This window comes from Eubalaena glacialis, chromosome 10 (genome assembly GCF_028564815.1).
Source record: "Eubalaena glacialis isolate mEubGla1 chromosome 10, mEubGla1.1.hap2.+ XY, whole genome shotgun sequence".
Classification (NCBI taxonomy): Eukaryota; Metazoa; Chordata; class Mammalia; order Artiodactyla; family Balaenidae; genus Eubalaena; species Eubalaena glacialis.
The window spans coordinates 110,676,460-110,812,731 of NC_083725.1; the positions used below are offsets into that span (position 1 = coordinate 110,676,460).

Consider the following 136,272-nt stretch of genomic DNA (forward strand, 5'->3'; position numbering starts at 1 on the left):
TTCCCTTTGCTTCTGCCCCAAATTTCTTCCACCCTCATATTCCATCTATGCCTTCCTCCAATTTTTCACACAATATTCCTCTTCTACTCAGATAGTGGCCAGTCCAGCTATACCAAGTAAGAATCCATTTACTTTCTGAGTCATCTTGCATGTTAACTAAGATGTCTGAGCCTCAGTTTCCCCATATGTAAAATAGATATAACAATATAGCCTGGCACTAAACAAGAATTTAAAAATATAGATATTCTAATAGTTAGAGATTGTGCAGGCTCTATCTAGGGATCCAAAATGTAGGTGAGGTTAAGGAAAGCTTCCATGTCAGAATGAAATCTGGGATGTTATGATTTCACCCATTTCATTTGCCTTTGCATTAATCTTATTAATCTATCAACAGATAATGATGGCTTGAACCAAGGTGGTAGTGAGAGAGGTAGTGAGAAATTACCCAGTTCTGGAGAAATTACCCAATTCAAAAGTAGGGCTGGCTGGATTTCCTGCTATATTGAATGTAGGGCATTAGAGAAAGAGGGAACAATGATGACTCCATTTTTTGTACAGTAACAAATGAAATGGTTTAGAAGAAGCAGATTTTTGAGAAAGAACAAGAAAGATGATTTCAGATTAGTCATGCTGAGTTTTAGATTCCTTTTAGCCATCTAATTTAGAAGGGTTGCATAAACAATTGGACCGGTTGCATCAGATTTGATTAATTCAAACTGTATTAGCAATTTTCTAATGGTTTAACATTCACATATTATATTAAATACACAAAACTAAATAAGACCAATAAAGGAAAAAGTTTAGAGAAAAAAAATCTGAGTATGATAATGTTACAAACTCAAGAACATGGAACCATACAGCATTAAGAGGAAAGTGGAAGAGAAAACTGCCACCACTGAGACGGCTGCAAGGGAAGCACTGTCCCAGGACACAGATTTCAGTTGGACCAAGTAGGTAAAGGGACCTTTCAGAGGAGAGGTTAAATGTATATTTGCTTATGTTGACAACTGACTATAATTCCAGAGGGCATGGCGGAATGATCACGAGTTGGGCAGGAGTGGCTGCTGGGCTTAGAAAAGGGGATATAAAGAGATGTGGACATGATTTAACAGGGGTTGAGGGCTGACCTGAGATTCCTCAGCTTCATGGTAAGTGACACAGTGATAAAGAGAATCATGAGATTAGTCCTCAGGTCTCAAGGTAGAGGGTGACAACCAGGCTATGAGGTTGTGGGGTGGAGAGGGAAGGTGAAGGTGTTGACAGAAGCCTGCAGTTTCCCACTCCCTCTTTACTCCTGCTGTTGGGGGGTAGGGAGGCATTATTATCCAGAGAAGACACCCTCTTGGTTCCTACTTACCTTAATCAATACACATCTTAGATGTCCCTAAATCTGGGGGGGGGGAAATGTACTGAAAGCATTTCATTTTATTTTTTACCATCTTCTCAACAAAGTGAAGGAGTGAGTCTTAATCCAGCATTTTCCTACGGGGGAGAAAAAACTAGTTTCAGGAACATTCTTGTGATAAAATTAACCTACTGATAAAAATAAGAATTATAAAAGGTCTTTGAATCATGTAGTGACCTTTTAGCAATCTTTTTGAAAAGATTTTTATGGATTAGACCACGACATATTGGGTGTTCAGGACAAAATTAAAAAGTGCACAAGCTCTGTGGTGACCTAAATGGGAAGAAAATCTAAAAAAAAAAAAAAAAAATGGTGGATATATGTATACATACAACTGATTCACTTTGCTGCACAGTAGAAACTAACACAACATTGTAAAGCAAATAAACTCCAATAAAAATCTTTTTTAAAAAGTGCACAAGACGTTCTGTGCTCTCAGTACAATTCAAATTTATTCTTCAGAGAATAACGTGAGTTTCAAAGCTTTCATGAAGTCTTCAAAAATTCTTCCTCTTTAGACACTGCTTTTCCATTATAACCTATAGAGCACCACTGATCACTTTGTTACTCATAATAATTTGTTTTACCCTAATTTAAGCTTCATCCCCCATATAGAGCTTCAATACTGTATAAATAGACAAAAAACATAATAATGAATTAAACTATGATAGCTAGAAACTACTGAGCACTTTCTATTTTCAGGGCACTATGTTACACCATGCATACTATACCTCCATTGATTTATCACCCAACCATGTGACATATTATCCTCATTTCACATATAAAGAAACTGAAGCTTACTGACAAGGAGTTACACCCTGAAGTCCATAAAACTAGCAAGTAACAGAGCTGGTATCTGAAGCCATGCCATTTTGAATCAAAGCCTGAGTTCTTGAACACTAAGCAACATTCCCTTAATATTTTATATATAATCTAAACTCTCTACCACAGCTCTGGGCAAAAAAAGTTACTCATTATATTGGCCTCTTCATGAATGACTATTTTATTGAGTCCATCATTCAGAAGCAATGTGGGGAAATAAGTATGGTCTTTGGAATCAAACATAGGATTAGCTAGTGGGAATTTGGCTAATACACTATCTCTCTGAATCCAAGCTGAGTGACAAGAACTGTATCCACACATGTTTACAATCAAATTCCTCTCCCCTCTCTCCAAAAGAAAAAGAAACAATACATCTACAGTTACATAAGTTTTGAGTAACACCAATTAATAAACCACATAAAGTGTTGGAATTTGTGCAGTAATTCATCCAACATTCATTCTCTCTCCAAGTACTAAGTAAGTGCTCACAGTATATCGGATTGTGTGCTTTTCTAAGGTCTACAATAATATAAAAAACATATTCCCTGTTCAGGAAGTGTAGAAGATCAAGGGAGATATATAAAATGATCATTGTTGTAGGATATTCTTATTCTTTACTCCCAAGCAGAGAGCATTATTTTTGTCCCTCAAGCCAGTGTGATGGTAGAATGGTCTCATTTACACTATAGTTCACCAGTCAATATATCTAACAGTTAATGATTCTGGGTGCCTAATGCCAGCAAAGCTTCAGAATAATAACTGGAGTCCAGGTCCCCTCATTCCCGTAAATTGTTCCTTCTGGTGTGATTTTTACACCTCTTCTTTCAGTGCATTTCTATAATTGGTCTATTAGCCTGGGTCCCACTCATTTACCTCTTCTATTCCTACTCTTTTTCAATAATGTTGTTATGTGCTCTCCAGATTATAAGAAAATTTCAAATTGAGATCCAATTTGATACTCTCAAAGACCTTGGGATTAGCGGATGTAGCTAATATTACCATACTCCAAAAGAGCAAACTAAAAGTGAGAAAGGTTTAACAATTTGTCCAAGTTCTACAAGTTCATGCATGTCAAAGCAGGGACTCAAGACTCTCTTGTTCCTTTTATTTTTTAATAAGATAAATACATATTCTCCTTAAGAATTTCCATGGTGTTTGTGATACAGTCTCTTGTTAAAAACCACAGACACATAGTAACATTCAAGATGTTCAGTATTCAGTCATGAATAAATCAAGGGGGAAATGGGTGCCTTGATGTATTTTCCTGGTTACCTCTGTCCCTGAAAATTTATACAGATTGTAGATTTGATCAGAGGCTTATCTGGCTCCCTGAACAATGAACAGGCAAATTCAGCGCTTTCACATGAGTCTCAAAACAGAAATTCAGTCCATAAAAGATAAGAAACATTCTACTGAGATGTTCTTAGTGTTTGATCGAAGGGAAAAGTTCTCCAAGGCAAGGAGAGATTGAGAAAAAAAATACTTAATGCCAGGGAAGTAGCTAACATGAATTGCATGGTAAGAGCTGCTGATCTCTCTTCTCATATAAGTCACTAAATTGCTTTAAGTCACTGTATCTTCATCTATAAAATGGAAATATTAGAAAGGTAGCCCCAAACAACATCCTCCCTAAAAGACTACTGCTGTCATGAGAAAGTAAGAGAATCCCTGCAATGTCCTGAAAAAGGGCCATAATCATAATCACAATCAAAGTCATGATTATTTGCAAGTATTTGCCATGGTCATTAGTGCAGGCTTTCAGTAAATCTCAGTTTGGAAGAAGGCCATCGTAGATAACAGACACCATTGCCAATCAGTTGAATGAATGAATGGTCAAGGGGCTCTGGTATTTGGTCTGTTACCTGTAATATACGGCCCAATGGAGTCATATGGGAACTTGAAGAGTGAAAGGGTTACACACCATGGAACTCCCAAGGGACAAAGCCCCCATGAGAGGAACAACAGGTCCTTATCTCACACTACTGGAGAACAAGCGATGAATGTGTCTATAGGAATCCAGCTCTGCTTGTTGAGGGAGACCATGAGTGTATTAACATAACTTGCATTTATTCTCTTTGATAATGTTAAAATCAAGATATATCATTACCTCTAGGGCCCCATATTGACATAAACATGGGGGGATAGGGACAGAGGGTTGTCTTTAAGTCAAATGGATCATAGAAATTATTGCATCCCTTAATTCATTTGAAATATTTGTATCATTGATAAGAATTATTCATTCATTCAACTACTTATTGATCCCAAATGAGTTTAGCCATAGTCCTGGCCCTGGGTGTATATATCCATGCAAAACAAACATGGTTCTTAGTCTCATGTGCTTAAGTTTATACTGGAGAAGACAAAAATGAAACAAACTCACAAATAAGGATATAAAATTAAAAATAGAACAAGCTGCCCATATGAGAGTGAACAGTAAAAATCTACTTTGAATTGATTGGTCAGAATGCTTTTCTCAGGAGACTTAACATCTCAGCCAATACATAAGGATGAATAGAGGTAGCATGGGAAAGATTGTCCCAAACGACATGAAGAGTTATGGTAAGGCCTCAAGTTGTCAAAGAAAAGAAGCCAGAGGGACTGCAGCAGAGTTAGCAAGACCTGTTCCTTGGAAGTTTGTTTTCAGTGTCCTTTCCAGAACAAAATCTGTAAACAAACAAAAATGCTCATCGCAAACACTGAAATTATCAGGAGGAATGACTGGTATGGATCATAGGACCCATGGACAACTGGTAAGAATAACTCAAATCTCAAATCCTGCCTAAAGCAAAAACCATTGGGATTGGCATTTAGCGTCAGACTGGAGTACATTTCATTCCAACTGATTTGGGAACCTGCATTATTGTAAGCCGAGTGATAACCTATTTCTCAAGGCGAATCCATCATACCTAAAAAGTATTCCTTACAGCCTATGAGTTTTAAAAGCCCCAGTGCAGTAATTCCTAGGATTTACTTTGTGATTTTTGAGTAATTAATGTCTACTATATCAAGGCATGACTGAATGGAATTCTCACACCAAGGTATTCAGACTCTGCATATATCATTAATCACCATCTTATACTATTAATGTTTTGAGTTGTTTTTTTTTTTTTTTTGCTTGTCCTGGTAGAAACAGCTGCTGCTCTTATTACTGGAAATGCATTAGAATCTTTCTTTCCTCTAAGCTCATGCTTTTACCAGTATCTATTTAGTGTGAGAGATATGCAGACAGACACATTGAGATTTAAATACCAGACTCTCCATTTTGTACTTACAAAACCTTTAGCAAGCACTTGAAATAAGATTGGCATGATGGTACTGTAGACATCATCACATCGTAATATAGTTGGAAGGAGATTATATGTATATATATATATCATATATATATATGATGTAGTCACTATGCCTAAAGTGATAATCACTCAAAAATTTTATTATGATTGTTGTTATTCTTTTATTAGCTCACAAACATTCCTTGAGAACACGTGTATTAAACCCTTTTTTCCCAAGAAATACAGACGCTTAACTTGAATTGGAATATAAAACATGCACACAAATTATTATGTTACAAATAATAAATGATGATTACGGTCAATGAAGTACAGGTCAGTTACTATTAGCATTTACAATGACTCTGATGTTAATTTCACTAATAGTATAAGGTATATATATAGTATAATATATAGATTTATATGTTACACATACAACATATATAGTATAACATATGGCTGCTAAACATGTTATATGCCAGGCACTATCTAATATAGTACTCATAAAAAACCCTGTGTAGACGTTATTACTATCCTCTTTTAAAAATGTAAAAAAAACACACGGAGAAAATAAGGAACTTGCAAAGGACACACAGCAGGTATGTGTGAGAATTCAGGCTACAGAAATCCTAAGCATTACATTTAAGTTCTATGCTATGATGCTAAGAAGGGTGTTACATACACAGTACAGAAGACCTGGTTTATGGTAGAAAGTAGATCACAATCAGGCTGCCTGTCTCAAAAAGTGCTCCACAGAATTCTATTTCCTCAAGATGGTAATATTTATTCAAATATTTGTGATACGCTGCACAACCCTTTCATGGAGATTTACTTATATATGATTTTAAAGTTAAATTCATATTTGACAAATCCAGTGTTTCCTCAACTATATTTAATCCTGGACCTACTTTTTTAAGGAACCCCTACTAACTTTTTACAAAAAGGAGTGTGAGAAAAAAAAGTAGTAAAGTCATTCAAACAACTGGCTTGTTCCTCACATTTGGAATCATATTTTAATTTAATGGAAGTCAAAAAGCAAGTCTTAAAAGCAGCCAGAGGAAAAAAAGAAACATTATTTTCAAACGTGCAAAAGTGAGACTGACAGCAAATTTCTCAAAATAAATAATAAATTCAGAATGGAGTGGAGTGATGTCTTTAAAAGTACTAAGGATAAGTAACAATCTAGAATTTTATAATCAGATATCCTATTTTTCAAAAATGAAACAAAATGATAATCTTTTCAGACAACAGATTAAGGGATCCAGTTGCCCACAAACCTGTACTGAAAGAAATACTAAAGGAGGTTCTTTGAACAACAACAACAAAAAGATCCAAAATGAAAATACAGGAAATTAGAATAAGCTCTGGAAACACTAATATGTGAGTAATACAAATAAATTTATTAACTTTAAAAAATAATGTTGAAAAAAATCTTCTAAAGTTTTAATTAAATTTAAAGTTAAAATATATGACAATAAAAGCAAAAAGGGGTGAGAGGAAATCAGAATCAAAATGTTATACTGTTCTTTCCTAGTGAGGGAAAAATAAAAATATTAAGGTACAACTTAATAAGTGAAGGATGAAAGTTGCAATAATAGGGGACAAAAAAAGCAAAAGTAGTTAATTACTTAATCTGAGATAACCTTATTCCAAAAGGAAGAAAAAAAATGAAACAAAGAACAGGTGGGCTGAATAGAAAACAAGAGGCAGATTGAAACCCAACTGTATCAGTTTTTACTTTGAGTGTTAAAGTTCACCAATTTCATGCAAAGATAAAAGCTTTTTGAACTGAAATATATTGAACTGAATATATGTATTTGGGTATCAAAAATGTGATAATATAAAACACTTGTTTTCTAATTGTTAAAAAAAAAAAGACTAGGTGGCTTCTGTTACCCTTTAAGTTACGCTAACATCAACATTTCCTAAAGCTGCCCAAAGATGTAATCCCAATTCCTTTTCTACTAATTTTCCCTCTTCTGGTTACATCACCATAACCACCAACATCCTTACAAGATGAAGTCCAATGATAACTTAATAGGAGAAGCAGGTTATGGCTTCCCCTTGGCACTGAGATCTAAATTATCTCTGTTTTTGAGGTATAATTGGCAGATAACAATATGTTAGTTTCGGGTGTACAACACAATGACTTGATATTTGTATGTATTACAAAATGATCACCACAATAAGTCTAGTTAACATCCATTCCCATAGATAGTTACAAAAATTTTTCTTGTGATGAGGACTTTTAAGATCTACTCTCTTAGCAACTTTCAAATATGCAATACAGGATTACTAACTATAGTCACCATGCTGTACATTACACCCCCATGACATTCATTGTATAACTGTAAGTTTGTACCTTCTGAATTATCTTATCTCATCCGTTTGAATACAGCTTTTTGACCATGAGCGGATTCCTTGGCACTACATGTCAAACCTCAAAAGTCCTAAATACTAGATTTCTCGTTTCAGAGGGGAACAAAATGAATTACTTCACTTCGCTTAGTCTCACTTTCTACAACTTTTTAATGGAATTACTAATAACCACCCTTGATGTTTTACAGAGTGCTTTGAGGATGAAATAAGACATAGGATGTGAAATCCTTAGTAAATCACTCAGTCTAGATAAAAGATTCCTCTTGTTATCAGAGTGCTATCCAAGGTCATTCTGACTAATGTATCACAGCAATGTCACTGTGAAGGAAACGGCCTCCAGCAGTGAGACCCTGAGGACTCCCTTGTAATAAAATAAAATCAAGTGAACAGGGTTGCGCTGGGCACAGGTTGTTCTCACTATAGTGAGTCTGAATAAAGCCAGATTGGGATTTAAGGGTCCAGTGACTGATGTCTTGAAGGGGATTATTCTGACATGAAGTTCTCAGGGAACAAGTTCTCCTGTGATCCGTCCACAGCTCCATGCCTCATGTACTGAATATTTTAATTAAAATCTTGCCTGTAGGGACCAAGTACTTAGGGAACTTGCTAAGCAGTCATGGGTGTATGAGTTGTTATTTCTTCTCCAGTATACCCATCTGTTCTCAAAAATACAGAAAAAGAGGCTATTAACATTCTTAAAAGCAGCTGATATGGACATCAAAGCAGGAAATGAAACACAGGCTGGGGTATCCAACCAGTCACAAAGGCCTCAGACAACATTACTTCCATAAGTCATGTGGGATGTTTTTCTTTTTTTCCCTTTGGAAATAAATATCCTCCTGTGTCTATTGTGCCCCTTGACTTCTGAAGCCATAGCCTGACTGGAAGTAAAATCCAGCAAATGGCTGGTACTCCAACTTTATTCTCTTCCAACACTAATCTTTGTTTCATTTTATGAATCTTGGGATGAAATTTTTATTTCTTGGCTTTCTTACAATTAGATATGGGTTGTATGGTTTTGGAAGTGATTTATTTCTAAGTGGTAGAGACCTAGGCTTCTTGCATTTGTAATACTGACATTAGCACAAGTAACTCCAAAGGTTTCTGTGGGTTGGAGGAGAGAGTGCGGATAAAAAGAATGAGGAATACATATATATTTTTTAATTTTAGAAGCCACAGCTTAAACTACCATGATAAAATACCTTCTGATTAAATAAGGTAATGCATGTCACAGCAAGCATTCAATATATAAAAATAATTACTATTATTTGTCTAAGTACTACTTTGGGGCATGCCACACTATTCTTCATGCTTGACTACACTTGAGTATTTCTATCTTGTGTCAGAATTTATTTCAGTCCTTGCAGGGGTTTTTTTTTTTTTTTCCATCTCAGTTGTTATAAAGGCCCAAAATTCTCTTAGGGCACAAGATTTTTCAATTCCTCAGGAGATACAGCATCTCTCCAGTATGCTCTGCAAAGTTCAAGCCTCTAGTTTGGGGCCTTTTTCCTCTGTGCATATGCATTCATCAAATTCTGAAAGGAGGTTCATGAACCAAAAAAAGGCTAAGAACCACAGCTCAAACTATTATGACTGAAGCACAGCTGCTCTATTTATGAGGAGCTGGGGTTTGGTGCTTTTCTCCCTAGTCCTAGTTTTGTATGTCCAATGTCAGATAACACCTAGATTTTCTTTTTGTCAAAGCCCCGTGGAACGCTGGTATCATTCCATAAACCCTAAAAATAATTCTGTGTTGTCAAAATTCTTAAAGTTTGGAAACAATACTTAAAACACCCCCATCCTAGAGATTCAAATGCTCACTAGCCTGTTAAAAATGCTGAGAAGTACTGCAGTAAAGAAAGCTGTTTAACTTACCTCCTCGTGGAAATGCTTTTTCCTGTGTAAACCTATTAACTCCCCGACAGCATTAGTATCTGGAGAAAAAAAATTCCCTATTAGACAGAAGTGTGCAATCCATGAAATTCACACAAAGTGTACCCCAGGAGCAACGCATTTCAGAGTTATACTCTTTGAACATTTCATGCCAACTTTCAGAAGGACTGTATATAATTTGCCATGTATAATTCATGATTCTCTCTCATTATGCTGAGCATTTTGTAAGGACTCATTTTTTGGTCATGCTTACCTTTCCAATACCATCCAAATGTCTGAAATGTTTTAGTTATCAATAAAAGCTTCATGAATAAATGAATAACTCAGAACATTTTGTTTGTTTCATTGACGGGGAATTGAGCAACCAACTGTTCCAATTTTCCCAGGACTGAGAGGTTTCCCAAGACTGGAGTCTTTCAGTACTAAAGCTGGAAAGTCCCAGGCAAACTGGAACAAGTTGGTCATGCTAAGTGGTGGTGATTTTTTGTTTTGTTGATTTTTGTTTTCAGAAGTTCTATTTGTGCACTCTGTGTGTGTGTGTGTGTGTGTGTGTGTTGTGTGGTATGTGTTGGGAATCGAGCTAAACACTGACCATGAATTTTTTGTTGTTGTTTAATCCTCACAACAGTCCCAGGAAATAGGAGGTATTATTTTGTCTCCATTTCAATGACAAGGAAACTAAGACAAAGGTTTCATGCCTGGCTCAAGAATACATAGACTTTCTCTGAAGAAAACCATAATTCGAAAGGATACATGCACCACAATGTCCATTGCAGCACTGTTTAGAATAGCCAAGACATGGAAGCAACCTAAATGTCCATCAACAGATGAATGGATAAAGAAGATGTGGTACATATATACAATGGAATATTACTCAGCCATAAAAAAGAATGAAATAATGTCATTTACAGCAACATGGATAGACCTAGAGATTATCATACTAAGTGAAGTCAAATATCACATGATATTGAGAAAGACAAATATCACATGATATCACTTATATGTGGAATCTAAAAAAAAAAAAAATGATACAAATGAACTTATTTATAAAACAGAAACAGACTCACAAACTTCAAAAACACACTTATGGTTCCCAAAGGGGAAATGTGGGAGAGAGAGATAAATTAGGGTTTTGGGATTAACATATACACACTACTATATATAAAATAGATAATCAACAAGGACCTACTGTATAGCACAGGGAACTCTACTCAATATTCTGTAATAACCTATATGGGAAGAGAATCTGAAAAAGAATGGGCATATATATATATATATATATATATATATATATATATATATATATATATATATATATGGCTGAATTACTGGGCTGTACACCTGAAACACAACATTGTAAATCAACTATACTCCAATATAAAATAAAAATTAAATTAAAAAGAAGAAAGAATACACAGCCTTGACCCCCCTCCAGCCCTGGAGCCTGTGCCTTTAACCACCTCTCTCCTGCCTTCCAAAATGGATTCTGCAGGTACAGCAAAGACAATAAGGTCACAAAATTCCTCTTTGAAAATAAGCACTTAGTAATTCATGTGGAAAATAACATGGACAAGGATAATCCACTCCCTGCTGGGTGAGATAGAGATGGGAAGAGAAAGAAACCTGGAAAGTCATAATCTTGACATTAATCCAAGAGGCGAGTGAATTTGAATATGAGGTTTTAATATGTTATAAACAGGCCAAGCAAGCTGAGAGCTATTTTTAGCTCTGAGTTATGAAATACAATCACATGGGCAAGTGGCCTACATTTTCAGTTTTATATTTGGTGAGGAGTTTTGCCATCTAAGCGAGAACGACATTTTGCCGACCCCATTTGGAAAAGGCAGCTGGAGTCCTACGGATTCTGAGCGTGCCGAGCGGGAGACCTATTGATGTTGAGGAGTGGGAGACCGAAAATCTGGGACCATTCTCTAGCAATATGACTGGGGTAGAGCCACTTACAGAGTTTGTGCCTCAGCTTCCTCATCTGAGAAACAGGAGATGGTGGGAGGGTCAAGATAGAGTAGAAGGCATGGAGAGCCAACAAACAGAGTGGATTAGAATCCTGGTTCTACCCCTTAGCACCTGTGTATCTGAACCTCAGTTTCACCATCTGGAAAATGAAAAAAATTAATTCACCTCTCACAGATGTACTGTGAATTTTAAAGAGGTACTATACATTAAAATATAGAAAACATATCTGGCATGATAAAAGTGATCAATAAAATTATAATTCCCTTTCCTTGAAGGTTTAATCATTAATCCTTTCAGGAAGATGCATTGATTTAGATTCCGCATATAAGCGATATCATACGATATTTCTCTAAAAAAATTTTTTTTAAATGATGATACACATGAACTTACATACAAAACAGAAACAGACTCGTGAACTTAGAGAACAAACTTACGGTTACTGTGGGGAAGGGTGTGGGGGAGGGATAGTTAGGGAGTTTGGGATGGACATGTACACACTGCTGTATTTAAAATAGATAACTAACAAGGACCTACTGTATAGCACAGGGAACTCTGCTCAATATTCTGTAACAACCTAAATGGGAAAAGAATCTGAAAAAGAATAGATACATGTATATGTATAACTGAATCACTTTGCTGTACACCTGAAACTAATACAACATTGTTAATCAGTTATACTCCAATATAAAATTAAAAATTAAAAAAATAAAAATAAAGGAAGATGCATTGAACACCTGCTATGTGCCAGGTACTAAGTTAGGTGCTAGGGATTCAAAAGTAAAGATGACAGAGTGCCTGTCCTCAAACCACTTACCATTTAGTAGAATATGGTGACACTTCTCCACCTTTTCGTCCTTCGGGAAGTTACTCCACAGCTCTAAGCCTTGGTTTTATCAATTATAAAACTAGGGATGGAGTGGGAGTTTGGAGTCAGCAGATGGAAACTATCATATGTAGAATGAATAAACAACAGGGTCCTGCCGTACAGCCCAGAGAACTATATTCAATATCCTATGATAAACCGTAATGGAAAAGAATATGAAAAAGAGTGTATATATGCATAACTGAATCACTTTGCTGTATAGCAGAAATTAACATTGTAACAGTGTAAATCAACTATACTTCAATTAAAAAATAAATAAAAATAAATAAAATAAATAAAAAATAAAACTAGGATAATAAAGTAAATGCTAATAGAGTAATTGTGAGAAATAAAATTGTTCAGCAGAGCTTTTAGCACACAGAAAACCCTCAGAAAATATTTAAGGAAGGGGGGGTGGTCTCTAAGCCTCTTTACATCTGTAGGGTGTATGAATATTGTGTGCACTATATAGTAGGGCTCAGGGCTACTATTTTCTGCTTTCTTCAGAAAACAAGTCTGGAGATTTAGGATTCTATCTCTGCGATTGTTGGCAACAGAAATCACGATCCTGAGGAATGTAAAACAATATTATTCGACCCTCAGAAACTATCATAGAATTTAGAGTGTGTGAGGAGACTTCTTAGATCATATTTGCTGGGAAATGGGCTCTGAGACTGAGGTTTGCATGCAGGTGGCTCCCTGCGGAATGCTCTTAGGAACAGCACCTGTGAGGGAGAGATGGCAGCGGGACCAGAGCGAAAAGTTGGAGTGTGATGCAGTTGCAACAAAGGCCTCAGCGAATCCCTTGGGGATCTCTGGGGCTGGGATGGCCCTCAGGAACTGTCTCAAGGAGATAAGGGGCCAGGCCTTTGTATCCCTCACTGACCAGTCTTGGATGTGGGTTACCTTGAGTGAGGTGGCTCCCTTCAGCTGAAGGCAATTCCTGGAGGGAGTTCAAATATGAAGTCCAATTAGAGAAATGCAAATCAAAACTACAATGAGGTACCCCCTCACACCGGTCAGAATGGCCATCACTAAAACTCTACAAATAACAAATGCTCGAGAGGGTGTGGAGAAAAGGGAACCCTCCTACACTGTTGGTGGGAATATAAGCTGGTGCAGCCACTATAGAAAACAGCATGGAGGTTCCTCAGAAAACTAAAAATAGAGTTACCATATGATCCAGAAATCCCACTCCTGGGCATATATCTGGACAAAACTCTAATTCAAAAAGATACATGCACCCCTATGTTCATAGCAGCACTATTCACAATAGCCAAGACATGGAAACAACCTAAATGTCCATTGACAGAGGAATGGATAAAGAAGATGTGGTACATATATACAATGGAATACTACTCAGCCATGAAAATGAACGAAATAATGCCATTTGCAGCAACATGGTTGTAACTAGAGTTTATGATACTAAGTAAAATAGGTGAGAAACAGAAAGACAAGTACCATATATCACTTATATGTGGAATCTAAAATATGGCACAAATGAACCTATCTACAAAACAGAAACAGACTCACAGACACAGAAAACAGACCTGTTGCCAAGGGGGAGGGGGGAGGGGGAGGGATGGAGTGGGAGTTTGGGGTTGGTAGACGCAAACTATTGCATTTAGAATGGATAAACAACAAGGTCCTACTGTATAGCACAGGGAACTATATCCAATCTCCTGGGATAAACCAAAATGGAAAAAAATATAAAAAAAGAATGTATATATGCATAAATAAATAAATATATATATATATATATATATATTTACTATTATTGACATAAGGGGTGCTTGGAATTGAAGAGAGGAAATGTGAAGAGTAGCCAACTAGGGACCCAAAGAGAAGATGCTACAATTAACTTGAAAGGCACAGGTTGGCTCTTGGATATGACTTTCTGTCCAGCTCTAGCCAGGCCCATGTGTCATGCAGGTATAAAGTGACATTATCTGAGGAGGGAACCAGTAATGTGTTTATAAGAACAAAGGGTGATTCTACCAGAAACATCCCGGGAGAAGCAAAAGTGGGTGTTCTCAAGCATAGAGTGGGTTGCGGCCACCAGCCAGGAGCACTGTGGTGTGTGTGGCATCTGCAGTGATGGAATATGTCACAAGATCTGGCTCTGCCACTTTCTGGACGTGAGACCACTTCCCCTCCCTGGGCCTCAACTTCCTTGTCTTAAACATGCAACGGTGGTCTCTTTTATTCCTATGTACCGATAACTCCAGATCTTAATCAACATTGTCAGCACGAAAAATTGGTTAAAAAATGGATGATTTGGGGCTTCCCTGGTGGCACAGTGGTTGAGAGTCTGCCTGCCAATGCAGGGGACACGGGTTCGAGCCCTGGTCTGGGAAGATCCCACATGCTGCAGAGCAGCTGGGCCCGTGAGCCACAGTTACTGAGCCTGCGCGTCTTGAGCCTGTGCTCCGCAACAAGAGAGGCCGCGATAGTGAGAGGCCCGCGCACCGCGATGAAGAGTGGCCCCCGCTTGCCGCAACTAGAGAAAGCCCTCGCACAGAAACGAAGACCCAACACAGCCATAAATAAATAAATAAATAAATTAAAAAAAAAAAAAAAAAAATGGATGATTTGGTAATTACTTAGCTTTCTGAAGTAAGTTAAATTTTGTGGCAATGCTTTCTCTGCATTATTCATTTTCCTACTGAAATGCCAGTTGAAGTATTTATGGATTCATATTATTGAGGGTTTTTTCCCCTATTCTTTTAACATTTTACATTTCTACTCTATTTTTCAATTTCTTTTTTTTTTTTAATAAATTTATTTATCTATTTTTGGCTGTGTTGGGTCTTCGTTTCTGTGCGAGGGCTTTCTCCAGTTGCGGCGAGTGGGGGCCACTCTTCATCGCGGTGCGCGGGCCTCTCACTGTCGCGGCCTCTCCGTTGCGGAGCACAGGCTCCAGACGTGCAGTCTCAGTAGTTGTGGCTCACAGGCTTAGTTGCCCCGCGGCTTGTGGGATCTTCCCAGACCAGGGCTCGAACCCGTGTCCCCTGCATTGGCAGGCAGATTCTTAACCACTGCGCCACCAGGGAAGCCTTATTTTTCAATTTCTTGAGGCTGGGAGCTTGTCTCTTGTTCACTGTACAGTCCCTGGAGGAGTGTCTTTCACATGCTAGATATATCAGTTATGTTTTTTTACAGAGACCAACTCAGGCTAATATAAAGGAAAAAATGGGGGTGATTGAAAGAATATCAAGACATTCACAGAATCAAAGGGAAACTGGACCAAAGGTAGGAACCAAGGGCATTTCAGAGGCTAAGGAACAGAAGTCAGCAGCCAAGAAACCATGTCCTGGCTAGAATGGCCCAATGAGAATCCCACTAATGGGGCAAATGCTTCCAAGCCTACATGCTGCCCTTGCATCACTTGCTTCAGATTTAAATTGGGGGAAATGAGAACTTGTTATTGGCTGAGCTTAGGACTCATGCTTGCCTCTCTATACCTCTATGCATTACAATTCAGGGTTCTTTCTCTAGGGGGACAGGGAAGGAAAGACTCTCCTTGCCTCAGTTTCCATAAACTTGAGTGGGCACAGGGAATTCTTCCTCCATCAACCCAATAATTAAGAGATCACTCTCCAAGAAAGTCAGAACATTTTTAAGAGGGAAAATGGATTCTGGATACATCAAGAAAAAATGACCAATGTCTGTTCCAACAGGTGCTGGAATAACTTTTTAGGTGGATATGTGCTCACACATAAAATGCTGAACAATTTGCCTAAAGCAAACAAAAGCTTTGCTTTAACACAGATGCATAAGCAAACCTGTTTTAAATGTTTTCCTACAATAGTTGGGATTTTGCCTTTAGCTCTGACATCTGCACAATATCTAAACTTTCTTTAGTGGAGTTAGAATCTATAGTATAAACTTGGAAATCTTAATCTGAAAGAGAATAACCTCTACAGTTGGGCACCAACTTACAGCATTCCAAACTTATTTTCTATTATTTCTCTTCATGAATATTACATTCCAGACAAACAGAATACTGTTTGCTGAATACATCTGCATACCGTCCTTCCCATTTCACTGTATCTCTCTCTTGTCTAGAACAAATGTTATGTTCTTCAAGTCCCCACTCTGGCATCTATCCTTCCTTTATTCTACCATAGCATTTTTTTTTTTAACATCTTTTTTGGAGTATAATTGCTTTACAATGGTGTGTTAGTTTCTGCTTTATAACAAAGTGAATCAGCTATACATATACATATATCCACATATCTCTTCCCTCTTGCGTCTCCCTCCCTCCCACCCTCCCTATCTCACCCCTCTAGGTGGTCACCAAGCATCGAGCTGATCTCCCTGTGCTATGCGGCTCCTTCCCACTAGCTTTCTATTTTACATTTGGTAGTGTATATATGTCCATGCCACTCTCTCACTTTGTCCCAGCTTACCCTTCCCCCTCCCCGTGTCCTCAAGTCCATTCTCTAGTAGGTCTGCATCTTTATTCCCGTCCTGCCCCTCAGTTCTTCATAACCTTTTTTTTTTTTTTAGATTCCGTATAGTCAGAAAGAGAAAAACAAATACCATAGCATTTTATGTGTAGCTCTTGTAGTTGTTTATAATTTTCCACATAGAATTAAAGTTACTTATATGTAGATATTGTCCTCACTTTAGTTTATACTATAAACTGCTTGAATATAGGAGCTCTGTTTGATATATCTTTTTTAACATTTCTACTGTGAAATATGTCTTATACAGAAAAGTACATAACAGAAATGTACATAAACGCTTTGATTTGGGGAGCTATGTTCGACTTACCTTTTTTAACATTTTTACTGTGAGACAGGCATGTATATTTTTAAGTGCATAAAACATCTAGTTTTAGTTTAATAATAGCAAACTCCAATATATCCACCACCCAAGTCAAGAATAGAGCAGCAGCCTCTGTACATCCACTCCCATACATTTGTATCTGTTTGTGGTTTGCTTTCTTTTTACACAACAATAGAAAAATGGCTGAAAGATTTGAAAAAAAAAGAAACACATGTGTTTAGTTTCATCAGTAATCAAGGAAATGCAAATTAAGACAACAATAAGAAAACACTGACCTCTCTCCAAATTGGCATAATTTAAAACCCCAGTTATACCACGTGTTGGCAGTGGGAATTCACACACTGTTGATGGGAGTATAAATTGGCACAATCACTTTGGAAAATAGCACATTTTATTTAGTAAAGTTGAAACTGTATATAGCCTATGATTCAGCAATTACACTTTAAAATAGATACACTCTAGAGAACTGAAGGCATATGTGCACTGACATACATGACAAAAATGTTCACATCAGCCTTGTTCATCTTTACCTCAAACCAGAGATAAACCAAATTAACATGAACAATAGACTGGATAATTAAATTTTGTATTTTTCTCTTGGGTTGTCTGATTTTTTCTCACTGATTTGTAGAAAGTTTAAAACAAACACATTTTATACAAACACACGCACACTAACTTTTTGCTGATTAAATACACTACAGTAATCTTATCCATCCCCGCCCCCCTCAACTAACACACACACATACCTTGCTTGTGAAATAATCACAGACCAAGCACTGAGAAATCCCATGCTATGAACAGGAGGTAGGACTCTAGGGCTTGGATCTGCATAGCTGAGTGGTGGTATCCTACAGAAGTCTCTCTGTAAAAGCATGATTTCTCTGTGGGGACACAGTTGTTCCCATAAGCCCAGGCTCTTCATCCAGTTTGATGGGAAGGAGTCTTAATTGACTAGAAGTAATAGACTGAAGAGTTGGTGATTTACCTACTTCTAATCTGAATAGTTTATTTTCTTACAAGTTCCTGCCAACAGAAGATCCTGCCATATGCAATCCCATCTCCACACCTGAGTTCAGATGGGTCCCTATAGGTCAGGAACTCCCCCATTCAGCTCTGCTTATAATAGAATTCCCAGCAGCAATAATGTCCTTAGAACAAGGGTGGCAATTTTTAAAATGCTTTCCTGCCCATTATCTCATTTGACCCTCATAACACCCTTGAGGAAGGCGTGGCTGGTGCTTTTATCTCCACTTTGATGAGGAGGAAATTGGCTCAAAGCTAAGTGGCTTATGCCAATCTCAGAACCAGTAAGTGGTAGAGTTTTGACTAGAATCCAAGTCTCCTGTCTTGGAATTCTGGACTCTCTGTATCATCTCTTCAGATTCTGGCTCAAGTTCCACCTCCTCCAGGGAGCTTTTTCCACCCACAGGATTCTTTCTCACCTCTGAAGAGTTCTAAATATTATTTTCTATACTACTCACTTGACAATAACCACAAATGCCTTGAGTGGTCATCTATCTTGAAGTATGTGCCTTGTTCCACTGCACTATTTGCAAGCTTCTCCTGAAGCAGGAACAATGTAGTCTATTACTGGTTCCTTCACAGACCTCACACCATGCCTTTCCTGCAGCTTGTGCCCAGTAAGTATTGGCTGGGGCTTGGCTATCCCCGTGGGATGCAGCATTCAAAGAGCCAATTCCAACTATCAAGACTGATATGCCCTGATCGATGCATATTTCATAGAATATAGGAGAAATTCCTGCCAACAAAGTTGTTGAACACTGAGTCATGAATCTCAAAGTGCATTACATCGGTCACCATATATGCAGGAGGATTTGCTTTGTTGAAGTAGGAATCATATCTTATATTCTTAAATGTGTTTGTATTCTCCAGCATGCCTTTCCACACAGCAGGGACATATCATGAAAGACTGTCTTTAAATGATTTATACATCAAATAAGTCATCTATTGAAATTTACTGAAATACAAGGCTACTTTTTTTTCTCAGAGAATTGGGCAGGAAATCAAGACTTATGTTCAAATCTGGCTCCTCTTGTTACTGCTAGGCAAGTAAGCTTTGCAAAGAGTTGATGTCTTCAACTGCAAAACTGAAGCACAAAAATCTGTCTCCTAGTGAACAAATGAAAGTAAAAATGTCTTTCGATACATCAAGAACTTTATAGAAAGTAAAGGATGAATAAGAGTCAAGGAAGATTTGGTTCTTGGGAGGTTAAGCAAGTTAAACTGTGGGAATCAGGGTTTTCAACTGTAAAATGAGAGAACTGGTATAGATTATTTTTAAAGACTCTTTCGTGGCTAAAGAGTCTATGACTCTGTAATGTTAGCTTCAATCGTCCAGGACTCTTAATATTTTAATTTTTCTTTCCATATACATAAAAGCTAAACAAATTATCTCATGCACAAAAGGAGAATCCTATTTAAAATAATTCAATCATGAATCCTTTTTCAAAAGGATAATCTACCCTGATGTAAATAATTGTCCTTATATATGTGTTTTCACATTCTGTTTTTGGACATTTCAGGAAGGAAGTCTTCCTGTGCCTTTACTGTGCTAACTTCAGCTTCAGGTCTTACTCACAGTGTCTTTCCTTCCTGAGGACATTCATGCAGGGAGAGGGTGGGTGTTGTTAAAAACCAAATGAGCATTTTGTCTCCACTTGAGAGATTTCCCATGGGGACGTGAAAAGTTCCCCATGGTAATTTGTATTCTGTAAATTGATGTCTTACTGGCAACAAGACATCTCCTTCTGAGTAGCTTATGTAAATGAATACCCACATGATGTCAGATTGAAATGTGTCTGCTGTAGGACTGGGAGGTTGGAGGACAGGAAATTAAACAATGAATGGACATAAAGGCTTGGACGTGGATGGGGTGGACAGAGTAGGGGAGCTCAGGAGCCAAAAGTGGGAAGTACAGGAACAGATAAGTGAGAGCTATTGCAGGACTCTCAGCTGTATAAAACATGCATGCATTATGACGGGCATGTTTGCATACTTTATTTCATGGTGTCTTCACAGTTTATCCTGTATGTTGGGTTCAAAGAGATCAAATGACTTTCTCAAGGTCACACAACTGATAAGAAGGGTAAGAATCTTCATCCAGCTCTTGGTACTAGAACTAGGACCTTCATACCCATTTGCAGTCAACTGTAGTGCTAGTTTGAGATGACTTCAATAGAAAACGTAATATGTAGCCATTAGGCCTTTAACTCTTAGAAGATAGACATACTTTTCTGCCTAAACTGGGATATAGAGGCAGAAAGAAACATGCCCAGAAACACACCTTACTAGGTACTGTAACAGTTTTAATATAAAAACTATAGACTTTAATTTTTCATAGGGATCTAACTGCTTAGTGGTGAGGGAAGTTCTTGCTTGGGCTGAAGATGGAAAGAGGTTGAGGAAAAAAAGGAAGAAAAAGAGGAAGAGGAGAAGGGAAAAGAGGAGCAGGAAGAAGAGGAAAAGAAGTGAATGATATCTATCAAGTAGGAAAAGAAGCTGAGCTCTGAGTGGAACACACTCAATGCTCGGATAGATGCTTCCCAGACTCATCTCCAAATCTGGGTACCTTGAGCTCTGTAACTTCTATAAGTCACTGAGAAGGACTCCTTGGTGAAGTGGATCCTGGCCATTCAAGGTTGTTCTTCTGTGTGTTACTGGAAAATCCTCATTGCTAAGGCAGGGAGGTGGGAGGATGGATGAGGCAAGTCTAGGTTGTCAAGGCCTTGGGTCCAGAAGAAGCTCCCAATCCCTTTAGGTGATGGTGACCATGTGCTTGAGAAAGTTTTTCCTACAGATCAGCCTAATGTCCCTCTCTGCTTCCCTCTCCACAAGACCCATGATCAACCCTCTTCAGACCAAGGCTGCCCTGTGCGTAATGGAGTTTGATCATCTCGAAACTAATATGACCTTCTAAGCTCCCTGATTTAGCCCACCAAGATATCTGGTTTTCACATTTACGATAAAAAAAAAAATTTTTTTTGAGATCTTGAAATCATGAAATATGTGGCAGCTTAGACTAATCGTAGCTATAAACATCAAGCAGTTGATATGTGAGAAGTGAAATTAATCACCGCTCCCTTCCCGCCCACACACATCCGCTCACACCATTTAGCTCACGAAACAAGACCTGAAGGTACACTTGTGCTGTGCATCATCAGGCCACTCCCATCTTAAGAAGTACATTAACACAGGCTTTTTAATTTTTGCTGCATCTAATTACAGAACATCTGAATAGAACAGGGATCCAGAGGTGAACTGAATTATTGAAAAAACAGAAGCAATGAGGGCACAAAAATCTATTGTGTGAATTCATAATAGATTCACCAAACTTAAGGATGCCGAGAAATGCAAGCATTTAATTCAGAAGACAAATATCCCTTCTCAAGGCCCTTGGAAAAAATTATTTTTTCTTTAAACCTTCTGTAAGTTTTGGTTATTATGTTAGACCAAGGCCAAAAGCATAGAACAGAGTGCAGGAACTCTAAAAAGAGATATACTTATTCAGGTTAAAGTTTAAACAATTTTTCTACTGAAACATACATACACAAGGTGGCTTATTGTTTTCTACCAAAGTTGTCCTAACACTTTAACAGAAGGAGATGGAGAATACAAATGTACACAACCTATGAGTAAGGATGGGAATGAGAGTGGGCGCAGAAGCATCGGGGTTAGAAGGATTTCATACTGGGTCACCTGACTCTTGGTCCAGTGCCTTGTCCTTTCAATTACAACCTTCTCTGAGACGTTATTAAAAATATTGAAACATCCTTTGTCAGCATTAGACACTTTAACTTTCAAACTCACGGATCAAAGAAACGAAAAGCATAAGGCTGTGCCTTCCAGTTGACAACTATTATTCAATGAAGATGTAGTCCTTACACCACACTTTAATAACAAATGGAAAATTTCTTCCAATTAAAATAGGGAGAGGGAAAGTCAGTTCATTCAGTTAATGCTTTGATCTTCTGCTTTAAACCGTGTCAGGAAACTAAGGCCGGAAGGATTTTAAACATCCCAGGGTGTTGTTCACTAAATATAAGGTTATTTTTCTGACTGAGACATTTCAAAGGGCTGCTTTTTTACCACTTTTCCTAACAGCAGAAGTAACCACTGTTCTTGGAGAAGAAAGAACTGAAATCTGCCAAACCTCAAAAGTTGAGGTGGCATCTAGGTCTGGGGGGAAGGTTCACCCCTTAGTTACCTGCCTACTTCCTATTCACACTTAAAGACTGGGAATTAAGTTTGTTGAGTGTTTTCCAGAGAGCGTGTTTCACTTCTTTGTTCCTAAGACTGTAGATCAAGGGGTTCAGCATGGGAATCACCACCGTGTAAAACACAGATGCTATTTTGTCCATGTCCACGGAGTGGGTGGAGCTGGGCCGTAAGTATATGAAGATGATTGTTCCATAGAAAATGGAGATGGCCGTGAGATGGGACGCACAGGTGGAGAAGGCTTTCTTCCTTCCTTCCGCAGAATGCCTCCGTCAAACGGCAATGTATATGAAGAAGTAAGAGATGAGGATGACCAGGAGGGTGAAAAAGACATTGAAGCCCACGACAAAGAAGACCACCAGCTTGCTCATGCATGTGTTGGGGCACGAGAGAGCCAGGAGTGGAGGGACTTCGCAGAAAAAGTGATTCATCTCATTTGAACCACAGAAGGAGAGTCTGAAGGTGTCTGCTGTGTGGATGCAGGCATTGAGGAAGCCACAGACACAGGAGCCCATCGTCAGGAGGGCACACACACCTGCTGTCATGGTGGTGGTGTAATGAAGGGGCCTACACAGCACTGCATGGCGGTCACAGGCCATGGAGGCCAGGAGGTAGCACTCGACAGTGGCAAAACCCACAAAGAAGAAGGACTGAGCAGCACATCCATTGTGGGAGATGAGTTTGTTTCCTGAGTGCAGTGCAGCCACCGTCTTGGGAGCTACGGCTGATGAGTAACCCGGATCGACAAAGGAGAGGTTGCTAAGGAAGAAGTACATTGGAGTGTGGAAGTGGGAGTCTGAGTAGATGACCAGCATCATCCCCCACATTCCCAACCAAAGTGATGAGGTAGATGAACAAAAATACCAGGAGGAGGGGAACCTGGAGGTTGGGGTCATCTGTTAATCCCAAGAGGATGAACTCCATTGCTTCTGTGCTATTCTCCACTGAGGTTAACTTCAATTTAGTCTGGCAATTAAAGAAGAGGAGCCAGTGAAACAGATGAAAGTATAGAGGGATGATATAAAAATAGAAAACTAATATATATTGAGCAAGTACTCTGTGTAAGGCACCTGCTAGACCCTTCTATTACATTACAGCATTAATCCTGTGAGATAAGTACTATTATGCCTACTTTCTTGGGAACTTAATATTGACGAGAATAACCTAATTAGTAGGGGTCAGAGTTTAATTCACATCTTTATACTTCTGAACCCAATGTCCATACACTCAGAGCTTGGATTATTCTACCTGTTTACATCATATGAAACAAAATATGATATGTCTGGTAGCCTAGCTTTTAAGATTTTGTTTATTCAGTTTTTAAAAAATCAAAAAGAGAATATTATGAAGTAAAAAGTATAAATCCCTCATTCATTGTTTTTTTATTCCACCCCTAAGAGTACAGCCTCTACAGAGATTTCCTGATATTTTGTATGCCAATAGAATTATATGGTATTAAGCACAGTAAGAGCTTACTGTATGCCAGGCACTGCTCCAAGAGCTTTACTTGAAGTTAACTTATTTAATCCTCAAACCAACTCTTTGGGGTTGATCATATTATTTTCCTCATTTTACACAAGGAGAAACTGTATAAATGTGTAAACTGTGCAAAATACACCCGAGGAGTATATATGATAATACTCATTTCAAAATGTTCACCTTTTGCAACAATGCTCCATGATATAAAATATGCAAATAGAGCATTTTGCTTTTTACTTAGATTATTTCCAGTTGTCAGTATATTTTATACTTGGTCTCTTTTTTCTGGCTACTATCTGCTCCTAAAATCTAGTAGCTTTTAGATGAAGACTGGAGAGCTATTATTATGAAATAATAGTAATAATAATAAGATGAAGAAGAAGGAGGGGGTGTAGGAGGAGGGAGGGGGAGGAGGAAGAAGAGGAAGAAGGAGAAGAAAAAAGAGAAGAAGAGCAGAAGGGGAAAATATGGCCTAAAGTCACATAACTGGTAAGTCTTGAAAGTGGAATTAAAACCTTGGTCTCTCTGATATCAAATCCAAAGCTCTTAACTACAATTTTAATGTCTTTATAAGTTTATCCCTCAACAGTAATTCAATTGTATTTTATATTTCTATATTTAAATTGAGATTATACCTCTCCACGTCCTATCAGAAGTCTTTGTTATTGATCCTGATTACAATTAAGTTCTCCCTTCTCTGCTCTCCCAAAGCACTTGAGATTTGAGTGATTCACACAGTTAGTTGAGCGACCACCCAGCCTACCAGGACCCCTTGATCACGTACCTAAATATTTGGTGAATTAATTAGAACATCAATAGCAAAGTGTTTAAACATTTTTCATGCTAACTAACCCCACAACAAACAGCTTCTTGTTCTCTTGTCTAGCTGGGTCCACCTTTTCTGCCAACATGTTAGCTAAGACTCGTGGTATAAAAAATATTCAGAACTAACAGTGAGACTGGGGATGGGCAGGCCTGGAGAAAGACTTGTGTCCTAATTCTAGTGACCTGTCTCTCTCTCCTATTGTTTTCCCTCAGTCTGATGTGCTTATAGGTTTGTCCTGTCCCTGGTGGCAGAATGGGTGGCAACAGGCTCAGACAGAGGAAGAGAGAAAAGATGTGAAGGAAGGAGAGAAAGGGAAGAAGAAGGGATTTAAGGGAGAAAAGGCTTCAGCTCTGCTTGACCTTGGTTAATCTGCAACTGCAGTGATCAGATTGGGTAAGGAGCCTTTTTTATACCACAAAAGGAGACAGCCCAGCCTGTCATGTTCGGATGACGATTACACACACGAGTGTCGCAGCTGGTATCACAAGACTGGCTCAGCCAGTTTGGAAATGCTATTGGTCAGGAACCATGATAAAACTCCAGTCCTGGTTTCCCTTTTCCACCTTTATGAACAGTGCTCCAGGGAATACCCTTGTAGATGTCCTCTCATGCCCCTTTCTTTTTCCTTAAGATAAATTCCTAGAATTTTATATTTTTATCCTTCTTTTGCTTATTGACAGATTTCCATTCAGTAATGTGTCCATTAACTTTCCAACCAGCAGCACTTTCATTACATTTAGCCAGTCCTTCATTTTTCTTTTTTTCCTTTCGACTTTTGTCATGTGTGTGTACTCTGTAATTTAGCAGACACAATATCCTATCATCTATGACAGGCAGTTTCCTGATATTACATATTAGGAACCTGGGGCCTCTTAACTGCAATATCTGTACAAAGCTCCAGAGCAGGATCTATCAACCTCATCACCATTACCATTATGTGCTGGATTAAAAAAAGAATGAAATAATGCCATTTGCAGCAACACAGATGGACCTAGAGCTTGTCATACTGAGTGAAGAAAGTCAGACAGAAAAAGACAAATATCACATGGTGTCGCTTCTACGTGGAATCTTTAAAAATGGTACAAATGAACTTCTTTACAAAACAGAATTAGAGTCACAAATGTAGAAAGCAAACTTACGGTTACCAAGGGGGAAACAGGGAGGGGGAGGGATAAATTGGGAGATTGGGATTGACATATACATGCTACTATATATAAAATAGATAACTAAATAAGGACCAACTGTATAACAGGGAACTCTATTCAATACTCTGTAATGACCTATATGAGAAAAGAACCTAAAAAAGAGTAGATATATGTATATGTATAACTGATTCACTTTGCTGTACAGCAGAAACTAACACAACATTGTAAATCAACTATACTCCAATAAAAACTAATTAAAAAAAAACATCATGGGGCTTCCCTGGTGGCGCAGTGGTTGAGAATCTGCCTGCCAATGCAGGGGACACGGGTTCGAGCCCTGGTCTGGGAAGATCCCACATGCCGTGGAGCAACTCGGCCCGTGAGCCACAATTACTGAGCCTGCGCGTCTGGAGCCTGTGCTCGGCCACGAGAGGCCGCGGTAGTGAGAGGCCCGCGCACCGCGATGAAGAGTGGCCCCCGCTTGCCGCAACTAGAGAAAGCCCTCGCACAGAAACGAAGATCCAACACAGCCATACATACATACATATATACATAAATAAAAAGAATGTAAGCAGACAAGAATATCATTTTTTAAAAAATTTTAAAAAAACATCATGGGCTGGACACTTCTTTGGTTGCAGGCGGGGGTGAGGCAGGGGAAAGGCTGTCCAGTGCATTGCAGGAGCTTTAGCAGTATCCCTGGCCTCTATCCACTAGATGCCAGGAACATAGTCCCTTCCCCAGCTGTGACAAACAACAATGTCTCCAGATACTGCCAAATGTCCCAAACGTCCACAGGGTCATCCCTGGTGGAGAACCACTGTTCTAGAGATTATAAAACTCTGTTTGTGTTCACAGTTTATTAAATCACAATTCCATGAGTTACGTGTATTATATATTTTACAGCATACGTATATATTACAGACCCATATTCATGTATAGATGTATATATATGAAGAAACTGAGACTTGGTGAGATAAAGCAGTTAGTTCAAGATCTAGCGCTCCAGCCAAATATTGCTACTCATTGGTGGGGTAGTCTAGGAAGGGAAAACTGCTTCCCAAGTACTGTGGTCCTTCAACTCAAGAGATACTCACCTTCCTATTTCATAAACCAACCTCTTCCCCAACACGAGGTAGGGTAAACGACGCAGAAAAACTCCAAAAATGAAAGGCAGCTGACTTAGTGTGGATTCTGAATTCTATTCCAAAACACCTTCTCAAATGCTTATTGAATCAATTTTCTTGGTTAATACTGACCACCCAATTATATGTACCTAAGCTGTAGGTCTGATTTCTAACAGTTATCACGCACTCCCTATATTGAATTGCCCCAGACTGCCATCTTCATATATTATCAATTAACATTCGAAGTATTTCTATGTTCTCTTGATGGACAACCCTTCCTATTATGCATTGTGTCACTATTAATAAATGTGTCTGGATCCAGAGCAGCAAAGAGAATTTGGAGTCAGGGCAGAGAGAGGAAAGCCTTGCTTTGCCCGGCACCATCCATGAAGGCCTGAATCTAAATCCTATTGCTGGCCACTGCTGCTGTGTTCCCTCCCACCAAAGTCCTACAAAGGCCAAGCTTTTCTGCATAGGCCTAAAATAAATATCACAAGGAGCCTTGAAAAAGTAAAGACATTTAAAAAAAATATTTAAAGGTAGCCTGTGATCAACTGCTTTATTTAATAAATAACAGATATGAGGGAATTCCCTGGCGGTCCAGTGGTTAAGACTCTGCACTTTTACTGCCGAGGGCCCGGGTTCGATCCCTGGTCAGGGAATTAAGATCCCACAAGCCGTGTGAACTGACTAAATAAATAAATAAATAAATAACAAATAAGAAAGTGTGTTGAAAACTGAAAACCATTAAAACTTCAAGGATTAAGGGATTATAAAAGTAGAAACCACCAAGACAGATAATCTGAAAATAAAAGTGTTATCAAAATTGTTTCTAAAGGTGTTTGAAGAATCACCCTCAGCCATCACATCCCACTGCGGGATTTCCAAAAGAAGATTCTCAACGGAAAACCCTAAGACTAAATTCCAAGAAAAAAGAGACAGTAAAGGATTAAGGAGGATAAAATATGAGAAAATCTAGCCACTGTGTGGTCTATGGTGGGTGCTCAATACAAACTAATTTATCTTTTCATTAAACTATCCGTCAATCAATAGAAAACAAACTTACGGTTACCAAAGGGGAAAGGAGGTGGGGGAGGGATAAATTAGGAGTTTGGGATTAACAGATACAAAATATAAAATATTTCATCTATATATAAAATAGATAAATGACAAGGTCATATATATTTATATATTATATATACATATATTATATATATATTATATATAATATATGTATATATAACTGAATCACTTTGCTGTATACCAGAAACTAGCACAACATTGTAACTCAACAAAAAAATATTTTAAAAAACTATCGGTCAATCATATGAACTTGAGTCCCAGATTTTATTAACACCAGCTGGCAGCAGCATTCTACCTAGAAATGACTATGTCAGTTTCTGTTTAAGAAAAGATGACCCAAAAATTACCTAGGAGAGGTTCATTGTCTCAGTTTTTCATGTGGCAGAGGAAAGTGGGAAAAATGGAATTGAGTCCTTTTTTTATACCTACTTCTGAGCCCCTTTCTCCTAAAAAAACCCATCATTGTTACCCACAGTACGAAGAATGTTGAAAAAAAAAAAGTCAGGGAAAACATACCTAGTTCCTTGGGAATTCTGAGACCTTAATTCAGAACTGCCTTCAACTACGGGGGTTTGGGAAGCCTGCAAAAGAAAAGAAAAGCTGTTCAGTCTCAGAAGACCTCAGATTTCAAAGCGTAAAAGATTTCCTGAGGCTACAAAGTAAGTGTAAAAGCAGTTCAGCTGTGGTCGCAGCTTGTTTCAGAGCTTGAGTGGTACCAAACTGTATGAGAGACCTGGGATCAGCCAGAAGCTAGCATCTATGTAGATGTGGGAGCCTCTGGAGGGACTCAACCCCAATCCAGAGCTCAGTAACATGGAAACGAGTAATCAAAACACCACTTTCCTGAGGCAATGAAACATTATTGTGATGTGGAAAGGCTTAAAGGCCCAGAGGGAGCTCCAGGCCTTCAGGCAAGGGCTAAAATGATTGGTGATCAAGTTCCATCAAAAATGCCTTCAAAGGAGCTGCAGGGTCCAACCATCCCCACTCAGCCTATAGAAGACGTCCTGTGAGAATTTGGGATTTGGCACTTTCTCTAAGACTAAACGGGGAGAAATTTTCATTTTAATTTCATCTTTATTTAAAATTAGAATTAAAATTTCTAATTTTAAATATAGATGATAGACTTCATCAGAATTTCCATTTGCCTAAATCCAGCTCTAAGGAACCTCAAGTTACAAGGACTTTTATGGATCAAAACAGTTTCACGAAATTTTTTTCCAATCAACTTGATTTTAGATGAGCTTTAGCATGGAGCTTACAGGAAGCAGTCTTCTATTCCAGCCCCTACTGAATGATCACATATTGGATGCTTCCTAGGTTTCAGGCCCTTGCTAAGTACTATATGAGTGTGTTTTTTCACTTACTGTTCACCCAACTCTACGAGAAATGTATTGATATTATCTTTCCAGTTTTACAGTTGTGAAAACTTCAGTATATACCTAACACCCTAATCTTGGTTTCTAATAATAATCTCCAATAAAAGGAACCAGAACTCCTTGGAGAACTGACTGATTCCAAGACTAGAGCAAGGGATACAACACATGAACTTGGAGCAGCTTGTCATTCCAGGAAGTAAGGAGATGCTCAAGTCTGTCTGACTTAAAGTCTACATAGTTTTACACTGTGCTCTACTGCTCCTTTTGGGAATCAGTGTAGAAGAACAGGGCTGCTCTCAGAATCCAGAAAAGGGTCCTGCTTCCCACAGGGACTCACAAATGCATGTTCCAATAGAGTCAGCTACAAAAGTGAAGCTTATTTACATTTTTTTCTTCTCCTTTTATAAAAAAATTTCTGTTAGAATAAATTTAAATTTTCTTGATAAAATAAGAAGTGGCCAAGTAAGCGGCAAGCTAGGTGTTAAGAGGCCAAGGATGTGTTTGCACCACTCTTCAAATTTTGTAGGATCTAATCTTCTGACCCACACATCCAACCTGAAGACTAGACTTTCCTCATTGTTATTTTATTTGATCACTACAACAACCAAAGGGAGGATGGAGAGAGAAAGAGGGAGAGAAAAAGGGAGAGAGATTAAACAGAGAGAGAAGAAGAAGAAGACGAAGACGACGACGACGAAGAAGAAGAAGGGGAAGGGGAAGGGGAAGGGGAAGAAGAATAGCAAGAAGAAGGAGGAGGAGGAAGGAAGGGGATGAGGAAGAAGAACAAGAAGGAAAAGAAGGAAAAGGGAAGAGAAGAGGGAAGGGGAAGGGGGAGAAAGGAAAGAGAGAGGAAGAGAAAACTTCACCTTGTAGGTCCAACATCTAACAACTGAGACAATCTAGCCAAAACATCTGACTCTATAAAATAATTTAGTACTCTCCTTTATCTGCGTTTAATATTCTAAAAAAATTAAACTGCTTAAAATGAAGACTATTAACATGGTAAAATGGAATAGTACTGGCTCTTGACGAGTGAGAGACCTAGAATCCGCTGCTTACTAAACGGATAACTCATCACTTCCTCGTGCTCCTGAATTTATCTTCTTCCTCTTCCCTCCCAAAGGCTCTTAATTCCTATGGGGATACTTCTGCTTTGACTTCTGTGGCTCCTTCACCGTTGGGCTCCTCACAAGATCAAGCTGTGACTTCACCTTCAAATAGGTATACTTTGGGGTTTTAGAAAAATAAAGGGGAAGAAAGGGGTCAATTCTGACTTCGGGGTTAGTTCAAGGCCAGGTATCTCTGAGTTAATGCTGCCACCTTGCGGCCATTGCAAGCCTTTCCTGCGAGGATTACAAGAAGAGTGAAGAAGCTACCAGTCTATCTAAAAAAGTTAGTTTTATGGACACATGGGATGTCAGCACCTTTTAAGACTTAAGAGATCACTAAGTGTTAAGGTACCCAAGACACCATGGCTCAGAGGTGATAAGTACATTCCCTAGAGCTAGATGCACGGGTTCAAACCCCAGCTCTCCCCCCAGTGCCCGGATGGCTCGGACAAGTCACTTAGCCTCTCTATTCCTCTCTTTCTCGTTATGGGATTGCTGTGAGAATTAAGTGAACAGATGTAAAGTACTTAGAATACTGAGCACTGTATAACTATGTGTTATCTTGTAAATATCTAATTTTATCGAGGAATAAACAGGTTCATAGAGATGAAGTGATCAGCCTAAAGCCACGCCGCTGATTAACAGCATGATTGAAACCTGTGCTCTAAGACTCCTGACTCATTTCCATCCATCAATTTCCCAAGAATTTCCCGAGCTTCTCTTGAGTCCTCAGCCCCACTGAGGTATCTGCACTCTCCGCGGATGACATCATCTTCTTTACTAAGATTGGAGCCACCTGATGTTAATGTCACCTCAGCCACACCATATAAATTCATGCTGCCTTCTGCCTTCCTAGCTCGGACCTTGCCCTCTTCTTTTCCCACCCGCTCCATCTATACCGTTGATCCAATCTCTACTTACTCTTGTGAGATCTTTACTGTAGCAATTAGTCCCATCCTTCATACCTTCTCTTACTTGCTCTTACCCCATGTGTCCACAAGCATGCTTAATTTACCCATCCTTTCCCCAAAACTCTCAAATGGCTTTCTCCCACCTTAATAGACCCTTATGCTCTACGAGTATCCCTCCTTCTACCCTTACAGTTATCATCTATATCATCTCCCATCCTATCATCAGTCTACTGCACCATAGCCTCAACTATTTCCACCTCCATTCTATTGAAACAATATTCTTAAAGGCCACTCCAGAGCCTGCTTCACAGACATGCATCTAGTGTAGTCACGTGGGGACCCATGCTCAGAAGGGCCCCATCCTTGGGGTTTAATGCTCTGCAGTTGTCATCTTCAAATTATTAATAATTTTAGCTTCAAATATGTATTTTGTAGACAATATCTGATGGGACAATGGAGCGTGCGTGAGAAGCTTGGAACCTCACCTCATGCGTGGTCACACCTCCCTCTGCCTTGCATTCTCCCTTCAATCCACCATGTTCAAAACTTCGATGACTTGCCTGTTGCCTACAGATGAATGTGCAGCCTCTCCAGCCTGACATTCAAAGCAAACTAGCCCCAACCAACCTTTGCAGTTTTATTTCTCTTCCTTTTTTTAGTTTAATTTTCATAAATATTGGAGTAGAGCTGATTTACAATATTGTGTTAGTTTCCAGTGTACAGCAAAGTGATTCAGTTATACATATACATATATTCATTCTTTTTCAGGTTCTTTTCCCATATAGGTTATTACAGAATATTGAGGAGAGTTCCCTGTGCTCTACAGTAGGTCCTTGTTGATTATCTATTTTATATAGAGTAGTGTGATTATGTTCATTCTCTTTATTACTACCAAGTATCCTACTTTATCCACGCACACCCGGAAAGGCACACCTTAGATCCTCAGTAAAGGAGCTCCTTTCTCCACCTACCATATCAGGCACATTTTCCCCTTTGCCTTACTTCATGCTTCTCCGCCCTGCCCCACACCCCTGCCCCAGGTTGGAATGCCCCAGTTTTCTTTTCCTGCTTCCACGTGAAGATTCAAATGAAAGCCATCTCTACCATGAAGTTTTTCTCTGAGGTTCTGAGAAACATGTGTGCCTCCTTCTATTTATATCACTTTTCCAAATTGCCTCCTTTTGTTTCCTTTCCCAGAACCGAATACTTCCACGTTTCCCACCTGCAGGTCCTTCGTCTTTCACTGCCCTGACCTCTGCTGCCAAGGAAGAAACCCTCCTGTATGGACAAGCTCATATGAGGGCTGAATGTGTGACTCTTCCTAGACTGTAAGCTCCTTGAAGACAGAGACTAAGTCTTACTATCTTAGGTTTTCCCCTGGAACCTAGAACAGTCCTGTAAACAGTAATTGCCTACCGAATTATGCAAATCCTACCTGATTTTCTATTTAAGAAATTGGACTAGGAACAGGGATGTCATTTGAGGAGCTCACTTAGGTCAAATTTATTTGTCTTTAACTCACCAAACTAACATTCAGATCACCAGAGGTGGTAATGTTAAAAAGCACTGTATGCTTCTCATTAAGAATAAAAATGGAAAGAATAAAAATGGAAAATTATCTATAAGAATAAAAATGGAAAATTATCTATTTGTAGATTTGCAAACCCTGACGGCTTCTTTGTTAGTGAAAAATAAAAAAGAAATAGTTTAAACTGGTGCTTTGAAATATATCTCCCCCTCGCCTTTAAAGAGGAAACCAACAGCCATCGGTTGTATCACAGCACATTTGCATATGTAAACTCATAGAAGATGGACCAGCCTGATTCCTTAGGATAACACCTCATCTCAGCCTCCATCTCATCTGTCCCCTGTTGTATCTAGTTTGATTAGCTTCTTCATCTTAAGACTCCAATATCTCCATCTCTGTGACCTTCGTCCTCTCAGCCCACAAACATCCAAAAAATACTTCTCAACTCTGATCATCCTTAGAGCTACCCTTCTAATGCAGCTTTAGTTTCCACAATATATCTCAAAAGAGATGTTCATGTCCACTGAGTGAATGAACAAAGAGATGATAAAAAGTCAAATGATATTGCACAAGGTAACAGAACTACTAAGCAGTAGAGCTGGACAGAAGCCTACACCTGAAGTCAAGACCCACATCATAAAGCCGTCCCCAAATTCCCTGGTGGCGCAGTGGTTAAGAATCCACCTGCCAATGCAGGGACACGGGTTCCAGCCCTGGTTGGGGAAGATCCCACATGCCGCAGAGCAACGAAGCCGTGTGCCATGCCTACTGAGCCTGCGCTCTAGAGCCCGCGAACCACAACTACTGAAGCCCGCACCCTCTAGGGCCCACGTGCCGCAACTACTGAGCCCGCGAGCTGCAACTGCTGAAGCCCACGTGCCTAGAGCCCGTGCTCTGCAACAGTAGAAGCCACCGCAATAAGAAGCCCACGCACCCCAGCGAGGAGTGGCCCCCACTCGCCACAACTATAGAGAAAAGCCCGTGCACAGCAACGAAGACCTAACACAGCCAAAAAACAAAATAAACAAATAAATAAATAAAATAAAAAATTGTAAAAAAAAAAATCTTTTAACTAAAGTTCAAATACATCAGTCCCAAATGAGCCATAAACCCATGCCTTAGTGTGTTTACTTGAAGGAAATGGGTTTACTACTTGACAAGCAGAAACCATTGCATCTGCATTGGTCAAGATCATGGAGGCCAACATGGATCTCATCCACAAAGATATGTCACCAAAATGCAGCAGGACATCATTCTTCAGCAGATAATGTCTCAGGTTGCTAATGTGAAAAAGGATATGATTATTATGAAGAGGAGCAAATTTCCATCCTTCAAAGCAGAAAATGAGAAAATGAAACTTGAACTATATCAATTAAAACAAGTTATGGATGAAGTGATAAAAATCAGAACAGATACAAAATTAGATTTCAATGTAGAAAAGAGCAGAATCAAAGAACTATATTCATTGAACAAAAGAAAGCTGCTGGTAATGAGAACAGAAATAGTGATATTACATCTCAGCAAGATCAGACCCCCATTTAGATAGACACTGAGGTTGCTGGCCTCAAAACCATGCTAAAGTTGTACAAGCTTGATAATATTAAATAGTTAGCAGGGTCTATATTTATGTGCCTAATGTAAGTCTGGGATTTTATGACCTGTGTATATAATAAAGTGTCTATTTTTAAAAAAAAATAAAAGATCAAAAAAAAAAAAAAGGATCAAAATTTGCCTGTTGATGAGTTTGGAATTAGATAACAGAGTGAAGCCACCAAGCTTATGACCAGAAAGCATGTGGAATTGTATCTTTGCCACTGTATCTTTTCAAGTAATATTATGGACTGAATTGTGTCCCAACAAAGTCCATGTGTTGCTTTGCTGTTTATCTGAAACTAATGCAACATTGTAAATCAACTATACTTCAATTAAAAGAAAAAAAAAGACTATGTGTTGAAGCCCTAATTCCCAATGTGTCGGTGTTTGGAGATAGGGCCTTCAAAGAGGTAATTTAGATTAAATGAGGCCATAAGGGTGGGACCCTAATCCAATAGGACTATTGTTCTTATAAGAAGAGGCGGAGACACCAGGGAGACACATGCACAGAGGAAAGGACACGAGAGGACAACAGAGAGAAGGTGGCCATCAGCAAGACAAGGAGAGAGAACTTAGGAGACACCAAACCTGTCGACACCTGGATCTTGGACTTCCAGCCTCTAGAACTATAAGAAAATAAATTTCTGCTGTTTCAGTCATCCAGTCTGTGGTATTTTGGTATAGCACCTCTGGCAAAACTAATACAAGTAATAATGATGCCTGGGAATTTCTCTTGAATTATGGTTAAGCCATTGACAGGCAGTGAACATCATGGCCTTGGAAGGTTCCTGAACTCTTTCCCCTTGGTTCTGCTTCCTTAACCTGGGTTCGCTGTTTTCTATCTACGGGAAGCAGCTAACTGGATGGATTTCCTGTGCCACGGAAATCATTCTGTCTTGAGCATTACTTTGTCAATATGTTGCTGCAAAGGAAGATTATCAGCTCACACTGAAGCTCTTCTCCTAATCTCCCAGCATTTTCAATTCCATCAGCTTTCATCCTTATCCCTAAAAAAGATTTCTAAAATCATACATAAACAACTAAAAGCCTGCCATGGTTTCACAGTCTCCATGGAAATTCTGCAGAGGGAAGCTATACTGACTTCCTCGCATATCTCTTGGATTATTTTGTTAATGTCTTTTATGTATGATTCTTGGAGGTTTACAAAGCTCTTTCTCACTTATTATCTTGGTTAATCCTCACAGCAAACCCACATGGGAGGTATTATTACCCACATTTAGCATATTATGAAACCGAAGTTCGGAGAAGATAAATAGCTTAACTAATGTTTACATAATTTGTAAGTGGTACAATTGGCCTGTGAACTTGGGTCTGTCTGATACCAAGGCTACAGTTCTTGCCACTATACCCCTAAACAACATAGGTTGCACCACTGGATCACCCTTCCTGCCCTAGTGCCCCTCACTCATCCCTTGAAAATTCACCTCATGGGAAATATTTCTGAGATGTATTTTACACTGTTGAAGTAAAGCCTAAGAGAAAGTGTCCCAGGCAAGGGATACTAAGCAAACATTGGCCTGGTTCTAGTGCTATCACTAAAATTGAGTGATCTTGGCCTATTCATGTAATTGATCATTTTTCCATAGGTAAAATGGAAATAATAATCCCATTGCCCACTCTCTTCCTCCCTAAATGCCCTCCACCATTACTACACTAGCTGTAAGCTAGTGTAATGCATTAAGCTTTCTAGAACTGGGAACATTTTAAAATTCTGCAAACAAATGGCTTACGACCCATTCCAAATGTGATCATCAGTGACTCGAAGACCTTTCCAGTGAATTATTTCTTACATGCTTACCTCCTCATAACTTTCCCCAACAGATGCTCTAAGTTTCCATATCTGGTGGTACTCATGGCCAGGGGCACGCTGATGCTTCCTACTGTAAGCACCTGTGACTCAGACTAAAGGCTTTCCTTGGTCAGAAGCATGTCCAGCTTGCATAGAGGGAGGTAGAGGTGGGGTGGGGAGACTGGCTGGCATCCCATGTGGTCTACAATAAACCTCAGAGGTCATGAAGAGTGTTGAGCTCCAACTTCCCATAGCAGCAACCCGTTCATTAACGAACGCTGAATTGGCCCTTTGTTGTCTCATTCCCTCGCCCCCCGCCATCTGTACATCCAGCAACACCCTCCCAAATAGACTACTGCACACAAATTCTAGTTTCAGGGTCCACTTCTAGGAAAACCCAAACTAAAAGACACCCCAGGATGAGAGGTAGTGTCCCCAGGCAATTTGCATAAGGGAATTAACTGAGTGACAGGATCCCCATTGCAACCACTCTTCCTCACAGAGTGTGTTGTATGTCACCCTTCTTGTTTCTCCATGTTTCCTTCTTTACTGGAAGCTCTGGAAATTTCACCTTGTCCAACTCACAAGTTCTCTTGTATATCCCATAACTTTCTCCCCTTCTTCTTTCCCTCTCTTTCAAAATTTTCAGATTATTTTAGGAAAATCTCTCTCCCTCTAAGCTCCCCCACCTTATTTTTGAGGCTCCGATATTTCTTAACTCATATCTGAAAATGCAAGGGCACCAGACAGGGAAAGTCATATTTTCCCAGTGTCACTGGACATAATGAAAACCATCACCCTCAACCTCCAGAGCACTAAAAAGTATCCCTACAATCTCCTCTCAGCATCACTATAAATGTCTTCTTTCTCTTCCTCAAGCTCTTATAAACCCAATTTTCTTCAAGTACCAACTTTCGGGATAAAGGTAAATATAATTCTCTTACAATTTTCCATTTTTTTCCCTTTTTTGTTTGCAAGTAAGGCATCAAGTTTTTAAAACTATTTTTCACTACAAATACACAGCACTACAGTAACATTAAAGATTTAATCATTTTCTATGCAGGGGCACTAGACAAAGCAGCATATATAACATGATTTTCAACACATTTTTGCGTCTCAGAGGATGGCAGCACCCTTCCCTCTTTTTTGCCCCCTTAGTGATATTGATACACATTACTCAACTTTACTAGCAAATTGGACAGGAACAAGAAGTTTGTTTTCTAAATATATGAGCTATGCACAGGATGCCTCAGACTTAAAATACAGCATTTCACTGTGCTCTAATGTAAAAAGTACTGGGCAGTGAGCAGATAGTTTTTTGGTCTATTTGTTTTTCATGGTGACATGCAGTGTACATTCTGTACCACTATAGAGTTTACTTGTTCATTTATTCATTTTTTCATAATACTTTAAGTTTACAAAAGAAAGAATATATCTGTTCTGCTTACTCAATTAATTGGTGACACAATTCCAACTCAAATCAGCTGAAGCAAAAAAAGAAAAGTTACAGCTTCCCAGTCTGAAGTTAAGATGCTGATACGCTAAGAGTGAGTGGCTCAAAAAAAAGAAGACATTGCCTCTCCATTATTTATCTCTACTTTCCTCTGTGTAGGCTTCGTTCTCAGGCTCCCCAAGTGATGCTAAAGATACTACCTCTCAGCAGCAAAGGGCTTTTAATATCCTCGGAGCCAGAATCCTAAACAAATCAGAGGGCCTCTTTCCCAATAAGTCCAGGGAAGGTCCTGGGGAGCAATCTGATTGGCTTCGCTAGGGTCACATGTCTACCCCTGATCCAATCACCTTGATCCAGAAGAACAAAGAACATTTACTGGTCAGGCCTGAGACTTGGGGCTGAGGGTAAAGTCAGCCCCACCTAAGCACATGGACTGAAAAATGGGAGGCATGCAGTTCCTTGTGGAGAAACTAGACTGAAAAAAATGATGCTGAGAAATGTACTTCCATTCTATTTCATATCCCCAGTTAGTCCCGTCATATAATGCAACGTAGCATATCAAAGTCCAAAGGCAATAAAATCCAAAATCAAATTGTCTCACCAACTCTGAGTTGAAGTTTACAGGAAGTAAAGTCCTGTTTGATTTCTTGATTTGTTCATTCTCAGCTATAGGAGTTATATCATTTACACCCGTGATCTGAGATATCTCTCACTGGAATTGGGATAGTTTTCCCAGGCAGAAATGTTATTCCTAGAATGCAATATTTGTTGAGATTTGGTGATACCTAAAATAGGGAGGCAAGATGGATTGCTCTGACCAGGATGCCAGAATGTCTATGCAATTATCAGAATCCATGGCTTGTCAACCTAAACGCAGTTAGGAGATGTCTTTTCACAGGAAGTTAATTTAAACACTATGCATTTACCATAACTGGGGAGGAGGAACCTCCTACATTAACAGCATTTTACCAAATAGATTTGAGAATAGATTTGAGACATTGCTGCCTCTGGGCAAAATTATACATTTGTAACAAGCACAACTCAAGCACCAGCACTGATCTGAGAATTCTTTCTTCCTCCTCCAGGGGATCCCAGTAGATTTCCATTTCCCCTTTGACCTCTGGGTTCTCAGCACTTACTTGCTGCCCTGATGGAGAGTGTTATCTAATAACACAACCTCCACAATATTTTGAGGGCAAGTAGTCACCTTTTTAGTCTCATATTTTAGTGGCTGCCACCTCTGTCCTTATTAAGGACCTGCTCACACCTGAGACACTTGCCCCTAGAGAGAGTTGTCACTCCTTCTCACCTTTATTTCAGCTAGAAGATCTCCCTTCTCAGATTCTCACACTGAAGCTGCTTTTTGATGTTTCTTAATGCCATGCCCCGCCCCACCCCCCAGGGCCTAGGGAAGATCAGTATCTCTGCCATAGGTTGCTTTTAACATCATGTTCCTGGCTCTCCTCTGCTTTTACATCCTGTAAAGTTCTCAGGCATGTTCCCTCAGGGCACTGGAAAGATCTAGCTTACCTTCCATATTATCTTGAAACTCAGAAGCTCTTTAATATTTTTGTTTTTGAACATATAGGCATATAAATTCAAGATTCATTGCCCTCTTTTTACCAGTACCCAGATTTTTCAATAGTCACATCTCCTCCACAGAGCCCTTGTGTTTTTAGAAACTTAATCCTGCCCCTAACTCTGGAAACGATCTAGTTTGGTTTAAGGCAAGCTGCGTAGTACAATTCCCCAGCAAAAATCACTGGTGGGTATGTGACCTAAGCTAGTACAGTTAGGATGATCTCGGGACTTTTGCTTGCAAAGATAGAGAAAAGTACTCTCTCTCCCTCTACTGGTCACAAACAGGGAGCCTGTAGCCAGCAGCCATCCTACAAGGTTACGTGCTAGAACTTGTATAGAAAAATGATTGCCATCTTTATCGAAGTATCACCTTGGAGGACTCTATACTTATTCCATAGAATCATTGGCCAAACTGAGGATTTCCTCCTTGAGAATAGAGTTCCCAATCTATGGCACATTCTTTTATAAAAATATATAGCCTCACAGGTGGAAAAAACCTGTCTTTTGAGGGTAGGTTTTACATTTTTATTTCTTTAAATTAATTTTTATTGGAGTATGGTTGCTTTACAATGTTGTGTTAGCCTCCCCTGCACAACAAAATGAATCAGCCACACACATCCAGGTATCCCCTCCCTTTTGGACTTCCCTCCCATTTCGGTTACCACAGTGCATTAAGTAGAGTTCCCTGTGTTTATATTTTAAAAGCTATAACTTACTCAGAACCAAGAGTAAACAGGTATATATCAGTGTGAGAATAGTATTTTTTTAAACAGGTGAACTTTAAAATTTTGAGTGGTTTCCTTGTTGCTAAAACCGGGGTCCTGAAGGCAGCATCTCCTTTTGAACAAATATATAACCACTTACTTTCATTATGAAAAGAAAAAGTTTTCACTTCTTAATTTCACCCTAGTAAACTCTGGTTTTTCTTCGAAACTTTTAAATACATAGATTCTACTGAAATCTCAAAACAGCTAATCCATAAAAAAAGAGTCAGCACCTGAATGTTCTTTCTTAAGGGTTAAAACCCAAGTTTCCTTTGTCAAATTACCAAAGCTACCATATTAACATCTGCAAATGACATCACAGAGTCATATACAGTAAAGACGATGTTTAGAAATCGAACATATATTTTGCTTAGTCTGGTACTCTCAGCCAGCCAAACAGGACAAAAACCCAGCTGGCTCCCTACCTGGGTGGCCTCCCACATAGTTTGGATGCATTTGGAGTTCCTATTTTATAGAATTAACTGTTACTACTTCCTTTTAATTTTCAAAAGCCCCTCATCATCCGTTCCAATAAAGGAGACCAAAATGATAAAGCTTAGCAAGAATCATTTAATCCATTTCAGTTCTCCAAGAAATTCTGTGCCACATTAATAATCTAAAGACACCAAATTCAGCCCTATTTTTAAAAATACCTCCAGTGAAGGAGTTTTCCTCGGTAATTAAAAAAAATTTTTTTTAATAAATTTATTTATTTATTTTTGGCTGCACTGTGTCTTCGTTGCTGCATGGGCTTTCTCTAGTTGCTGCTAGTGGTGGCTACTCTTCGTTGCGGTGCACAGGCTTCTCACTGCGGTGGTTTCTCTCGTTGCAGAGCACGGCTCTAGGCGCGTGGGCTTCAGTAGTTGTGGCACGCGGGCTCAGTAGTTGTGGCTTGCAGGCTCTAGAGAGCAGTCTCAGTAGCTGTGGCGCACGGGCTTAGCTGCTCTGCAGCATGTGGGATCTTCCTGGACCAGGGCTCGAACCCGTGTCCCCTGCATTGGCAGGTGGATTCTTAACCACTGCAACACCAGGGAAGTCCCTGAAAAATGTTTAATAACAAATAATCAAACAGTTATTTTTAAGATCATGGTAGGAGAGATATGGTATAGACCTTATCAAGATTTCTTTTGAGGAAGCATGACTCCTTCTGAAGCTGACTTGAGATAGGACATGAGAAAGTCAGATTCTTTAATAGCCTGACAAGATTTTGTACAATTTTACTTATAATATTTTTCAGAGGAAAAAATAATTAAGTGGAGATTTTTTTTAGGTGGGCCTGGGATTTCCTAATCCTAACTGGAAAATGGTGAAATGAGGTTTTATAGCATCTTTCTTCAGAGATGCTCTAAGAACAGCCATCTTGTTTGTCTTTATGAGACAACTATGAATTAAGGAAGATGCATGTTTCATTTTTTTAAACAGCTTTATTGAGATATAATTGATATACAAGAAAATTGGACAAATATATACAAATTTATGAGTTTGGAGATATGCATACATATGCAAATATGAATTTGGAATTGCCTAGTGGAAATCACTTTTTCCATAGGTAAACAAAGTGAGGAAAAACTTTTAAGAAGCTTTGCCATCTTTTAATCAATCACCAAAGTGCAAAAAATAAAATGAAGTGAATGTTATGAGCCCAAATTAAGAGAAAAGTTAGTGACTAGGAGTCCCCCCTTTTAATTTCTTTTGATTTAAACGAAGTGTCCATTGTATGGAAGTAAACAAGAGGTATGATACAAATTTAATTGTACATTGTGCCTGGTATATAACATGGGAAGCAGAAAGTTTATTTACCAAAGTAATATGACATTGAGTCATTAAAACCATAAGCTACTTTATTTATCAATGATGTCAGTATTCAAAGTTGTCCAGTTAAAAATCTACTTTCTCTTGAAAAAGAAATACACTGAAGGGAAATGCAAGGAGCTTAAGAGTGATATCATGATTCCTAACAGCAAGAATAAAGTCTGCAGCAGTGATTATGAGAAAGTGGGTCACAGGGAAATGCGGGTAGCTTAAAAGACCCAGTTATGAGGGCCAGAAAAGAGAATATCTGAGTAGAGTTATCATAGGGGTGAAAATGGAGAAATGTGAGTAAACCAGTGTGGAATGAATGTGTGCATGTGGAAAGTACATCTGCAGAGGCACTAGACAACAGGTCCCAGATCTAAATTCAAGTACCTGATAAAAAAAAAAAGTAAGACTTTAAATCAAAACTTAATACCACAAGCCTAGTCATGTAACATCTAGACGTTCCTTTATTTGTTCATCACCTTTGCTTTCTCTGTAAGTCTATTGAGCAGAAGGTCAGTAACTACAAATGTACTCTCTCCTCTCTTGGTTTAAATTTTATAGCAAATCAGAAGAGGGTGTGGGTTTAGCTGAGATTACAGTGGGAAGAGCTTATTGAAGCAGGGTTGACAGTAGGTCTTGTCATTCTGCTCTCTGAAGATTCCCTTCGACAGCTGCGTCAGGCAGAAAGCACATACAAAGTGCTCAGGATGGAACTTGTAGCCCATGGCACTGATGCAGCGACCAGTGATGGGCTGCCCACATCCGTGGCAAAGGGTTCCTCGGCGGTGATGGTAGTGGAGTTCACAGAAGGGACGTCCATCCAGTTCAAAGAAGGAGCCAGTAGAAAAACTGCTAAAGCAGTCCTGGGTGGGGTGGTGGAGAGAAGAAAAAGGAAAGGGAGGCAGATGTCAACCAGTAAAAGCATCAGCAAAACTTCAGCCTTGAAATCCCTGCCAGTTTCCTGCCAGTGCAGGAATTCACTCGGGTTCTTGACAAATAGACGCTAGAATATTGCCCATTTGCAAGACAGACAAGCAAATGCCCACGATGGAGGCTGTGTTTTGTGTTTCTTTTAAGAAGGCCCCTGTCAAATTCTCATCCCGAGCTGTGAACCCTCTTACCAACTGCCTCTCAGAAAGGAGAACCCTGACATTCCCTAAATCCAAAAGATAAGTGAGTATACAGACCCCACAGACAAAGCACTCTGGGTGCCAGACAGTGTCCATGGCTGAAAGGTAGTTTTCCAACACTGGACGGTTGCAGCCGCCACACTTGGGTGAGAACATGGCTAAGAAATCCTTCCGGCAATACGGCTTCTTGTCCTTCTCATGAAAGCCTGGAGAGGGAAAAATCAAGGGTTCACTATTGCGTTGTGAGACCTTAAACCAAGGTAGAGACTGAGAAGAGGCCAATGATTTAAACTCTCCAAAACTCAGTGTCTTCATATTCAAAATGGTGCTAATAGATACCTACCCCAAAAGGCTGTTAGAAGAAATATATGAGATAATGCAGGTAAAGTGTTTCCGTATTGTGCCTGGTTCATAGCAAGCATTTAATAAGCATTAAGGTCTATTCCTCCTCAATGCCTTTGTACTGAGTATTCCCTCAGCCTGTACAGTTCTGCCCCAGGCCTTGATATGGCTAGCTTCACCTTGTGTTTCAGAAATCAGCTCAAATATCATCTTATCAGAGAGGCATCTCTTTAGCCTGTATCTACACTTCATCTTTTTTATTGTCTTTATAACATTTTCTATTATATGAAATTTTGTGGTCTGTTGTCCATCAATGGAACATTTGCTCTGAACGAAACTAGATATTATTGCTCTGGTCACATTATATCCCTAGTTCCTAATATTTAAAAATAAAGTACTATTAAGTAATAATTTCCAAATCAATGCAAGATCTAAATATAATAATGAAAACTCTACAAATACGTGAATTAAATATGGATAGGTTTCTCTTTAATCAGGGAATGAGAAAATTGTAATAAAAACGGATCACATTTCAAAAGCAAGTTAGAGACTAATCAATTTAGGCACATTAAAAATACATATGAATGACTTATGCATGACGAAAAAATATCATAAGCAAAGACAAAGACAAAGGACAAACTGAGGAAAATATCTGCTAATTATATCTCAGAAAAATATAGCTAATACAAGAGTTCCTAACTGGACGCATGATTTAAAGTATTGTTTTATAAAATTTTTAAAAATATAAAATAAAATAGAAAATCAATCCCTAAAAATTAAACTAAGTTTAAGCAATTAACTTAACTGTATATCAAATTGATGATTTGACTAAAGAAAGGCAATGATTCATTCATGTGTCTATAAAACACAGTATTTTGACTGTATAGTCATACTGGATCTATCCTAAAGACAAAAAGAGCTACAAAGAAATTTTAAACTTTTTTCAATAATCTTGTTTTTGCAACATTTGTATTGATTTCTTTAAAATAATATGGGTAGATTTACAAGAAAGCAAATAATCAGTTATAGTAATTTGGTAATACCCTTGGTAGGCAAGGTTTTCACTGTGAAAAAAAGATACAAGCATAATATAAAACAATTTCAGTAAAGGAAAAAACCTGTAATCTTATATTAGAAATATCAGTATAGAGATAGCCTCATCCACCAGAGGGCAGACAGCAGAAGCAAGATGAACTACAATCCTAGAGCCTGTGGAACAAAAACCACATTCACAGAAAAATAGACAAGATGAAAAGGCAGAGGGCTATGTACCAGATGAAGGAACAAGATAAAACCCCAGAAAAACAACTAAATGAAATGGAGATAGGCAATCTTCCAGAAACAGAATTCAGTAAATGATAGTGAAGATGATCCAGGACCTCGGAAAAAGAATGGAGGCAAAGATCAAGAAGATGCAAGAAATGTTTAACAAAGATCTAGAAGAATTAAAGAACAAACAAACAGAGATGAACAATATGATAACTGTAATGAAAAATACACTAGAAAGAATCAATAGCAGAATAACTGAGGCAGAAGAACGGATAAGTGACCTGGAAAACAGAATGGTGGAATTCACTGCTGCGGAACAGAATAAAGAAAAAAGAATGAAAAGAAATGATGACAGCCTAAGAGACCTCTGGGACAACATTAAACGCAACAACATTCGCATTATAGGGGTCCCAGAAGGAGAAGAGAGAGAGAAAGGACCAGAGAAAATATTTGAAGAGATTATAGTCAAAAACTTCCCTAACATGGGAAAGGAAATAGCCACCCAAGTCCAGGAAGCGCAGAGAGTCCCATACAGGATAAACCCAAGGAGAAATATGCCGAGACACATAGTAATCAAATTGGCAAAAATTAAAGACAAAGAAAAATTATTGAAAGCAGCAAGGGAAAAATGACAAATAACATACAAGGGAACTCCCATAAGGTTAACAGCTGACTTCTCAGCAGAAACTCTACAAGCCAGAAGGGAGTGGCATGATATGCTTAAAGTGATGAAAGGGAAGAACCTACAACCAAGATTACTCTACCCGGCAAAGATCTCATTCAGATTCGATGGAGAAATCAAAAGCTTTACAGACAAGCAAAAGCTAAGAGAATTCAGCACCACCAAACCAGCTCTACAACAAATGCTAAAGGAACTTCTCTAAGTGGGAAACACAAGAGAAGAAAAGGACCTACAAAAACAAACCCAAAACAATTAAGAAAATGGTAATAGGAACATACATATTGATAATTACCTTAAACATGAATGGATTAAATGCTAGAACCGAAAGACACAGGCTTGCTGAATGGATACAAAAACAAGACCCATATATATGCTGTCTACAAGAGACCCACTTCAGACCTAGGGACACATACAGACTGAAAGTGAGGGGATGGAAAAAGATATTCCATGCAAATGGAAATCAAAAGAAAGCTGGAGGGCTTCCCTGGTGGCGCAGTGGTTGAGAGTCTGCCTGCCAATGCAGGGGACACGGGTTCGAGCCCTGGTCTGGGAAGATCCCACATGCCGCGGAGCAACTAGGCCCGTGAGCCACAATTACTGAGCCTGCGCGTCTGGAGCCTGTGCTCCGCAACAAGAGAGGCTGCGATAGTGAGAGGCCCGCGCACCGCAATGAAGAATGGCCCCCGCTTGCCACAACTGGAGAAAGCCCTTGCGCAGAAACGAAGACCCAACACAGCCATAAGTAAATAAATAAATAAATAAAATTTAAAAAAAAGAAAGCTGGAGTAGCAATACTCATATCAGATAAAATAGACTTTAAAATAAAGAATGTTACAAAAGACACGGACGCTACATATTGATCAAGGGATCAATCCAAGTAGAAGATATATCAATTATAAATATATATGCACCCAACATAGGAGCACCTCAATATATAAGGCAACTGCTAACAGCTATAAAAGAGGAAATCGACAGTTAACACAATAATAGTGGGGGACTTTAACACCTCACTTACACCAATGGACAGACCATCCAGACAGAAAAATAAGGAAACAAAAGCTTTAAATGACACAATAGACCAGATAGATTTAATTGATATTTATAGGACATTCCATCCAAAATCAGCAGGTTACACTTTCTTCTCAAGTGCGCACAGAACATTCTCCAGGATAGATCACATCTTGGGTCACAAATCAAGCCTCAGTAAATTTAAGAAAATTGAAATCATATCAAGCATCTTTTCTGACCACAACGCTATGAGATTAGAAATCAATCATAGGGAAAAAAACGTAAAAAACACAAACTCATGGAGGCTAAACAATACGTTACTAAATAACCAAGAGACCACTGAAGAAATCAAAGAGGAAATCAAAAAATACCTAGAGCAAATGACAATGAAAACATGACAATCCAAAACCTATGGGATGCAGCAAAAGCAGTTCTAAGAGGGAAGTTTATAGCTATACAATCCTACCTCGAGAAACAAGAAAAATGTCAAATGAACAATCTAACCTTACACCTAAAGGAACTAGAGAAAGAAGCACAAACAAAACCCAAAGTTAGCAGAAGGAAAGAAATCATAAAGATCAGAGTGGAAATAAATGAAATAGAAACAAAGCAAACAATAGCAAAGATCAATGAAACTAAAAGCTGTTTTTTTGAGAAGATAAACAAAATTGATAAACCATTAGCCAGACTCATCAAGAAAAAGAGGGAGAGGGCTCAAATCAATAAAATTAGAAATGAAAAAGGAGAAGTTACAACAGACACCGCAGAAATACAAAGCATCCTAAGAGACTACTAAAAGCAACTCCATGCCAATAAAATGTACAATCTGGAAGAAATGGACAAATTCTTAGAAAGGTATAATCTTCCAAGACTGAACCAGGAAGAAATAGAGACTATGAACACACTAATCACAAGTAATGAAATTGAAACTGTGATTAAAAATCTTCCAACAAACAAAAGTCCAGGACCAGATGGCTTCACAGGTGAATTCTATCAAACATTTAGAGAAGAGCTAACACCCATCCTTCTGAAACTCTTCCAAAAAATTGCAGAGGAAGAAACACTTCCAAGCTCATTCTATGAGGCCACCATCACCCTGATACCAAAACCAGACAAAGATACTACAAAAAAAGAAAATTACAGACCAATATCACTGATGAATATAGATGCAAAAATCCTTAACAAAATACTAGCAAACAGAATCCAACAACACATTAAAAGGATCATACACCACGATCAAGTGGCATTTATCCCAGGGATGCAAGGATTCTTCAATATATGCAAATCAATCAATGTGATACACCATATTAACAAATTGAAGAATAAAAACCATATGATCATCTCAATAGATGCAGAAAAAGCTTTTGACAAAATTCAACACCCATTTATGATAAAAACTCTCCAGAAAGTGGGCATAGAGGGAACCTACTTCAACATAATAAAGGCCATATATGACAAACCCATAGCAAACATCATTCTCAATGGTGAAGAACCGAAAGCATTTCCATTAAGATCAGGAACGAGACAAGGATGTCCATTCTAGCCACTCTTATTCAACATAGTTTTGGAAGTCCTAGCCACGGCAATCAGAGAGGAAAAAGCAATAAGAGGAATAAAAATTGGAAAAGAAGAAGTAAAACTGTCACTGCTTGCCGATGACATGATACAATACATAGAAAATCCTAAAGATGCCACCAGAAAACTACTAGAACTAATCAATGAATTTGGTAAGGTTGCAGGATACAAAATTAATGCACAGAAATCTCTGGCATTCCTATACACCAGCAACAAAAAATCAGAAAGAGAAATTAAGGAAACACTCCCATTTACCATTGCAACAAAAAGAATAAAACACCTAGGAATAAACCTAAGGAGGCAGAAGACTTGTACTCAGAAAACTATAAAACACTGACGAAAGAAATCAAAGATGACATAAATAGATGGAGAAATACACCATGTTCTTGGATTGGAAGAATTAATATTGTGAAAATGGCTATACTACCCAAAGCAATCTACAGATTCAATGCAATCCCTATCAAACTACCAATGGCATTCTTCACAGAATTAGAACAAAAAATTTTACAGTTCGTATGGAAACACAAAAGACCCCAAATAGCCAAAGGAATCTTGAGAAAGAAAAACGGAGTTGGAGGAATCAGGCTCCCCGACTTCAAACTATACCACAAAGCTACAGTAATCAAGACAGAATGGTACTGGCACAAAAACAGAAATATAGATCAATGGTACAGGATAGAATGCCCAGTGATAAACCCACGCACGTATGGGCACCTAATTTATGACAAAGGAGGCAAGAACATAAAATGGAGAAAAGCCAGATTCTTCACTAAGTGGTGCTGGGAAAACTGGACAGCTACATGTAAAAGAATGAAATTAGAACACTACCTAGCACCATACACAAAAGTAAACTCCAAATGGATTGAAGACTTAAATGTAAGACCAGACACTATAAAACTCTTAGAGGAAAACATAGGAAAAACACTCTTTGACATAAACCACAGCAAGATCTTTTATGACCCACCTCCTAGAGTAACAGAAATAAAAACAAAAATAAACAAGTGAGACTTAATTAAACTTAAAAGCTTTTGCACAGCAAAGGAAACCCTAAACACGACAAAAGGACAACCCTCAGAATGGGAGAAAATATTTGCAAATGAAACAACAGACAAAGGATTAATCTCTAAAATATATAAACACCTCATGACGCTCAATATCAAAAAAACAAACAATCCAGTTAAAAAATGGGTGGAAGACCTAAACAGACATTTCACCAAGGAAGACATACATATGGACAAGAGGCACATGAAAAGATGCTCAACATCACTAATTATTAGAGAAATGCAAATCAAAACTACAATGAGATATCACCTCACACCATTCACAATGGCCATTATCAAAAAATCTAGAAACAATAAATGCTGGAAAGGGTGTGGTAAAAAGGGAACCCTCTTGCACTGTTGGTGGGAATGTAAACTGATACAGCCACTATGGAAAGCAGTATGGAGGTTCCTTAAAAAACTAAAAATATAAATACCATATGACCCAGCAATCCCACTACTGGGCATATACCCAGAGAAAACCATAATTCAAAAAGGCACATGTACCACAATGTTCATTGCAGCTATTTACAATAGCCAGGCCATGGAACTGACCTAAATGCCCATCAACAGATGAATGGATAAAGAAGACATGGCACATATATACAATGGAATATTACTCAGCCATAAAAAGAAACAAAATTGAGTTATTTGTAGTGAGGTGGATGGACCTAGAGTCTGTCATACAGAGTGAAGTAAGTCAGAAAGAGAAAAACAAATACCGTATGCTAACACATATATATGGAATCTAAAAAAAAATGGTACTGATGAACCTAGTTGCAGGGCAGAAATAAAGAGGTAGACATAGATAATGGACTTGAGGACATGGGGTGGGAGGTCGAACCTGGGGTGATGTGAGAGTAGCATCGACATATATACACTACCGAATTTAAAATAGTTGGTTGCTGGGAAGCAGCAGCATAGGACAGGGAGATCAGTTCAGTGCTTTGCGAGGACCTAGAGGGGTGGGATAGGGAGGACGGGAGGGAGGCTCAAGAGGGAGGGGATATGGGGACATGTGTATGCATATGGCTGATTCGCTTTGTTGTGCAACAGACACTAACAGTATTGTGAAGCAATTATACTCCAATAAAGATTAAGAAAAAAAAAGATTTCTTTTAAATATATAAATATCTCAATCCTGGAAATTAATCCATACAAATAATTCAAGAGAAGAAAATTCTATGTTTAAAGATAGTCATTACAGGACTTCCTTAGTGGCGCAGTAGTTAAGAATCCGCCTGCCAATGCAGGGGACATGGGTTCGAGCCCTGGTCCAGGAAGATCCCACATGCCGTGGAGCAACTAAGCCCGTGCGCCACAACTACTGAGCCTGCACTCTAGAGCCCGTAAGCCACAACTACTGAGCCGTGTACCACATCTACTGAAGCCCGTGTGCCTAAAGCCCATGCTCTGCAACAAGAGAAGCCACCGCTACGAGAAGCCAAGCGCACCACAACGAAGAGTAGCCCCCGCTTGCCGCAAGTAGAGAAAGTCCGTGTGCAGCAACGAAGACCCAACGCAGCCACAAATTAATTAATTAATTAATTAATTTAAAAAAATAGATAGTCATTACAACACTACTAAGACACCAGAAGTATTCTAACTATACTACTACAAGCACATTTATTGTAGTTGTTTTCAGTATTTGGAACTATAATGCTTCAATGAACATCTTCAGGCATATAATCCATTATAATTTGTTTACATAAAGAAAGCCCTAATGGAATAACCGATATTATTTAAATTATTATTATAAAATTATGAAACAACATGGAGAAATGCTTAAGTAAAAAAAAAGGAACTTCAGATACACTATAACTTTTGTATTCATAAATATTAATAAATGTAGAAAAATATTGGTAGGGCAAATTTTTTGTTGCATTAGGTTAAGAAGGTAATAGATTATAAATTAAATTTTATGCAAAGTCTTCTTATTGTCCTTACATTAAAAAAAAGAAAAATATAATAAACTAATGCATCCTCAAGCACTTATTCAAGTGATATATTCCCTCTGCTTCAAAAATCACTTCCCAAGATACCCAGATGGTTTGGTTCTTCACTTAACTCAGGAGTCTGCTTAAGAGAACAACTGATCAGATCACCCTATTTCAAACAGAGCCCTGTCACTCTCCCCACAACCTCTCCTAACACACAGAACAAGTTAGTTAATTAGTTAGCTGGCTAGTTTGATTATTGTCTGTCTTTCTCACTAGCATATATGCACCATGAAGGCAGGAACTTTGTTTTTTGTCATTGTCTCCCTAGCACCTAGAATAGTAACTGACACATATATAGTAGCTGCTCAATAAATATTTAACGAATGAGCAGACATGTGAACAATTTTACAATAGCAAAATTGAGACCATCAGCTTCAGAAGAGGGTTGCCCCACTTCAAGATTAACTAGAACATGTATAAACAGGAGAAATTTTCTGGAAGAAACTCTCCTTAGCGTTTACAAGGAGAGTCTCCCTAAGATGAAGAGGACTATTAGCAGTCCCATTTGCGCAGGGAAGTACTTTGTACTGGTTCCAACTGAGGGCTCTCCCTACAGTATTAAATCAAAATTAGATTCTTCACAGCATTCCTCCCATTTTACAGGTGAGAAAAGGGAAGCTCAAAGAAATTACATATAACCAATGTCAGTGGAAGAGCTGAAATTCAAATCTAGGCCTAACTTCAAAGCCTAACTTGGATGTCACACCCCTAGCTTAAATGCATTCTGACCTTGACCTCTCTGTGGGAACTGAGAGTATTAGCTGAGTCCAAATATCATAACCCAATAACTTTGTAAATATGAGAGCTCTCTAACTGTGCCCCACCAAAACAGCATGTAAGCAAAACATGCACAGTGGATTGGAAAGCAGCCCATCCAAGAAACATTATTTCTAGAAATACGCTTTGATAGCAGCAGCCAGACCAAAAACAGGCAATAGGAGTAGCCAGGTTTGGGACCCAAATCATGTAGCTGCAGTGGTCTGTTATCTGCGGTCAATTTTTGATATGCCTTACCTTGTTCAACTATGCTTTCTTTGAAAAGCAGACAATTTAATAGACTTCTGAGGTCTCTATATCTAAGAATGTAAACTAATAATTTTATAAGCTGTCCTGTATTCTTCTTTTCTACCCCTGAGACACAGAAGAGCTCACGTTGCTTTTTCACTTTATCGAAGAATGTCTAGAGTCTGATCAAGTACAAAACTGAAAGCAGGCATGGGGGTTCCCTGGTGGCACAGTGGATAAGAAGCTGCCTGCCAGTGCAGGGGATACAGGTTCAATCCCTGGTCCAGGAAGATCCCACATGCCACGGAGCAACTAAGCCCGTGCGCCACAACTACTGAGCCTGCGCTCTAGAGCCCGTGAGCCACAACTACTGAGCCTGTGTGCCACAACTACTGAAGCCCGCGTGCCTAGAGCCCGTGTTCTGCAGCAAGGGTAGCCCCCGCTCACCGCAACTAGAGAAAGCCCGTGCGCAGTAATGAAGACCCAACGCAGCCATACATACATACATACATACATACATACATACATACATAAATAAACTGAAAGCAGGCAGTCCCGCTATTTAAGAAAAACAAACCAACACCCACAACCATCTTTCTTGCTTTTGTGTGGCACACAAACTATAACGTGCATCCATCACCTGGAGATTTTGTCAATATGCTGACTGCTGGGTCCCATCCCACCCAGAGTTTCTGATTCAGTAGGTTTGGGATGGGGCTCGAAAATTTGCATTCTTGACAAGTCCCCAAGGTGATGCTGATGCTTCATAAAGCAAATGGCATAAAACTGTGCTTGCCTATAAGTAGGTGTTACTTGAGAAAATTATAAGACATTCCGACTGACCCTCATCTAGGCATTTACAGGGTATCTGGTCTCAAGAATGAGAAAGCAGAGAAGTAACAGCCTCCCTTTCAACTCAGGTGAGTCTCAGGAGAGGAATCAAAAGCAATCAGCCAAACTTGCTGTGATACCCCTGCATTTAGTAATCCAATAAATTGAGGAAGTTTCAGCACTAACTTTCCTGGAGGCTCTCTCTGGGGCCAATTACCTCTGGAGGACGGATGAGAAACACTAACAATTCGAAGTGCCTTAGAGAGAAGAAGGGTGTTTATATTCTGGTGAGGCTCCTAGCCACAGGGGAAATTAGGGAGCACCTGCATGGCCTGGATAATGAACAATTAAAAAGAAAGACATAGGCACTGAGGACCTGGTCCCTGTGGGAGGATGCTAAGTCCCGATGTGCTTAGAAACTTGAACCTTAAAGAGGAATTCTCTGAACTGAAACAAAAATGCAGACGAATTTAATTTCCCAGGAGGCTCAGTAGTTAAGCTGTCATTACAGAAACTTTGTGTGTGACTATGTGACTTGGGGCAAGGCAGGATGCCTTGGACTAATTAATGGACTAACCATATGGCAGGAGACCCATTTACAGAAAACAAAGGATGAAAACAAAAATACAACCCAAGAGGAGCTTCTGATTAGTAAATGGCCTTTTTTGTCACTTGTCTCAATAAGTATGTTTTAGGTGTGGCTTCATATTTTCATGTAAAGTCATAAAGGACCAAATCAGCCTTGTCTGGTTAGAAGGGGTCCAAGTCAAAAACAGTAAGAACTAGCTACCTTCATGGCGCTTTCTGATCACCCTATGAATAGGGTATTTTTCTTTTGTATCTAACTTACGTCTCTTCTTGAAATATGTCTGCATCCTGTTATTCTGCTCTCAGGCAACTTCCACATCATAATCATCTGTGAGCAGTATTCACTTGCTGACTGTTCTACTCAACAAACCCTCAGACTTCTAAGGCTACCAGTGCAATATAAACTGACCATGACTTAGATTAAATCTCAATGAAAAATGTTGCTTAACCAAAGTGCAATCTAAAAATGAAAGACCTAATGATTTGTGAAAAGCATTGAACAAGCTTCAGTGAGCAAGCAAATTACTACAAAGCACTTTGACAATGGATTTTATCAGTGCTACTCTATCCAGGTCTGTCTTCAAATAAAGTGTACCCTGTTGGTGCCAAGAAAGTAAAGAGACAACAACAGCAGAAGAGGGATTGAGTCTCTGTCAAGGGGCAGTTATGATGGTACAGAACAAAACATGGAACTTGCTGAAATGAGACCTGAATTTAAATTCCAATTCTTTGATTTTCTAGTTGCATGACTTTAAAAAAATCACTTTACCTCCCTGATGCTCAGTGTTTCCACCTATAACTTGGTAAAATGTGGGATAAAATTATTCTCTCAAAGTTGTGGTGGGGATTAAATGAATAATAGTTAGGAATATACATAATAACCTGCCTGATATTTAGGACCTGACCTCCAGGAGAATGGCACAACATACAGGTATATCTTCACACCCTCTTGAAACATCACCACAATAGTTAAAGAATTATTTAAAACAGAAAGACTCACAGGAAAAAAGAGAAAAGGAAAGGACATGCCACAGATGAGATATCAATAAAATTCTCCAAAATTTAAAGTAGGTATTAGAGTGGCATGTAGCTTGGCAGAAAGAAAAAACAAACTGAAACCTAAATCTCTGAAGAGGGGAGGTGCCAATAAAACTCAAGCCATCCTGAGCTCCAAAACATCAAAGGGGCTCAGGAACTGAATGCATAAAATAGTCTTCAATGCTGAAAACAGGATTGGTTGAAAGTCTGAAGAGCTGTCAGAAAATCAGATCTCTCATCTTACCACAAGATGCAGTGATTATTTCTATAAATTTCAAACCAGAGGGTCTCAATGATCAGGGATACTGGACATCATAAGAAAAGAAGTCAAGCTTTCCACTAAAAATTGAGAATTAAATAAAAGTTGGCATGCCAAATGGTGAAAACCCCATTCCCCAATCTCTTTTACTAACTTCTGTAATGTCAACAAAGGAGAATATCTCTTTGGTAAAATTTATTCAAGATGAAAGACCTAAAATATTAATAGTCAGGGGTCCCGCAGCAAAATGGCCAGAGCACCCTACCTGAGTACCATAGAGTTGAGTCCACCAGTCAACACGTTCTGCCTTACCCACAGAGCTTCCAGTTAGCATTTTAGTGTCTCATTCATTCTTAAATAAAAAATGGGCAAAAAAAGGTCAGCAGCATTTGGCAAAGACCATTGTAACAAGATATAAGGCATCAAGACGTAATAGACGTCAAAGTTCAAAGTGGGCTGCAAGACATCCCTCAAAGTAGATAGCCACGGACTATTTGCACAAATCTTGAACTCCTCACTCACACCTAGGATATAAAACAGGTAAAGAGAAAGGGAAATTGAGAGAGGGATTTCTTTGGAGAAAACTGTGCTATGTGTGCTCCACCACCACCACCAAGAAGCGTGCGGTATGGTTCCGGCGAACCGCAAGTCAAGAGAGGGAACTCAGTGGGACCACTCAGAGAGCTGGGTATGTGTCCCCTGCCATTAGCGGGATACAGCTGATGGTACTTGATTCATCCCAGGTGAGCATCTGGCTGAAGGGGCCTATGGCAGCTGAATAGAGTGATGCGCCTGAAATTAACTGCAGTCCCCACTGACTGCAAGAGAAAGATGCAAGTTTCCCATGGTCCCTATTTGAAACTATGAGTGAAAGAGTTAATCTGGAACCATTATAATCATTTCTAAGTGATCACCTCGAGGGAACAATGAAAATCCTGCAGAAAAGAGTCTCTGTGGAATGGATCCTCAAAGATCCATGTGCTAAGGGGAGACCAGCCAGCCGAGACATGTAAAGGGCCACCAAGAATTTGTAATTGGATCCGGACCGAATCCACAAAAACGTCCAAGTAAAAAAAGAAAGAGTTAAATATCTGCCAGGCCCGGAGAGCACAAAGCAAATTAGACAAGTTAGAACTCTCCTGCCCTCCAGTCTCACCTCTTCCACCCCTGTTTCAACCCTGGAGGGGTCAGCTATCAAGATTAGCAATGGGTATGAGAGTGGAAGCAAGAAAGGACCAATGAAAGGCCACAACCCCCTTCCCTGGCCTCCTGCAGCTTAAAGGCCCCACCAGGGGAGAGAGTAGCTGTCACTTTAAAGTTGGAAAGCTTTAGCTCTTACACAGACTGAATTACCTAAGGACTCAGATTTGTGTTTTGTGTCTTAAATTGATTTTCTATTTAGCAGAGTTTATTAAGAACAATAAAAAAAGACATGGGACTGCCCAAATCTTTATTTAGAAGAAAACTTTTCCCACTGAGTGAATTCTAAAAGGACAGGAACAGAAAAAATAAAGAAGCTTTCTGATTCCATGCATGAATCATATTTGTTCAAAAGAAACATAAAAAGAAGTCAGAAAAAAATTAAGAAAATTCAGAAAACAGAAGGAAAAAAAGCTTGCAAAAAGAGAAAAACAGGTCACATAGAAAGGATCAGGAACAAGAACAAAATTTTAAGAAAAAACTTCTCAACCATGGAAGATGGAAGACAGCGAAGCAATGTCTTCAGACTGATGAGGGGAAATAGTTTCCACCTAGAATTCTATGTCCAGGCCACTTAAGGTAGACAAAATATTTTCAGATATTCAAGGTTTCAAAACTTTTACCTCCTATTCATTCTTTCTCAGAAGCTACTGGAGGTGTGCTCCACCAAAATAAAGGCAATAACATGTATTGAAAGATAGAGGGAAATAGTAAAAATAATTCCCAAGATAACGGCCCAGAATAACGGCTTCTCAGCAGGCCTGAGGAGAAACCGTTTTAGGCAGGAGCAGAAAGCTCAAGGCCTCCTGGACAGACGTCTCCAAGAAGAAAACAAATGGAACTGACATATTACCACATGTGGTGGACCCTTTTGGGAAGGATTTCACAGCTCTGTCAGATAAATTAGTGATAAGTACAATGAAAATTAAGCTAATGAAAAAGGGATCCAAATATTAACTTCAGGAAAAAAACAAATGTGTATGAAAAGGACACCATGATAATGATAATCATCATCATTACCAGCCTCCATGCGCCAGGCACTGTTGTAAACGCTATACTGATACTGTCTCTTAAAATCTTCATAATGACCCTAGAAGGTAAGCATTATTATTAGGCCCATTTTACTCATGAGGAAAGTGAGGTACAAAGAGGTTAAATGACTTGAACAACATCACATAGCTGATAAATACCACAGCCCAGATTTGAACCAGACAGTCTAACCCCAAAATCCATGCTCTACTATATCAGTTTGTTACGTGGCTGAGCTGTGAGCAATATTTATGTGACTGTCAACATATACACACTGAATACTGATCTGACCTATAATTATGACCTACTTATAACTGAGAGAATGGGGGAGGAATTATGTTGGGGGTAGGTGGGGTAGTAATAAAATTTCTAAATCCTCATCTCTCCTGGTAGAAAGTTAATACATAATGGTTAAAACTGGGGGGGAAAAATCAGTATATAGTAATATATTATTTAAAACATACAAATAAATAATAGAAGAAGCTAAAAAATTTACGGAGGAGAACTGGATTTGGCAGTGGAAAAAGGAAAAGCAAGGGACTGTTCTTTTTAATATTACTCTTGAAGTAATATTTGCATTTTTAAACTATGCATTTGTATTTCTTTGATTAAAAAAGTCAATTTAAACAAAATTCATCAATGTTGGAAAAAGGTAGGGAGGGATGGCATTTGGTACTGAAACGGGCACTTGGATGGTAGAGGCAAGAACCAGGACCAACAAAGCAGATCAGGGAAAAGCTCTGCTGGTCTTCTTGTAACCACCCTGGGTCATACCTTCTTCACCAAACACCTCTCCACAGTGAGCACAGAAGAAGTGCTCTGGGTGCCAGGTTTGGTTCATGGCCGTCAGCACTTTCTGGAAAAGAAACACACCGGAGACATTAAAATGCTACAGAGCTGTAAAACCTGACCCCAGCTCTAAGTGAGGAGTAAAAGCTACATGAAAGCAGGGGGGAGGGCGGTTTACTTACATCCAGGATGGGAGCTCCACAGTAAGCACAGCGTGGAGAGAAAAGGTGGTGGTAGTCCTTGGGGCAGTAGGCCAAGCCACTCCGCTCAAAGAAGGGACTGGAGCCGATCTCTCTTTTGCAGTGAGCGCAGACGAAGTGCTCCGGATGCCACGCTTGCCCTAGAGCATGGATCACCTGGAGAACAAAACAAAGCCTGGCAAGCGGGGGCCCAGTTGGGGGCTCTAGGGTCCATAGGGGGCACGACTCTGGAGGGCGCTCTTCCAACCGTATTCCATGTAAACGACTCCCCCTGGAGTTGCACAACACTGAGGTCTAGACCTAGGTTCTACCCATGTGGTCTCTTGTCTGTACTTTATGGATAGTAAAACAGTGCCCAACTTTCCTGAGCGATCACACTGAGAAAGGCCTATAAATGATCATTCCCACTATACTGCCCCAGAGGCTGGGAGAAACAAAACAGAGCATCGCAGTGATGGACAAGAGATAACTAACCATACCTTGGCATGGAAGGGACCCCTGGAAGAGGAGAAGGCCAATGACAGTTCTTATTCCTCTGATCTGAACACCACACCTCACACCCCATGCAAAATCAGGTCTCAAAGCCCTTTATTAAGGTTTTGGTGAAGGATGATGCCCGAGCAGGAGTCTGTGGCCATGATATGGAGCCGAGTGCAGGTAAAAATCGAAATCAATTGATTTACACCCAGAATGTCTGAACAGAGGGAGCAGTGAGAAAGTTCCTCTGGGTGAAGGCAGTACAAGAAATTGGTTAAGAGCTCAAACTCGGGAGCCAGACTCTCCTGGGTTTGGATCTTACCTCTACCTCCCACTAGACCTTGGACACGTCAGTTAATGACCCTGAGTCCTCGGGTTCCTCATCTTTATAAAGGGCTTGTGGCCACTGAAGGGCTAATGTGACCATTAAATAAAGGAATACTTGTAAAGTGCTTTGTTCAGTGCCTGGAGCACTGTAAGGGACCAGTAACTATTACTAAACTATCTTGGAATATAAGGAGAAAGAGCAATCCTTAGTGGGATGGAGACAGACATACACACAGACACAGACGGCTGCAGGATCAATGTCTTGGCCTATCCCACCTTTCCAGCAATCGGTTTCCAGCAGGAAACACAATGGCCCTTGGGCACTGTCGCAATTCCAAGGTCCTGCAGTTCCTGCTCCAAACCCCCCAGCATTGAGTCCAGGGAGGCCTTGTGATCCTGCTTGTCTGGTAAGTGTTTCTTGCTGGTATCTGCTTTCACTGTAACCTGTATCAGGAAGAGAACCACAGAGACAATCATCCTCACTGGCATCTTCTGCACGATCCCTTAGTCTTTCGCTAGCCTTCCTCCAAGGCACTGGGAGAATCTAACATTGTAACACCAATAAAAATGCTTTCATTTCCTTTTCATTCTAAGTTCCTCAGGGCAAATGAAATCTGACTAATCTTCCTCTGTTTGCAAATCTTTTCTGGCAATAGGAAATTGAATACATGAAGATGATACTTTATCTCTTATGATGACCACAGGTCAACAATTAACCTTATCTTCTTTTTATTCATTTATTTTGCAATATTTATTGGGCACCTGGTTTGTGCCAATCACTGCTCTAGGCTCTTGTTATAGAACAATGTACAAGACCAACCAAGTGTCTGCCGTCATGCAGTTTACATTCTCTGGGTAATAGACAATAAGCAATTAAAGAAATAAATATATGATGTATATCTCAGGTGGAGATAAGATGTAAGTTATATATTGAGACAAATGACAGAGGGTGGAATGGAGAGGAAAAACTGATTTAGATGAGGGTGATCAGAGAAGGCTCTCTAAGGAGGTGATATCTGAGCAGATATTTGAGTGATGTACTGAGATCTAGAAATATTGATATTTGTGGGAAAAGCATTCCAGAGGGAAGGAAGGCCCAGAGGAAGGAGACAGTCTGACACATAAAAAGAAAAGTAAAAAAGGTCAGTAGGGCTAGAGCTGAGGGAGTGAGAATGAGTGAGTCAGGAAAAAATGATGGAAAAAGAGGCAAAGATCACATAGGGCCCTCAGGATAAAAGCTGCGGTTTTATTCCAAGGGTGATGGAACCATTTTGTTTCACGCATGAGCGTGAAAGAATCTGATTTACAAGATCCTTGTGGTAGCCGAGTGAGGAATTAGGTGTGGGCAAGCCAGAGTGGAATTAGAGGCACTAGTTAGGCAGGAGACCATTATAACAGCTCAAACTAGAAATGACTTGGACCAGTGTCAGTGGAGAAGGTGGTGAGAAGTTGTCAGATAAGACTTGCTGATGGATTGGATTTATTAAAGCAAAACTCCAAAACAGTTATTATAAAACGTTCAAAGGAAAAACCTCAAATTACAAAACAGAACAAATTACAAATTGCCCAACTTATCCTTCATCAACTCTTGTCCTGAGATTCCGTCTCTCTCAACTCCTTTCCAACTGGGCTACTGCAAACATCTATCTAATACTTCCTGATCAGAGAACTACAATGATTCTCCATTGCTTCCAGCATGGAATTTGCAGCAATAGATGGACATTCAAAGTTTCCCATCCACTGCCCTCACTTTACCTTTCCAATCTCATCTTTTATTACTCAGTAAAAAGCCTCCATTGTTTAAAGCCAGCCAGGTTCCCTGCAGTCTCCTGAATGTGATCTGTTACTGTCTGCCTTCAGGCCTCTACTTATCCACTTTTTACTGCCTGGAATAACCTCACATTAGCTCACTAATCCAAAATGCTCATTTCCCTTCAAGAATCTTATCATATGACACATTTCCTTCCTCCTCTATTATATAATGTTAGTTAATGTTGAAGAGAGTAGTGTTCAAAAGGTTAACATGGAAAGGCCTGAAAGTACCTAAGTAAAAACACAATAATATATCTATAGCTACACATCGTACATTTACATCTATAGCTATTTGCTGGTATATTCCAGAGTACTTTTGAAAGGATATGTAAAAAGTAGAAAATACTGACTACCTCCAAGGGGCAGAACTGGATGGCTGGGAACAGCTCACTGTAAACTTTTGTACTTTTGATTTTTGTACAGTGTAAAGGTATTCAAAAAATAAACAGATATTTTTTGAAATAAACCAAGACACGTGCTAAACCAATTTAAAAACACCACACAATTAAAACTCCTAGTGCAGGGACTTCCCTGGCAGTCCAGCGGTTAAGACTCTGCACTTCCAATGCAGGGGACGTGGGTTCGATCCCTGGTCGGGGAACTAAGATCCCACATACAGAGCGGCATGGCCAAGAAAAAAAAAAATTCCTAATGTAGATTTTTTTCTAGTATTTTCAGATATACAGTGCAATGAGGAATGCACCCAGCTTTACTGTAGACATTAAAGAAACCTTGTTTCTGATATTTATTCATTTGTCCCTCTAATAAGTACGCATTATTCATAATGTATCAGGAACAGTGCTGGGCATTGGAAGTCCAAAGGTGAGCCACAGAGATAAGCTTCCTGCCCTTCCAATCACACACATTTTTATACACTGACCTGAAATTATTTCATGCTCATTTCATGGGTACATATCATATCCCCCAACCAATTCAGAATGGATGGATTCTCTATCTTAAGAATTCTAGCTCAATATTCTGTAATAACCTAAATGGGAAAAGAATTTGAAAAGGAATATATACCTGTATATGTATAAGTGAATCACTTTGTTGTACACCTGAAACTAACACAACACTGTTAATCAACTATACTCCAACATAAAATAGTTTAAAAAAAGAATGAATTCTAGATGATAATTCCCTTAATAAATTCTTAGGTCCATTTATGTGAGTTCCATTCCCTGCCAGGCCAGTGAGCTTGCCACCCATGCTCTGGAGACTAGAACAAGGGGGCAGATTTTATCTCAGTATGAGTTTAGGACTCATCCTTCCTACTGTCAAAGCCACACTTTGCTCTCCCTTGCTCTGACCCAGCTAGCCCACAGGTGTCCTCCATCCCACTCAGGGGGTTCTCTTTAACAGCCCTTCCACGCTTTATCCAGCTTTAGTGGCAAACAATCTGTCTTTTATTCTATAAATGTCACAGAGTCTTATGCCTCATTTTATCAAGCACACTCCAAGCCCCTTGAGATCAGAACCCATATCACAGTATCTTTTATGTCCAGATAATACACCTTAAAAAAATTGATACAAATGAACTTATATACACAACAGAAATGGACCCACAGACATAAAAACCAAACTTATGGTTTCCAAAGGGGTAAAGGGGTGGTGGGGGGTAAATTAGGAGTTTGGGATTAACATATACACATTACTATATATAAAATAGATAACCAACAAGGACCTGCTGGCTAGCACAAGGAACTATACTCAATATTTTGTAATAACCTATAAGGGAAAAGAATCAGTTTATATATATATATATATATATATATATATATATATATATATACACACACACACACACATAACTGAATCACTTTGCTGTACACCTGAAACTAATACAACACATTGTAAATCAAGTATACTTCAATTAAAAAAAATACATAGTACAAATTTGAGTTCATCCATTGCATTAAATTTAGTATGGGAAAATGAATAATGTCTTAGAGAGTTTCTCAAGGGGGAATGCAGAGCTGAGTGCACAGAGATGAGACCCTGAAGGCTGTATCACAGCGACTGTGCTCACCTGGGTCTGCATTTCACACAGGTGGGCCATCAGCTCCTCCAACTGCACAGCTGCTGAGGTTTTAGGAGGTGGTGGGGATTCCTTTGGCTCTTGGACCTCACTATAGGGAGAAAACAAAAAGTCACACCAACACATCAAAACTCAAATAAATGTTAGGCCATGCATAAAATACCAGAAAACGCAGTTTTAACTATTAACCCCTTAGATATGACTAAAACTAGAGACAGAGACTATTTTTAAAAAATAGGTACTAAACATCTGAACAAGGTCTCCCTGCCTTTGTCTCCATGTCTCCCTCTGGTCGTCTCAAAAACTGACTATTGTTCTCAAGTGCATGAAGAAAACTGCCGGACCAGTAGCTGGGTGGCCATTCTCCCCCAACAACCAGGAAAAAAGCAGCCTCTGAAAAGAGTTTGAAGACCACGGTCCAATGTGTATTTTTTATTTTAACAGCATTCTTTTTTAAACCATAAAGTATTATATCTTCTTTCAGTTATTGTCAAGTGAAAGACAAAAAATAAATATATAATATATATACTATATATTTATATAATATGTTTAATATATATTTATATAACATATAATAACATTTATATAATATATAAAATACATAAAAATAAATAAATACAGAGAAGACATTGGTCCATGGGCCCCAGAAACAGTAAACAGATTTTTATTCAAATATCTGCATAATCATTAGTAAAATTAATCACGTGTGAGGACACAAAATAGAGTCTAACAAACTCTAAGAAGTAAATCATACAGACCATATTCTGTCTACTCAAATAAAAATAAAGTAATTCTTGGGAGAAAGAAAAAATTAACAATTTTCAAACTATTTAGAAATAGCTATAAAATCACACATGCTCTTCAGAGTTGAAAGCAAAATGTTATTGAAAGGAAAAATATACATAGACTTAGGTGCAATATTGAAAAATAAAAAAGACCAGAAGCAAATGAAACATCCAACTCAAGACTCTCAAAAAATAAAAAATAAAATAATAATTAAACAGAAGGAATAAAAGCATAAATCAATTAAACAGAAAACAAACCAAAAAAACTAACAGCTTTTTGGGAGCGTTGTATAAATTACCAAGTACATAATAAAATATGGAAAAATCGCCCAACAGGTTCAATGAATATCTCAGAAACTTAGTACTAAAACCAAAGACAGAATGGTGTGCATGTGTGTGTGTGTGTGTGTGTGTGTGTGTGTGTGGTAGTGTGCATACCAGTCATCCAAGAATGGTTCAACATTACGAAAAGGATTATTATAATTCACTATACTAACAGAAAAAGAGAAAATCTTTATAAACATATTGAGAAGTACTGAAAAGCAATTGAAAACAAATTTAACCACCATTCCTGTTGTTGAAGATCGAGGAGAAGAAGAAAAATTCCATAACTTGACAAAATATGTCTATAAAAATCTATAACAAGCCTCATATTTAATAGTCAAATACTAAACACATTTCTAATTAAGGGAAGAGGAGGACAAGGCTCCTACTCTCATTGCTAGTCTCCAGTATTATTCCAGAATGCATTAGCAAATGCATTTAAAAGTAAAAATAAGAGATTTATATATTTTAAAGAAAAACGTAAAGCCCTCTCACTCTTTTTAAATATATAATAATATTCCTAGAAAATGACAGATAAATGATATAACAACTATTATAATGAATTTTTAAAAATCAGGATGGCTACTAGATACAAGAATAAAATGAAATAATTAGTGTCTTTCCTATAGACCAGGGGTAATTGATTTGAAAATCCAATGAGGAGAAAAATGTGTTCACAATACCAAGAAAAAAATATATTAAGTATTAAAGAATAAATCTAACAAGAAATGTGTAAGATTTCTATGAAGAAAAATCACTAAAAAGAAGACCCACCTAAATAAAGATGCATAATATGATGTCAGTTTCTCCCAATTAAACTATAAATTCAATATAATCCATACAAAAATTATAATTGAATTATTCAAGTTAATAGGCTGATGCTAAAATTCAATACAAGTGAGAACACTCAAGGCAATTTTGAAGAAAGAAAAAAAAAAAAACAGGGATAACTTGCCCCAGTAGATGCGGTATCCTATAGAGTGATAATAATTTAATTTGTGTGATGTTGGTAAAGAAACAGACAAGTAGAACAAAAGTAGGGTAGACTAGAAAACCCAGAAACAGACTCTGGTACCTATGAGCACTTTGCATATGGTAAACCTGGCATTTCAAATAATCAGAAACAGACTATTAGAATCAAGGTGCATGATAACCTATTTGGAACACAATAAATTTAGATCCCTAACACACTGTACACACACATGTGTTTTAAATGAATTCAAGATATAAATGTTTAAACAAAAATCCTAGAAGAAAATGGAGGATTTTTTAATAATTTGGAGTGATAAAGACTTTCCTAAGAAAGGCATAAAACTCCGAAGTGATGTCAAAAAAGAAAAAATATTGATAAAGATAGTATTAAAAAATTTAACATGAATAAATATTTAAAACATAAACAATATTCAAATATTTAAAAGTTGATTAATCAATAGTAAAAATATAACCCAAAATAAACCTGAGCTAAGGATTTTTTAAAAAGTTTCAGAAAAAGAAATTTGAATGTTTATTACATAAAAATATACTCAATCTCAATCTTTAATATGCAAATTAAATGGTGAGATACCATTTTTTTCCCATGAATCAAAGTTTTGAAAGATTGACAATATGCAGTGTTGGCAAAAGTCAGGGTTATATCTACACAGATACATTTACATATATTATAGGTAGCTATATAAATTATAAAACCCTTTTCAAGGTAGCATCTATCAATATTTCAAATGCATATACCCCTGGATTCAGCAATTTCACTTCTAAGACTCTATCCTACAGAAAAATTGGACATATCTATAAAGATATACATACAAGGACATTCCTTAAAACACAAAAACAGAGTAGTTTTTATGAGCAAATTAAAACTAAATGAAAATATAGTCAAATAAATTATGGTCCACCCATGCTATAGAATAACCCTGCAGCTGCTAAAAAGAATGCTCACATAGAATTTTATGAACTAAGGAAGACTTCTCATTTATATTGTTAACTTAAAAAAGCAAGGCCCAGAACAGTATGAAAAATATCCTTCCATTTATCTAATTTTAAAAGCACAGATACATAAGTATGAATATGCATACACAAAGGTCTGTAAGAAGACACACCTACCGGCACAGTTACCTAAGGAGCTGGTAATTAGGTGGTGGGAGGAAGGACTCTACTGGAGGTGGTCTCATATCTTACCCTGTATATTTCGCATTTCTTTGACTTTTTTTTTTTTTTTTTTTTTGGTGGTGCCAGCGTGGCTTGCGGGATCTTAGTTCCCCAACCAGGGATTGAACCTGGGCCCAGCAGTGAAAGCGCAGATTCCTAATCACTGGACCACCAGGGAAGTCCCTTCTTTAACTTTTTTTAAAGACTATTTTTTTAGGGCAGTTTTAGGTTTACAGCAATATTAAGCAGAAGGTACCTCTCCGACTTTTTATATACGTGAGTTTATAAAATAATTGTGTACATGAAGTTGTATTTTCAAAACAAAGGTCCTCTATACTAGAAAAGAAACAATGATGAAAACAGATGAGGCGGTAGGGGTGGCAGATGGGGCATCAGCAGTACAATTCTCACGTATATCTTAGTTATACACACATGCACACATTCATAAATAACGATTCCATAAACAACCTTCCGTATACTACATTAATACAGTTACAGTGTTGTGAGTCCTACTAAAATTATTTTTAAATATAAAATTAATATGTTAAATGCAGAACATTTTAAAACTGCAGAGGAATACAAAGAAAAAACTAAACCACACATAATCTTCCTTTTGAGAGGCAGTTAATACTCTAGACATGCTGGCTTATATTTTTACACTCTTCTATGATTGTGTATGATTTTAGAACATTTGAATATTACTTTTTTTTCATGTTTTAAAGTTAACATTTTTCCATATCCTTATGCACATCCTTATCTGTCCTTTGCAAACGTAATAGTTAACATTTATTGAGTGTGTACACTACACCAGGCACTCTGTAAAGGGTTTTACACATGTTCTCTTTAAATCCTCATAAAAACCTTAAAGGTAAGTTTTATCACTCCCAGATGAAAAAACTGGGGCCTAGAGAAGTTAAAAACTTTGCTCTACCCAATACAGATGGCAAATAACAGAGTTTGGGCCTGCAGACTGTGAAGCTTGTGTTTTCTATCACTAAATTATCTTTTAAAATGATATATAAAGGCTATATAGTTTTCAAATGCATAATGTGCCATAATTTATGAAATCAATCACTTATTGTTAGATGCCTAGATTGCTTCTGATTTTCACTGTTACAATCAATACTGCTACATAAATATTTGATATTTATTTCCATAGAGTACACTCTGAGAAGTGGAATCACTGGGTTATATAGGTAACTGACTCTGGAATAATGTTTGCAACCAACATTAACCAAGAAGCTTAGCTAACAACCCACCAAACTGTGTGTGTGTGTGACAGAGACACACACACACACAAAGCAATAAATAAAACCAAATATTCTACGTCTTTCACTAAATATATTTTCAAAAATGACAACAAAGTCTTACTACTTTACTTATTTTTATGTATTTATCAGCTAGGGAAAAAGTAGAAGGAAGATGCTTATCTTCCTCTCTTAAGAAAAAAAGACTATCTCTTGGGTACAACATGTCCTGCTACTGACTCAGTTTGAGTATTTAACAAGGAAAATTTAGGAGGAAGTGGATCTCTTCCCTTCTTAAAAGACTTTGTCTTTTAGGTACAACATGGCCTCCTGCCCCACATAAGTTTGGGTTTTTTTTTTTTTTTTTTTTTTTTTGGAGTAGGGGTGTTTAATCTAAGAACAAAAATGGTCAGGTGACTGATTACAAGTGACTGATTTAGTTCTTGGAGGCTTTGAACAAAGTACAGAGGAGCTCTCTCTCACAACTCTTTTCAGTCATAATCCCTTAGTAATTGCTGCCACAGGCATGTGTCTTAGAAATACAAAAGGCAGCAGGACTGGACACACATTCTTCTGCCCTGTGCCCCAGTGTAGAATAAATGTAGTTTCTTATATGGGTCTGTATAATCCTAAAAACCTGTCCATCTCACAGGTGGGGTATACTTGTGCTTATTGAAAGAACTCTTACTGGTTTCTAACTAGACTCCTAGTGCAGTGTATAAAGAGAAATAGATCATTGCCAAAATACCCTAAGAGTAATTGTGTCAACAATATAAACTTCTAAATAAGAAATGAGAGACCTTGAAGAGTTGATGTTTGCATCACTACAGGAAATGTTTGTGAAAAGAGAGAAACCTCAAATCTCCTTTGATTTGTCCCCAGACCTATTGAAGATGATAAAGGCACTTAGCATGCCATCAGCAACAACTTCATTACTCAGAGGTTTTAATAATACAAATACAAGAGATGCGTTTAAAAAAATCCAGACTTCTCAAGTGAGGGGCTTCATTTTTTTCCCCCATTCATTCCTCTGCAATATTTTTATGAAGTCTCCCTCCCTATTCTTACCAAAATTATTTCTCTTCATATAAAAGATACATTTCTAAATACTATCATGTTGTTATATTCACGACTAGTATTTCAAGGTATTGGTACTTTTAAAGTTGAAACTAATGTTTGGTTAATTTAAGCAAGCCAGAGGAAATGGTGGAAACAATGCAGGAATCTTGTTTCTGTGTCTCATGCTCCATCTGTACATGTGAGCCTTGTTGGCTCTGAATTATACCAGCCTCGGGTTTGTATCAGTCCATTACATATTTACTAGGCCACCTGGATTTCATATCACTCTCCCACTCAGATCTACACAATAAGTATCATTCAGTAATGGTTAAGTACATCGATCAAGGTCCACTCAGGAAAATACAAACACTAGGAGTAAGAAGAAGGAATTTAATCCAGAAATTTGATTACACAGGTGATGGGAGAGCTAAGAAGCAAACAGAAAACATTGAGGGAACCCAGAGATTAGCTACAGCAGGAAGCCATGAGGCCAGAGGGACAAAGCAAAGAGGCAAAGTTACCAGAGCCCAGGAGCCCAGGTTAACAGGCATAAACTGGAACCACAGCAGACCTGTTTTTCTCCAGCTGAAGCCATAAAAGTAGATATAACTGCTGACAGAGACACTGTGGAGAGAGAGACTGGGGGAGCAAAGGCCCTAAATTTCCCTGCCTTTCACCCTCCAGTCTCTCCACAGTGCTTCCCATTGGTTGAAACCAGTAAAAGCCTACAGACCCTGGAGCCTGGAAAACCCAACCTGCAGGGTTCAGCTCCCGTGGAGTACAGAGCAGAGCAAGAAAAGAGGGAGAAAGGGGTCTGATGGGAAATAGATCACAGATTTGTACTACAGAGGAGGGGGTGTCAATAAGTTACCATTGGCATGCCATCAACTGATCACAATGCCAGATATACAGGAAAATGGCTGTTGGTTGGGCTGGTTCTCATATTATACGTTCCTGTGTTTATTAGTATTTCCATTAAAGTCTTGGTTTCCTCAATTTAAAAAAAAATCAATATTAACTGAGAGCCTATTGTGTACCAGGTACTGTTTTGTTGTTGTTGTTGTTTTGCTTTGTTTTCATTTTTTTACAAGGGGGAGAGACAGGAAGGCCTAGGAGACACGCCCACCAGGCAGCTTCCTAGAACTGGAATAAGCTGGCATACGTATTAGTAAATTGGCCTCACTCCCATCAAAGTAGAAAGTGCCTTAAAGTGGGGAGTTGTAAAAAGACTTCAAAAGATAGCACAGGTCCTTCCCTTATTTTTACACCGTGTGTGCACTATTGGTTGCAATTCTGAAACCAAATAATATGTGGTGTAGTACCCTTCACCAAGCATGGACCTTTACTATCTACATTTTAAACCCTTTGTTTCCCAGAATGCTGTCTCACTTTTTTTAAAAAATTGCAAGCTGTAACTGAAGAGAGAACAGGAAAAGTGGCCTTTTAATTTTTTTAGACTGTCAATTCTGCTTTGGCCAGAAGAGATAATTTAGTAAGTGGATCTGTTTCAATATGTAACTTTTATTAGAAGGAAATCCCTCCACCACTAAATAAATTTAGAGCAAATATGGAAAGAAGTATATATTCATTAATCTTCCATGGAGACACACTGTTTTAGCGCAGCCCTGATCCTAGGTCTGATTTTGTCGGCATCTTGCTGAAATTTCTTTAGGTGTTTTCTCTTTTGTGAACTGAAGCATGATATCTGAAATGGCTGGGCCAAAACATCTGTGGTGACTTGGACTATTTACACTTTTTCAGGTTGGTAAAGGAAATAGCAGAGCCCACCAGCCTGGACCACCCGTCTAAAAGCCAGGCTCCTTGAGAAACTGCCAAGTCAGCTGGGCAGAAATCCACCTCTGCTCACAGATCATGGAACGAGGGGGAGGGTAGTAGGAATTCTAATAATAAACACCTGCAAAGCAAATTATGGTCCAAACACAGGTGATAACAATTATCTAATAAACTTGATTTTTTTCATATTTAATTTTAAAAAATACCTGTGGACATGGGGCTCCTGGATTTTGGTAGTATACACGAGCTGCACCTAAGACATACAAGTGAAAGAGAAGAAAGAATGAATTTCTGTTGGATGCTGGATAAACAACAAGGTCCTACTGTATAGCACAGAGAACAATATTCAATACCCTGTGATACTAACACACCACTGTAAAGCAATTATACTCCAATAAAGATGTTAAAAAAAATAACCTGTGATAAACCATAATGGAAAAGAATACGAAAAAGAATACATATATATATGTATAACTGAATCACTCTGCTGTACAGCAGAAATTAACACAACATTGTAAATCAACTACACCTCAATAAAATAATTTTTTAAATAAAAAAAAAATGTTGGTACTTATTTATACCCAGAGTTAGAAGATGTTTTTAGCTTCTAAAGGGGACGATAACTAGCCTATCTCTGAAATCTCCTTTCACAAGGCGGAGGAGTACCAGCCATCCCACAGAGAAAGGCCAAATTCTAAGCACAGTAGCTGGCATGTGAACAAATACGGTGTCCCCCTCCCTGCCCTAAAAGCACTGACATAGAGAAGTCATCGTACTCAGAAAAGAACCATAAAACAAACAAAACGAGTCAGAGCAAAGCCCCTTTAACTAGACAGGATGGTGTCTAGGGGAAGACTATAACACAATTAAATTTAACATACCAAAAGAAATAATGAGTGACTCTAAAGGGTAGTTGGCCGGTAGTTTATTTCACGAACAAATATTTACTGAGTGCCTGTCATGTGCCAGGGCTGGGGATGCAGGAGTCAACAAACAAAACAAAACAAAGGAACAGAAATGGTTCCTGAGCCTTACGTTATGGTGGTGAGAAACAGATAATAAATTAATATGTAAAAAAATAATAAAAATTAATGAAGGGTAGGAGATAAGAAATGGGGGAGGGATGGCATTTATAAGTATATTGGTCGGGGAAGGACTCACTGAGAAAGGGGCACTTGGACAAGGGATTATAGGGGGTGAGGGAAGCATGCAGATATCAAGGGTAACATGATCCAGATAGACAGCACCCTGGAGCATCTATGGAACAGATAGGAGGCGAGTGAACCAGTGAGACAGGGGCAAAGAGTACAAGGGGCCAAGTCATACAAATAGGGTGACCGTATAATTCATTATTCAAACTGGGACACCTTTGAGAGTGAAAGAGGGGACTAAAAAATAATTAATATTACATTAATTTTTTAAATATGTATTTATGGACCAAAAATTTTATTTTATTATATTGGTGGACCAATAAACTAATTCTATTCAAAATAAAATTTTCTAGAATATTTTTAAATGACACACAGCTATGAACATGAAAGCAAAAAAACTTTAAACCTTTCATATTGATTATTTAAACATTTAAAAATAGCACAAGTAAGCAATTATTCTTGAGATATAGATATATTTATATATACCTTAATTGGCTACTTAGCCATTGTTGCCTTTAACACTGTGATGTGAAAATTTTTCTGAAAAATGTCTTTCTTTTCAATATGATCTTATTTATTTTTATATTTTTTATAAAATTGCAATCTTCTACAAAGCTTCATTTTATGGTTAGTATATTTGAAATTGTTGACACTGCTTCTCCATAGCCCATAATGGTTTTACCTGAGAAAATACTCTCTCTCCAGGTGCTGATGAACCTATAAGTTCAGAGCAGATTCTGCTAAATGGAAGATATTCTGAATTCTATTTTTTATATTAAAATGTGTAATTATTTCAGCTCCAATATTTTCACATGTGCTGTATTTCTGCCTCCATTCGGCCCACCTTTCTTCAATAATATTTTTACAGGACAGAGCTCTTAAACTGTCTCTATTTGTGATGCCTTTTAACACTTCATCAAATGTAGATACTGCAAAATCACAGGCCTTTACAATTTCATCCCATTCCGGTGGGAATATAAATTTATCCAATTAAAATCAGGAGGTCTGTCAAAGTCAAGATGTTTCCAAAGCACGATTTTCAAGTTAGGTAATTAAACCATTTGAACTCTCATCTTTTGATTTGTTGAATTCCTCCCAGGCTTTTGTAGGGAGAAATCTGAGCTTCTTCCTTTTTGTAAGCTTTGTTTCACATAATTGCAACTTGTTAAAAACTTCAAAAGCTGACTTTTCATGCTACATTCATTGAATAATTTGATTAAATATTTCCAACTGATTTTGCACATAAATGTGGCCTAAATTTAGGCTGCTTTACAAAGTGGTTTTTCAAAGGCTCAGGCTCACAGGCAATGAAGAGAGAAAATACATACAGCCATACTAATATATTTTTACATTCAACAAGAGCTTCTGTCACGAAAGTTTTGTAGATGAGCTATATATATACTCTGATTGTGTACAAATATACATACATATATAATTTGTAAATTTTAACAATTGCAGTTTCTATTTTGATTGGTGGAATACTAAAGCTTATTTGGATGCAGTCATGAATTTTGTGCATATCACAACCAATTCCAAGTACATATCTGCTCCATAGGCTTTTAAGTATGTAAGAACATTGATTTTACCACTATGCTCTGCTCCACCAAAATCTGTATTAGTATTATCACCCCCGCAAAACAACATTTTATCTCCATTGTTGAACTTTTCAACGAAATTTACAATGGCATTAACAATCTCATTTTAGACAAAAGAATGAACTTCTAAATATTTTGCTTTGATTCTTTGAATTGGATGTAAAAATTAAACCATTTTGAAATTAAATTTTCTAATTGAGGTCTCTAATTGATTTAATCTGGTATTATTTGATGGCTTGCAAAGGGAATCAATTAATTAATCATCACCAATTCACTTTACTTACAAGCACAAGAAAACTTGGAATTGAAAATGAGCAAAATTAATTTAGAAGAGTAATTTGATCCAAATGGAAAGGTGTGCTTTTCAATGACATGTAAACATACCTCCTGCAGCTTCACATATTGAATTATCATCTGCTGCCCATTCTTCTTAAATTAGACATTAATTTTTGAAGTAGATCCTGATGCTTCTTCCCCATATTTGTGTCTTGTGGTTTTCAAATGGACAGTGATAATTCTATTCCCCCCACCGTGGATGGTAAATGTTAACAAATACTTAGATTACACATCCATTATCAACTTTATTTTATTATTTTTTTTATGTGGTTGCTCTGGGTCTTAGTTGCGGCAGATGGGCTCCTGAGTTGCAGCATACGAGCTCTTAGTTGCGGCATGCATGTGGGATCTAGTTCCCTGACCAGGGGTCGAACCCAGGCTCCCTGCATTGGGAGTGCAGAGTCTAAACTACTGCACCACCAGGGAAGTCCCATCATCAACTTTCTTGAGACAATTAAACGTGCAGTTTTGGTTTTGGTTTGAGCCAAATGCTGCTGAAAGCGTTTGTTGCAAAATTTTAAAGCATTACCAAATAATAAAACTAACAGTTATAGCTTTAATATACAATTAGTGACAAAACTGATTTAACAAGAACATTTAGATTATACTGTACTCTATGGCAAGAATGCTCAGCCTCTATTTCCTAGACACAACTTGTATGACATTAAGTCACAATTTCCCATATTTCTTTCTGACCCTGAAGAGGCTCCCTGCATCTCACAGACCACCACATGGACCACAGCACAGCATGAGTGGTGCTATACCAAGTGGCCATCAGGGGAAAAAAAACCTCAAGGTTTTTCCTGCCACCACCTAAGACCAGAGGAGTTAACTGCCCCTGACGGCTGTGCTTGAACTCTTAGCTTTAACAGCCAGTACCTCGCATATTATCCTTCAAAGGGAGCTGTCAGTTAGATTTTGTCTTATCAGGATCAGGAAACGAGGGACAAGTGGTCATTAGTCTTTTAGATCCAGCTACAATAAAATAAGAACACTGTTCACTGCATGTGTGTTTTATATGCTACTACATGAGACTGTGAGAGAAGCCAGAAGAACCAAATGGAGGCCTATTAATCCATGCTGGTTTACTTTAATGCAAATACTAATTTTAAAAATTTCACACACAAAAAAATGGAAAATCTGGGGTAAAAGGTAAAGTCAGTAATAGGATGTCAAGAAAATGAGCATAAACCCAGGCTCTTCCAAGGGAACCAAGACGTAGGTCACCCCATAAAGTCAGTGTAAAGACTGTGGCTTTTATTCCAAATGAGATGAGAATTCATCTTGGGGCTCTGAGTAGAAGAATAAGATGATCTGATTTAAGTTTTACAGTTTTATCCTGGCTGCTTTTTGGAGAATAAATTGCAGGGGGGCAGTCAGGATAGGGGATCAGTTAGGAATCTATGGCTATAATCTCACAGTGAGAACAAAGACAATAGCTCCTTACTAGAGAGATAAATGTGTATCCTTAAAACTGTTATGTATGTAGCTGGAAGGAGGAACAGTTAAAAGGGAAACCTACCCATAGGCTCAAATTTCAAGTCTGTGCTACTGGTGATTTCCTTTAGTGTACAAGGATGAATCAGAATATCATAGTTGAGAAACACCAGATATGAAGAGCACCTACTTAATTCCTCTTACACTAATCCATTCTCATCAAGTAACCTTCTAATCATAAAGTAGATGCATGTAGACTTATCCATAGGAAGGGAGTACATATATCAGCAAATACTAGTATCTGTTCTACTTGATAGTTTAAACTCTAACCAGAAATTAATAAATTGGATTTCTGGGGGTTTTTTATACATAATCTTTTATGAGTTTAGTTTGTTTGTGTTGGTTCCCTAGAGCTTCGTCATCTCTGGATATACTAATTGAATTTCCTAATATATTCAGCAGAAAATAAGAGCTGGAAAGTGGTGATCCTAAAAAATCATCCTGAGAAGATCTGGCTGAGCTGCTGCCTGGCCTTGCCCAGGTGATCTCTGGCCTTACTGAGTGCCATTCCAGTCAAACTGCAACATGCATCTCTGATACCCAGATGGTGATATCAGAATATCCCAAGTGAATTAGGGAATACTCTGCCTGTTACCAGGCCCTCAGAAAAAAAAAAAAAAAAAAGTTCTCAAAGGTTTATTCTTCTATGATTTTTCTCCATTCTCCTCTTCTTTCTGAAAACAACCACCTTTAAGTTATCATTGAGTAATTCTTTTCTCTTTCTTGGATATATGATTTTCCTTTTGCATCATTTTATGTAAGATACAATTAATTTTCAGAAATGCACTCAAATATCTATATTCAAGGTACTCCAATAAATGAAAAGTTACCGGAAAGGGACTTGAGTCATCCGGAATGGAAGGGGCATTTGAGGTCTCAGCATGGTTACTCTCCTTTCCGGAATGCTGATCCAGGGGAGGAGAAGCTGTGTTGGAGTATTCATCACTCTCCTGGAGGGTGGAGTATTCCAGTTCCTCCAACAAGGCATCTATATCAAAAGATACAAGGGAATCACTACATAGAATATGTACGTTTTCTGGAACAATTATCCTCTTAAATATCCCCACTGTGCCTCCATTCATCTCCCTCTTCTCTTGGGTCTTAACAGAAGGCTAAATTCAAACATCCTCCCTTACTCCTTATTTGACTTCAAGAATATGGTCTATTCTACCAGGAGATGTTTAATGCCCTCTGCATACTGTATCCTGCTTCTTATTTCCTATGGTTGCATTCAATTTCATAGTCTTATTCTACAATTTGACTTTTTATATTGCAGCATATTCATTTTTATCATTTATTTAGAGTGGATCACCCACCAAGATCTCCAATTAGAAAAAGGTAAATGCTACATATTTTTTCCCATCAGGAAAATATAAGCAATTATATTACAGTTTTCCAAAACATACCAATACAGTAAAACTTATTCTTAATCCTGATAATTTTTTTTCTTATATCCCCAGCACATAACAAAATTCTCAAAGCAAAGTATAAGTATTCTGCCATTTAAGGTGTGGGGAGAAAAAGGGATTGGAGGGGAAACAGATGTTGCAAAGTCAAGCAAGATGCTGCAATCCAAACAGCTGAGATTTGTTTCTCTTGTAGTTTTCTTGGGAAAAACCAATGGACTTTAATGTATGAGTATTACACTGTCACCTTTCTGTTTTGAGGAGATTAATGTTAATAATAAAATTAACACAGGACAGGCATTGTGCTCAGGAGTTTCTATACTTCTTATATATTTAATTATATATTTATATATTTAGTCATCCTAATGCTTTGAGGCAAGTGATAGCATTGTCCTTATTTTGTAGATTAAGAAAGAGACAAATACCTTGTTTAAGGTCACACTGCTACTGAGTGCAGAACCTGGCTGATCCTGGGCTATTTGATCCCTGGCCCCTGCAAGTCAGAAATTCCAGACCCCATTCCCATGTGGATTCTCTGGATCATCTTGGCATGACACTTTCTTTTCTGAAGCTGTTTTCCTCATCTACGTAATAAAGCAATTGTATCACAACAGTATTTTTTTAAATTGCGGATCGAGACCCACTAGTAGATCTCCAGTGGACTTCTTACCACAGATTGTAGTTTTTCAACTTTGCAAAACACTGGATTATATTATTTCTAAGGATCTGCTTAGCTCTAAAGTCTTCAGATGAGGAAAATGAAATGTACAGGTCATTAAAAAAAGATTTCAATTTATTTCAGATATTCGGGGATGGGTATTTCTTAATGGCATAAGAAAAGATCTAAACATTTCTTACAAATGAAATCCTCTACAGATCTTTCTCAAGAATCCAGCTCACAAATATAATGAATTTTATGCACCATTTTAGAGATAAGCAAACTGAGCTAAACTCTTCAGGGCAAATGATCCTTCAACAAATAAACTGTAATGGAAAAGAAGAGATAGAGGGGGAACCAATAGGTTAAAAGAGACATAAGAGACTTACAACTGATTTCAATGTATGACTCTTAAATAAACAAGCAAAAACCAAACAAACAAAGAAAGAAACAATTAGTAATACTGAACAGTGACTGAAAATTCAATAAGTAGTAAGTACTGTTAACTTCTTTTAGTTGTGATAGGATATTTGATAATATTAAGTAATTTCTGTTAATATTTTAGGTGTGATAATGGTATTTCATGACATTAAGAAATTACTATTAAGGATATTATGGATATGATAATGGTATTATGGTTTTTTGTATAAATGTATATATATATTTATGCTGAAATATTTACATATGAAATGATACAATGTGTGAAATCACTTTAAAATAATCTAGGAATGGAAGGAATGGGTGGATGTATACATGAAATTAGATTAACCAAGAGTTGATAATTGTTTAAGGTGATTGATGGGTACATCAGATTTCTTTAACTATTTTCTTTCCTTTTGTAAATTTTAAAATTCTCTATAATAAAAGGTTTTTAAAAAGAAGAGGAAAGAAAAGAAAAAGTAAGGTAGAAATAGAAAGTAAAACTTTTTCTCTCAGGACTTTACTAGCCAAACTGAATGCCAAATCTCTGAGTTCCAAATTTTTATTCTATAGCCCTCTATTAAGATATAGCTTCTTTCTTTTCTATTTCCTAAGCTTTGCTCCAAACAGAAGTCATGGTTCCTCTTGGATTCAAAATAAAAAGTCGGGACTTCCCTGGTGGCGCAGCAGATAAGAATCTGCCTGCCAATGCAGGGGACATGGGTTCAATCCCTAGTCCAGGAAGATCCCACAGGCTGCGGAGCAACTAAGCCTGTGCACCACAACTACTGAGCCTGGGTGCCTAGAGCCCACGCACCGCAACTAAGAGTAGCCCCCGCTGGCCACAACTAGAGAAAGCCCGAGCACAGCAACAAAGACCCAACGCAGCCAAAAATAAATAAAATTAAATCTTTAAAAAAAAAAAAGGCATTTACAATAAAGATGAGGGGAGAGGGAAGACCCTCTACAAGAGAAGCAAACCATACCACTAAGAGTAGAAGGTTACCCTTAGAAGCGCCAGCTAACCAGAGTTACTAAAACTCCTTTCTGGGTCATGAGTTAACAGGCCTTTCTCTTCCTGTTTCCTATGAGTGTACACATCACCAACACCCCGAGATTCTCTCCCTTTTGGCCAGATGCTGTAATTTGAAGATGACTAATTTCAGCATGACAAATACGGGATTACTGGTGCAGGGTGGGGGGCATCAGACTGAACACTCTGCAGTCCATTTTCATAGCGCCTCGTCTGTGGAAATCAAACAGTGTCAACATTCACAGCAAGGGAAGTAAGTGAGGTGTCTTGAGGGTCTCACTAGACTGTAATGACTTCATTCCGAGCCAGAGTCTGCTCCCGGTTCCCCTTTATCTAGCATCCCCATGTAATGAGGGTTTAGGTAAGACTTTCTGGGTGGATATAAACTACCAACCTTGGGGGCAGTACTGCAGAGAGGAAATATTGGCCCACCTGGGCTGACTTGTCCTCCACGCTATTTCTCCACATTGGAGAAGAAACACCCACCCTAAGTCTTTTGGGTAGTTATTGAGGTGATGACAATTTGAAGAAGCGATTGAGGTGTAGCTATTAACAGCCTAATGAGGTTTAGCCACCTGGATAACATACATGAATGTTACCTTCCAGGCCACTTGGTACTTTCCACATTCCTGGACCAAATTTCTCTACCATTCATCCTGCTGAGGAAATGCAAAACTGCGCAAATCTACTTTTTAAAAAAATTTTAAATTATCTGGGTTATCCTATTGGCTGGAACACCAGAGCCAACAAACAGCTAAAATAGGAGAACACCTTGTCACTTAATCGGTTTTGGTGTCAGATGCTCCTATGAGTGACATTGAACAAGTTATTTTGTTTTTCTTAGTTTTCTCATTTGAAAAAAACAGTGGATAATACCTATTTCAGAAGGTTGCTTGGAACACTAAAATGATTAACATATGTACAAATGTAGCTTAAGTCACTGAATAAGCATTACTTCCCTTGCCGATTACCTACATTAAAGCCATGAGGTATCCCTAAAATAAAAAAGCAGAACTGGACTCTGAAGGAACTCATGCAGAAATGTGAACTTCCCCAAACTTCACACAGGATAAGAACTGGGAGTCCACCCCAAATCCAAAATATATTCTACTCCAACTATCAAAATAGACTTTATTTCCAAAACAGTTCAATATTTATTAAACATTAAATACTCTTCTCCTTTTCATTAACATCTCTTCCCTCCTGTAATTTGCCTTCCTTCCTTCCTCTACTCCTCCAGCTCTCAAAATACATTTCTTTAAAAAGACAACATGCAAGATGTTTTTTGTTGTTGTCATTTGCACTTTTGACATACCCCAAACATACAAAAACCCAGGACACTGTGTAATTATGCAGCTTGAACATTGGGTAAAGGTGACTCAGTGTTAGTTAGGATGACAGCAACAAAAGTTGGCAAAAGATATGGAATGAGTCCCAAGAATGACAGACCTTACATTACTCCAGAGGTTTGAAATCAGGGATCTCTCTGAGCAGTGTGGCCAATGGCTTCACTGCTGGTTTCAACTGCTTTGGAGTGGAAGGAGGTATCATACTTGCAGGCCATGGTAATCTGTTCCTTCAGAATTGCTCTCAATAAAAAGCTTAGCAATGAAAGCACTGGAGTAATAGTGCTGTCTTATTTAATACTAAACCATGGAACAAATGAAACCGCTCTGGCCTTTCTCCAACCTTTGCGAATCCCTCATTCTTGTACTTCTATTCCATTTCTTCTCATAACACCCTTTAACCCCCCCCCTTTTTCTTTTTTTTCCCCCCAAATCACATCTCTGAACTTGCCAACTCTGTGATCACTCTAAGATCTCCAGCAGCCCCCAAGAGGCAAAATGCTCATAATAAAATGACAATTTCAATCACGATTCAGTCCAAAAGTATTTGTGCAGTTTACTCTGTGGTTAGCACCAAATTCTCTGCCTATTGTGCCTCTGCAAACAGCAAACCCCTGGTTCCCCAAAATAACATAGTTCCTCATGCTTCACTCTTGGTTGGCCTGAGGTCAGGAAAGAAGTGAAAATAAAATCTTCCAACACTATCCTCCATCTGGCTAGAAGTATACCCCACCACACATGCAGATGGCAGCCAAGCCTTCATTCCCTCAGAGTTTTTCCTCCAAGAAGATCTTCACTCACCCAACTCTTCCATTGTCACACACCCAAGATGCTCTGGTACCACAAGTTGTGAGGAACTGTTTTGGCATGTGTTGAAGAAGAGGACCGCAAAGGAACTGAATGAGCCAGCGTGAAGCAGCCTCTATAACCCTTTTTGGTTCCTGTATTTGCTTAGCACTTCCTCTCTTTTGATTTGGTGAGTTTCTTTCTTTTTTTTTTTTTTTTTTTCTTTTTTGTAGGTCAGAGTTTTAAAAAATGAGCCTGACATAAAAGGTGAGTAATTGGATTTGAGTTCTGGCTGTGCATTGGCCAGGGTGATAAAGAATCAAAAATAATTTTGAAAAATTTGAGAACCTACTATGTGCCTGGATTCATCTTGAATTCATGGGAATGGCAGATTTGCACTTGTGTTTTTGCCCAGTGTGGGTATCCTGCTGTAACTGTGCATGATGGAATCTGATTTTTTTTTCCCCTGAGGGACCACGGAAGCATAATCTCCTTCATAAAATTTCCATCAGAGTTAACTAGCACCCAATTCATTTTGCTTAATTATCCAGAAATTGTGCTTACCTGGTTTTCTGAATAGATCATAAACCCATTAAAGGCAGGAAAAAAAAGAGATACAAATGAACTTATTTATAAAATAGAAGCAGACTCATAGACTTAGAGAACAGAATTTATGGTTACCAGAGGGGAAGTGGCGGGGGGAGGGATAGTTAGGGAGTGTGGGATGGACACACTGCTATATTTAAAATGGATAACCAACAAGGACCTACTGTACAGCACAGGGAGCTCTGCTCAGTATTCTGTAACAACCTAATTGGGAAAAGAATTTGAAAAAGAATAGATACATGTATATGTATAACTGAATCACTTTGTTACATACCTGAAACTAATACAACATTGTTAATCAACTATACTCCAATATAAAATAAAAAGATTAAAAAAAAAAAGGCAGAACAGGATTCTCAGGACCAGGTTCACATTTGGATTCTCAGGGCCAAGTTTATTTCAGTGGTTCAAAATGCAGACAACTATAGGGGTCATGAAGAATGAAACCGGAAGATTTAAGACACCAGGTTCTAAGCTGCAGACATCTCAATTAAGCACAATTCCTGCCTAGTTATATTGTCTTAGTTTCTCTAAAAAGTGACACTGAGGTTAACTTTCACTTTTTTTTTTTACCACTGTGATTTTATTCACCTTGAATAAAATAAAACAATTACAAAAGGCCTACTATGAGAAGGCAGTACATAAAGAACTAAAATTACGGTCCTGTGAAACAGATATTATCCCCATTTTTACCAGTGGTGAAGTAGATACAAGGAATAGAAACTTGCTAAAGATAATATAATTAGTAGGTGGCTTTGCTACTTACTATAACAGATTTAACTTCAAAGCCTGTAATCTTTCCTCTACAACACAGTGGTCTTTTTAAGGTTAATCTAAAGGAATCATTCATTCTCCATTCCATTGTGACTCTAAGACTTAAAAAAAATTTTTTTTAATGTAAAGGAGATCCCACCTCTGCATTACTTTGAGCAGCCATTGGATGTCAGTGCCATTCTAAAAGTCTGCTCACTACAAACATAGGTTTGAAAAATTCCCATCCAAACTATGCTAAACAGTTTTTACAACTGAAATGCCATTACCCGCATGAAAGTGCAAAACACTCAACAAAGAATATGAACATTTGCCCAATCTGAAGTGGTAACTGAACCAAAATACTGGAAGGAAAAATGCTCTTCAGCATTTGGCTTGCAGATATTGGACTCCATCTGCAGTTTAACTAAATGATTAATGTGAAATTTAGAACTGGATTCCGAGATCTTGTTTCCATTCACTTACGTTGGAGATTTTTAACCCCGGATGCTTTAGTTTCCAGGGGTAAGAACTGTTCCTGCAAATCGCTCCTTGATTATAATTGATGAAAGGAAAAAAGGAAGCAACGCAAAAGCTCACAGCCATCACCAAATGCAACTTGGAGATAAGCAAACGGAAACTCCCGTTTGATGCGTTAGGGCAATTTAGTTTCACATGCTAGCGGAGAGAAAAGTAAATTCTGACAAAGCTGCTATTCTGACCATGCTTCCTGTGTAGCAGAAACATTTAAAAACCGCAGAAGCAGATGGTTTCAGGGTGGGGAGTGTGAGGGAGGCCTTCAGTTTTCCGGGTAGGTCACGCTAACAACCCTTCACCTCCCTTCCAGCCCAGGGACCACAGCCAAGATACCAGTTCCTCGACCCCGACAACATCTAGTAAAAAAGCAATTCTACAATTATTTCTACAAACTTTTATTAAGAATCAAATGAGTGGTAGGAATTGTGCTAGCCCCCCTAGGATCCAACGGAACCAGATTCAATCCCTGGCCTCCAGACGCTCACAGGTTAGTGGGTCAGACACAGAAGACGGATATTGCAGATATAAACGCTAACCGGTCCCAGATGAGGTGCCACCTAACCAGACAAAGGTGAGGGCTATTACGTGTCCACCCTACAAATGGTTCGCCAACACCAAGTACGAAACTACGGAAAACCCTGCCAGACAAATCCCACCAGCTACTGGGCCCACAATTGTGGCCAGATCTGCGCAGGCGTTGAGGCCTAACCCGGAAACACTGCCTCCCCGGAAGAGTAAATTCGAAATGCGGAAAGAGTAAACTACCTTTCCCATCGCGCATTAGTCAAACACTCCCAGCATCCTCTCCGCCTCTGGCTTCGTATCTATTTTCCTAAGGCGTAGGATAAGTTGAACTTCATTTCCCAGGATGCCCCTGGGCAAGTTAACCACGCTCATGCGCCAAAAGGCGGGTCCTCCTTGCCCTCACGACCCCGCCTCTGTCCTACCGCCGCCATTTTTTCAGAGACTTTCATCCGGCAGCCGACGGGGCTTTTTTTCTTAAAGGAGAAGCGACAGCTCAAAAAAATTTCCCCCTTCTCCCCGCAAGACCTGGCGGCGCTGGGGACAGAAAGGCTACAGACAGGAAAGTGGGATCGGGGTGGGGGCAGAAAAACGCCGAGGCTACTTCCGCGGCTTAAGGAAGAAGGATAGAAAGAGCCCTTGTGGCATTAGCGGCTCCTTAGGGAGGCAGGTGCGCGCGCAGCCATTCCAGGGTGCGCGCGAGGCGGGGAAAGAGGTGCGTTTTTTTCCCACCAACCTCCTCGCGAGACCTGCCCCTCCCACTGCCCTTAGCGCGCGTTGAGCTCCGGAGGTGGGGGAGAAAGGTCACTTTGGCATTGTCGCGAGACGCAGCCGTTTAACGGTGAGAACGGGTGCGCGGGGAAGAAAACCTCGCGCGCTCCCTTGGAGCCGTTTCCTGATTGGTTGAAGGGAGGGGTGGGGGAGGGAACCGGTACGCCGCTGCGTGAGAGACCGCGGGGGGCGGGGCGAAGAAGCCGTTCCTCCTCTCCGATTGGTCCGTTGAGCGTCTGTGGCGGGCGCGCGCGCGCGCCGCCTGCGGTAGAAGGCCTTGAGTGGCAGGGGGTGGGGGGGGCGCCCTCGGAGCCGGGCGGAGGGGAGGGGGGAACGAGGAGCGCCGAGTGAGAGTGAGCCGGTCGCTCCGGGGGGCGGGGGGAGCAGCGCCGCGGCCGCCGCCGCCTCCGCCTCCGCCGCCTAGGACTAGGGGGTGGGGGGCGGACGAGTCCCGATGCCGGGGGAGACGGAAGAGCCGAGACCCCCGGAGCAGCAGGACCAGGAAGGGGGAGAGGCGGCGGCGGCCAAGGCGGCTCCGGAGGAGCCCCAACAACAGCCCCTTGAAGCGGCGGCGGCGGCCCCTGGGGGGACCACTAGCAGCCGCGTGCTGAGGGGAGGTCGGGACCGGGGCCGGGCCGCTGCGGCCGCCGCCGCCGCTGTGTCCCGCCGGAGGAAGGCCGAGTATCCCCGCCGGCGGAGGAGCAGCCCCAGCGCCAGGCCTCCCGACGCCCCAGGGCAGCAGTCCCAGGCCGCGAAGCCCCCGTCTCCAGCTCAGGGCAAGAAGAGTCCGCGACTCCTGTGAGTAACGCAGTCTTTCAGGCGGTGGGAAAGACCCCCCTCTACCCGCACGCAACCCTCTCGGCTCCCGTAGCGATCACTCCACGTGACATCCTGCTTGCTCTGCCCCCTGCCGGCTCGCATGGCAGATGTCACGCCGATTCCCTGGCTGGCTTATCACTCCTCTCTGGCTTCCTCCGCCCTCCTTGCCTGTCCGGCCACTTCCCCACTCCCTGAAGGCGTCCTTTGTAGGATACACTTCTTCTGCTCGTTAGTGATCCACCTCTCCCTTGCCGCCTCAGGCTTCTCCCGCACTCTGGCATCTGCGCTCCCTTTGTCAGCCTATCCCTTTCCCGCTTAGGGCGGCTCTCCAGTATTACATCACATCCCCATTAGGAAATCTACGGCATGAGCTTAGATCTTAGCCTTCAAGATTGTGTCGTCCCCCTCACCCCCCCGTCCCATTAATTAGCTCAAGAGCCAGTTGTACTAGTATCGTTATGTAGCTTTTTTCACTCTACTGAATTTTCACATCACTTTTCACTCCTTTTAAAAAACCTAGGACTTAGTAGTCGGGTAAAACGTGGCTTGCCAATTTTAAGTGTAGAGCCTTTCATGTAACGAGATGCGTCTTCTTTCATTTTTTTTGACAAGTAGTTTATGTGTTTGTTTTTGCATATGTTTTAATGTAGGAACTTCGTCCTTAAAAATTAGAATAATCTGAAAGTAATTTCTTTGTTACCTAGAGATCATAGAGAAACTCAGTTGACCAGAAATATAAATATTTTAAATTGTTTATTGAAATGTTTCTATGCTGAAAATACTGAAGCACACGTGTTTGTAAATTCTAGAAATTAATCACATTAGCCATTGAATTCGTTACTGAAGACATTTGTGTCTTTTGACTTTCAAGTGAAAAAAATTAGTAAAAGCAGGGAAAGTTGAAGGTGGGGGGAGAAATCAGTTTTAAATGCCCCCCGACCTCCACCACCACCCTACCTCCCCAGCAGAGAGCATGGCAATATTATGCTTGTACAGACCCGATAGATTTAAAACACTCCTGTTCTGAAATTAAGAGTGAAGTCTGTGACCTTAGCATGCTTGTCTTAGAATACTCTCAGAAAGAGAAATAAAATTCAAAGGTATATTGTGTATTATATGTGCTTTCAAATTATTGAATGTTAAAAAAAAATTATTGAATGTTATTTAAATTAACATAATTTAGAGAATTGTGTAAACTAAATTTCTGTGGACAACAAAAATATGTACTTACAAATGGTTCAGCTGCAATTAGAATTCTAATTGCTGAAAATGAATTTCATGGTCACAAAAAATTTAAGCTTCTGTATTTAATCTCATAAATTTGAAAAGATATATCAGCCTTATTTGGATACAAATTCCTTGGACAAATTAAACTGCTCGTGCTTCAATTTTATTATCTATAGGAGATAATGTTAATCTCTATGAGATGCGTTTGTGAGACTTAAGTACACCATGTGAAACACTTAACACAAAACATGATATGTAGGAAATATTTGCTAAAAGTTACTGTTTTGAGCAGTGATGTCTGTGGCAGAGGTAAAACTAGTGTGTAGTAGTCTTTTTCATGTAAATTCTGTGAAATTGGATTTTTAATTCTTTTTCTATTACCATACACAGGAAGGTTAATAACTTAATATTTTTTTTAAAATTCCCTTCTATTTTCACCTAGCCATTTGAAAGTTAAATATACCTATATCTCCTTGCCACATTTCCCTCCCACTGATCCACCAGTTTTACTTATAGAAATGATCTCTTAAGATAATTATACCTAGAGTGGTAGTTTTACTGGCTGTCATGGTTTATTATGTTCCCTAACTCTTGGCAAAAAAGTACTAATGAGTCTTTTTTTATTTCCACATTATAAATGTTACAGTAGTTGAACTTGGATGAAGATGACTTAATTAAACCCCTTCAGTTTTTTTCTCCACAATATTCCTTGTGGGGAGGAAAGAATAGTCTTAATTCTTAAAGTCCCTTTCTCTCTCATCCAATATCCTAAAAGGTAGTAGTGTTCTTTTACCTTCGCTTAGCCTCAGAAGTCTCTCTTAATTATATATATATATTAAATTATCCATTTTTGATTGGATTGTTACAATACATTTTCATTGTAATAATTTTTTTGTTACACATTTTCAATTTACTGCATGCCCTGGAAATCAAAGAACTAAAGCACTTCAGCTCAAACCTTGATTGAGCAGTAACTGGTCCTGGTACTGTGTTGACCCAGGGTTTATAAAGGAAAATGAGACATGGACTTTATCCTCAAGGACTTTTCAGTAAAGGAGGAAGATGCATTGATTAGTGGAGGTTTGTCAAATGTGTGCATGGTTTACAGGTTTTCAGAATGATAAAATAAATTTTAAAACTAGTTAAGTGAGAAACAATCCTTTAAGACATTTCAGTTTACTGAACCCTGGTCTAGTGCCTTCTCACCTTGATTCAGCCCTACTTTCCAAATAACATTTCCCCCAATAAATTCCCAGGCATCAGCTGTTTAACCTGCATTTGTTTCTCTTGATAGAAGAGACAGCAAAGTGTATAGTAGCTTAATAATGTCAGTAAATACAGAGACTTGGATTGAGTGTAACCTGTTTTCCTCTTACAAGGCAAAATAACAGAGGAAAAAACATTGCTTTCTACTGCTTACTAGGTGACTGTGGGCAAGTCACTTAATCTCCTTAAATATGCTTCTTCATCTTTAGTTGATAATTTATGATTTGTGAAATGAGCTTTATAGTTAGATGACAATTATCGTTTTTAGAAACTTGCCTAAGCTTATAACAACTTTTCTATTTGCACTGAAATGTTCAGAAATTAATGAAAAGAGTAGGAACTCTTTGTGAAGGGAAATAAAGAATTTTTCAGTGAATGTGCTCAAGAAAAAGGCATGAAGTTAAATCTATAATCATTATAAATTAAAACTTAAAGGCTAATAGTAAGGAAAGATAAACCAAATTTGAAGAAAGATTATATATCAGTACTAAGAATTAGGCTTTTCATTTGCTGTATTTTAGCCAATAAACTCCAGAGTTAAGATTCTTATGTTTCAAATACAGATGTTTATATACTCATCTAACTTAAAAATGTGTGTGTGTGTGTGTGTATATATATGTATATATATATACGTATGTATGTATATGGGAATTTATATGTATACACATACACCCACACACTCCAGCTTATTTCTGATTCATAAGTTAAAACGTTCTTGCTTTCTGCTGATATGGAAACAATATAATTGTTAAAATAAGACTACTTTAAATGCAAAAGGCTTATTTTCTTTCTCCCATGTGATAATAAGTCCTTTAGTTATCTGATGCATTTCAGAATTTAACACGTAATACTTTTTTTTTTAATTTCTCATTTAGCTGTTGAGGAAAGGTGTTCTTTCCTCACCACAGGGAATATAGGCTAAAACTGAATATTACTGGAGGTAAACCTACAGGCTCAGATGGGTTACAAATGAAGGAAACAAATACTGCTCTGTTTTCTGGTATATGGAGTTCCATTTTGGGTTTATTTTCTTGCTGAAAGTAAAATGGTAGTAAACCTTTGCATGATACCTTCTTGCTGCTTTTGTAAGGAAAAGGCAATGGTCATAATAGTGAGAATGAAGAGGCAGTAATATTCTGAATTAGAAAAACTTTTATGACTCTTTGGAGAAGGCTTCAATTGTATTTAAGCCTGAAATCCTGAGTTTTCCTCTTAACAGTAATCAGTGTGGTAAAAGAAACATTGAACCGTTCCAGAAGGTTTTCAGAAAGTTAACTGTACAGTGTTTCAAGATCTAACAATTGTTTCTGTACTTTTCATTTAGAGTTAACATGATTAGCAGTATTCTTGTGTTAGTTGTTAATTGGGACATTAATAACATAATTTAAAATTATTATACCAAGCTTTTTTAAAAAAAATGGTATGAGAAAATGATATCTAGTCTTTCTAAAGAGAACAGAATATTTATATTATGCTATCACTTCTGTATTTTCTTAGATATTCTTTTGTAACATAAGAGTCTTCATTTGTGTTAGGTTTGCTTTCAGAGAAAAAGAGAAAACTTTGTACTGCTCAGAGATGCTGTGTGGCATCTTTATGGTAAAGATCCAAGACATGTCAACTTTGAATGTGGGTAATGGCTATGAGGGGATTCATTATACCGTACTCAACAGTTATGTGTGATAGAAATTTTCCTGAATTAAAAACATGCGGATGACATTTTTTTTAGCCAGTAGTTTATTACACATTAGCCTCTTTACTGTTCCTATCTAATTTGTAAAGTGCAAGTTACATTTATTTCTGAGGTCCAGTCTGTTGCCTTTTTAGAAATAGATTTTGACTTGGGTTTAACAAATGAATAATTTTAGGGTTTTCTTTTAGGTTCATTAAATTTTTATTATGAAAATTGTCAAATAAACACAAAGTAGAGAAATAGTATAATGAAACCCCAGTATTTATCACCTAAATTTAACAACTGAGATTTTGCCATGCTTGCTACCTTTATCCCGCTTCCCCCTCTTTTTCTTTCGGTAGAAGTGTTTTAGAGGAAATCTCAAACATTATTTCATTTCACCCCAAGTTACTGCATTTGTGTAGAATAAGGACATTTTTCTCTTATGACCATTTAATACAACAAAATTAGCAATATTTTCTTTGTATTAATATCTTTTTACAGTTAAAAACAACTTTTGAATGATACTCTAGCTGTGTGCTGTCAAATATGATAGCTACTTGTGGCTATTTAAATTTACGTTAATCAGAACTGAAAATTCAGTTCCTCAGTTACATAGCTGTTTTAGGCACTCAGTAGCCACATGGCGACTACCGTATTGGAGAGTGCAGATGTAGAATATTTTCATCACTCCAGAAAGTTCTGTTGGACAGTACAACTCTAGATGTTTTCTGCATCACTCTGGAGATGAACTTGAAAGAGGTAAATATTTGTGTTTTAAGAAAGTGTGCAAGATTATTCATTTAATATTTGATTCTCTTTTCTTTCAGATGCATAGAAAAAGTATCATCTGACAAAGGTAAGACTGAGTCATTCTTACCTCATGTACATTACATGACTGCTTTATAATCTGATAGAAATTAGAATGAGCTTCAGCCTAATAATTCAAATTGTTCCTATTTAAAAGTGACTTTTATTTAGTAAAGAATTACTGGAGTAGATAGAACCTATTTAAGTTAACAGCAGGTTTGGGCAAGTGGAACATTTTGGCATTATTTAGAAACCTAATAATGGGAAATCAGATTATTTGATGTCACTTTATTGCAATTTTTAAAACTATTTGGTTTTTCAGTAAAGTAACAGAGAGGAATGATATACACTATACAGAGTAAAGTATAGACAAACTCTTGATGCTTATAGAGACTCATGTTATAAATGCAGTTTGAAGAACGTGGAGAGACAAGTTTTCTAAGATTTTAGCCTGGTGAATAATTAAATCGGGTCATTAGGTCTTTCAAATAGTAAACCAAATATATGTATTAAATGTACTCTTCTGCTTATCTGGATTATGAAGGGAAGCTGATGTTCACTTTATCCTTTTAAATGCTTTTTAAAAAAGACTATTCTGGCTTTGCAGATTGGGTTATTAAAATTGCCCCTGTCATGTTGGGCCAGTTGCTCATTTATTAAATTTTTTTTCCCTAGTTATTGGCTGTGTTCCTTGATGCTGCATTCAGATACACAGCGTCCTTCTTAAAACTGGAACAAAGATACTTCTAAGCATATTTCATTTACAGTGTCTGATCTTGGTCCAGTCCTAAAGGATTGATCAGTTAATTCATTATGTATATATATAACATAAATACTTATTATTCTTACTGTAGACTTTTTTCTTACAAAGAATGCTTTGCAAATATGTATAAGGCCAGTGTAAAACCTGAATTTATGCCATTGAGAAGAATGACAGTGTGGTTAGGAACCAGTAACTTGAATTGGTGGCTGCTTTGTAAATAATTAGACGTCAGTGACCAGGTTTCTTTTTTCTCTGAATTTTAGACTCTAAGGCTAATATTTCATAGTATACCAGGCGTAAGTATTTTGTACTAGGCAAGTTTTTTGTGTAGAAAGTTTTGCATGACTATTTTGTTTAGCAAGTTTTGGATTTTGTTGCTGTTGATACTTGGAAATTAGAATATGTCTGCCAAGAATGGAAAGTCTTGTGTTCCTTACTCAGAGATCATTTTGGAAATTTTAGGATGAGGGGAAAATGTAGAGACAGGTGGCAGTCAAGTACCAGAGCAGTTTCTATTAAGACAAAAAACAAAAACCGCAACCTGCCTTTATCAGAGCTAAAATTACCTCCTGTGTCTAAAGACTATGTCTAAAGAAATTATTTTGGGTTGTCTTGAGGTGAGCTCACAGAATGCGGTGGAAATTTTGAACCCTGCTGGAGATAAATTAATCACTGTTTGTGTCAATTTCTTAAACCAGAGGTTGGCATGTTATGTACAGTTTAGCAGTTGAGGAGAGATTAAAACTGCATTGTGGTTAATTCAGTCTCAGTCAATCCCACTTTAATCCACTAGTTAAATGCTCTGGATCTAGAGTTAGAGCTCAGGGTTTGAATTCAGGTTCTTCCTTTTATTGCAAATAATCCAGTACACTGAATCCAGTAAGGACTCAATAAAAGGAAGCTGTTGTTAAGTTTGTAAAATTTCAAAGAAATACTCTCCAACCCCCATCTCAGTCTCTGCATTAGTTTACTTGTTACGGTGGCTGTTCAACTTTATGAACAGTATATATAGGTACATAAGTATATCTTATTTTATACAACTAGATGAGTGATTAAAGAAATGGAGGTTGATTTTCTAAAGGTACAGCTATCTTTTTGTTTTCTTAACATTGAAAAGATGTTTTCAGGATTGTTTTTACTCTTATTTACTCCAAACAACTTGAAATTATGTGCTGTCCTTCAACTAAAGATAAGAACTTTGGACATGTTTGAATAAATGACTTGGCACACACAAAAAAACAGCTTGCTGTTGTTTCTAAATTATCAAATTGCAAAGTGCCATGTTCGTTTTTCAAGCTGAAATAATAGTAAAGAAACATATTAGTATAGGTCCCTGTTCCTACTATATTTATTTAACTCTGATGGGTATATGTAAAAGAATGGAAAGTTGCTTTGAGAATAGTGTTTATTAATTCATTCAACAAGTGATCGCTTAAAACATGAAAGCTTGGTTTACCACTGCCAGAGATTATCATCATCATTGTGGAGCTTCCAAGAACGTTAGCAGAAATTCTGAGGGATGGAGCCTGGCTAATGCCATTTTAACTTGGCTTTATGTTTTCATTCTGGTCTCTGTTTTGAACCAGTGTTATACTTAAGGTAATGAAGTAAAGGAATGGTTTGACTAAATGTAATTATTAATAATCCCAGTGTTACTTTGTCTGCTAATTTTAATTTCTTTCACTTTTCAAACCTCCAACCAGAACTGCCCAAGATAAATCGTAAAAAAGGAGACAGTAGTATCTTAATCTTTATTAAATGTTTCAAGAGTTTCATGGAATAATAACAAATATTACAGAATCAAATAAATGTGGGCAGTGTTTGAGTCATCAAAGTTATTTATTGCAGGACTTCTCAGAGACTTTGATTTCGGGTACTATGCAATGTAAATACCAAAATATGCAGCAATTACCTATAAGACACCTCCTCCTTTTTTTTTTTTTTTTTCCTCTCTTTAAAGAATAGCTCATGAAATTAGAGCTTATGGGAAACAGTTTGGAATCCTGGGTGCTTGAAAATTTGATTGTATAAAAGTTTGGGTCTCATCTTTTATTCAAAATCATTTTACTGTTTTTAGTTACTCTTCCTGTTAGGGAGTAGTGATGTTTGGAAAAGATTGCCTAGGCAGAATCACCAAATGAGTTCATAACAGATCTATGAATTTACTTAGATTGTTTAAAGTTTTGACTATTTGCCTTATCTAGTTAATAACTTTCATAGCTTTAATTTCATCAGAGTGTTTCTGTTTTCCTGAGTTGGAATACCTTTGATTATTTCTTATCCTCTCATTTCCAGTATTTTTAAACAATATTTGTGTCATCCTTTAATATATAGAACAGGAATTCCCACCTTTTTTTCCCACTCTAACGAGAAAAATCTAACTTTTAAATTTTTACCATTTGGGTTTCTGTGCAAAGGATGTACAGAACATTGTCTTCACAATTCTTTCTTGAAACATTTTGAGTTTCTTTGTTGATAACCTGGTTTCCTAGTGAAAATAAAATACTATAAGTTTTTAATAGAAAAGAACTCTGGAAGAAAAATCTCTAAGTAAAAAAAGGCATGTATACTTCCATTCTTAACCCTCAGATATGCTGTCAGGTTTAGCTAAAAGACTCTACTTCACGTATTAATGATACTCTTCTAAAGTTGGCTTAAATATAAGTTTTTTTAAAAGGACTCGCTTTCCCTGACTTCTTTTAATATTGCTGAGATTGGCTGATATTTCAAAATGGGCTTTACTAATTATTTATGGAAAACAAAGTAGAGCTAATTATAGAAATACACAGAGTAGTACGATCAGGTTTCCTAAACTCAAGTTCTGACTATTATAATGCTTACGTCTCAAGAGGCTGACAGTACTTTAGATAGGCATTTTATCTATCCTATTTCCTTCCTAGCCCTTTATCTTAAGGTAACAAGAACCATATTATTTCTCTCAGTATGAGAATGATCAGCTCAACATCTTGTTCCATGTTGGGAATGCCCCATAACCTTTAAACCATTTTTCTAATTCAAACATCCAGACCTCCTGTGGTTCTTCCTGAAGTGCAGACATACCTCATTTATGATTAATGTGGATTGTGACATAGGCTTAGAAAGCCTTGGTTATCAGCTCCTTTCAGTTACGGGATGTTTCATCACTCAGGTAAATGAGTCTTTCTGTCCCTTACATATAAAAAAATAACTTTATAATGATTTGCTGATTATGATTCAACATATCAGAACCATCTCAACACAGTTTATTCTGTTATATATAATAGTGATTTTATATTGAGATTCCTTTCCCTGCCAGAACCAATTGAGAGTTGCAACAGAATGCCCTGGTAGAAGAAAACTGAAGCAGAAGAAGCCTAAGGTCCTGAGTGGGCAAGCCTACACTCAGCATATAAGAATCTGAAACCCCTGAAGAGACACCCGTCTCTATGTGCAAGCATAACATTATCCTCACACTGAGATCATGGGTGGATGAGAACCTCTGACAAAAAGAAATTAGCTCTGATTTAATGACCCCTGACCTTTCAAGTCCAAGAAGGGTCAAGCTCCTCTGAATTAAAACTAGCCAGGTTGATCTAACTACATCCAGGCAAATACCCCTTTAGCTTCAGTGCAGTTAATTCCCTTAGAGGTAACTGAGGTTCTGTCTTTTGCCTGCCTGCTTCCTTGCATGTGGCTTACTTCTTTGATCCTGAACTCCCAACTTACATCCTACCTTCTTAATTGACTGATTCTCTTTGTAACTTTACCTCTTTGAGAATTTCTAAACCCCATTTTCTTTACTGTGACTCTCTAAACTCTTATGCATTGTTGTATAACAAACCATTCAAAAACTTCGTGGTTTAAGATAACAAAAATTTGTTATTTCTCAGTTGTCCCTCTCCTCAGTGGCCTTTCAGTTCAGACATTTTCATGTCATGGTAGGCTCAGGTCAATGGTCCAAAAGCTGCAAGGCCTCTTGAAGTCACCCCACAGGATATAAGATCAACATACAAAAATCAATTGTATTTCTGTGTATTGGCAACAAAAAATTGAAATTATAAAATTTTTAAAATATCTGTTACAATAGTATCAAAAATATGAAATACTTAGGGATAAATCTGATAAAAGATGTGAAGTATACCTGTACACTGAAAAGTATAAAACATTGCTGAGTGAAATTAAAAACCTAAATAAACGGAGTGATGTGCCTTGTTCATGAGTTTGAAGACTCAGTATTGTTAAGATGTTATTTCTCCCCATAGCAATCTATAAATGCAGTATAATCCAAATCAAAATCCCAACAGGTTTTTTTGTGAAGAATTTTGACCTTGAAAACTTCTTGAAAGGGTATTGGGGACCCATAGGAGGTTGCAAACTACACTTTCAAAACCATTAGCTTACCCTCTTTTTAATAGTGGATTTGATTCTTTAAGGAGAGAGGAAGAGATGAATTAGATACTTGGTGGGCATCCAACCATGACTACTACACATGTATGTTCTGTGTTTATTTAACTATTACTTGATTGAAGGACATTTGATATTTCTCAGGTCCCCCCCCCCCCCGATTACAGGTGATTTTATTTACTGATTGATAGGCTGCTCAAGACATACCATACGTATACAAAGGTACACTTATTGGAAGTGTACTGCTTCATGAATATTCACAAGGCAAGTCCAGTCATATAACCATTACCCAGCTCAAGAAACAGAACATGATCAACCACACCTACGTGTAACCACCATTCTGACTTTGAACAGCACAAACTAGTTGTGCAAGTTTTTGAATTTTATATAAATGGAATGATGCATTATGTTCTTTTTTTGTAGGGCCTCTTTTGCTCACTGTATGTGACATTCCTCTATGTTGTATTTGTTATAGATTGTTTATTTTCATTGCTATGTAGTGTTCTATTGTGGGGGAATGTATCACAATTTATCCATTTTACTATTGATGGGCATTTGGGTAGTTTTCAGTTATTGGCCTTTATGACTAGTGCTGCAGTGCATATTTTATTAATATTTATTGAGGCATAATTTACATACCTTAAAATTCACACATTTTTAAGTGTGTAATTCAGTCTATATAGATTTGCCTTTTCTGACATCTTACATATAGACTTGTACATACAATATGTGAGGTTTTTTGTTTTGAGTCTGGCTTCTTTCACTTAGCATAAGATTTTTGAGGTTAATCCATGTTGTAGCATGTATAAATATTTTCATTCCTTTGTATGGAAATACTCCATTTGATCTATCAGTTCATCAGCTGATCCACTTTTCAGCTAGCTACTGTGAGTAGTGATACTGTGAATGTTCTAAACATGCAGTTTTAGGTTAAGAATTCACTTCCTTGAAGTAATTCTTCTTGTGGTCTTTTAGGTCAGTATCTTACATAAATGAGCTTCTCTTTTGGCTCTGAACCTAAGGCTGGGTGGAAATGAACCAAATCTGAATTAAGCTCTTGGACTGGCACGTTCCCATTCCTCTTTTATATGATTAGGTATGGTATAGTAGAAAGAATATAGACTTTGGACTTAGATACACCTGAGTTCAAATCTCAGCTCCACGATTTAATATGTGAGCTTGGGAAAGTCAGTTACTTGCTTTCCTCATCTATAAAAATTATAATTACTTGGCAGGATTATGAGGACTAAGTTTAGAAAAAGGGAAAAAATATTAGGCACTTAACAGGTATTTAAGGTTTGTTAGTTTCCCAAAAGAAATGTAAATATTTAAATAAATAGAGATGAGACTTTTACTCTGGTTTCTTCCAGCCTATCAACCAACTATTCCCTATTTACCCCAAATCAGTATTAGCTTTATAACCTTGGGTAAGTCATTTAATTTCTCTAAGTCTCAGTTAGGAAAATGAGGCATTCTGAAGGAGGACCAGGTCATGTTAGGATAAACCTTAAGACTTGAAGTATTTTATCATGATGAAATGGCTATCACCTTTTGGAATTTGATGTTAGGTTGTTTTGAAAGGATTATTGGTTGCTCTAGGATTGAGAAAATTTACTTTATGTTTCATCTTTTGGTACCTAGAAGAATTGGGAGAAACATTCCTGCCACTAGTACCAGTATCTTTTTATCTCAATTCATAGCATCAACCACTCTTGATTTGTCCCTTCTTCCTCTTTCCAGAACGTGGTTGTATTCACCGTGCCTGCAGCAGCTTGCCTGGTGTCTTCCTTCACCCGGGCTACTGTGGCTCTTTTCTCTTCTTATCACTCATGTATCAAGGAGCCTCTTCAAAGTCACCTACTATTATGAGAAACAACTACAAATTGTCTTTGAAGCACCACACAGACAGAACTTGGTTCTTTTCTATCTTGTCATGATTATCCTAATGTGTGGGTTATCCTCTGTTGTCAGTTTCTACTCTGAGAACCTGAAGTGCTCCTTTTTTTCCCTTTGTATTTTCTTTTTAAGGTGAAATTCATGTAACAAAATTAACCATTTTAAAGCATAGAATTCAGTGACATTTAGTACATTTATAGTGTTGTGCCACCATCACCTCTATCCCCACCAAAGACCCTATACCCATTAAAGGTAGTCATTTCCCACCCCACCCCCATTTCTAGCCTCTGACAAACATTAATTTGCTTTTACCTTAGTTACCTTAAAACATTACTCTGAATTTACCTCTATTCTGAATATTTCATGTACATGGAATTGTACAATATGTGACTTTTGTGTCTGGTTTTTGTCCTATAGCATAATATTTTCAGGGTTCATCTGTGTTGTAGCATGTATTAGTACCTATTGGTACTTCATTCCTTTTTTTTAATGAATTTTAAAAACAATCTTTTTTTTTATTTTTGTATATTGGAGTATAGTTTATTAACAATGTTGTGTTAAATTTCAGGCATACAGCAAAGTGATTCAGTTATACATATACATGTATCTATTCTTTTTCAAATTCTTTTCCCATTTAGGTTATTACAGAATGTTGAGCAGAGTTCCCTGTGCTATACAGTAGGTCCTTGTTGCTTATCTATTTTAAATATAGCAGTGTGTATATGTCAGTCCCAAAGGTACTACATTCCTTTTTTTATGAGTAACATTCCATTGTATGGATATACTGCATTTTGTTTATCCGTTCATTGTTTGACAGACATCTCGCTTGTTTCCACATTTGTGGATTGTACTGTCAGGAGCATCCATGCACAAGTATTTGTTTGAATACCTGTTTTCAGCTTTGGGGGTATATACCCAGGAGTGGAATTGCCAGGTAGTATGGTAGCTCTATGTTTATTTTTTTTGAGGAACTGCCAGAGATTTTCCACAGTGGCTGCACCATTTTACATTCCCACCAGCAATGTACAGGAGTTCCAATTTCTCCACATTCTCTCCTACACTTGTTATTTCTCATTTTAAAAATTATTATTGTAGCCATCCTAGTGTGTATGAAGTAGTAATCTCATTGTGGTTTTGATTTGCATTTCACTAATGACTTACATTGAGCATCTTTTTGTGTGACTTTTGGCCATTTGTATATCTTCTTCGGAGAAATAACTGTTCAACTCTTTTGCCCATTTTTTAATTGGATGGTTTGTCTTTTGTTGTTAAATTGAGAGTTTTTTATACTCTGGATATTAGATTCTAGATATATGACCTGCAAATATTTTTTTCCATTCTGTAGATTTTCTTCATTTCTAAGAGTTACTTAGTGTTAGCTCTTACAATTAGGTCTTTGATCCATTTTGAGTTAATTTTTGTGTATAGTATAAGGTAAGGGTCCAGCTTCATTCTTTGCATGTGGATATCCATTTGTTGAAGAAGCTATTCTTTCCCCGTTAATGGTCTTGGCAACCACGTCGAAAATTATTTGACCATAGATGTATGGGTTTATATCTGGACTCTCAATACAGTTCCATTGGTCTTTATGTCCATCCTTATGCCAGTCCCACACTGTAGTACTGATTGATTACTGTAGCTTTGTAGTAAGTTTGGAGATTGGACAAAGTGAGTCCTCCAATTCACTTTTAAGATTGTTTCGGCTAACCTAGGCGCCTTGCATTTTCATATGAATTTTAGGATCACATTTTCAATTTCTGCGAAAAAGGAAGCTGAGATTTTGATAGGGATTATATTCAATCTGTAGATCTACTTGGGGAATATTGCCATTTTAGCAATATTTAAGTAGTTTTTTTTCTTTTTGATTGAATTGTAAATGGAATCATTTTCTTAACTCCCTTTTTGGATTGCTCATTGCTGGTATAGTTAAAGTAATTTTTGTCTGTTCATCTTGTATTCTGCAACTTTGCTAAATTTGTGTATTACCTTTAATAGTTTGTTTTTTGGTTTTTTTTTTTTGCAGATTTGTTAGAAATAAGGTCATTTCATTTGCAAATAGAGGAGTTTTACTTCCTCCTCCTATTTATGTGCCTTTTTTCTCTCTTGCCTTATGCTCTGACTGGAACTTCCAGTACAGTGTTAAATAGAAGTGGAGGGAAAGGGCATCCTTATTTTGTTTCTGATCTTAGGGAAAGAGTTTTCAGTCTTTTGCCAGTGAGTTTATTAGCTCTAGGGGTTTGATAAATGCCTTTTTATCAGGTTGAGGAAGTTCTAGTCTATTCCTAGTTTATTGTGCGTTCTTATCTTGAAAGTTTGTTGATTTTGTCAAATGCTTTTTCTGCATCAATTGAGATGATCGTGTGGGTTCTTCTTTCCTTCGTTCTATTAATGTGGTATATTACATCAGTTGATTTTTGTGTGTTGAACCGCTCTCATAATCCTGGGATGCATCCCACTTGATCGTAGTTTTAATGTGCTGCATAGTCTTAATATGTGCTGTATTTGGTTTGCAGGAATATTGGTCTGTAGTTTTCTTGTGATGCCTTTGTCTGGGTTTGGTATCAGAGTTATGTTGGCCTTACAGAATGAGTTGGGAAGTGGTTCCTCCTGGCCTTTTCTTTCACTGGGAGGTTTCTGATTACTAATTCAGTGTCTTCACTTGTTATAAGTGTGTTCAGATTTTTGGTAATTTGAGCCTCCTCTTTTTTTCCCCTCCGTCGTCTAGCTAAAGGTTTGTCAAGTTTGTTGATCTTTTCAAAGAACTAACTTTTGGTTTCATTGATTTTTCTCTGTTGGTCTACTATTTTCTTAGATATCTCTGCTCTACTCTTTATTTCCTTTGTTTTGCTAGCTTTGGGTTGATTTGCTCCTTTCTGCCCCCTTTTTCTTTAAGGTGTGAAGTTAGGTTATTGATTAGACATGTGATTTTTTTTTTCTGTTTTAATGTAGCCATTGATGTCTATAAATTTCCCTCTGAACACTGCTTTTGCTGCAGCCCATGTTTTATGATATGTTGTTCTTTTGTTTTGTGGTTGTGGTGGTGGTGGTTGGCCACACCCCATGGCAGGCGGGATCTTAGTTCCCGACCAGAGATAGAACCCTTGCCCCCTGCAGTGGAAGCGCGGTGTCTTAACCGCTGGACCACCAGGGAAGTCCCTCAATCTTTTTAAATTTCTTGAGTGGCTTAATATATGGTCTACTCTGGAGAATCTTCTGTGTGTACTTGGGAAAATGGTGTATTCTGTTGTTTTTGTGTGAAGAAGTATATATCTGTTAGGTTTAATTTTTTTTTAATAGTGTTGCTCAGGTCCTCTATTTCCTATTTGAATTTCTGAGTAGTTATTTTATTCATTACTGAAAGTAAGATATTGAAGTTTCCAAATTATTTTAGTAATACCTATTTCTCCCTTCAATTCTGTCATTTTTTGCTTCATATATTAGGTATGTATAGGTTTATAATTCTTATATCTTCTTGATTGATTGACTCTTTTATTAATATACAGTGTCCTTCTTTGACTCTTCTAACAGTTTTTTGACTTGAAGTCTGTTTTGTCTGATATTGATGGAGCCACTTGCTATCAGTTTGTTTTCCCCCAAAAGATGTTGAGTACCAGTGAATGTAACATTACTTGGAAGTAGGAAGTAGTTGAGTTTCTTGTCTGTGTAGATTTGTGTCTTTTTTTATATTTGGGGGTGTTTTTGTCCTTTATTTCTACAAGTATTCTTTCTGCTCCATTCTCTGCTCTCCTTCTGGGACTCTGTATGTTGATTTGCTTAATGGTCCCCCACAGGTCTCTTAGTCTCTGTTAATTTTTCTTCATTTTTTTCTTTCTAGTCTTCGGACTAGACGCTCTCAGTTGTGACCTATCTTAAAGTTTGCTGATTTGTCTCCTTTCTCAAATCTGCTGTTTAATGAAACCCTCTAATCAGTTTTTCATTTCAGATATTATACTTTTCAGCCCTAGAATTTCTGTTTTGTTCCTTTTTATAATTTCTGTCTTTTTGTTGGCACTTTTCTATTTGTTGAGACATCATTCTCCTGATTTCCTTTAGTTCTTTGTCAGTGATTTCCTTTAGCTGTTTGAGCATATTTTAAAAAATCATATTCTTTGTCTTGTGTGGTCTCTCTGAAGGCTCTGTTTGGTTAAGCTTGTGCCCAACGTGTGATTTGACAGAGATTTCCTTACATGGCTTGTTTAACTTTTGTCTTGCTTCAGTGTTTACTTGGTTGCTGTAAACCTATGACTATATCCCAGAGTTCTTACAAAGTTGATTCTGGCAGGTGTGTGGTGTGTGTGTTTCTGACAAGGGACATTTTTGCTGATGTCACTCTATGACAGTGCTTTTTTTTAAACTATAGAGTTTTACGGAATGGGTATGTTATTCAATAAAATAGGCTATTATGCTTTATAAGGATAAGCAGTTCTCATCAAATTGCTGTTATTTGTCCAGTGGATAATATCCACAGCATGAGAAGATGTGGGCATACAGTCCTTTCATCATGAAGTATAAAAGAGCTTTATTGAGTATAGGAAGTTATGGAATAGGTTTAAAGTACAAATTAGCATAGCTGGGTTTAGTAAAAGAAGTAATTTTCTCTTCATTATTTAATGTTCAGTACTTTATGGAGGGTATTGAATTGCTCCCTTTGAAGAAATTTTCTTAAAAGCAGCCATGACCTACATGTAAAAGTCCTTGATTACTAGTCTCAAGACAGGATTTTTAAATCCAGGTCTGCTTAGATAACTTTGTGATCTTGAACAAGTTGTCTTCATTGGCATTCCAGTTACTTTAAGGGGAAAATTCATTGAATTGTACTTAGACTAGTTAATCTTTAAGATATTTTCAACTGTAAACTTTTTATTATTATTATTTTGATACTTGAAGTAGCTCAGATAGTAGAAAGGTAAAAAAGGCATTTTAATGGTGAAAGGGAAATCAAAGGAAACACATATCTGATTTAATAATTATGTCCGTTTATTTTAAAGTTCCCACTGCTATGCATATCTGCATTTCAAATGAATGTTATTTCATTACCTTAATATGTTCTCATAAAACTTTCAAACAATGTAGTTAAAGCTGAAATAGCCCCCAGTCACCACCTTGTTCCACAGTGGAGGAAACTATAGTTTTTCAGATCATTTTTTTAAAGGTTAAGCAAAAAAAATTACCATACTATATGTGTGTGTGTGTGTGTGTGTGTGTATGAAGTTTTATTTTTTCCATTTAACAACATTTTTGCCAGTAATTCCATGTCATTCTTTACAGATACCTCCATATATTTTATTCTATCTTGGTGATATACCATGGTTTATTTAATAAACAGTGTCTCCTTAATATGGAGAGTTAGGTTGTTTCCATCTTTAGGCTATTATAAACATGTTATAGTGAACCTCCATGTGCCAGTTTATTTTCCTAGGGTAGATACTTTGAGGTGGAATTACTGGAAGTATTTTTGGACCTTCCCTGGAAGGTGACCAGTATTTATCTCAGTTTCTTGAAATCTGTCCAGGAGTAGTGTTGTGATATATAGATATAAATAGATAGATTTATTTATTTATACCACAGGTATACACACATATATATAATATTTGGACATTTTATGGACGTGGGTTTTATAAGTGTGATTATAGTTTTGTAGGATAAATTCCTAGTAGTTGAAATTAATGTGAAAAGGTATATGTACTTATAATTTTGATAGATGTTGCCAAATTGTCCTTTATAGAAAGGTTTTGCTGGTGTTCACACCGTTATCTCTATTAAGAGTTCCTATTTTCCTACAGCCTTGCCAATACAAACATTTGGATCATTGCCAATATGCTAGGGGAACAATACTACAGCAATATGATTTTCATTTGAGTTTCTCTTGTTATGAGTGGATTGAGCTTTGTTGTCATTGTTTTTGTTTGTTCATATGTCTGAAAACCATATGTTTGTACTGAGTTGCCATTTTTCTGTTGGGCTGTTAGACTTTGCTTATAGAGGAATTCGCCATGCAGAAAACTTTATGTTTATATAGTCAGATGTATCAGTCTTAAGACCTAAAATTCTGTGCTATTCTTAGAAAGGACTTCCATTCTGAGATTATTAGAAGGATCTTCCATGGTCAATATAGGCTCACTTCTAATATACTAAGTAAAATTATTGAATAGAATCAAGGGAAGGCATTCCTCTTTATGGAATTCCTCTTCAGTACTTACTTGAAGCATTGTTTGATTGTTAAATTGTCTAGATGTATGCTTCTTTCTTATAGTAGATCTGGTCATCTTTTTGGGACCACTCACTCAATTTAGTTTCTTCTGTCTTAGATCTAAAGGTTAAAATATAGAACAAAAGGTTAGATCTTAGGTATATTTCTCTTAGCATTATTTTTTAGTATATATATGAAATATACTATAAATGTAAAATAACTACTTTGTAACATACAAAGTTTTTTCTTTAGACTGATGACAATAAGGATAAGTTTTACCAAATTTTCCTCTCATCTTATTGTTTCTATTATATCAGTAAAATTCTGAGGTTTTTTTTCCTCCCCCCCACCCCGGGGTGGGGGGAGAAAAAAAAATTTATCATCTTTCCATTGACTATATTTATAATAGTAGATATACAGAGATTGTTATTGGTTAACTATAAACTTTAAAAGAATGGTGTATGTTTTCATTTAGATCCCAAGGAAGAGAAAGAGGAAGAAGGTTCTACCGTCCCTCAGGAAGTTTCCGTTGCCGCAACTAAGCCTAGTCGGGGCTGGCGCAGCAGTAGCAGGACATCTGCCTCTCGGCATCGTGACACAGAGAACACCCGAAGCTCTAGGTCCAAGACTGGTTCATTGCAGCTCATCTGCAAGTCAGAACCAAATACAGATCAGCTTGATTATGGTACAGTGAATATAGAGTATGGTTATTTAATAACCAGTTGCCTGTTGATTTTAAACGTAATGTTGAACATTTACCAGAACAGCTTAACTTTCAGGGGTAAGTGTGGTGTTATAGGAAGGATTCCTTTTTGACATTTTGCAGATAATTCTCCTTTTGTATAATTACCCTAGGCAGTAATTTGGTTTGAGTCTCTTGGCTGCAGAGAGAAAATATCTATACCTACATAGATAAAGTTTTGTTTTGGACTTTTTCTAGATGTTGCAGAAGAGCATCAGTCTCCAGGTGGCATTAGGTAAGAAACTTTTCATATTTCATATTTAAACCCTTGGGGACGTAGAACACAGTCAGTCATATCACATGACTCAGAAGTTGTTTTCTACTTGAAATAATTGTCAATTGTTTTTTAACTCTTAGTGTCACTGAGCCATCATTGCCTTGCCTTTATTTAATGAAGTGATAGCATGTCTAAGATTTATGTATTTTTTGTTCCAATTATTATTCTTTAGGATAAAGCAGCTAGATTGCAGTCCAACTACACCATAAGAATGAAAATCCTAGATAACTTACTGTAAATCTTCAGCTACCTCTAAATAAATTACTGAATAAAATCAAGTCAGATATAATTCGTATAGCTGGAATTTCTAATCTCTATTTGCTTCTTTTTAGCAGTGATGAGGAGGAAGAGGAGGAAGAAGAGATGTTGATCAGTGAAGAAGAAATACCATTCAAAGATGATCCAAGAGATGAGACCTACAAACCCCACTTAGAAAGGTATGTCTCAGATTTGTCAGTGAAAAATAAGTTAGGAAAGCATTGTTGCATGCTTTTATTTCACCTTGTTGCCAAACTAATGGATATGGACTTAATTTTAAATGAGTAATTAATTATGCACTTGTTTTGCGAATCTGACATTATCTTATTACTCCCTCATACAGCCCTCTCTTCCATTTATAGAACTTTGTTTTGATCATATTCAAATTATTATGATGTCTGCCTGTTTTATCTTAAGGTATCATGAATTGCCTGAATACTTAGAATTTTTTACTTTTGTTTCTCTTTACAGCTATAGTGAGATTTGATTCTAAGGCATTGTTAGCTTGCGGAGGGGCGGGTCATCTCATAGGCTCTAAATATATGTATGATGTACATATGAGGAACAGCTGGCTGGAAACCACATTTCATGGACTGAGGAGCATAATTTTATTTTATTTTATTTTTTAAATTTTTTAAATTTTGCATTTATTCATTTTATATATTATGAACATATTCTTTTTTTAAAAATTTATTTTATTTATTTATTTTTGGTTGCGTTGGGTCTTTGTTGCTATGCGTGGGCTTTCTCTAGTTGTGGCAAGCAGGGGCTACTCTTCGTTATGGTGCACGGGCTTCTCAATGCGGTGGCTTCTCTTGTTGCAGAGCGTGGGCTGTAGGCGTGTGGGCTTCAGTAGTTGCGGCGCGCGGGCTTAGTTGCTCCGCAGCACGTGGGATCTTCCCAGACCAGAATTGGCAGGCGATTCTTAACCACTGCGCCACCAGGGAAGCCTGAGGAGCATAATTTTATAATAAATCAATGATAACTCCTGGCTTTACCCTTTTGTCACAGTTGTCCTTGAAAGGGTCCTTTGCTGGATACCAGTGTTGAAATGTATTTGTATTTTCAGGGAAACCCCAAAGCCACGGAGAAAATCAGGGAAGGTGAAAGAAGAGAAAGAGAAGAAAGAAATAAAAGTGGAAGTAGAGGTAGAGGTGAAAGAAGAAGAGAATGAAATTAGAGAAGATGAGGAGCCTCCTAGGAAGTGAGTAGGCAATTACTACTAAAAATGGAAATTTAACAGATTTTCAAGCCACTAGTGGAAAAAGGGTAGGAGTGTGAGGAATGATATTGACATATACATATTGCTGTCTCAAGCAGCTGACAGTTTCATTGGAAAGACTCTGCTCAAAAGCTTCAAAAGTTTAATTCAAAGCAATACTTAAGAGACGTTCAACTGAGTGGGTAGGACAATAATAGCTGTAGGGATGCCGAGGAGGTAGAGATAGCAAGAAAATATGGCAAATATGGATCCTCAGAAGAGGGGCAAATAAAGCAAATGATGTAATAACCTTGATCAGGTGAAAATTTGGGGTAGCAATTATTTCCTGTTGCAGAAATAGCTTTTTTTTTAAGTTTGTAGGCTTTTATCTCTATTGCAAGGAGAGTATAGTTTATATTCTTAGGGTTTTTAGATAATAGATGCGTTTATTCTACTTTTTAAATTGATGAAATATAAGTGATAGACTTTTCACTGAAACAAGTCTTCAAGTAGTAACCTTGAGGTTTATCCAAATCTTCCATAGAAATGTGTAGTTTATGAAAGGTATATATTTTAACTTGTGGTGCAGACTTATTTGTAAGTGAAATTGCTTCAGAGTGAAATCGTTGTTTGGTTTGCCAGATATGTCTTTGGCTTTATGTATTCTGGGTTATCCTTTGTTTCTGCCACCTGCTCTTTGGTCTTGAGTGTATGTCCTCAGCTCTCCTTTACTGTATAAGCTTCACTCTGGAATATGTGCACAGTTATTCTGCTCTTTAATTACAGGAGAGGAAGAAGGCGAAAAGATGACAAAAGTCCACGGTTACCCAAAAGGAGGTGAGTAATTGATACTCCTGCTGTGTTGTGCCTTCTTTCTGGTGGTGGGCGCTTCACTCACATGTTCAGCCCTCATAATTATCCTGTGGGAATGGCTAGTTAAAAATTTCACAAAAGCAACTTCATTAGTGTCCTCGATGCAGAGTTACTATGTTTTTATTTCCATTGCAGGATCTTAAAGTTTCTAAAAATTTTAACACTTCTTTGCCTTTTGGGGAGTTACTAGTTTGTTTTGTGCTCTTTTGTAAAAACTCTAAACATTTGGCAATTTCTGGTTACCTCTAACATAAATTCTGTGCAAGCTATAAACTTAGAGATTTTAATTCTTCATACTGTAAAATAGCTATTCCCTATAGTGCAGTTTGGCCACTGTGCAGACTGCCTCTTCTCTGTTGCTAACTTTTCTCCTACATATTGCTAATAGAAAAAAGCCTCCAATCCAGTATGTCCGGTGTGAGATGGAAGGATGTGGAACTGTTCTTGCTCACCCTCGCTATTTGCAGGTCAGTGAAGTTGTTAAATAAGGCAGCCTTGCAGGTTACGTTCCATTACTAGTTCTCATACTTCATGAGCGTTTACAATTTGTGGACTTGTGTAGGCTTTATCATTAAATGTGTAATGTCAAGGAAAATCTTTTTGTAAACATCAAATTACTTCAGTTGAGTTTTTGTTGTTGTTGTTTTTTAAGTGATTTAGAACCTGAGCTTAAATATTTCCGTGGGATCTTGGAATATTCCAGTGTTTTTCATGGTGTAAATACTCCTGATACAAGAAATGATTGCATAACAACACACCAAGACACAGTGGAACAGATTTTATTTTAATGTGTATTTTTAAAGAATAAAATTAGCAACTAAAACCAGTGACTTTGAATCCTATTTAGAATAAATTCTAAAATTTTTAGTTTTTAGGTTTCTTTTTTTTTAAATGAGCAGGGTTTTTTAAAATAATTTTATATAAATTGCTGTGCATTCTGCATGTTTTTAAAAATTTATTTTTTATTTTATTTTATTTATTTTTGGCTGCTTTGGGTCTTCGTTGCTGCGTGCGAGTTTTCTCTAGTTGTGGCAAGCGGGGGCTACTCTTTGTTGCGGTGCACGGGCTTCTCATTGCGGTGGCTTCTCTTGTTGCGGAGCACGGGCTCTAGGCGTGCGGGCTTCAGTAGTTGTGGCTCGCGGGCTCTAGAGCACAGGCTCAGTAGTTGTGGTGCATGGGCTTAGTTGCTCCGCGGCATGTGGGATCTTCCCGGACCAGAACTCGAACCCGTGTCCCCTGCATTGGCAGGCGGATTCTTAACCACTGCGCCACCAGGGAAGTCCCAGATTTTTTTTAATGAGTAAAGATACAGCTTGTATTTAAGTCTGGCAGAAAACATGAAGGTGAAATACTAATTACTAAAGCTTAAGAAGTGTTTGATCTTTATTTAGCAGCAAGTATAACATAAGACTAAGGCCTTACTTTCTGATTCTGGTTCTACTATAATAATGATAGCTACGGTTCTTTTGTCATGTACTATTTGCTGCACTAAGCACTGTATGATATATGATCTCTGTATTCCCACAACAACACTACAACACAGTTAATCATTACCTCCATTTTACGAATGAGAACTAGAGCTTGTAATGTATGTAATGTAATATGTAAGTATTATATTCTAAGATCATGCTGCTAGTGAATGACAGACCCAGAATGGAATCACCATCTATCTGTTTCTGTAGCCTATGTTCGTAATCATTTTATTATACTGCTTCCTGTTCATATACAGAGTATTTGGTTTTCCTTCAGCACTTTTGACTTAGCAAAGGAATGAGCTAAGCTAAGCTTTCTGGAATCCTTAATTTTTATCCCCCTTCACTTTCTTTTACTGTTCTAGCACCACATTAAATATCAGCATTTGCTGAAGAAGAAATACGTATGTCCCCATCCCTCCTGTGGACGACTCTTCAGGCTCCAGAAGCAACTTCTACGACATGCCAAACATCATACAGGTATTTTTTAAATAAAATGTTTATCAAGTAGCTAAATTCACTGATTCAACATCACCAAGTTTGTTTTACAGCTAAGAAACCAGAGGCTGAGCAACATTAGGTAACTTGCCCGTGGTCACACAGCTAGTTTTTAGCAGAACCGGGGTTTTCTAATTCTGCCTCAGGTAAATAGATACTTGTAGTAACTACCTGGACTGAAAATGAGGAGTCTGTGGAGAAAGCTGGAACGGTCAGGAGGCCTGCTTATAGTGTATGTTGCCTACTGAGAAGCTCCCGAGACGTCTGCTGCTCTTGGAGTCATGAAGGCTAGCTGCTGAATTCACATGTAACCTCCTGTAGGAGCCGTTGACTCAAAAAGAGAAACGGAATGTCTTTGTAATACATGTTATGGAATGGATGCAGACATCATTCATTTTTATCCACTTGACAGTCTCAGTGCAGTGCAGCTCATAGGAACAAACTGGGCTGGGAATTAGTGGTAATTGAGCACATGCCAGACACTTGAGTATTTATTATATGTTATGTTCTTAATAATCCTTAGAGGGTAAGAGTAGGAATTCCAGTAGCAGAGATTTCATGTCTCTTGCACAAGGTCATATGGTCAGTGTCGTATATATACCCTTTCCATCATTTACTAAATGTGTGACTTAGGAACGTTACTTAATTTCTTCTCTCTTTTCCTCATTTGTAAAATAAAGCTAATAATGTTACCAATAACACTGAGTTATTACAAGGATGAAATGAGATAACCTGTAAAGTGCTGTTTACTGCACAGGGCCGGGCACCTGATAGCACCACGATTTAAACTCAGGTCTTAATCACTCCAAAGTCTACTGTCTTTGCATTACACTATGTTTCTTCAGAGAGTATGCTGTCTCCACTGTTTCTTGATAGAAGCTGCCATTTCTCCACTCCTTCTCCCTGCTACACTGTTTTATCCTATAGAAAAGTAATTTCTGACAACCAGTTTAGACTGTTCTAGTTAAATATTACAAGCCTACTATGACAAACAGTGTTTTAGAAATTCAGTCCATTCTAGATATTTATATTTGGTTGATACAGTTTTATGATGTCAATGTTAGAGAGTTTTCCTTTTCCAAATTAGTGTTTACTGGCTCCCTTTGAAAATATAATTTATTTAAGCAAGTGGAATGCCCCACATGGGTTTGTCATGCGACTGTGGAGCTGGAAAAGTGGACAAGACCTGAGAGATGCTAAGAAATTGTCCCTGAGTTAGAAGTATGCATTTTTAGACCCTACCACTCATTATGTAGAACATAGACCAGCAAACATTGGCATCACTTTAGCTCCATTTAGAGATGGAGAATCTCAGGCCTTGCCTTAGACCAACTGAATCAGCATCTGCATCTTATAAGATCCCCAGGTGAGTCCTCAGTACATTCAAGTTTGAGAAAAACTTGACTCTTCTCCGACACTTGGTTTTAGAACTGTTTGGGATGGAATGTAAGATTAAATTGGATACTGTTTGCCTTTTAACTTATCCTTGTGTTTTTACTGTGACTATTTCTAGTAATTTTTAAGTGAAAGGCATAGAAGATGGGTAGTGGCCATTTATTCAGCAAATGTATGTTGAGCATCTGTTTGTCCACTTTCTCCCCAACCACTTGATAGAGAAGAAATTAAGTCCAGTGTTCCTTTGCCCCATAGAATTTTTGAGAGAAGTTTAAATTGTTTATCTTGGGTAACTTTTTTAAAAATCTGAAATAGAAGATATGAGTAGCACTTTATATGTGGGTCACTTTTCTTTAGGGAATGCCAAATTCATTTGTTGTTGTTGAACGCCAGGTTCTTTATATGTAAGCATTCAGCTTTCACAGTCTGTGAAAAAAGCTGTTTTAAGAATAAAAGCTATGTAAAATGTAGTTGTTTACTTGCTAACCAATTTGTCCAAGGTCTGGATTACTGGTAAAGTTGAGATTAGGATTCCAGTTCTCATATTTCTGTCTAGCTGTGTTTTTTATTTTTGTTTTTTAAAATAGGTTCGTATGCTACTGAATGAATGGACTAAAAAGAGATAAAAATGATATTATTTACTTTTAAGTTTTGTTTATCCAAAGTGCTTATACATTAAAAACAGTATTGCTTTTCCTCTAAATTCACGTGCCTGATCATCTGCTTACTTGTTGTAAGCTAGGAAAAAATACTTAAGAGGGATTCTAAATGGAACACTAAATAACCACATTATTTTTCTTCTAAGATCAAAGAGATTATATCTGTGAATACTGTGCTCGAGCCTTCAAGAGTTCCCACAATCTGGCAGTGCACCGGATGATTCACACTGGCGAGAAGCCATTACAGTGAGTACTTATTTACTGGTGAACATCTGGGGTCTAAGTGCATATACCCCACTTGAGGGTTAGACCCTTTACAAACATTTCAGCTGGCATTGCTATTTTACTTTTACCAAATTAAAGAGTGGGTATTGATTAGGGGAGCTACTTAGTCACGTTTTTCTTTTGTTTTCCTCTTTTTCAAACAAACAGAAAGGGGAAAAAAATCGGATTAGTTTTCTATCTATTAACTTTTCCTAATCTTTCACAAGAAGTATATATTACTGACTGTCACTTATAAATGTGACCTCTAAATTCTCACCCTGACCCTAAATGAGAGGTCTCTTTATTTCTCTATTTGATCAGCCATTTCCTTTTTCACTCTCCTTAGATGCGAGATCTGTGGATTTACTTGTCGGCAAAAGGCATCCCTTAATTGGCACATGAAGAAGCATGATGCAGACTCCTTCTACCAGTTTTCTTGCAATATCTGTGGCAAAAAATTTGAGAAGAAGGACAGCGTGGTGGCTCACAAAGCAAAAAGCCACCCTGAGGTGCTGATTGCCGAAGCTCTGGCTGCCAATGCAGGCGCCCTCATCACCAGCACAGATATCTTGGGCACTAATCCAGAGTCCCTGACACAACCTGCAGACGGTCAGGGTCTTCCTCTTCTTCCTGAGCCCTTGGGAAACTCCACCTCTGGAGAGTGCCTCCTGCTAGAAGCTGAAGGGATGTCAAAGTCATACTGTAGTGGGACGGAACGGGTGAGCCTGATGGCTGATGGGAAGATCTTTGTGGGAAGTGGCAGCAGTGGGGGCACTGAAGGGCTGGTCATGAACTCGGATATACTCGGTGCTACCACAGAGGTTCTGATTGAAGATTCAGACTCTACTGGACCTTAGAGGAAGGGAAGACTTTGGGCACTGGGACAGCTAAGACTTTGTATTTAAAAGACAAAAAGGACAAAAAAAAAAAATTTAAAGCATTTAAAATCTAGTAAAATAACTGAAGGGCCTGCTCTTTCCATTGTGGATCACAGCACACACACACACACACACACACACACACACACCCCCACACACCCCCTCTTCTCCCTCTGTTGTCCCCTTTATAAAGTTGATGTTGCCTTTACCAGAAAGCTAGACAAAGAAGCAGCAGCAGCTCTTAAAGTAACGGTTATTCTTATACTCAGTTCCATCCAGGCAGACTTCCTGCTCATCAGCAGATCCCCCTTTTCAGCCTGTAACTCTGACGTGCTCTGGATCAGCTTTTAACTCTTAATAATATATTAATATTCTCTAAACCCCTTCTCCTCCTTTACTGCTTCCCTATGGTTCTGGCTTCTATCCCCTGCAGCACATGTATCTTCAAAGTATCATGTAATTCTAATCTCTGGAGGCTGGCAGCTTGACTTGGCACTTTAGGGCCCCTTAGCAGGGTGAGCTGTTAAAACAGCACACACCTCTCACCCCTTTCCCTCCATTCCCCCTGGGTTTAGGGAAGGAAGGATACACGGGGACCACCTCCTGCCTCTTCACCTCACCGCCTTCCTCAGTCCCCCTCCCAGCACCTCCATAAGGTTCTCAGTGCTGCTCACTTGCTTTGCAAGCAGGCTCCCAACAGGGAGGGAGCTACCGTCTACATGGTCTCTCTGACCATGCGACAGGGTTCTGTATCAGACAGTGAGAAAAGTCCCAGACTAGTGGCAGAAATTTGCACTTTGAACATGTGTGTTTTTGTGTTGTGGAACCTGAGATTCCTTATTTATTAACAAAGTCTGATTTTTTTTTTTTTTTTTTGTCTTTGTTGCTATATTTTGTGGGGCTGGGAGAGATTAGATTATTCTGACATGGGGTCCTTTGCATAAGAGGTACTTGTAGAAGGCAAGATATAGGGTTGAAGAAGCACAGCCAGCCTCTAAAATCATAGCTCTCTAGTGGCCTTTAAAGAAAGCTGGTCCTCAGCACTAACAAAATCACTACAGTAGCCTAGTGCTTTTCCGGAAACCTCTTTAGGGAAGGATGTTAGGTTTGTGGTAATTAGTGGTCTGAGTTTTTAGTGCATCGAGATTTAGGAATTTTGAGGGGGTGAGGAAGGTTGTTCAGGGTCTGAATTACAGATAAAAGGTTTCCTCTTGTGAATTTGTTGATTTTCTTTTTTGTCCCCATCATTTCTTTATACAGACCTCCCTGTTATCCCAGCTCTGGCCCCTAGCTTTGCTTTTCCTTTTGCTTTGCTTTGCTTTGCTTTGCTTTATCATTGGTTCATTCCAGCTCCCAATTAGTGAAGGACATTGCCATCAGTGAAGGAATAGTCTGAGTCATACAGTTGTAAGTAAAAGAAAATTGCTCTGTTTTGTTTCCCTTTTAATAACACTTCAGAAGAAGAAAGGCTTCAACAAAGTTAATAATCTGTATAATGCTTTGGCTTTTACCTGAAATTGTAGGAATTATCATTTCCCTCGAGGTAGGGATTTTCATGGGGTGGATTACTTACTACTATCCATGGGAGAGACAGTTTTGTACAACTTCATAACTTCCAGAAGACTAAAAACCTATTTTGGCTCATTTTTAGAGAATTAGAAGGGCAGTCTATCCGACGTACCTCAGAAACTGGAATTAAAGGCTTGCCCTATTCATTGTTTGTCAGAAATGTATGATGGCTATTGGAAGGAATGAAGTTTTGCAGAGAACAAAATAAGGAACAGCTTGTTTTTTCACAAACACTAAAATTACAAAGTTTATCAGTTTTCTCTTTTGATTTTTTTTTTCCCAAAAAGAAGGGTAACAAAAACTCATCTCTGAAAGAGTCTTAATTTACACCCACTAGTGTCAGTGGTTGGGATGCCAGGGAACAGGGAGTGAAACACCTACAATGAGCAGCCTTAAATGTACTGTTGTTTCTTTTCGGTGTTGCAGATTTGCCATCCCCTTCAGTGTGAGGGTAGAAAATGGAATGAGGTTAGAAGGGATATAGAGTATGCTTTCCTGCCCACAGTAAGGATTTGGAGTTGACTTTAGTATGTTGAGTAAATTTGAAAATATTGTAAGATTGACTGGATGGGTCTACAACAAAGTTGTTCCACTCCCTTATTAAGTCCATTTTGTAGTGTTTCACTAGCTAGCATCTATACCCCACCTTACTTTTTGTCTTCGTCACATTTATCTTATCCTTTGTCTCCATAAATTACATTTGCAGTTGTTAGTCATCAGATGTTTTAGCCACCTACACAAAAGCAAACTGCATTTAAAAAAAAAAAAACTTTATGAGATGGAAAATATATTCTTCCCTGTATCACACTCCTCCCCACCAAAAGCAGCTAGTTAGTTCCCATAATTAGAAACTTTCTCCTTTCTCCCTTTTTTACTCATGTTCATTTGCCTGTAATTTGCTTCAGTAAATTATTATAGCAGTTTGCGATAAATTTTAAAATATTTTTCATGGACTTAAGATTTTTTCCTTTTGAGAAAACGGGTGCTAGCAAAGTAAAGAGTTGGTTAAAGTAAACTATCTTATACTAGATTCTTTTCCCTTTTCCTTTCTGCTCCTCATACGTTTACTTCATTGTCCTTCTAAGGAACTCTTAATCTTAAAATTCTACATTTCGTACTCTGAATCAAATTCTGCTACCTTTTTAATGACTCTTCCCACAGCATATTCTCCATCTTGAATTAGCAATTCTAAATTCTGAAAATGTACTTGATACAAATATTATTTCTACAAGATATAGAAATACATCTTGTAGAAATACATCTTTCCCCTTGTTTGTGGTTGCCCAGGGTTATTTTGCAAAATTGAGACTTAATATGCTTCAGAGAATTTAGATAAACACTGGCCAAGATTACTGGGAGTAAAAAATAGATACATTGAGGTATGGAAAAGCATTCACATAGAGCACTTGAACTTCCTTAGAACCTGTTAGGAGAAAAAAATATAAAGAGTGTACTAAACCTAACTAAGGTTATTACAGTCTGGCTGTTCGAAGCACCATTTTTCCCTCCTGTCTTTTTCCCACTTTCCAGTGTACTCAAGAAAATTGAAAAATTGTAATGAATCAGTTTAAAATATTTTATTTCCTAGAAGCCTTTTTTGCCTGTTGTAATATGCAGGACCCTTCTCCTTTGATGGGAGAGACAGGTAGTTACCTGAATCTAGGTTGAAAAGGTTATGTAAAAAGAAATTATAATAAAAGGGATACTCTGCTTTTCAAATCCTTGTTTTCTCTTAATCTAGGTAAGGCATATCCAAAATAAATATGTAAAGAAGAAAAATAAAAGTTGTCTTCTTGGAAGCAACTGGTCTTCCTTGGTTGTACTGAGTTACAGTTATCCTGGGGTGAAATAATTGATGCTGCCAAATAAGAAAAACAAGTGCCCTCAGGGCAGGTTTTATGTGGCAGATACTGTTGTTTGCTCTTGTTGAGAATCAGGTAGTTAACTTTTGACTTAGTTCAGTTCTTGATTTCTGATGCTGAGATGCCATATGATTCTATGATCATTTGACAAAGTTGGAAATCCTTTCCATGTTTCAACCTTAGGAAAGGTGGATTCTTAATCTAGTAAAGAGAACGTTAAGGAAGCTGTGGGGTTACTTTTGCTCTGATGATGACAAAACCCTGATAGCATTTAATATCAGTGCTTCTTCACAAAACTCAATGTCCATACAAATACAAAGTTAAAAAAAAAAATCCTCCTACCTTCTTAAAAAGCCTACTGTGACAGCCACCCTGGCCTCATTTCTTTCTCCCCTATGTCCCTCGATTATTGTTTATATATGGAAATTTCCCCCTGAGAAGGCATGTGTTTCAATTCAGAGGGAATGTCCATGATACAAAATAGTGAAAACTGATTCATTTGGGGATGAAACTTGTAACTCTTACCCAATTGGCATCATCCTCTAACCTACAGAGTTAAATGCAATAGAACAACTCTCCAAGTGCTTTTAAACTCTGCCTTCATTTCACAGTCCAGCTCATTCTCTTGTTTTGTTAAGAAGCAATGTGGTATGACTGGGATAAGGAAGAAAAAGAAAAGCATGTTGTCACTTGAGTGAGACTGCCTCGGAAATGTTACCAAGTCAGGGTTGGGTGTTTCCTGTCCTTTGGAAGAGAACAGGCCTAAACAGTACCTTCCTCATCCTGTAGCTACAAGGAAGGCACCATGATTGAGATTACAGATGCTTCCTTAACTGATTTTTAATCAAGTGTAAATTTAACTTTACTCAGCAGAAGGATGGGAGTGAAAAACTGCTGTATTTTTACAGGATCTATTTCATGTAAACTTTGTGTCTTGGAACAAAATATGAACTACCTAAAGAATGATATTGGAAACTCAGTGGGAGAAACAGTTCTAGAATCAAAGAACTATATTTAAATTTTGAACCTAGTTATTGGATTTTGTGCACATTAATTTCTTTAAGCCTCCATTTCTTACGTAAAATGAGGAAACTATCTTGTAGAATTATTCTAAAGATCAAATAAAGGCTTTAAAGCCGTTAGCAGTGTCTGGCCTAGGGTAGATGCTTAATGAATGGCAGCTATATCAATAATAATAACTTAATATTATTGAATAGTTTACCAGGCCAAGAAAGAAAATGACCATGTCCCATGGAGCACAGGGAGGGTGATAATAAAATGAACTGATTATATGTGTATATAAATAGATTCCATCAGGCAGGGGTGTCATGAGGATCAGTGTGATAATGACCTTGTCGCCAAGTGCAAAAGCAAAACAATGACACGAAAACAAGTACACTAGGCCCTGAGTGGAGGAGAGTGTTGGAGGCAGACGCTGCAGGACAGAAAGCTGAGTGAAAAGGGGCCTTTGATTCCACAGGCGCAGAAATCCACAGCCAGGAATTTGCTGCCACCTCTGAGTCAGGCGTGGGGGTGGGTGCCGAATTCCATTAGTAGGGAAATGCCCAGTGGATTTAGCCAGAGAGTCACATTTCCTATTTGGACCAGTATAGACAGAAACAAACCCAGCTCACTTGTTTGCCGGGACAGTTGAGTTAGGGGATGGCTTTCACAGAGCATTCACCGCTGACCCCTCACCGCCGGGACCTCTGTAGTCGCTCTGTCTGGCTAGCAAGGAAGATCCGTTCCGACCTGACTGCTCTTATGGAATCTTATGTAAGTTGCCTATTTTGCTGTCTATTTTCACTTCATCTCTTCTGATCCAGCCCTTTACCATCATGTTCCAGCCCCCTTATCAGTTACGAAAGCCCTAATCATATAGTCATTTATATATTGGGCACCTGTCATTTGACATGGCCCCTTCCCTTAAGGAAAGTCATATGACCTTACTTCCTTTTCTCTAGGCTATTCAGGAGACATGTTGTTCCTTGAATAAGAAAATATACATGGGGTTCTATGTAGAATTGGCTTTATGTCCTGGAGGCTGTTCCTAATTTGATTGCCTGTCTGAATTCTGCCAGAATAGATTAACCATGAGGCCTCTAAGCTTGGGTTCTTCATGTACATTGTTCTGATTTTTTGAGCTTATAAACAAAAGATGGAGTTAGGTTTCTAGGATTGGGAGAAGAACAGTATAAAGCCACCAGTTTCCCCTATTACATTATTAGCCACCCTATACAATCAAAAGTGTTCCTCTGTCTAAATAGAAAGGTCACCTACACTATCAAAAAAGTCTTCTAGAAGAATCACTGGGGACCTGGGGAAGTGTCCGATTCTTAGGGAGCTAACCATGGATCTCAGGTTTTCTGATAGAGGAAGATCCCCCTTGGTCTTCATCTAAGGCCTGCTATGGAAACACTCCAGGCCCCCGTGGAGAGTTCTGAATTTAGGTTCTCTGAGAATTGGTTTATCTTCATAAAACTCCAGCAGTCAGAAATCAGATTCTTTGAAATGCCAATTTTTTAAAAAATAATTGCTATTGACTCCTCTAATAAAGGATTGTCCTCACCATTGACAGTGAGCAATGGAGAGGGCTGTTAGAAAAATTCTACGATGCCTATATTTTAGAGCTTAGGTGTGGCCAGTGTCTTCAGGTATATTTAAAATACTTAAAACTCCAGTATGATTATAATACTCCAGTTGCCAGGAGGGAGTGTCAAGTGGGAAGGAAAAATTATTCTAGACCAGTCAGTGAGTGGTTTTCAACCTTTGGAACCTAGTGAAAGCTGCAGATTCTCCCAAGAAAAATGAACAGGTAGTCAAAGCAGTATGTATAATTTCCGGGAGAATAGGGTCTTCCTAAAGTCAGTCAAGGTTCCCAAATGAAGAGTTCCTCATCTAGACTCTATTTTCTTTACAATTTGTATCCTTGACCAGGGAAGTGAATAAGATTGTATATGAGATTTAGAGATTAAGTGAGAATGGTGGAGTGATTACAGAAGATGTGAAGTTTTTCTGTATCCTTGACCAGGTGAAGCATCAAGGTCTGAACGAGAACGTAAACCTGGACTCTGTGCGTGGTGTGCCAGTGGCAAGCACTGATCGGTGGAGTGAGCTTAGTGAGGCAGAGCGACTCCAAGAGAACCTCCAAGCTTATCGTACCTTCCACGTTATGTTGGCCAGACTGTTAGAAGACCAACGGGTGCATTTTACTCCAGCTGAAGATGACTTCCATCAAGCAATACATACCATTCTCCTCCAAGTCGCTGCCTTTGCTTACCAGCTGGAAGAATTAATGCTGCTCCTGGAACACAAGATCCCTTCCAGTGAGGCTGATGGGATGCCCCTTATTGTTGGAGATGGCGGTCTCTTTGAGAAGAAGCTGTGGGGCCTAAAGGTGCTGCAAGAGCTTTCACAGTGGACAGTGAGGTCCGTCCGTGACCTTCGAGTCATTTCATCTTGTCAAACTGGGATCCCAGGACATGGGAGCCATTATACTGCTAAGGACAAGAAAATGTAGCAGTTACCCCTCTCTCTCTCTTACTTGCTTTCTCCTCTAATGGAATATATATAGTTTTCTGAGGCCTCGCTTCCCCATTCTTATTTTTGAAAACCTTTAAAACCACAGGCATTTTCATCAGCTAGGGTTGGAGACATGGACAAATGGGCATACAGGTTTAGTCTTGGGGGGAGGGATGTGTGAGTGTGTGTGTGTGTGTGTGTGTGTGTGTGTGTTGGGGCCATAAGGGAGTGGGGGCAGGGACAACATCCTTCCACCTCAGTGCTGTGATCTTTCCTACCCACTAAATAACCTTTACAGGCATTTAACAGCCTCACATATACTTTTTTTTTTTTTAAACATCTTTATTGAAGTATAATTGCTTTACATCACATATACTTTTAATTTTAGTCCTGGATGACTCTTCTGAGAAGACTGAAATAGTGAATTAAAAATCATGGACTCTAATCAATTCAAACTCTTGGATAATAACCGTAACTAACATTTATTGAGTATCTACTATATTGAAGCAATATGCCAGGAGTTTTATGTATATCATAATTTTCACAACCCTGCTGAGGAAGGTGGTGTTATTTCCATTTGGCAGATGAGGAAACAGGCTCACAGAAATTTATAACTTGTTCAAGGTTACCCGTCTAGCAAATGGCACACTGAGTTTGAACCCAGATCTTTCTCATTCCAAAGCCTAGTGCCCTTCACTTTAAAGGCCTGGTTATGAACCTCTATCACTGTACCTCTTTGCTACAGAGGGTTGGAAAATGTATCCATGTCATCTATCCCCAGCACTGAAAAAGCAACCCCCAACTATGTCCTGATGGTGTTAAAGGCAGTACTTGTTGCCCATATTTGGCAAAGAAGAGAGCAGTGGAGATCTTAAGATTAGTCCACCAAACTTTTGAACTTTGGAAGCTGGGAGTGTGCAGTCATACAGCTTGCTTTCAAGTATCCGCTAATGTTCTTGAGTTTGGGGTTGGGGACAGCTTATACTCGGTTACCTCACATTTACTGTAATCAGCAATGCAGTGGTACAGGCACCGTAACCCGGGCATTCATGGACAATGGGTAGAATACTGCTCAGGTTAAAAAGTCACGGAACTCCTGCACCAGACAGCCTCTGGACTTAGTCATGAGCAGAGAATGAGGCCCACTCTGTTCCCAGTGGGAATGCCAGTGATCCTGAAACAACATAGAGCAAAGCCTCCATACTTCAGAACAAAGGGCACAGTTCTGCATTTAATGTTCTTGAGAGAAACGGTATGAAAAGCACCAACTAGTAAATGTGGGCATTAATGTAAAAGGTCATTTACAGTCAGGCCTATGAACTAGTGGTGCAAATGGGAACCCAGAAGTTCTCAGGTGTATCATTTATTTCACCAATTCAAACTCAAGATCTTGGGTTGGGGGCCCAAATCAATTTGGTTCACTTATTTGAGGCTTCTATATTCTTTTTTTTTTTTTTTTTTTAATGTATACTTTTGTTTTTTTTAAGGAATTCCTTTATTTTTTTTATTTTTTATTTATTTATTTATTTTTGGCTGTGTTGGGTCTTCGTTTCTGTGCAAGGGCTTTCTCTCTAGTTGCGGCAAGCGGGGGCCACTCTTCATCGCGGTGCGCGGGCCTCTCACTATCGCGGCCTCTCTTGTTGCGGAGCACAAGCTCCAGACGCAGAGGCTCAGTAGTTGTGGCTCACGGGCCCAGTTGCTCCGCGGCATGTGGGATCTTCCCAGACCAGGGCTCGAACCCGTGTCCCCTGCATTGGCAGGCAGATTCTTAACCACTGCGCCACCAGGGAAGCCCCCAGGCTTCTATATTCTTAAAAGGACCATGAGTCAGAGGGGGCTAGCTGCCATAGCTTGTGTCCTTTCCTACATGGGTTTATGTCCAAAACTCCATGAAGTCAATATTCTGAGAGGGCTCTGGGTGAGGCACGGTGGCAATACAGGGGAGGTCAGGCCCTGCTCCCCAAGATGCATCTGTGGAAACGGTTGTAGGCATACAGGAGATCAATACTATTGATAGACCTGAATCGTAAGATGGGTTTAAGCGGTATGGAGTTGAAGGAGATCAGTGAGGGCCAGAAATCGCTTCCTGGAGGAGGGAGGAGTTCAGCTGTGTCTCAGAGGTTGGCTGAGTACCAAACAAAGGGAAACGTCATGAGGGGAGAAATAGAGAAGAGTTGCCCAGTTAGAAGAAAATGAGGCAATCATAAACATTTGGGTCCACTACCACTAGAAGTTGATCGTTTTGTTTGTAATTTTGGTAATGGTATAAAATTTTGCAGTGAATGCATAGAGGCTTATTTCATTCGAGCTTTTCCTTGTTTAAATTGTTTCTTGTGCTTAAGAGCAGTATTTTGATCGGTAAAATACTTGCTTATTAATGTGAAGCGCTTAGATTTATCTGTATAGTACTTTAGGCTTTTTTATTTAATGAAGAAAGGCGTGGCTCAAATTTCTTTTTTTTAAAATAAATTTATTATATTTATTTTATTTTTGGCCGCGTTGTGTCTTCGTCGTGGTGCGCGGGCTTCTCATTGCGGTGGCTTCTCTTGTTGTGGAGCACGGGCTCTAGGCGCGCAGGCTTAGTTGCTCCGCAGCATGTGGGATCTTAGCCATAATAACAAAGACATAAACGTGTGGCTCTGAGTTTGTAGACTTTGCATGATGCTCACCTGAAATGGATGAAACAAACTGAATAAGGGACTGACAATAGGCCATATACATATAACTCTATATATTAATAAGGTCTTAAAAGCCATAAATTTAGTTCCCAGCCCCTAACTCTTATTTCATAAAGGGGATTCCTTCTATCCCACTCCCTCCAGAAAAGTCCTCTCTATGGGGAGAGATTCAGTTCTCCTGAATCTGTCAAGGAATTGTATGTATGAGAGTTGATAAATACTTCATGCATTGATTTACGAGGATAATTTGGAAAAGACTTGCAAATTAGCACAAACTGAAAGTCCAAGCGTGGAATAAAATTGACTTTGAGACAATCAGGTTTTGAGGGAAGTGAGAATTTTAATAAAAATGGAAAGTGTAAGGTCATAGTCCTGGAATTGCTGTTATTTCAGGCTGCTGTGGATGAAAGCCCAATGGATGACTCACTGTTGTGACCGCTGGTCAGAGAGGGAGAGGACAAGTAAATATTTGGGGGAGACATATCTGACAAGTTGTTTAGAATGACTTCTGTTTGTGAATCCTCAACTCCTCATGAAGTAGCTGAGCAAATTCTCCTATTGAGTAAAGTAGAAATGCAAGACGCAGAGGGGCCTCCAGTAGAATGAGAAAGGGACTGGTGAAGAGGAGAAGGGAAAAAAAAAAAAGTTTTTGGATATCACTTGAATTGATTTATCTGTGTGTGAGTGTGTGTGTGTGTGTTACCAACAATGTTTAGGCCACGGCATTTACAAAGGGTGGTTTGTCCTCCTGCCTCATCCTACCTCAGCTTCAAGCATCAGACCCAAGAATGAACCTTCTGAATGCTGGTACATTTGAAAAGTGAAAATGATAAAAACGTCATTGTTTCATTCAAAAGCTTCTATAGAGCTCTAAGGTCTACAGAAAAAGATGGAGTAAAAATATAATTTGACCTTTTGATGAAATATGTGTGGGGTGTGAGATAAGAAAATCCATGTGCATGTGATTCTTTATATAATATATTACTTTGATCGGTCTGTTTTTGGCAGATAGATGCAAGAATGAAAGAATAAAGGATTCAGTAATGGCTAACAATAAAGATTTTGCCTCAGCAAGACCACGAGTTGCTTCTTTTATTTCTGTATCTGGATGAATAAGGGGAATTTCAAGTGATTTCAACACTGGATGAAATGTAATCCTCCCAACCAGGGCCAGGCTCACTCAAGCGTACTAGGTAAATCTCCATGATGCCAGGCCACTGGCATCAACTCCCAAGGCCAGTCAGCCTCAAAAAGGTAGATTCCCCCTACATTTATCAGCTGGCCTGTAGATGAGGAAGATTTCCTTTTATATGGTTTAATTTCAAGTATTTGAACCCTAATCAAGCCTTTGAAACAGAAGGATCCTTACTAGCCTGTTTCTAGTCAGTTTGAAGGCAGAAACTAAGTTGAGGAAAATACACAGGAGGAAATATAAAGCATGGCTAAGAGTATTTTTATCCACATGTTCAAAGTCGTATGAAAGGAAATACTGCATTTACTTACTATGTCAGACAGCTCTACCCTGTCTTATGTCATTTGCTCCTCTTTCACAAACAAGGGATACGAGAATGAGTGTTAACTTGTCCACGGTCTCTCCTCTAGTATATGACAGATTTGGAGAGTTCTGGCTCCAAGGCTCATTCCACTATAGCCAGCTGCCACGGTATACCTAGCAATCGAGATCATCTTAGACTGAAATCCATTCTCCATCTCTGTAATTCACTTTTCTTGGATAAAGCCAGCTACAGACTTCTACAGAATCACTCTCTGTCACAAACCCTATTATGTTTCCAAACTTTGGCGCAAGTCACTTTTTCTGAGCTCCCTCGTTTATGAAATGGAAATAACTAACTTCACATGTTGTTACATGGTTTAGACAAATTTGAGAATCTGAAAATACTTGTAAACGACGTACAAACATCAAGTATACTTAATACCTCAAATAGCTTGGATTAACAGAAGACTTTCGACTGAGGAGAGACTATCTTAGAAATACCAGTTGCTTCCCAGGATCCATCTGGTCACAGCCTAGACTTCACCCTGTTTGTTGCGCCCATGGGCCTTTGGCCACTAGAGGCTGACCCAGTTTCACGCACAGCCTCCAGGAATCATCCACCTCTCTGGAGAGGGGAGACCAGGCTGTTCATTACATCCACTAAGATGGTTTTCACAAGCATCAGACAAGTTCTGGGGAAGCCTGGCAGGCTCTGTGAAGAGCCAAGGAAACACGCAAGCCAAGGCACCGCCCAGGATGTGTTAAAGCTTGCATTCAGACTTGGAGTCACCCCGCCATTGGCCAGCACCCTCCTCAACAAAATAACTCAAACTTCATTTAGTTCAATCTCACCATTAAACACATTGCACAAGGAAGCCAGAGAGGTGCCCTGGTGTCCCAGCTGCAAAGTACAATTAGAACTATAATTTGGTCCAGCGCATTCCCCGCTGGGCCTCCCTGCTTCTCCATTAGACCAGTATCATCTTAGGAAGCCTCAGTTCTCTTTGTCTGCATCCTTTCACTCTCCTGCGTCCAGTGCTCTCTGGCACCCTTCCTTCTAACAAGCCTTTGGAAGCTCTGGGAACAGCAGCTCATCACCCAGACTTCTTTTGCCTCCCCAGACCCCATCCCTACTATAATTTGGTGGTCCCGTATCCCATCCCTCCCCTAATATTATGGGGAAAATGGGACACATTCTGAGGTAATGGTTAAATATGTTATTCCTTCCAGGTGAGTAGTATTTGAACAAAGGGCCCAGGGAAAATTTTTAAAAATAAATTTCTGAGGCAGGTTTCTTATCTTTAGGTCAGACCAACCATTAGGCAACACCACTAGGAAAGGTTTAGGACTATTTTCTCTTTTCTTACTTAGCAATCCCTAGTTCCTATCCCCAAAGCTTGGGGTGGAAGGAGAGTTGGGAGTTACATAAATAACTTAAATAGACCAATAAAAGTTCCCAACCTGGTTCTAAGCAATAAAGCTCTAAATCTTTCAGAAGTGTTCTGCCAGACTCCAACCAAATTCAAGAACAATGCATAATGACACCTACTTTGGACCAGCACTAAGAATACGGAAATGAATATTAATGATAGTAGCAGACATTTATATGGTGTTTACTCAGCCATCCATCGATCTAATCGCTGTATGTGCATTCATTCATTTACTCCCCACAAGAACCCAATGAGGTAGGTACAAAGATTTTTATGTTGCAACTGAAGAAACACGGCCACAGAGAGCTGATGCTTCCCTGCCCTGGAAACACTCACAGTCTCCTGAGAAAGGCAACAGGTACTCACTCAACTGTGACAGAAATTGGGGTGTGGTTAGTCATACCAGAGTCTAACCAGGGGCTGGGGGAGCCCAGAGGAAGGAAGGGTTGGAGGAAGCCTCTCAAAAGAGGCACTTTGGGAGCTAGGCTTTGAAAAATGACTAGGATTTTGCCCTCAGGAAAAAATACGGGGGGGAGGGGGGGAGGGATGGGCAAGAACATCTCAGTTAGAAGCAGAAGCACTTGTCAAGATTTGGCTGCTGGAAGGCATGTGGCATGTTCCAGAATGTTCCCCCAAGAGCCCCAGTGGAAGATGAGGCACAAGGAGTGAGGGGATGATGCCTTGAAGAAAGAATCTATGAAAGGTTTTTGAAGAGGGATAATGCTAGCATCTACCCTTTGTTTTAGAAAAGGAATTCAGACAGCTAAGTCAGAGCTGTATTAGAGGCGAAAGCTGCTGGAAGCAGAGAGACCCATTAAGAAGATGCTCTTTTGCTCAAGGTAAGATATGTTTCAGCTATTTGTGGAAATGTTAGAAGCTCTAGGAGATAGAGGTGAACACGACACAGTCCCTGATCTCTTAGAATCTGCATTTTGGTGGGGGAAGACAGGAACACACAATAATATAACCAATTGTTAAAAATTATATAGGAACTCGAAAAAGTGATACAGAATTACTGAGAGTAGGAGCCATGAAGGCCTTTCTCAAGTGGTTATTTCCTGCTGAGATCTGAATGATGACAAGGAGGCAGCCACCAGTAGACCCGAAGGTAAGGTATTTCGATCACAGGGAACTGTTTTTTGTTTTTGTTTTTAATTTATTTATTTTTGGCTGGGCTGGGTCTTCGTTGCTGCGCGCGGGCTTTCTCTAGTTGCGGTGAGCGGGGGCTACTCTTCGTTGCGGTGCGCGGGCTTCTCATTGCGGTGGCTTCTCTTGTTGCAGAGCACGGGCTCTAGGACACGCGGGCTTCAGTAGTTGTGGCGCACAGGCTCAGTGGTTGTGGCTCACAGGCTCTAGAACGCAGGTCAGTATTTGTGGTGCACGGGCTTAGTTGCTCCGTGGCATGTGGGATCTTCCCGGACCAGGACCTGAACCAGTGTCCCCTGCAGTGGCAGGCAGATTCTTAACCACTGCGCCACCAGGGAAGTCCCAGGGAATGGTTAAGTGCAAACCCTGAGGCAGGAATGAGCTTTCTGTCCTCAAAGCCACATTAGCCTGAAAGAAGGCTCACATGGCTGAAACCAGGTGAGCAGGGAACCATGCCAGTGCCAAGGCCCTCAGCCAAAGCCCAGGAGAAACACACCTGGAATTAGACAGGTGGGTTTATCACCTGTTGCAGTGAGGAAGAACGCACACCGTGGGAGACTCTCTCTCAGCAAGAGAGTTCTAGAAAGAACTCATATAGGATTTAGGCTTTGGCTGGGTGATTTGGAGGAGGGCCTAAGGAATTTGCTCTAGTTTGGATGCTGTCAGAAAATGGGGACAAGTCCATGATGGGTATTTTGTCGGTGGCCCAGTGACCTTGCTTTTGTGTATGATTAGATAAAACTATGAAGTGACCTTGTTTTGCTGCATTTATCATGGTCTCAGGGAGCTGTGTGAGGTCGCTCGTCTATGGGGTTGTTTAACGTGTTCAGGATCACTGGCTGTGAGCCCCAGACTGACTTGTAAGACTATGGCAGACCAGCTGTGATCGTCATTTCAATTCTGGACATCAGAGGCTACCTTTTTTCTCCCTCACTACTAATAAGATTATGTGAGGAAAGGGAACCGGATTTTCTTCTAACTGCTGAACACAGACAACAGGTTTACAGCCAACTCTGACAGAAGTCAATGTGTGAAGAGTATTTCCATGCAGATAACAAAGAATAGCTCCTCCTAGATAAAAATGACCAAGACACCAATCATAGAACTGGCTCTGCTTTCTGACAGCACCCAACTCCAGAACAAAACTATGCCTCATTGAATCCTTCCCCAAACTAACTAACCCAACTCCAAAGCTTATAGCTTCAAATCCCTCCTAACACTTCTTTTTTGAGGTGCCCATTGCAACAAGCCAATAAACTCAACTTTGTTTGACTTACAGGTATTGTCCTGGAGGCCTTTGGCTAAAGGGTATCAACACTGCAAAGGGAAACCATTGAAAAATTTTAAGCTGTAAAGTGACATGTTAGGGTTGACATTTTTAAAATGAGCACTCAAGCCGCTATGCACAGATAGGTTTATGGGGGCAAGACTAGAAGCAAAATATTATCTAGATGATGGAAAACCCGAGTTAACACTGACAGTGGGAGTGGAGGAAAGAGAAAATCTCTGAAGATCATGACAGAGGTTTGGAATGGGAAGATGGGGAGAAGGATAGTGAGTCCTAGAAAGAGGGAGGAACCCCAAAACACCCCCTCCCAACTAAGAGGAGAGTGAATAAATTAGGCAGGAAACACAGAAGGGGGAACAGATATTGGGGGTAACAGGAGGTTGCAAGCCTGGGTTTTACATATGTTGAGTTGAATGTGGAACATAGGTAGCATGGAGGAAGGGGTTGGGAGGTGAGTGACTGAGATTGAAGCTGGTTGGGAATGTTGGGAATCAACAATAAAGGTCTTGAACCCCATGCTAAAGAATCTTGATTCATTCTATAAGCAGTGAGGAACCATTCAAGGTTTTAGATCAGTGACCCTCTTAAAGTCAGCATAAAAGAAACCTTGACAAGAAGGAAGGAAAGGAAAAATAAAAATCACCAAAGGTCAGGTCAGTTCTTCTGTCTTAGTCCTAATGGGAACTGAAAGTGTTCCCTTGTCCAAATCCAAGTGCAGATCTGATTCTGATGGTCACTACAGCTTTAATAGACTTAAGGCATATCAGGAAATCACCCCATTCTACATCTCCTATCTTGGGAAAATTTGCATCTCTAAAGAAGTGTTTCATTTTATTCATTTTATTCTATCTGTGCCCCTACCTCCCTTTCCACATGACTAAGTCCTGTTCTTGTTTCAGGATCCAGATCACATATCACTTTCTTTGTGAAAACATCCCTGATCTATACACCTGTATCACTGCCCTCTCGTCTTTGCTGCGACTTGCACCTGGTACATCATCTACTATCACCGTTGCTTCTCCTACTGATTACTATGACGACCACTGCTGCTGATAATAATGATATTGAGCTCTGACACTGAACTAGGTGCTCTGCACAAAGCAGCTCATTTAATCCTCACAACAACCCATCACACTCAAGGTTATAATCATTTCTACTTTACAGATAAGAGAACTGAAGTTCAGAAAGGTTAAGGGACTCACCCAAAGTTGCAGAGCTGGGAATTGGCAGAGCTGGGATTCAAATTGAGGTATTTGAATATACAAGTCACATTTTTTCTTTACATAACTATTATACGACCTAGTACACTGCATATTGGTTATTTATGTCTATGTCTCTCTTCTGCTGGAGTGTGGGCTCTTTGAAGGCAGGGGCTGTGTTTTCCCTGGCATAATGTAGATGCTCATCAAAGGTTACCTGAATGAGAGGAGGGAGGCAGGTAGATATAGTGATGAAGGGAATGGAAAGTGGTGTGTAGTAGAAGAATGATCACTGTTTATATTGATGTTTCCCAACCTTTTTGACAGAAATGACAATGTTGCTAACTTGGAGGGGATCTGGGTTCTAGGAGAAGGTTGCTCTAGGATGGAGGAAAGTGGACCATGTTAAGGACTGTAAATCTGGCAACCTCAGTCCCCAATTAGTTACCGTAGTGTTGAAGGGATCAATACATCTTGGCATCCACTGGACAGTCTGTGCTTTATATGAAGGGTTAACAAACGATTTCTTAAGGACCAGATAGTAAGTATTTTATACTTTTGTGTTATGAGGTCTCTGTTGCAACTATTCAACTCTGCCATTGCAGCATGGAAACAGTTATAGACAACACATAAACAAATGAGTGTGGCTGTGTTCCAATAAAACTTTATTTACAAAAACAGGTCCCAGGCTGTTGGCCATGTTTGCTGACCCCAGATTTGTATGAATTTTATTCTTCAGAGCTTTGGGTCCTTCTCCTCCCAGCCCAGTTTTTAACTTTGATGAAGTTGCAAGGGAGGCAAAACTTTACCACTACTCACCTTAGATTTTCAGCTGAGACTCTTTACAAAAAGGGAAAAACAACAGTTTATTAAAGTATGCAGTGGGGACTTCCCTGATGGCACAGTGGTTAAGACTCCGTGCTCCCAATGCAGGGGTCCTGGGTTCGACCAGGGAACTAGATCCCACATGCACGCTACAACTAAGAGTTCGCATGCCACAACTAAGAGTTTGCATGCCACAACTAAGGAGCCCGTCTGCTGCAACTAAGACCCAGCGCAACCAAATAAATTAAATAAATAAATAAATATTTTTTTAAAAAAGCAGACAGTGTACATCACTCGGGAGAAAACTGAACCAGAAGTAACTCAAAATGGCGGCTTAGAATTCCAATTTATGTAGCATCGTCAACAAGAATAATAAATTTGTAGAGAAATGAAGGGACACAGGAAAGCTTAGGCTTCCAAGGGGGGGAAACTATGGGAAGTTAAATATATGGGAGGAAAATTAATGGAGTAAAGTTTGTTTGCAGGTTCCTCTGGTGCCTTCTCTGGGCTGATAAGAGTGTGTCTTAGTAAAAATAGAATTTATATCCTGCCTTTAGGCAGAAAAGGGGGAGCTTTTTCTGCATTTGCTGCTTCTTAATTTCCTTTAGTTCAAAATCATTTTTATGTCAAAGAGCATATTTTGGGATGACTTTCTGGTTTCCTTCAAAGTCCAATTTATTAATTTGTTCTTTTATGAATGGTGCTTTTGGTATCATATCTAAAAATCTTTGCCTAACTCAAGTCACAGAGGGTTTTTTCCCTATATTTTCTCCTCCAGTCTTATCTTCCCCACTTAGTAAAGGGTCATCCTTCTTAGGAGCCCCTTAAGAATGAATAAATGAATGATTTGAATGAAAGAACAGAAAACCCTTCTTTCTTCCTTACCTCCTGAGCTCTCCCCACCCTGGACTCTCCAAACCATGAAGCTCAGCAGAGATTCCTTGAACCCAAGTCTGATTTTTGAGCCCCCAACCTTGCTGATTTTTTTTGCCTATAACTTAGTGATTCCCAGCCTTTCAATGATGCAGCATTCTTTTTACAACAAACACACAGCCACTTTTATTTGCACCTCCAACCTGTTTTATTTTATTTATTTATTTATTTATTTATTTATTTATTTATTTATTTATTGGCTGCCTCACGGCATGCAGGATCTTAGTTCCCTGACCAGGGATCAAACCCGTGACCCCTGCAGTGGAAGCATGGAGTCTTAACCACTGGACCCCTAGGAAGTCCCCTTCCAATCTGTTTTAAAAACAACAACATAGTTTTAAAATTAAATTTAAAATTAGTTTTCATTGTCAAATTTTCAGGAACTCCTTGAGATAACCAGACTATCTGGTTTACAACAGTCCCTCTCTATGAAGTACAGAGAACAATCACTACAGGATGATTTGGACCAAGCCTAAAGCTATAGGTAGTGAAATTGCGACTGGGCTAAGGAGCGGGCTTGGAAGCTGGGGCTCAGAGGTTTCCCAAGTTCACCCTTGTGAATCTTCCTCCACAACTGCTCAGTTCTGTTATCCATTTCTTTATTTTTTAAAAATAATACATGGTGTTTTATGTAAATGCATATCTTACAAAATTTTGAAAAATGAGTTAATCAAGAGGGAATATAAGTACAGAAGAATTGGGACTAAGGTTGAGTTTAGCAACAAGAATGTTGAAGAAGGGGCCAAAATTTGGCTCTAGGCTCTCTGGAAGTCAAAATAAGGAGAAAGGTCTCTTTGTTTTATATGGCTTACAGTGTCTGTAAGATCGCAACAACCCAGTTGCCCAAGAGAAGCCTGTTCCAGGAGGGGACATTGTGTGATATCCAAGGAGCAGCTCCCTGACAGCAAGTTGTCCATCAGTCCCCATTTTGTCATCAGCTGGGATGGAATTTCAGCAGGCTGTCCACCCTGTTACTCAGAGCTCTAAAAGGAACTTGGAGATTTGGTGGTTACCCCATGCCACCACCTCTCCCTCTCCTTTTTACTTTTTGTCTACTTGCCTAGAATATTTTGAGACAGTGAAAACTGAGTTTTATTTATCTTCGTATTTATTCAAGCACTTATACTTGAATAAGATGAGGCTTAAAACTGGTTCATTCATGAGAATTCCCTGGCGGTCCAGTGATTAGAACTCTGCGATCTCATTGCCAAGGGTTCGATCCCAGGGGAACTAAAATCCCATAAGCCGTGTGGTGCAGCCAAAAAAAACAAAAACCAAAGAAACCTAAAAAGAAAAACAACAAAAAAACTGGTTCAATCATGAAATAATACAGTTAAGAATCCCAGAAGGGCAGATAAACTAAAAGGATTTGGTAGCTGAGTCTTACCACCTGGGGCCTCCCAAGATCTCTTCCGGTTTTCTTTCATTCAGCAAACTTGTAAAGCAGCTACTAGGTGTTCTGCCTGATGCTGAGCTCTGGAAATAACTGCAATGAGCACAACACCTTCCTTTCTCCCACTCAAAGAGCTCCTGAGCGGGTTGGAAGGAGAATTCATGCAAAGTGACAGGCTCGTAGTTACATGCTGCTAAAGAGGTTAGGAGGAGTAAGAGACAAATTCTTCCTGGGAGATTGAAGGAGTATGTGAGGGTAGGGGGAGAGGGAGCGAATAGAAATGTATTCTTGTGTATTCTAGGGAAGGTGACCTTTGAACCCAGTCTTGATTGATGAGCAAGATTTCATCAGCCAGGAATTGACATGATGTGGGAATCAGCACAGGGCATGTGTATCATGGGGAGAGGCTAGCTGGAGATCAGGGTGATAAAGTGGGCCTGGGCCCAATGGCAAACAGTCACCTATAAAAGTGGAGTGACGTATCTTTCGATTAACATGTCCTATATAATTATTTATAGTGCCTCCTTTTGGTCTCAACAGGGTCCAGATTTGGATGATCACTTACATAGCCATCCAACTTATAGGATGGTTCATTTTGCCCCTTTTCTTCTTTATTCCACACCAAAATCTTTTATTATGCCCTGATCCCCATCTTGCTCATATCAGTCAGAGAGCTCAGTTTTTAGAGCCTGGAGGGCTATTCCAGGAAATGAACTGAGACCATCAGAAATGGGCATTCGGTTTCTGTTGAAAGGATCCTCCCAGGCCAGCAGAACTGAGCAAATCTGAAAATGGGCCTGGCTGACACAAGAGTCCCGTCCCATGCCAGAAACAGTATCACACCCTCCCAGTTAGAATTTGTGACCCTCATGCATTTTCCCATAATGCTTTGTTTGAAGTTCTATGACATTTTTACAATGGGTAATTTATGTTTTGTGGGTGTCTCACCCACTCAACTGTGAGCCCCAATCATACAACTTTGTGTACCCAGTCCCGACATTGTGATAGCTCACTGTGACATGCCAGATGTGAGGCACTGTACCAAGGGATTTCTTTGCATTGTCTCATTTAATCCTTGCAACAATTTATGACATCAGTCTTATGATTATCCTCATTTTATAGATGAGATTAGTTCTCAGAGAGGTGAGACAATTTTCTCATAATCACAGAGCTAGTTAGCAGCTGTGCTGGGACTTGAGCCCAGTTTGTCAGATTTGATTCTGGAATCCCACTCTTAAAGCAGTGGCAAATCAGATCCCAAAGTGTTAGTGTCATCAATTTCAAATTTAGAAAAGCCAGGCTGTTCCAAGGTGCTTTGCATCCATTAGCTCATTTAATCTTCTCAAGTAACCTAGGAATTTAACATGCTAACTCCATTTTATAGAGGACCAAACTGAGGCACAAGGAATTTCCAGAGGCCCATATTTGACCCAGACCAAGCCCATAGCTTTACTGCTGTGCTCAGCAAAGAATTAAATGAAATAATCTTTGCAAAGAATGAATTCTAAATCTGCAGTAGGCACTAGCCATTATTATTCTTTTTTTTTAATTTATTTTTGGCTGTGTTCGGTCTTCGTTTCTGTGCGAGGGCTTTCTCTAGTTGCGGCGAGCGGGGGCCACTCTTCATCGCGGTGCGCGGGCCTCTCACTGTCGCGGCCTCTCTTGTTGCGGAGCACAGGCTCCAGACGCGCAAGCTCAGTAGCTGTGGCTCACGGGCCTAGTTGCTCCGCGGCATGTGGGATCTTCCCAGACCAGGGCTCGAACCCATGTTCCCTGCGTTGGCAGGCAGATTCTCAACCACTGCACCACCAGGGAAGCCCCTATTATTCTTATTATTTGTCACATGACTGTGGGCAAGTCAACCTCTCTGAGCCTCAATTTCCTCATCCATAGCACAAGAACTACTTACCTACCTTGCGTTCTGTGAAGATGAAGTGCGATGCTATTATAAAAGTATTTTTCACATAGAAAAAGTCTCTATAAATGGTAGTGACCACAAGTCTGGAGAAGGCCCAGGAGAGCCACTAGTCGGTCAGTTCTTAGCTCACGGTCAGCTCCAATGTGCCCGTATCAGACCAGTAGGAGAAATGATCTCAAACATCTAGAGTTATTTGGATTTCAATTGCCTCTTCCTCTCAGGACTCAGAGTTTGCACTATCTCATCAATATCCTGATATATTCCAATTTGTAGCCAGAGTAGATGAAACACCAGGAAGAAAAATGACTCACTTAGGTCACTCAGGTCATGGAAATGGGGTCTTGTCAACCCTGTGAGGCCACACTTGCCGGCTCCCTAGGGTCTGTCCACGTACCTTTGGAATTGGCTCTAAAATTCACACATGAGGGGTCCAACTGGGCTAGGTTCTGCATGCCCTGTGGTTCCAAGGTTAGGGTTTAATGTGACACCCTGTTTGTCCTTGTGACAACTACAGACCCACACTCTGGGCTTAAATTGCAATGAGGCTTGTGTTCTAGGAACACTGCAAAACTGAACACTGGTCCTGAGAGACTGCAGTCTTGGGTTAAAGAATGAAAATGTACTCTGGTGTACTTGAGAGAAACAGGATCTCCAAAGGGAAAACGCTTCCATTGGGGGTGAGGACTCCAGTTTTCCAAAGCTAAGTTTCATGGAACATAGAATGAAATGGAAGAGTGGAAGAGTTTTTCCTTGGCTTTCCAGTGTTTTGACTGTGATCATATTTTGATAGTTTGTATCACATCTTACATTGTGATCCCATATAAACCATACAAAACTGTCATTTTTTGGTGAGCCAAAAATGATTGGAGGGAACTCCTGGCAGTCCAGTGGTTAGTGGTTACAGCTCTGCGCTTTCACTGCCGAGGGCCTGGGTTCAATCCCTGGTTGGGGAACTAAGATCCCGCAAGCTGCGTGGCGTGGCCAAAAAAAAAGATTGGATATGGGCAATTTTATGTGATTAACCTATTTCACAAAATAATTATTATAGCTGTTTCATGCAATGTACTGTTTTCTGTCATTAAAAAAAAAATTTGTTGATTACAACTTAATTCATTTCATCATCCACAAGTAGGTCAGGTCCTATTTGGAAAACAAAAACCAAAAAGACCCTCTGAGTTAAACCAAGCCCAAGAGGAAACTTTCTGTGTTCAAGGCAATGATTCTGGGAAAACAAATTGACAGAATGAATTTTATAACAACTACAAAAAAAAAAAATTCTAACTTCAAAGCTACATAATATGTCCTGGGGTCAATGCTGATTCTATCTCCCCTGTTCGCCCACCCCCCCAGCAAAGAACACCAGGAATACACCTGTATTTGAACAAAGTTGGGTTTATTGGCTCCTTGCAACAAGGGAGGCGCCCAACATGGGAGCACACCAAGGAGAATGGGGGGCCTCTCAGCAAGAGGGCGTTAGGGAAAGAGATTGTTACAGGACTTGAGCTTGTGCTAGGTGATGTGGAGGCGGGCTTGAGGAAGTACAGTTTAGTCCTGGTACCTTCAGGAAGTGGGGCCAGTTCTATGATTTGGTATCTTACATCTTTTTACCTAGGCAGTAGAAGAAACAGAAGAGGCTAGAGCTCTGACTAGCAATGATGCAGGAGTCCTGTTTTGTTAACGTCTAGACAGAATTCTTGTCATTCTGTATGCATTCAGACCGAGCTGGGCTCTCAGTGGTTTCTGTGGCCCCATAGGCCCTCTGTTCCTCTGTCAGGATGCCTTCCTGCAGTCTCCTGTAACCCCCTTTCTTATAGAACCTGAAGCCACAGCTTACCCCCAGAGCAAGAGCCACCAAGGCCACCATGGCACCCACCCAGGAGCCAACAATGGTCCCCCTGGCTCAAGAGCTTGGCTGACAGGGATGGGTCATTAATATTGGCCTGCTGCCAGTGGTCGGAGCCTTGCAGCCTCACCCAGACCCGCTGACCACCGGAGTCAACCAGGACAGAGAGCCTGTGGGTGCTGCTTCTGTTGAGCAAGGGGGGGTGGGGAATAAATGGGGATTTAAATCCGAACAGCTGCCTGCTGCTGGTCCAAGAGGGCCCCAGCCCTGAGGCAGTAGAGGATTTGGCAGCCATCGCTGAGGTAAGCCTGGTGTTGGCTGTACCCTGCTGGGCATTTCATGGGGAAATCCGTGGGGCTGTCCTGGTAGAACACCTCCTTCATGAGCCCAGGGCTCTGGCCCTTCCCAAGGCCAGCCAAGGGGTTGCCCGCCTGGCAGCTGAAGAAACCCCCAAAGGGGACTGCGGGGGCTGTACCCAGCTCTGAGTCGCTACTGACACAGACCTTGAGGTCGCCAAAGAGTGTCAGTGGGTAGAAGTGGGAGGGGCAGGCCTGGGACCCAGTGAGCGGGTTTGGGTTGCCGGGGCTATACAGGCCTCCAAAGAGGAGGCCCGCAGGGGCGGGCAGGGGGGCCCCCGAGGGCGCGCACCAGGAGGCAGCCAGGCTCGCGGCATTCCGATGCTCATGGGTGGCGCACGCTGTCCAGCAGCATCGGAAGAAGAGCCAGCACCTCCGGCAGTGCTGCCGGCACTCAGGACCGGCCTCGCTCCACGTCTTCAGCCCGCTGCTCAGGGCGCTGGCCGTGTAGCTGGCCGGGCAAGAGGCTCTGCCGGTGAGCGGGTTGGGGATGCGATAGGCCCGGCAGAGGTGATCGGCGTGCCGCCCGGACACGGCCTCGCATTCCGGGAAGACACCCATGAAGCTGAAGCTGGCGCGGCGGCGGCCTCCGCAAGAACCATCGTCCACATTGGCCTGGGGGTCGAAGGTGGGAGCCCCAAGCTTCAAGCATCCGGGACGCGTGTTGACCGCGTAGTAGCGGTGGATGGCGCGGCGCACGGCGGGCGCCGGGAGCTCGGGCAGCGCCTCCGGCTGCAGCAGCACCGGCAGGGGCGGGCCCGACCTACCGATGGCCACCAGCCGGTGTCCGATGCCCTCCTGCCACTTCTGCAGGGTGATGCCCGGGTAGAAGGGCACGCCGCCGTGGCTGTGCATCTTGGAGGCCACCGTGTTCGGCACGTAGTTCTGGAGAAGCCGGCTCTGCGCCTGCCAGGAAAGCCCGTCCCCAGCGTTGACCGCGTGGACAAACAAGGCCGAGGCGGCGTACGTGATGTTGATCTTGTCTCGGGCTTCGCTGTCCACCAGCTCCCGCCTCACCTGGTCCTCCTGCACCAAGGCAGCCCCGGCCTCCACGTCGGTGAGAACGTGCGTGCCGTACCTAAGCACAAGCATCCCCGCCAGGTATTCGGCCCCCCGGGTCTGGTTGTTCTCCAGGTGGTCGCTGAGGGTCAGCAGATGCCGCAGAAAGTCGGGCTGGAAGTCGGGATTCTCCGGGGCCTTCACAGAGTAGATGCCGTGGCGGATCTGCAGGTCGTGACCGTCTGGTACTCCAGGCTGTACTTCCTGACGCTCTGGCAGTCCACGGAGAACTTACCATTGAGGTCGGGGAGGAAGGAGAGCTCAGCGTTGATGGAGGCGGCCCAGGTGTCAGTGTAGTTGACCCAGTGGTCGATGAGCTCCGCGCGGGTCTCCACTATACTCTCCCGCCGCGGGACCACCTGCACGCGGTCTGGGATGAGGTACTCGCCGTCCTCGGTGGTGAGGCACTGCGAATAGTCTCTCCTGAGCACCAGCCCCAGCTCGACGTTGCGCAGGTTGTCCCAGCCACCTCCTGGCAGCGCCCCCAGCACGGACATGTTCAGGCTCTGCCTGCAGCCTTGGAAGCCGGGCGCCCTCTGTTCCCCCATGCCACTGCACCCGGCCAAGAGGATGACCAGCAAGAGCGCA

The 136,272-nt window shown here is 39.1% G+C and overlaps 4 protein-coding genes, 1 non-coding gene and 1 pseudogene across 6 annotated transcripts; 4 read left to right on the forward strand and 2 right to left on the reverse strand.

Moving 5' to 3' along the window:
• Nucleotides 1–22,623: 22,623 nt before the first annotated feature.
• LOC133099947 (olfactory receptor 5B21-like) lies at nt 22,624–31,671 on the reverse strand. The gene is given in 3 exon segments (XM_061203775.1): nt 22,624–23,451; nt 23,453–23,596; nt 31,450–31,671. Coding segments are annotated over 3 exon segments (1,194 nt in total).
• TRNAK-UUU (transfer RNA lysine (anticodon UUU)) lies at nt 27,797–27,869 on the forward strand. The gene has a single exon. It is a non-coding gene; the product is annotated as a tRNA-Lys (tRNA).
• Nucleotides 31,672–34,329: 2,658 nt separating the features above from the next.
• Nucleotides 34,330–34,887, forward strand: LOC133099948 (mitochondrial calcium uniporter regulator 1-like; annotated as a pseudogene).
• Nucleotides 34,888–42,701: 7,814 nt separating this feature from the next.
• Nucleotides 42,702–83,772, reverse strand: LPXN (leupaxin). The gene is made up of 9 exons (XM_061201794.1): nt 83,098–83,772; nt 75,621–75,778; nt 70,418–70,464; nt 62,849–62,948; nt 59,284–59,451; nt 58,186–58,359; nt 57,989–58,070; nt 43,406–43,554; nt 42,702–43,081 (listed from the first exon to the last, which is right to left on the reverse strand). Exons 1-9 carry the CDS (start codon nt 83,111–83,113, stop codon nt 42,812–42,814), a joined length of 1,164 nt encoding a protein of 387 aa, XP_061057777.1. The 5' UTR covers nt 83,114–83,772; the 3' UTR covers nt 42,702–42,811.
• Nucleotides 83,773–83,976: 204 nt separating this feature from the next.
• ZFP91 (ZFP91 zinc finger protein, atypical E3 ubiquitin ligase) lies at nt 83,977–111,260 on the forward strand. 2 transcript variants are annotated; one of them, XM_061201793.1, is made up of 11 exons: nt 83,977–84,423; nt 89,440–89,468; nt 103,127–103,336; nt 103,592–103,628; nt 104,006–104,107; nt 104,998–105,132; nt 105,916–105,966; nt 106,391–106,469; nt 107,840–107,954; nt 110,173–110,272; nt 110,637–111,260. In XM_061201793.1, exons 1-11 carry the CDS (start codon nt 84,080–84,082, stop codon nt 111,145–111,147), a joined length of 1,713 nt encoding a protein of 570 aa, XP_061057776.1. In that variant the 5' UTR covers nt 83,977–84,079; the 3' UTR covers nt 111,148–111,260. The 2 variants fall into 2 exon arrangements, with proteins under 2 accessions (XP_061057776.1, XP_061057775.1); XM_061201792.1 differs by having other exon boundaries at nt 83,978–84,423; nt 104,003–104,107.
• A 4,509-nt stretch (nt 111,261–115,769) lies between these two features.
• On the forward strand, nt 115,770–118,153 carry CNTF (ciliary neurotrophic factor). The gene is made up of 2 exons (XM_061203390.1): nt 115,770–116,375; nt 117,631–118,153. The coding sequence occupies exons 1-2, from the start codon at nt 116,262–116,264 to the stop codon at nt 118,117–118,119; spliced, it is 603 nt and encodes a 200-aa protein (XP_061059373.1). The 5' UTR covers nt 115,770–116,261; the 3' UTR covers nt 118,120–118,153.
• The last annotated feature ends 18,119 nt before the right edge of the window (nt 118,154–136,272 follow it).

Coding starts and splice junctions, on each gene's coding strand:
- LPXN (XM_061201794.1), bottom strand. Junction 58,071..58,185: donor GTGGAGCTCCCATCCTGGAT/GTAAGTAAACCG, acceptor TTTCTTTTCCAG/AAAGTGCTGACGGCCATGAA. Junction 43,555..57,988: donor AGAGGTGTTTGGTGAAGAAG/GTATGACCCAGG, acceptor TTCCCTCTCCAG/GCTTTCATGAGAAGGACAAG.
- ZFP91 (XM_061201792.1), top strand. CDS start 84,080: ATGCCGGGGGAGACGGAAGAGCCGAGACCCCCGGAGCAGCAGGACCAG. Junction 105,133..105,915: donor GATGAGGAGCCTCCTAGGAA/GTGAGTAGGCAA, acceptor CTTTAATTACAG/GAGAGGAAGAAGGCGAAAAG. Junction 106,470..107,839: donor CTCACCCTCGCTATTTGCAG/GTCAGTGAAGTT, acceptor TTACTGTTCTAG/CACCACATTAAATATCAGCA.
- CNTF (XM_061203390.1), top strand. CDS start 116,262: ATGGCTTTCACAGAGCATTCACCGCTGACCCCTCACCGCCGGGACCTC. Junction 116,376..117,630: donor CTGCTCTTATGGAATCTTAT/GTAAGTTGCCTA, acceptor ATCCTTGACCAG/GTGAAGCATCAAGGTCTGAA.